The sequence below is a fragment of the Cheilinus undulatus genome, linkage group 13 (genome assembly GCF_018320785.1).
Source record: "Cheilinus undulatus linkage group 13, ASM1832078v1, whole genome shotgun sequence".
NCBI lineage: Eukaryota > Metazoa > Chordata > Actinopteri > Labriformes > Labridae > Cheilinus > Cheilinus undulatus.
In genome coordinates, this window is record NC_054877.1 from 9,458,276 (window position 1) to 9,585,864 (window position 127,589).

Here is a 127,589-nt window from a genome sequence, read left to right on the forward strand (position 1 = left end):
TCCAGAGCATAGTTCATCATAAGTTTTTGTTGTTGAGTTAATCTTACATATCTATAATAACCTTGGTCCCATTCTTCCTCATCTTCCACCATAGTTTTTGGGGATCCTCACCAACACCTCCTGGTGATCGGGGGTATCAGGACCCCTCTTTGTTTATTTAGACCATAATAAAACACATACAGGTAGAATTATTGAGGTTTAACTCACTTCACCAAAACACGTTTGTTATATTTCTGTCTATAAAATATTTATTAAACATCATATAAAACTATCCTATACAAATATTAACATAAAAGTGAGAATACATATAAAGAATGGTTGCTTAAACAAATCCTGTGTTTATTGAAGGAAAGTGAAAATGTCACACCTGAATACTGAGTTATTAATGGAGGAACAAGAGTAAAACTGACATTCAGTTTTGTTTTTAATGTCTCGATTGTTTTGTATATTCTTTGGAAAATTAGGGGAAAAGTCTTTAATGTCCTGGGATTTTCTGGGACTGTTCATATATTGATCAGACGTTTCTATTGTAATTTAAGATTTATATCTCAGAATAGAATTAAACCTGAAGCTTGTACAGTAAATTTACAGTAAAGTTTTCTCTGAATCTCAAAGACTATTCAAGATTGTATTAGAAAGTTGTGTTAAAGGCTCAAGTACTCAATATTTCAAAGAATCCAACTCAACCACTAGAGGGCGACACACGGCCATTTTCATAATGATGAATTACTGTGCAGCGAGGCCATTTAGAGGGTCCTTCATGAATACTTTGATCTACACTGATCAGAACACCTAAAAAAAACACCTACTTTAGAATTATTCTACTTACTCATCCTGGTTGGTGTGTTTGAATGCACATGCTACACATTAATATGGAGAATTACAGGACCTGAAAACTAGTTTTAGCAGTTAAGGGTCATTTTGAAATAGGCCTGTAGTTTTGGGGCAGAGAGGGGTCCAGATTTGTTTTTTCTTTTTTTTTTTTCTGAGAGGTGGTTGAATGGCAGCATGTAGAAAATATGATGGGACATGATCAGATTCTAATGAGTTATTGATAATTAAAGAATGTATGGGTCAATAGAATCTGTTGCAGATTTGAGCAGATGGGTGGGTAAAATGTCAAAGAACTAGAGGAAATTTTCATTCTTCTACCCAGATTGTTTAGTCCTTGTAGGGAGAATGGAGATCACTTTTCCAGGACTGCTTGATGAGGTGAGCAGGAAAAAGAGGAAGAAAAAGATGGGAGTGATTTTGCTTGGATATTGTTACGAGATCTGGGATCAAACACTGACCATTGAAAGGTTACAAGGACTGTTTTAATCCTGTCTGACTTCAGTCTGCAGCTCCATACTCACTTGTATGTGCTGTAGCGTTAGGGCTTGTGGTTTCCTGCACCTAGCAGGCTGCGAGAACTCTGAGCTTCAGCATTACTCTACATCTCTAAGCCCCCCTTGTGTGTGTGTGTGTGTAAGAATGAGCCTGCTATATTTTAGAAAAGAACTGAGAGAGATGTGTGGTCAGAAGAAAAAAACCCTCCTCTATGACTTTATGTCCACAATAATCGCACAAGAAAACAGAAAAATTTAAGGCCACTAAAGCTTCTAGGGTTACTCCAGAAGTTTTGTTGACAAAATCCAAGCAAGATCTAAAATTGGGGTTTAAAAAACTTTTTATTTTCCCAAAGCTTCAGCAAAAATATGTACCAAAAATGCTCAAGAAATTCAAAAACAAAACCTGAGCTGATTAATTCCAAATTTCATTGAGGAGTACATTCATAAACAGCAAAAAATATTGATGATATAAAAATTTGAATGATTACATGAATGAAAAATGATTTAAAAATCAATTTAAAAGCAAAAACAAACATTGGATCAACATGAGAATATAGTACCAAAAATTGAAAATGGTCAAAAACCTTCATAAGTTGAAACCACAAAGATAGCTTTTGGATTTATTTAGTTCTCCATCTTGGACCATAAACTGTTGATTCTAACTGGCTGGTGCTACCCTCAGTGAGCAAGCTCCTTCATGGGTCTCTCAGACTTTTTCTAGCCCTTGTAGTACTCATCGGCTTCTATCTGATCCCTCTTTTGTAGAGGTCCTTCCTTTCAGCTAACAAGTAGTTACAACCCTGAACTGGTTTGTTCACTGATAGGAGTTATCACCGATCACCTACAGAAGGACCAGGACTGAACAACAGGAACATGCCAATCAGAACCTGTGGCTGGACTCTGCCAGAGAGCCCCGACAGAACAATTCAGGCCTCTTCATAAGGTAAGCTAGATGCCCGCCTGTACTGTGATTTCCAAGAAAAGTAATCTTAGAAACCAGACATTAGGGGGAAACCCTATGTAGAATCTAAGTTTAGAGATTAGAAGGTCACTATAGTTTACTCAGAGTTCATCCAGAGGGTCTCTTGTGGTTTCACCTCCACTTGTCTCCATTGTGCTGTATCATGTTTAAATAAAGGTGCCTGCATCATCAGGAAGCTCTTCACATCTCTGCCAGTCACAATGTTTTTTGTTTTTCTTAGAGTGGATAACCTTTATAAAATCTTCCACTGCCATAGAACAAGGGCAAAAAAACTAAATCCACATACAAAAGTTAACCCGCCTGTTGCTAGGGCAGATTAGGTCATGTCATACTCTGTTATATCTGCTTAGGATAAATGTCCATCAAGCCTCCATAAAAGAGCATTAAACCATGGTGCTTTTCTTTCAGCTTCAGGAAAGTAATTGAATAAACACCAGGAGGTCGATTCTCTCAACAATATCATCGATCTTGCTAACAAAAAGGAAAGGAATCTGTTGCACTTATCATCAGAAGAAATTGAGGTATTGGGTGATAGAGAAGAGACAACATGATTAGTCGTTTCAAACAGGAATCTTGGATTCTGTTTGTTCTGTGTTACAAGATTAGCAAAATAGAAAGCTCTAACATTCTTAACCATACTATTATATTCAGTTAAGAGCTCTTTTGGGTGCCGATGGTGGACTCGAAGACAGGTGGATTTCCACAACAGCTCCGCTTTGCAGCATGTTTGCTTGAAGGAGCGGAGGACGGCTTTTCCAAACAAGCCAGTCTGGATTTCAATGGAGCAATTATATCCAAAACAGAAAGACAGTGCTCATTAAAGGACTGTACTTATATGTAAACATCACCATATAAAGACAAATGGTAGGAATGAAAGGAAGCAGAAGTTTTATGCAGTGAGATGGTTAAGGATGCGAGATTTAATTTTATGATGACAGGGTGGAAAATCAAAGTTAAAGGAGGGATTAAACATAATAGAATAGAATAGAATAGAATAGAATAGCATTATGATCAGAAATATAAAGCTTCTCAGAATAAACAACTTTAAGCCAAATGTAAAAACAAGGTCTAGCATGTTCCCTCTAACAGGAGTAGGATCTGTTACATGCTGAGTAAGATTAAATGATTCAGTTATGTTTTAAAAATCCTGTGGCACAGATAGCCTAGACCACTGATCATCAACTGGAGGCTCGGGGTCCACATCAGGCCCCCCACGGCTTCCCATCCAGCCCCCAGAAGGTTGGTTAAATTCAGAAAAAGTGCTGAGGAAAAAAATAATTGATGTATTTAGGGTATGTTTTCTTTCTTTCATTTTATGATCCCTACAGATATTTAAGTAACCCCAAAATAAGTGATATTGAAACATTTCTTTAAAGACTGGCTTAATGTTTGATCATTTTTACAAAAATCCAACTATTATTAACCATTATTAGCAAATAAGATGCATGACAAACTTACTCATTCTTAATTAAAGCAGCAGATTTCAGCCTGAATTTAAGCATCAAGGTTTTATTTTTCACAGCCTGAGAATTAAAACAAATTTCTTTTTCCTTCATGTGTTTCTCACCGATGAGAACACAACATTTTCATATCAAACTACATGTCAGCCCCAGAAATATGTGGCGTATCTCAATTGCCCCCTTGTGGCTCGCCACAGTATAGGGACTGAGTTCACTGCTAAAGGCTGAAAATAAGGTACATTTCAAAGACAGTACAATTATTCAGACAGAAATGTTTCTTTTATTTAGTTAATCTAATGTGCTGGCCCTCACAGTGTCTGCATAGACATAAGATGGCCCTTGTACAAATGTAGTTGATGACCTCTGGCTTAGTGGTTTAAGGTGCGCCCCATATACGCTGTCCACCTGTGGCATGTTGAATTATGTAAAAAGCTGAACTGGACTCGAGTCTGTTTGCTGAGTTGGTTCAGTTCATTTATGCTGATTCTGGTGCAGGTCAAACAACTGCTGAAGAAGGGGCTAATATGTACGTTTTTAGTTTGACTCTGGGGTTCTTCGAATGTTGTGAAAACAAGAACTGACCTCGATCTGACCTAACTACAGGAAGTACTGTGTTTTAGTGATTAAACCAGCGACTATAACCAGTCAAATATGTGTTAAACACCACAGACAGACCTAAAGGAGCTTTTTAATTCTTCCTCTCATCAGGCTGCTGTCTATGAGAAATAGTAGTAAGGTGGATACATCCAGCATTTCCTAGACTTTACCTGGACATCACTACCAGATAGGTAATGAGTGATCAATTTAATGGTTTTGGATGTTTTTAAAGAGCAGCTGGTTGGATTTTATGTAATTCTGTAACTGCATCACAATGATCTGGATCAGGGTTGGACTGAGGTCATCCACAGTATTAAATGCCTCCCAGAGGTACTACTTTGATTTTTAATTTGTTTTAAAATATGTTTTGAATATACTTTGTATTGTATTTAGTTATTTTATTAAAATTGAAATTTATTTTCTAACTTATGAATGTCTTTAATTTATGTTCTATTACATTTTCTTGTTTTTTATTTAATTTTGTTCATTTGTTTTTTAATTCATTTATAACCTCTCTTTTATATGTGTTCAATATTAATTTCTTTTTATTTTTTCTTTACATTAAAACCAAAAATATATATTACTTAATTAGGTAATTACTTTTATTCATTTTAGAATTGTTTTATTTTACTGAAATGTTATCTTTTATTTTCCTTTATTAAATTTATTTATCTATTTTTTTTATTTCTCAATAAAATAATTGAAATGTATTTATACTTAATTTGTTTTATTTTAATCTTACTTCCTTTTTTATCTTATCTAGATCTATTTTATTTTTCTTTATAATCTACTTTTCTACTATTTTTTTTTATTTAGTTGTTTCTTTTTTAGTAGATCCAATTGGCTGCAACCGCTTCTAAAAATAAATATATGCATCACTAAATGCAAGTTAAATACCAAGTAAATATCATGTTCAAAAAGCAGCTTGAAATTGATTTAATTCTGTGTTTATGTCATTAAATTAACTATTTGTATTTGAACTTGAATTTAAAAACATGGATATGGGCATAGCAAATAATCAGGAAAGCAACATATTCTTCCTTTCACTGAAATATTGGTAATGACAGGGTTAAAATGAAAATATCCAATAATCTGTAACAATTTGGCCCTTTGGCATTAACAATAAGATTAATATCTGGTAATCAAAGTTGCCCATCCCTTGCTTACCTGGATCCTTTTGATATGTGACACATTTAACATAAAGTTTGCTCCTCACACGACTCCAATAACTTATTTCATTCATTTTAAGATTTGTTTGTGGCTCAGAATTCTTAGTATTTATCTCAGAGTGATGTTGGGGGGTTGAATCAAACTTAGAGGTGATTATTTCAGGCTAGAATCACACCAATTGCCAAGACAAGTACTGATGCAATAACCTTTGCTATCTGCACAAGTAGCTGAGTGCTGCTCTCTGCCTCTCTCCTTGCATCTATTTCTTGTTTCTCCTCGAGCATTTTTATTTCCTTCTCTAGTTCTCTTTCACAAACTGTAATCCACTCTTTCTCACTCTCCATGTCATCCTTTTCTTTAATCATTGACTGCCAAAATTTTGCCTCTATCTCTCTCCTCAAGTCCTCTTTCTCTCTGCGAAGTTGCTCCTGTTTTGCTTTCAGGATTCTTTGTTTCTCCTCTTCGATCGCCCTCTCGGCCTTCTGGAACATCTCAGTGGTGTAGTGGTTTCCTCTGTTCATCTCTGTTATGTTTCTGATCTTGTTGAGCAGCTCTCTGACCTGAGAACGATCCTCCAGGTTGTTGTCAAAGACGTGGGACTGGCTGTTACATTTGGCCACAAGTGCCTGCAGCTCCTCGCTGTCCTCCAAGAACTTCTCTATAGACCCTCCTCTGAGCAGATCACCATGGGTGAAGAGGACCATGCTGAATTTGTCTGCTTTCTCTCCAAAGATTTTCTGAATCCTCTCCACCGTCTTCTTTTCTTCCTCCGTGTATCTGTCCAGCTTGATAACAATCAAGAAGACATGGGGTCCAGGAGAGGCGTAAGAGATGCACTGGGCGATGTTTGTCATGGTTTTCTCTTCATCTGTATGGGTGTCAAACAGACCTGGAGTGTCGATGACAGCAACCCTCTGTCCATCCACCTCACCACAGGCCTTGGAGCAGCATTTGGTCACTGATGTAGGAGAGAACTTTGATGTAAATTCTCCTTTTCCCAGAATGGTGTTTGCTGTGGCGCTCTTCCCAGCTCCGGTCTTCCCCACCATCACAATCCGGATCTCCTCGTTGTTGTATCGGAACGGTTCTGATAAGATGGCAGAAAATAAGAAAATTAACAGTGTTACAAATTACGGCTTATAACTTGGCAACCTTTGACATTGTAAAAAAGCCAACAGGGACGTGGGGGTTATTTTTAGGAAGAAAGGTCCTTAGAAACTTTTGCAAGACCCACCAACACATTTTGAAAAATTTAAGTTTTGTTGCCTTCTCTGCTCAGTTGCTTTTTGGCTAAGTAGTGTTTATTTTCTCAAGAAGCCCCCACCAGATTTTTTCTTAGGGTTTATTGGGGGTTTTTTGTGCCTTTATTTGATAGAAGACAGTGGATGGAGACGGAAACAGGGACAAGACAGTGGGGAGAGACATGCAGGAAACAGCCGCAGGCTGGATTCGAACCTGAGCGGCCTGCGTACATGAGGTATGCCTTAAACCATCTGCCCCCAACCACCAGAATTTTTTTTCTTAAAACCTGATGTTATGATAAACTTCTATGTTGTGTAACATGCACTAAGAGCAAGAACTAAGAACAAAACTCAAACCACACAGCGTGTTTTGCAATTCAAGGCAGTGAAGACTAAGAAAAAACAAATATAGCAATTCAATTCAGGCAGTGGCTGTACTGACTGTCAGTTGGGTCGTTAAATCAGTCAGGGGTTGGACTTAGCTTCAGGACCAGTGGCTATTATAGACCTGAGAAGATGTCTCGCTCCACCAGCAAACTGCTCTTTTTTTAGTTGAGAAGTGTGGTCAAACTCAGGCAAAACTGCTGCTGTGGCTACATCCGAGCTAACTGCTCCACCAGCAGCCACACTGCTTCACACTCCAACAACTACTAACCCCAGTCCTTTGCTCTTAATTTCATAGAGAATTTGGTCCAGTTCTGATAAAACTGCCTCTACATCATAGCTAATTGCTACACAAAACTAAACCCCGTCTGTAGCTATTGCCTGGTTCTCCTCAAATGACACTGATTGGTCAGAATCGTGTTTGGTTCAGCACAACTGGTGTGGATTTGAGCTTTTCAATATGGATTTGCCTTAAGGCAGACTGGCGGACTGTCTTGAAGAAAATCACAGAAGGATATTGAAATGAATGACCTTCCAACCCCAGATTTTCATATTATTCCTGCATGAACTCATAGTTCTTCTGTGATCTTGGGATTTTGAGTGTTCACGCTGTGTAGTGCTGCTCTAGGAACGATTCCAGTAGGTCATAAAAGAAGACGAAGTTGTGGCCCCTGTAGGTTTTTCTACAGGTCATTCCGCTGTCTTAATGGGAATTAAGAAACAAACCTGCATTTGCTGTGGAAATGCTGCATTATTAAGTATTTATTAGCACAGTCTCAAGTATTAAGGTCTGAGGCATGAACAACATTAGCGGCTACTTCGGGTCTCGTCACAACCAGGGGGCCCCCAAGAGCGAGGGAGTGGATGTTCACAAGCAATCCAGTGGCAAACTATAGTGAGATCAGCCAGGTTATAAATAATTGACATGAGGTGCTGAGAGTGAAAGTCAGGATGAAACAGAGCCCCACGTAGGATTTAATAGATTCAGTTAAAGTTTTATGTCGGGGGATTCATTTAATGCTGTTGTAGGTTGTTTCTGTTCATTAAAATGAATGTAATGTTCTTGAACGCACCACACAACAGTCAAACAGCATCTCTGCAATGCAGCAGAGTTTACAGGCATACTAAACACGAGCTAGAGTTCCGTCAAACTCATGGTTTCTTAAGTGTCTGTTTCCAAATTACTTTCTGCAAAGTTTTTTCTCAGCAGGAAGCTGAGTTGTGTAGGGCCTTAGTGTTTTTGTGCGGACTGGTGCAGTTAGCAGACTCGTCGTCATGCCCACATGTGCACAGACAGCACCTGCAGACTGCAGGGGTAGATTAATATGATCACAGGTAGGACATGTTCTGATGAAATTATCCAGATTAACATAATTACAGAGTAATGTTATGACTTTGTAGATCTGTAGCCCATTATTTTTGTGTTTAATGAATAAAACGATGGCTGCATCAGTGAACTAGTCTATGTTTAATATCTGACTATAGGAGGAGTTTTCATGTTAACGCTGATCATGAAAGAGCTGTAAAGTAAATCCTTATTATAAACTTGTACTCTAATAGGGTTTATGGTTGAAGTAAAAAGCATGTCAAATAAATGAACTACTAGCCTTTTGTATTGTTTGATAGATCTTAATCCTTCCAAAAGTGTGATGTTGTTTCAGAAAGAGGAGGATGTGTTTTAAAAGGGAGGGTGTTGGACATCAGCAGGTTTATTTTGTGTTTTGTGAAAAAAAAAAAAAGAGAAAATTATAACCATTGACAAATTAAAAAAAAAATTTTCTATATTATTTTTCTAGTTTGGGTGCATACTGAGGATCCAAAAGAATGAGAAACAGATGAGGAATATGAGGAAGAAGTCCATCTCCTTCACAAATGTCCACTCCTACAGACTTCAGACTTCCCTCTACAGACAGACTGTCCAGGAAAGAGAAGGGAGACAGGAGCCTTTCTTCCATCTGTGTGCATAAAGGTAAAACCTCTAACATCCCAGCAGAGACAGAGGAGTGGAAGACTTCCAATCACAGTCCAGCTCACAGCTCAATTTACTGCCAGTAGGCCCAGAGTGCATCTAATAGTCACCATTATGTATATAGGGATGATCGTCAGCGGACTAAGAGGATAGTCCATACACAGTGGTCAAATAAATGAGTCTAGTTTAATTGTTTTAAAGCAGTGATTATCAAACTTTTTTTGCACAAGGCACACCATATTCACATCTTGCAAAATAGCCTCTTTTACACGTGTCAAAATATGTCACAGCTGCACGCAATGAGAGCGAGCACCAGCTACAAAATCAGTTTTCAGTTATCTTTTGTAGTATCCTGACAGCCGGTGAGTGACGGAGTGCAATGCAGCTCAAAAACGCAATGTTTATCCCCCTGTTATATTATCATTTTTTTTATTGTGATTGGAGATTGTGATTGTCAGGTCAAACTACTACAGATTTTTGATCATGTAGCTTTAAATTAATGTAAGAAATAAATCAGTGGTGAATATTTTGATTTAATTTTAAAATGTTAAAAACAAAGGAATAGCTAAGTAGAGACAGTTTATAAACACCCTAATAAGTTAAACAGATAAGTTAAAGTTTTCTATTTTATCATAACTTGAGCCATAAAGACATTCAAAAACATTAAACACTGATAGGTTTAGTGAACCGCAAGGGAATTTTTCCTGGGTGCAGAGTTGTAGTAATAATGTGTAGTTAGACAAATTCCTAAGGCAGGCCTAGACTTGCCTCAAGGCACACCAGTGTGCCTCACCACACTGAGAACCACTGGTTTAAAGAATCAACTGAGACAAATCACTTCAGGTTCAACTACAGTAATGTGCGTGACGTTATATGTTGAATTTCTCTCAGTATCTTATAGAAACAGGAAAAGGTATTACAAAAGTCAAGGTCACTGTAATAAGGGAAAAAAACTGAAAGGAGGTAGAAAAAAAGACAGCTGAAGAAGAAATAAAGAAAGAACATAGAAATTAATATTTTGCTATTTAAGGTTAAAACAGTAGAGTTTAAAGCCATCCCCTTTACTACATTAATTAAGTTGTACACATTGACTTACTGAATTTTTCGAGCACAGCTCCCATGTCTGGTTTGAAGAAAGCAGGTGTGCTGTTCCTGTGAGCGTATAAAAGAAAAACAGAAAGTAAAGTCTGTGTGCAACATTTCTTTTTATAGCAAAATTTTCTTCAACAAACCACACCCACAACATATCATCAAGGCCAGATTTTTTTAAAGTCTTTTTTACATGCAGCAAAACTTGAAATGTCTGTCTCACAGAGCTGTTTTCTATTATAGTCAGGCCTCTCAGCAATAATGCATTAATTACAGTGGGACTAATTTACCAATATCTTACAAAGGCTTTTATTCAATTTACACTGGAGAATTTTCTAAGAGAAGCCTCTGTGTACATGAGACGTTCTTAAACTGCTGAACTGTTTACATCTATGCTCTTAAAGAGATATTTCTGTATGTTTTTAAGTTAAGTTGTTCTAGGTACTTGGCATTTTTTTTAATCATTTTTGCTGTGTTCATGCGTATGACATGAATTTTGGAAAGACTGTGTATTTTTATATGATCTTGTTATTACCAGCTCAGCTCCAAAGGTAAGTCTAAAATACTCTGTTTCTAAGCAAGAGTTACACTCAAGCTGTCAAGCACAGAAAATGCCCCATTGAAACCCATTCAAACTGCAGTTTTTTATCTCACATCCATTAAAGCATAATAGATGCATTTTATCATATCTGGGCGTCAATCTGGGCTTTTGTCTTGGAATTCCTCATTTTTACTGCTCTCCACCAGATAGTGTAATTTTGACCATATTTGGCATATAGAGAAAAAAACATGCTAAAGATGCAAAAAATAATAATGCATAAAAATCAGCTGCTAATCATTGACAAATCCCAGGTTATAATTATAAAACACAAAAAAAAAATAAAGATGATGATAGTGACATACACAACCATTTTTAGAAACCAGCTGACCGTAACACCATTCTGAGAGCAGACAGTTCTCACCCTCTCTGGCTGGTTGATAATATACCTTTTGGTCAGTTTCAGAGAGTTAAACGAATCTGTGATTCAGCAGATGACTTTGAGGAAAAATGCCCAAGATCTGAGTCACAGATTTAAAGGGATACTTCAACATTTTGGCAAATTCACCCATTGCCATAATTCCCATAGTCTTAGCAATAGATTGGTTTCCTTTAGTTGTTGGTGCAAGCTGTTTCTAGATCTGGGGGGACCGTTAAACCAGCTGCACCGCGAACACTATGTTAGCAGACTGTATTAATGCTTTCCCTCATCAGACCCATCAACTACACAATCCAACAACTCCAAAACGCTCTTGTGGACAGGTTTTGACCTGCACATTCACCACGCTATGAAATAATCATGGAACATAACAAGATGCTAAATGCAAAGCTGGAAAGCTACACTCCAGACATGGCTGCTGCGCTGTGTCACTCCGCCCAGTGGTTCACTCGAGAAATAGTTCCGAGTATTTGCTTCATGTGTTGTAATGTTACATAATTATACGTTATTATTTCATAGCGTGGTGAATGTGCAGGTCACAACTTGTCCACGAGAGCGTTTTGGAGTTGTTGGATTGTGTATTTGATGAGTCTGATGAGGGAAAGCAAAACTTCCGTCTACTAACATAGCGTTAGCGGTGCAGCTGGTTTAACGGTTCCCCCAGATCTAGAAACAGCTTGCACCAACAACTAAAGGAAACGGACCTATTACTAAGACTATAGGAATTATGGCACTGGGCGAATTTGCCAAAATGTTGAAGTATCCCTTTAAGGTAAAAATGGACCAAAAACAATGCTGGCTCAATTGCAGGCTGTACAGAAATGTTTTCAGCCTCTGTGTTTGGAACTATTTTTGCTACGTTGCTGGTAGCTGTAGCTTGAATTGCAAAATGGTGCCATACACTGTGGCTTTCTGGGTGAAAAATAAATTGCTTAAGATTTTTGGATATAGCACAGCCAGCACTGGGTATTTTTTCTTTTTTAACTTAAAACTCCAGAACAACTGTACCTGTCTGCTACACTGTTTAGCTTAATTTTTCTTGCTGGTGCAACCAGGGAGTCCTTCTTAAACCCCAAGACAGTAGTTCTCAAACTGGGGTCCCCTTGGGGTTTGCGAGCCACAGCTTGGGGTCCGCAAAATTACTTAAAATAAGTTATCAAAGTAATGCCCTGTCATTGGAACTTAAATAAATACATATGGGGGCCACAGCACCATAAACCAACCATACTAAACCAATGACCCCCACATAAGTCAGCTTTGGGCCAATAAAAACTCAGATGATTGTGACGTTTCATGTAAATCTATCAGTTGTCACCCATCAATCACTTTGCTCAGTCACTTTGGTGTGCAGGTCCAGCTAGCAACAATGGATAAATATTTAAGTGCGTCCACTGCTTCAAGTGATGCTAGGCTCAAAACCAGCTTAACTGAGAAACTATGATGACAGCTATCTCAGGTTTGGTTTTATTGAAGACTGCAACAGAAGACCAAAATGTGTTGTGTGTCTTCATGCTAAGCCAAGCTAAAGAAAATACAGATGGTGAACCTGACCACAACCTCAGAAAATGCATAGAGAGCTTCTTATTTGGCTGCTTGTTGATCGCAAAAAATAAGAAGCCACACTCAACAGGACAGGAGCTTGTATTGAGCTTGAAGAGTTTAAAGGTGCAGTGTGTAAAACTGAATATCAACATCTAGAAGTGGGCTCTAGATTGCATTTCTCAGCTGGAAACTGTGGCAACCAGTTGAATTTAATGTGTATCTGTAACCATGTGTAACTATGTTACCATAGAAACATGTAAAAATCCAAGATGGCGGCATCCATGGAGGGGACCCTCCCTATGTATGAATGAAAGGTTTATTCTGAGTAGTTTTATTTAAAATAGCTATTTTTGAATTTAGATGACTAAACACTGATTTAGATAGACCGTCTTAGAAATGTTTTGCTTTCTTTTACCAAGTTTGTTCAGCTAAATGCTACTAGGCTAAATATTACACACTGCACCTTTAAAGAATAGCATCTAGGAGTACAAATGTCAGTTAACAGATGTTTAAGTTGTGTGAGGGTTATGTGGGGGTCTTTGGAAAATGTTCTGCCTTGTGAGGGGTCCCTAGCCTCCAAAAGATTGAGAATCCCTGCCCTAAGAGATCCTAGGGAAATTTTGTGCCATTCAGTTTTTTTTAATTTTCCAGCCATTTTGGCTGTGTTGAATGAATATAGCTCAAATTCACTCGAGGACATTCATTCCAGTTTCTTAAATAAGCCTAAATTGGCTAAGTTACACTAAAACAGACACATTTGTTCCTAATGACAAAAAATGTCCCATTGAAAACCACTGCAAATGCCATTTTGATTTTATCTTTACATAAACTAATGCATTCATTTATGTTAAGATTTTATTTTGGACCACTGGCTTACAGTTTTTAATTTCTAGATTTGCCCACCAGATGCTGCAACTGTTTTTTCCATTCAAAGGATGCTGCAAAATTTCCCACTTTTTACTGTTTTCTGCAACACTGCCTTGTTACTGATATGATAAGTGTGTGTCGCTTTTGATGCTGGACAAGGGTGAATGTATGTATTTTATTTGATTTTTGGTGATTTTGTTCTCTTTATATGGGTAAGCTTTTACACAACAGTGGAGTTGTGTAAACATGCTGGCCTTTAACGGGTTATGATTCCCAAAATATGATTAGTATCTGATATGTGCAGTGTATTTCAGGCTGAAGTAGTTTTAAAGATTGACTCATTTGAAATGGAAAAAAAAGAAGGGGAGAGAAGAAGAGACAAGGTATCTGTAATGTTTTAAAATCAAAATAAACCAGAAAGTAATCACAATACTGTAAAATACTTATTCTAAAGTGAAAGTAGTACTGCTTCAAATGAGACCAAACAAAGAAGATCTCATTCTATTTTAAGAACCAGAAGGGGATATTATTATCAAAAAACATCAGGCTATAATTTGGCTTTTAACATAAAGAGTGACCTCTGAATTATCTTAACTTTCCTCACAGTTTCCTGGTAAACTTGATTAGATATGTTTTAATGCAGGTTCATCTGACTGCACCTGTGAGAAAAGGATTTACTGTAACAAAAGTACCATGACTTTGGTTTTGGAACCTCTCTTTATAAACAAGTGGGCTTTATTTGCATACATTAACTGCACATGCTTCTCTTTTATCTTTACTTGCACGAGTGTATTAAAACTGAAAGAGCAGCAGTCCCTCATCTGGACCCAAAAGATCCAGAGCAAATGTCTTGAAATGAGTATCATAACACATTTATTTCCAGAATCAAGTTGAGAATATTACAGAGATTTGCAAAGATTAAAAAATGCTCTCCAGGTTAACCTCTGACATTGTTTCAGAATCCCTCACTGAGGACTGGTTAAAAATATTAACCTTTGCAATTGCAGTGTTGTAGTTCATTCAGCACTGAATCGGTTAAATTCTATTGTGTCATCTGGATTTGGTTCAAGTCTCACTTTGACAGTTATCATCAGTCACTTTGTTGTTTGACTTTTCCCTGAGTGATTATAACATGATCATATGATTTTAATGAAACTAAACCTGACTCATACCCTCGTGTGTCCCATTTTATTTTTTAATTACATGCACATCTTGAAAATCCAGTCCTGCTAAAACCCTGCTAATCCCTCCCGTCTGTGTTTACGAGAAATGCCACCACTTCTTTTAACCTGTTGAAACAAATCCGCAATATTCAGAATTTTCTTTTCAGATTGTGTGAATTTCAAATGCTTTGCCCTCTCTTGTATGAGAGTCCCAGGGTCGTGGTGTTGAAAATGATCGTTTCCAACTCAATGCATCACAATGTAGACATGGACAATTCTGCATTGATGCAGATGCAGCTTATAATTGATGCAGACGGGAGCTTGTGTATTTTCTAGGGTTGCCCCGATCAGCACTTTTGGCCTCCGATCCAATTTTTTAATATTAAATATCTGCCCATACCGAGTCCCGATCCGATACTAATGATTACTTAGATTAGAGTTTTGATTGCTTTAAAACAAAGTGTAGGTTCTAGTTTAGGAACATTCTCAATGGCCTGCTTTACATGCTCTGCTGTGTGAGACCCACTAAACTGACATGCATGTAATACTGCATGCTTTAACCAGAGCCATTTCTTGCTATAAGCAGACTACACAAATACATAGGGCCCCACAAGTCAGTAGAGGGCCCCAAAGCTGAATGTTCAGCCTCCTCTGAGAAGAATTACATTACCTGTCTTTAACCCTTATATCAGTGAAATCCATCCTGCAGCTCTCAAGCCGCATGTGGCTCTTTAGTGTCCAGTTGTGGCTCTTTTAAGGCTCCCTTGAAAAAAAATCTCCTAACAACCTTAAGGTAAACACTGTCATGAGTGAAGACTAATTATAGGTCACATCAATAATTCTGTTACCCACGCAAAAAAGACAGGCTTTCACTACCAAATATAAACTTTAAAATTTTTTTAAATTCCATTTATTATTACCGTTGGGTGCGCTCGATGGTGGAGCGACGGAGAAGCGTGCATAAGAGAAGAGAGGAGAGGAAGCCCATCGATGTTGCGTCCCTTCAGTGAGTTCGTTCATTAAGCTGTGCTGTCTAGTGTTCAAATAGAAGCTTCTGATGCCCTCGTTTCACTTTTTTCCTCCAGTAACTTCCTGCCGATGATCTCACACCCATATCTTATAATGATTATGCCGATGCGCGTCCTCATCAACGAGCGTAACACACATGGATCACATGTGGAGATAACATTATATCAAGTGAAAGTTTTCCAAACATGGGTGTTTTATTTGATTTTTAATGTACTACTGATAAATACTGTCAAAAGAGCAGGAATATGGAACCAAAGCTACAGAATGAAGCAGGGATGAACGATGTGTCTGGAGAGCTGCAGGTGTGAGGCAGGGCTGGTTTTAGTCATTTGGGACCCAGGGCAAAGACCAATATGAGGACCCTCCCCCTTTAACTAAAGGATTCATAATGAGTGGAAAAAATAGAAAGCATCTCTTTTATGTTAATAAAGCCACCGAACTACAGTAAATGCCCCAGTGTGACACACAAATACCCAAATAGCCAACCATCATTCATCAGCTCTTTGAAAAACATCTCAGAGCTCAAATTCAGCACATTCTAATATCTTAAAAAATCTTTAGGCCAGGTGGAACTCATATAATGCTGGTGTCGGCCAAAAGACTTCCAAATCACCTCTTTTCAGGGAATAAAACACACATCTTTTGACATGTTTTATTGCTTTAAAATTGTTTAAACCCACTGACAGATGTAAAGAGTGACCAATAGCACTGATTTATAAAAACAAATTAAAATCATGAAAAATTGAGATACAAAGTTTTGGTCCGACGTCAGCAAAAATATATGGTCATTATCAGTGACATATGGTTTCCTCTGACACTATATGACATTTTGATGGAGCCTATTGCACCCCACTTAACCTCAAAATTACCCACCAATTCATTGTTTCATTTCATTTCAACTATGGATTAACTGGCCTATAATCTACCTTACATCCCCAGTTTGGACTGTGGCTCTCACTAAAGCAGTGGTTCTCAAATGGTGTGGCAAGGCACACTAGTGTGTCTTGAGACAAGTCTAGGTGTGCCTTGGGAACCTGGTTGGACCCCTGAAAAAACCCAGAGAATGGACATTCCCCAGTTGTGATTTATTGATGAGTATGTGTGTTGGATCAGTAGCATTGGTGTTAGCACCCTGGCTAACAGTTACCTCATTTGGCAAGCTATTATTGAGTTGAAATTGGAGTTAAAATGATCATTATTCATGCTACTTTTAACAGAGTTAACCAATGTTTCTACCCATTTTGCCGCTAATTTTGTCAACTTAAACCATTTTTGCTGCTTTTTTGCTGCTTTTTACAACTTTTTTAAAAATACTTTTGACCCATTTTTTGCTACTTTTTTTAGAATTTTTTGCAACATTGAACCCATTTTTGCTACCTTTTTGACAGTTTTTGCCCACTTTTGCTATCATTTGGACATTTTTTGCCAATTTTTTTCATCACTTTTTACCATGTTTTAGCTACTTTAAACCCTTTTTGCCACTTTTCTGCCACTTGTAACCGATTTTGACATGTTTTTGACACTTTAAACCCATTTTTGCCACCTTCTTGCTAATTTTCACTCACTTTGCCTTTGTCTGGCCACTTTTTTGCCTAATTTTGCCCATTTTTTAATCACTTTTAAACCATTTTAACCACCTTTTACAACATTTAACCCTTTTGGCCACTTGTAACCCATTTCTGTCACCTTTTTGACACTTTCAACATGTTTTGCCACTTTTAACCAATTCTTTGGCCCGTTATGCACAATTGTTAACCATTTTTTACTTTGTTTTGCCACTTTTTACCCAATTTTGCCATGTTTGATCATCATTTTAACTCTTTGGTTGAGTAAGGCTGAGTACCAGCCTTTTATGCTTAAAAAATAAATGTAGGACATAAAAATTAAATAAGCTGCAGTGATAAGCTGCATTGTTGTTTTGCAGATGTCTGCTGTCATCGTACAGTGGAAGTTTTTTCTCAGATTTGCCACTTAGGATTAGTTATAATCAATTAATAAAGTTTTGTGTGTAATTTATAGGCTTCTGCTTTATGAATTGATAATTTGATGATTTTGGATTATTGTGACAGTACATTGTTGCTCTGAGTGAATTACTGCCAACTGTGAGTAAGCTGCAGTCTCCATTGGCACATTTTGTACCTCCGCCACAGAGGTTATGTGATGGGGATGGTTTGTTTGTTTGTTTGTTTGTTTGTTAGCAACATAACTCAAAAACTTAAGGGCGGATTTTGATGAAATTTTCAGGAAATGTCAGAAATGGCATCAGGAAGAGCTGATTAGATTTTGGGAGTGACCCGGATCACCGCCTGGATCCAGGAATTTTCTATAGGATTCTGTACTATTGGGAGCTAGGGCTAATGGCAGAGGTCTGCACCCTCCCAGTGCTTTTCTAGTTTTTAGTTATTTTGTTTATTTTACCTACAATAGTAATCATGACAAGACTGTGTAATCAACATTATAGATTTATGATCTAAAAAGTAAGGGACCTAATAGAGAACCTAGGGGAACCTCCTTTTTGATACTTTACATTTGGGTTAAATGAAATATTGGATCTGGCCTTTGGAAACTGAATATTGAGCAACAAAGTTGGACAAAAATAAACAGTTGTGTATTTTGAGCTCACACAGAGAATATTTCATTTATCTTTCCTGTTAAATTTTAGTTTTGATCTCTAGGTCATACTCTCATGTCCTCTTTTGATCTCAAACAAACAAAACTACACACCATGTATACAACATTTTATTGAGGCAAGACAAAAAAAAAATATATGAAGGCACAAATGATTAATGCAGTTTTTTTCAGGACAACCAACAAATATTTCAACAAAGTTAAAGGCTGTGGAAATAAAACAGCTCACAAGCCACCATGATACAACTGACAGGAAACAATGAAAAATTACATACAATATTTACTGTTAGAATATTTCAGCAACATTTATGAGTTAAATTATGTTAAAATATACCTGAGTGTTTTGACATAACTTTGCATGAACCTGTACTTTTTATTTTTACAAACTCAAAGCCCCTTTATATTATTTGTAGGTAATGTGTTAAAAGCTTACCCATATATTGGTGTTCTGTTATAAAGACTATGTAAAGGGAATTTCAATGGCTATGGCTGAGTCTGCTGTAAGGATGCTTTCACCTGTTGGTTCAGCTGAAATGGACTCAAGTCTGTTTGCTGAGTTGGTTCAGTTCATTTATGCTGATTCTGGAAGCTGTCAGATGAACTCTGGTGCCAAACAACTGAACCAAGACCGCTTAAGAAGGTGGGTCAGTGTCCGTTTTTAGTTTGACTCTGGTGTGCCTCATTAGTAGTTACTATTATTTTATTTATTCAAGATTAATTTTTGAGTCAGAATTATTGGTATTAATCTCAGTTTTGGGTACCACAGTTGCACACCTGTATACTTTGTGTATGCACTAAATGTTCAAAATCAAATATATTTCACAGCAGGATTTTAACTTTTTTTTTTTTTTAAAGTAACACAGGTAAAAGAATAACCATGTCTCCAGAACAACAAATAACCTACATTTAATACACACACCATTATCGGTAAAGGAGGACAGAGAAGAGCAGAACTTCTGCCTCACCGAGCAGGGAAGGCAGACGCAGAGATGCTGAGGCTAAGCTAGGCTAAATTATTGTAAAAGAGGAAAGGGAGGCTCAGATAAAAGCAGCTACACCACAAGAGTGCTAGTTGTAAACTGTACGTAGACCTGAACACACAACAGCTACTGTATCTACAGTAGTGATAAGAGGTCAAAAAAATCTAACTGTAGCCTGATCTATGCTCAGAAAAAAAACAACAATAGTGCAAGTGCACAAACAAGAAGTGATGCAATACACTCACTGTAGCCATATTGGTGGAGGGGGATGTGAGGGGGAGCAAAGTGAGGCAAAAAACAGCACTTTCATTCTGGATTTTATAGAAAATCTATACATATTAATGAACTTTTCACAGTTCCAGCTGCAAACCAGTACATCGAAGAAGTCCTCTGAAAGGTATTCATGACAACTGGAGCAACAGGGAGGTTTGCAAATCGAGACGTACACGTACATACATATAGTCATGGACGAAAGTATTGGCACCCCTGGAATTTTTCCAGAAAATACACCATTTCTCCCAGAAATTGTTGCAATTACAAATGTTTTTGGTATACACATTTATTTCCTTTATGTGCATTAGAACAACACAAAAAAAAACAGAAGAAAAAGCCAAAATTTACATAATTTTACACAAACCTCAAAAATAGGCTGGACAAAAAAAAACATATAAAGATAATGAGTTTTTGTTTTAAACAGCAGCTGTTGTGTTTGTTGTAAAAATCAAAGGTACAAGCTTTAGTAACAGTGGAGTGTTGTTTTTTCTACCTCTGTTAATGCTAGCATCTACATCCTCCTAGGACCCACACATATGACGACACTGCATGTCTGCTTTCCTACAACAGTGTAATAAATTCTACTATTAGAATTTTTCAGATTTTTGTCCAGAATATCCACTTAAGTGTAAGTCATTTGCTTGAAATATGGAAATACATTGCTATTTGGATATTTTTGGGAATTTGCTTGGAAATTAGCAAGTATTTCAATAGAAATTAACAAGTATTTCAATGGAAATTAAGGAGATATGTTGGCAAATATTGAAGAGTATTATTGGAAGAATTTGGGTACATTTTCTTGAATTTTTGGGACATTTTCAAGAATAAATTTGTAAATTTATTCTAAACTTTTAGGAATCAAATTGGTAATTTTGAGGTAGCTGTTTTTTGAATATTTTAGGAATTTTCATAGAAAATTCAGGGAATTTATTCAGATATTTGGATGTTTCTGTCATTTTCACAGAATTTTGGAGAATGCATTGGGATTTTTTTTTTTTCAGAATTTGGTATGAAATTTTAGGGTGAATGTTCTGTTCTTTCAGTAATTTGCTTGAAAAATGTCATGAATTTGCATAGAATGTGGGATTTTTTTATTTGACTTTATAAACTTTATGATAAAGTTTTAATGCAAGATTTGATGATTATTTAAAGAAATTTTGGGGTACTTTTTCGATAATTTTTTGATTTGTTTCTGGAGAGGAAATTCTTCCAAGAAATTCCAGTTAAAAAAACACCCTCATGTTTTGACATATCAGACCCTCCTTATCCCAAATAATTAGGAAAAACTCAAAATGCTTTCCAAACAAAAGCTCAGGTCTCTGGAGGATATGAGATGTATTGCAAAGGTCGTGAAAATTTAGCAGAATGTTCTTGAACATCACTCTCAAGTATTAAAAGGTCAATATGTAACAGTTTGGAGAAATAGCGGTTAATAAACCTACACTTTCTGCTCACTTTGCCTTTCACTGTTACTTTACTCAGACTGGTTGTTCTTCTGTCTTTTTTCAGTCTGTTCACCCAGGATACCGTTGGGTTTGTACATTGTGTAGCCTTAAGCCTGGTTTATGCCTCTGCATCAAGTCTACGCTGTAGCAGCCAACACCAATGTGAGCACTAATACTGGTGAGTTCATGTCACTGCTCGGCCCAAACACGACTCGACAGTGTGATTTTTACGCCAGTTTCCGGTCCTGTCGCCACATTTCCTGCTTGTTTGTGTAAACCCTGGCAACTGAAATGAAGTGTTTTATGATGGAGGTGGGGCTGATAATTATTAAGCAGTAGTTGATAATACTGCAGGTATGACAAAACAGAAGAGGGGAAGATGGAGGGCACAGCTGCTGACTTAGCCGAGGATGAGGAAGAGGAAATTATTTTGGACTTACTAGGTCACTGAGAGAGGTGGATGAGGAATTGCACGTATATATTTTTGGATGTTTGCGAGTAGATAGGACAAGTTGTATGGCCGTCTGCAGCCATTTGTCTCCCAGCAGAAAACACAACATTACTGCAGAAGTCTGGAAGTCACCAGTGGTTCTCCATCTTTTTTTCCCTTTGAGCACCACTCCTATTTAAAAAAGTATCATGGTATTAACTATAATGTTCTAATCTAATTTGACCAATTTTGGATGAGACAGAGCCTTTCATGCTGCTGAAACATCTGACACCCTCCAAAGGGGGTCCAAAATCCTAGGTTGGGAACCAAGGGTGTTGGCTAGCATAGCGTAGCTTTAACACAGAAGAATAAATCGGGCTTTACAGAGGAGCAGCGGGTTATTTAGGGATCGCCGATGGTTGACCAGCTGTTGGAAAAAATGCCAGGGCAGAACTTCGCTGAGTCTAGCCCTGGCAATAAGTAAGTCGGAGTAAAGGAAAATGGGAAAAAACAAACCTGAGAAAATTATTCCCCCTTACCCTTGGTCGTTATCACAGTGATGTGAAGTAATCTTGGTTATTTTTCAGCCCTGTGTCCATGTAAAGATAATCTGATATGGATCAGTTAACAATCTTAACGTCAAAGGTCCGAGTGCATCGGTCCGTGGAGCCCTGGATCGGTAAAAATGGGGCATGAATTGGTCTTTGGACAGGTTTTAATGTTGGAGATCGGTTCACTGAGGCTCAGAAGCTTTTTTTCATAGTCTGTTCCGCCATGCTTTGGCTCAATGTCTTTGATCTCATGCGACCCCTGTTGACCTTTTACCTTTACATTAGAGTTCTGTTTGATGTAGGTGCTCGATGGTCACCGGTCATCACCAAAACATCTTTTACAGTTCTGCCCCTCAGAAATCAAGGGTGAATCCCATTTCTACCCCTTAACCCTTCCCCTTAGCCCTACCCCTTTGTGTACCCCTTCCTCTTGTAACAGAGTGATAAGGGAAGGGGTGAAAACCTTCCCTTGAGAAACGAGACGCCACTTGATTGCAGTTCATCATCACACACTGCTGATAAACAGCTGCGTCATCAGAGGTGACTATAAAGCTTCAACAATCTCATTCATACTGCATTGATCTTCTCCACTTAATTATTCAATTAATAACCCTCGTTTACACCTGTAGATACCAAAGCTACAATAAACTTAAATCCTCAGTGGCTAAAGATTGAATATGAGAAAACACAACTGTTATGTTTTCTATAATCATTATGCTGAAAATATTTTTCATTTATCCTTCGTAGTCTGTTGTACCATTTCACGATTGAATGCAGCACATGGAGGGGAAATTCATCGTACTCCTTGGTTTCAAGTGTGGTCCTGAAAAATCTTCGTTTCAAGGGCTATGTAGCTAGGGCTGGGTATTGTTAAGAACCTCATGATTCAATTTGATTTCGATTCTTTAGGTTGCAATTCGATTCGATATCGATTCGATTTGACATTGATTTAAATGGTTCAGGGTCGATTCAGTAAGAAGTAGAAATACACAAATAACCTGTTGACAATTTTTAATTATTTTCATGCCCATGTGAACATATTTGGTAGGTCACCTCACATTTTTGAGCAATAAAACATCTGAAAATGTTTCCTTGCACAATAATAACTTATTTGTGCATATGGGGTACAAAAGTAAAAAACATGACAGTTCTGTATAAACACTGAAAAAGTAAAGTGCATGTAAACTATAATAATATTTCTGTCCTCTTGGAAATTGTGATAAACCTCACATAACATGATTATGGTTGGTTGTTTGGTCAGTGCGGCCTCCATCCATACAACGCGAATCACACGCACAGCGACCCCAACTGGCCAGGAGGTGAATCAATTCAGAGGATTTGCTGAATCGATATTGAATTGGGGGAGGAAATATCGCGATGCATTGATTAATCGATATTTTTACCCACCCCTGTATGTAGCCCTTGGCCCTTAGCCCTACCCCTCGATTCAAAAGAGAGCTGGGACATCACTTTACCTGACATGAACGTGCAAAACCAAGGGGTAGGGCTAAGATAAGGGCTAGGGGGTAGAAATGGGATTCACCCCAAGTCATGTGGACTTAATATGAAGGGGGGATAACTTTCGAAATGTCGGCCTGTCTGTATGGTTTGGGGAAAAGCAATTAAGAACTACGGCAGCTCATAAATCTCACCTGTTGAGACAGAGGAGCTAAAACACTAAACGTAGCACAAACAGACCTGAACATAAACACTTTTCTGAGTTAAAACTTGTGGGAGTCCTCAGTTATTACCATAAAACAACCCGTTTTATTACGTAACATGTTAAACAGATTTGGTGACATAATCAATACATCTGAGCCCACTGATTGATATTAAACAGAGAGGACTTCACTGAGCTGGAGAGCAGCTGTTCTCCAGTGAATTAATTCAAGAATGAAAACAATCAAGTAGGGATGCACCGATCCACCTTTTCTGGTCCCGATACCAATATTGATCCGATACCAGTGTTAAAAGAATAACCTGCTTGCCCTACTGCAAGATAAGACTAGTAATTGTTTTGGGTAAAAGGCAAAAAATGAGTACATATAGATTACTGAAGTTGATATTTATTTAAACTATAAAGTGTTTAAATGTTTACCAGCAGTTTGGTAAAAACAATGCTTCAGGACCTACAGAAATTACTATTCAATTGTAAACTTTTATACCCTGTAGACTGGTAATGCAGCAAAAAACAAAGAGAGTGCATCAGAGGTAACATTCCAGTACAAAACTGTATTACACAAGTGTTTTTAACCACATACTATAAACAAAGTGACAATTTTGTGAGAAAATAGTGCAAACAACCTTGTAAAAAAGGCATTAAGGATCAGCCCTTTCCCACCGATACCTGATCCAGCTTTGAGGGGCTGGATCGGGCCGATACCTGATACTAGGATCGGTATCGGTGCATCCCTACAATCAAGAACAGTCAGACACACAGAGAAAGGAAATAACCATGTTTTGGCAACATGTGGACTAAATCCTCACATTAAGAGGAATTATGAAAGGAGAAAATTTAATGTATAGAAAGCTGTTTTTATTTTACTGTTTTCAATACTATTTAACCCCTTATTCTTCTGTACTAGCAGACACAGAGCTCTGTCTATCCAAATCTCCTTGTGATTTTGAATTTATTTTAATTTGGGTTTCTCTGGAAAATTTGATATTTAGTTTTTACTATTTTTAGGATTAATAATGCTAAGGAAGTTACAACAGAAGAACAAAAATGTATGTACCAGTAAAAACTCATTTTAATATTAATCTTCCAAATAACTGTCAAAGTGAGACACCTGGGCAGGTGTGTGATGAAAACTTTCTTAAACATAATTTCAGAATGTCTGCACAAGAGGCCTGAGATTAAGACCCTATTATAAATGAGCTGAAATAAACTTAGATTATAATGAAATTGTTGTGATTCCCCCTTTTGTTGTAAGTTTTGCTGAAACAAAAAGTTATTTTGATTCCATAATCTGTTTAAACTGGATCGAATCGGACCAAATCAAATCAATCTGTATTTTAATGAGTCATCAGTGAATCGATTTATTGCTTGTGAATCGAGATTAGAATCGAATCATCTTGAGAAGGAGAGATTCACACCAACTTTAGTTCTTATATTGTAGTTAATTTTTATTTTTCACTTGTCATCAAGGTAAAGTGGCATTTCCTCATTTTAACATCTTCTACTTCATGCATGAGTGTAATACTCCCTATTCTAGCGAGAAAAAAGCTCCATCATTAAGACAGTGGTCTAATGATGCCTGAAAGCTGTACTCTTATTACAGGAATATGGTCTATTTTTTTAAATGGTGTTCACTTTTAATTTTTTGCAACCACATTTTTTGTTTGTGAGTTGATTTATAGTACATGTTTGACTTTTTAACACCATCTCTGGACCTGGTGAACACATTTTAAGGGAAAAAGCTGCTTCTATGGCCTGTCAAATCCTGACTGAATGAAGATGACCTCTGACCTATTTGCTAACATGTTTAGGGCTTGAATCGTGGCGTTGGGTGTAAATCTGTTGGGTCAATCAGTGAAGTTTATGAAATCCCCTGAAGTGTGCAGACACAAACTGGCCGCTGTCTCATGTGAGTGAGTCATGTAGACAGGGCACAGATTCAAAGATCACTGGTTTCACCCATGCAGGCTTAGTGCTGTATTTGTCATAGTGACCGTGGATGCATCAAAAACACAGGACTGTGCCTGTCAATGTCACTGCATCATCTTTCTCTTCCCTCATGATTTACAAGCCGCGCATCATCTTGACTGCATGTTTCGTTATAATGACACAGCGTGATGTTCAAGCTTACAACATGGGCGTAAATGCCTGCATGGCTGGTATTTAAGCCAGGCCTCGAGGCAGATAATTTGTTCCAAGGATTTTTGTTCTAATCAAGCCACTTGAATTACACGATGAGAATTGTTACAGCCCATGAATCAGATGAATCAGTTCTCAGCTAAAAATGACACTTATGAGCACTAATGCAGTGGTTCCCAACCTTTTTTACATTGAGCCCCCCCTTCAAATATCTAAGAATACCCCCCCAAGGACCCATACAGAACAAACTAACATATTGCTGTCAAAAATACACATGAATTTGAATTGTTTTTATCATTTGAAGCCAAATCCAAAAGCCCAGACCATAAGTGTTGATAGCAAAAGGCCTTGGTATATAAACCAACTGTATGGGTTTTAACAAGATTTTAGGTATTGAGTGAAAGTAATTTTAAAAATCTCAGAGCAGACAGGCCATCGCGCCCACCAAAGGGGGTCCTGGACCCCAGGTTGGGAACCAAGGTTTTTAATTCATATTCAAGTGCTGATATGACAGTAAAGTAACTGATTTTGCACTTAATAACTTACAAATCAAAGACGTACATTTGGCAATCTGCCTGTTAGACCGCAAATACCCACCAATGCACAGACCCCAAGGACCCCCATTATGATCTCAATATTTCTAGAGCTGTTCTCTGCTTCCCTCCTTACCCTCCTGTCCTGCTCTTCTTTCAGTGCTTTTATTTCCTCTTCTTTCTTTTTCTTTAAATCTTTTCTTTTCTGTTTCTCCTTCTCCACATCACCTTTAGCTTCTCTTATTTGTTGCTCATATTTTTTCTCCATTTTCTTCTCCAGTTCCTCCTGTTCTTTACGCAGTTCCTCTTCTTTCTGTTTCTGGATTCTTTGTTTCTCCTCTTCGATCGCCCTCTCGGCCTTCTGGAACATCTCAGTGGTGTAGTGGTTCCCTCTGTTCATCTCTGTTATGTTTCTGATCTTGTTGTGCAGCTTTCTCACCTGAGAACGATCCTCCAGGTTGTTGTCAAAGACGTGGTACTGTCCGTTACAGTTGGCCACAAGCTCCTGCAGCTCCTCACTCTCCCTCAAGAACTCCTCTATAGACCCTCCTCTGAGCAGGTCACCATGGGTGAAGAGGATCATGCTGAATTTGTCTGCTTTCTCTCCAAAGATTTGCTGAATCCTCTCCACCGTCTTCTTTTCTTCCTCCGTGTATCTGTCCAGCTTGATAACAATCAAGAAGACATGGGGTCCAGGAGAGGCATAAGAGATGCACTGGGCGATGTTTTTACTGGTTTTCTCTTCATCAGTTTGGGTGTCGAACAGACCTGGAGTGTCGATGACAGCAACCCTCTGTCCATCCACCTCACCACAGGCCTTGGAGCAGAATATGGTCAGTGATTTAGGAGAGAACTTCGTTTCAAATTCTTCTCTTCCCAGAATGGTGTTTCCTGTGCTGCTCTTCCCAGCTCCGGTCTTCCCCACCATCACGATCCGGATCTCCTCATTGTTGTATCTCATCAGCTCTGATCAGATGGCAGAAAAAAACATGTATACAGAATTAGGTACTCTATTTCTTCATAATACTTATCTGCATAGCACAATTAAACACATAACAAAGTGCCTCACACAACATGTATTTAAACAGACAGATAGACAGAATCCTACAAAGTAAGAAGCAAGCAATATAATTAAGAACATGATAGAGTAATAGATAAAACATTAATAATAATAGAAAGTTAAGATCAGAGAGTAAAACCTTTGTTATTTAAAAAGAATGTTTTCAGCAAAGAAATAAAATGAGGGACTGAGTCTGCGAGTCTGATCTCCTCTGGCAGGCTCTTCCAAAGTTTGGGGTGTGATATGTTATCAAGAGGACCTATAGCCAACAGTACAAACTCTTTGATAAACAAAAAGGGGCCCTGTGTTGTTCCTTTTTTCCAATCACTTAACCGCTAATGTGCCGACAGATGTCCGTTGTGTTACGTGTCTCCACAGGAACGAGATCTCAGTCTGATAACTGTGATTTTGAGAATTTTGAGTCAACTCTTACTGTAACAGCAGATCTTAGGCACTGTGTTTATGAGCCAAAAGAGAAAGAATCTCTTTGTTGTTACATCCAGTTCTGCGGTATAGTTCCACATGTTCATCAATTTTGTAGAGGCAGTCAGGATTTGTTGTTTTTTATTGTTTTAAATACTCATATATTAACAACAAAAACATAACAGTGCTTATCTCTCTTTTCCTCTTCCATTCCATCTGTTTAGATGTGAGATGCACAGGTGACGGACTCCACCTCGATACATAATGGGAGAGCAAAGCGAGAGTGATCACTCATTTATTGATCAAGGACATTTTGCTACAAATGTAGAAAAGCAAAAACCCTTGGGCATATGTCCACTTAGAAATAACTGGCCACACTAATAGCAGAGAGACTATAGAGATCTGCATGTGCTAATAGATTCTCGCCACCAGAGAATTAGCTCTAATCATATGCCGGCACTAACACACCTGGGTCTGTCCTCCACTGCAAGATGACCTAATCTGAGATTCCATTAGCCAGTATTTGCCAGCATTTGGCCGATTTCACAGTTGGAAATCGGGCAGATAAAAATATCAACGGTCAAAATATCCAGGTGGTAAAATATGCCAATTCCAAGACAAGTAAATCTGATTATATTTATTATGAGATAATTTGCATGCAATGCTGGGGTTGTTTACTGACTCAGGCAGCAGGCACATGGCTCATTAAGGGATGTGAATATTCATGAGATCGACATTGATGACGTCAAACAAAGCTCTATCTGTCGGGGACTTAAGTCACTGAAAGTCATGCAGGGAAATTTTGGCTGGGACATTCTTGTAAAAGAGATTTGAAATCTCAGTGAGGATTTTCTGGTTCAATAAAAGTTCAATTAAATCAGAGGTATGGAAGGATCTTGAGTTAGTCATTGCCACAGGTAATAATGAAACTGAAACAAAGGGAACTGCAGAAAGCATTTTTTATTTTTTCCCTGTATGTATATTATATAGAGAGATTGGGACTCAGCCATTAACTGATAAGGGCTGAATCTCCATCCTTTCCCTAAACCTTGAGCCTGACTGCACCTGGAAAGTTATTGAGTGCATGTGACTGCAAGGGCTGGAAGTGGTAGAAAGAGAAATGGAACAGCCCTTTGTTTTTTTGTTGGCAGTCGGCATCTTGCAGATGTAAAAAAACAAAGATAACAACTATGCCTCACTTATAGATCTATCTTCTCTGTGGATGAAGGCTGTTTTAAATAATTTACTTACAGGAAAAATACTTTTGTTTGCAACGTCCACCCCTTTTTTGGACCTTCCATATTTTTTGTTTACAATTTCGCTCTTTTCACTTCACTTTTATAGCGTTTGCTAGTGGGCATCCCCAGAAATCCCTGTCATACATCACAATGCAGTCAACTATGGGTAATTTCCTCACACTAAGTCAGATATGCCTACTCAAGGAAAGGGTGCATGAAGGGCTCAAAAAGTCTGTGAGAGATCCCTCATGCACTTTATGACTTGACGGAGGGACAGCCCTAAACCCTCACAGACTTGGCAGGAGCGCACTTCAGAGTCAGTGAGTGAGGACAAGGAGATTCAGCTAAGGAAAGGAGCTTTGTTACTTCCTTTATTATCTCCTTTAGCCTAGGAAACACTGGACCATCCTTTACCAAAGGAGAGATGAAAAGACGCCCCACAATTCTTTGCATAAACTTCATTTAAAGTGACGCACCTGTTGACTGCTCATCAAAACAAGTGATCAGTTTGACTGTAACTTTACTAGCCCTGATTTAAACAGTAAAATTCATTTCCAAACCTACAATTCATGTGATAAACGGAAGGAAACAGGGATGAACAGAGGAATATGAAAACGATATAATTCCACTTATGATAAGCATTTTTCCTTCTCATTTCCATTTCTATCCCAACAGTAAACCGATCACACAAGTATGTCAAACTGCATTTGTGTAGCTATTTTAAAAAATATAAAGTCAATGTGATAAAAGTTTTTAAATCACTACCAATTCAAGTGATAAAGGTGGCATGTTGTCATATTGTTATTATATTTATCATCATAATTACGCAGGTAAGAGTGGTTTATAAATATTTTCACCTAAGCTGAAAGAAAGCCAGAACCAGAGTAGACTCAAAATGAGCAGAGATGAAAGAATTAAAGAACAAATGAATAGGTAGGAAATGAGACAAAACGATTTAATGGTGTGAAATAAAATGACTTGAATATCATTCATCTAGTTGTATTGACTTTGCAGAGTTCAGAGAAAAGTTTCTGCTGTTCTAGATGTTTACAGTCACATTTCCTCGTCCTGAGGAGACTTTAGGAAATAAAAATCTGAATGAGCTCATATTTATCACCTCGAGGTTTTTCACGTTTCATTCGCAGCTCATAACAACACGGAGAATGCACCGAGTGGTGGATGTGAATTTTGTAGTCCATCGATGTTAAATTGTAGTTTTTACATAAATAACACGTCACGTCCGTAACATCCGCCTCGGAAAAGTGCGGTCAGACCCCCCCCCCGCTCTCCTTTTACCCTGTGACGTGTTTCACCGGCGTTAAGGAAAAGTGGATAGGAAAGGACTTAGGAGGTAATATTTTGACTTCTCCGTCCCTATCTCTCCTCCTCCAGAGCGCGCACACGCACGCCGACACACACGCCAGAGGAGCACAGTCACCTTCATGCAGAGTCTGAATACAACGTCTAAAAACGCAGAATCCCTCCTGATGTGCAGACGCTCCGGTTTAATTTTCCTCCTGCTCTTCTGCTTCAAACATCGTAATGCACGTTCTTTCGTTACGAACTTTCTTGACGTCACAAATAAGAAGCTACGTGCGCGCAGTCGCGTACGATGAAACCTTGTTTTCATGGGGGATGACAACGCAACTTTGAGAATAAAATGAAACACAACTGTAGAGAAAGGTAGACAGGAGGCAGAGAGCCAAACAGACGGAGAGTAGAGGACTTACTGACTCACCTATATTGCTGGCCATAGCTGAGTCATGTAGAGAAGAGCTGGTCTGTTGTTGGACAGAAAAACAATCATCTGCTCTCAGCTACATCGCCCTTTTTTATGACATCATGCATCACATCAGCCTAACTCCACCTTTATTTCTATTTTGAGGGTCAAGCTGCACACAATTCACCTCCTCTCAGGATTTACAAGAAATGACTCATTCATGCAAAGTGAAAGTGAAAGTCAAACTGATCTCAGGAAATAGCAGCCTGGCTTCAGCTCACACAACCCTCATTTAACTCTTCCTTAAGCTGAACAGAGAACTGCAGCTCTTCTCACCCAGCACCTATTTTCACAACATGCAGATCCTCAGCAGCTCTAAAAAAAAGATCATCTTGTCCTGTCCCATGCCCAAAAACTCTGGGATTAAATGAGAAAGTTCTGTTATTACTACTCATCTCAATTCTGTTCTCATCCCCCCGTCTATGGTAGACAGGGTGTTCAGAGAATGGAGCCTTAAAGGGAACTGTTGCTGTAAAGGATCTGTATATAAATCGAAATACTGCCACATTTGAGCAATTGCAGAATGTTTTTTCTGCCTAAAAGCATTTTTCTTTAGGTATTTACATTTGAGAAATTTTGTTCAGCAAAAAATTGCATCTTTTGAACACCTACCTGCTGATAATTCTGTGTATAAACCACCACTGAGCTCTCCTCACAGCAAGGGTCTCAACTTTTGCAAACATTTTGTCCAACAGACTGGTCAAATCACAAGACAGCAATAGATAAGCTTGGGAAGAAGAGCTATAGCATGAAATTGATAATTACATCTGGGAGGCTAAAATATATGTTCATTTAACTCTTTACTCCAACTTATTCAATTTTTGGTATTACACAGATTACAGTCCTCTAATGGTAAACTGCACTAAGTTTTTCCTGATCTCTCAGCCCTGTGTGAAAGGTGTAAGGCAGCTACGGCCACTCAAGCTCATCACTTCTGGACTTGTCCAAAAATGTAGGATTTCTGGTCTCATGTATACTTCAGAACCACACTGATTCCTGTGGAAGCCCATTTCCACCACTTTAAAAAAATATGGAAGTCAGGCAATTCAGGAAAAAAAGAAAAAAAAACTAAATCATAATTATGAGATAAAAGTCAAAATTATGAGATGAAAAGACTAAATTTAAGATTAAAAAAAAGTCATCCCTATGAAATAAAAATAATATGACATAAAAAAATCTAAATTATGCTATGAAAAGGCAAAATATGAGGTAATAAAATAATATTATGAGAATAAAAGTAATAATTATAATAAAAAGGCAAAGTTATGAATTAAGATCTCATAATTCTGAGATAAAAATTCAAAATCATGAGATAAAAAGTAATAATTATGAGATAAAACATCCAAATTATGAGATAAAAAGTAATAATTATGTGATAAAAAGTCAAAATTATTAAATTAAAGGTCATAATTGTAAGATTAGAAATAAGAATTATGAGCTAAAAAGTCCAAATTGTGCAATAAAAAGGTAAAATTACAAGATTAAAAAGTACCATTTTGAGATTAAAAAAAGTAATAATTATAAAAAGGCAGAATTATGAGATAAAAATGTATAATTATGAGATAAAAAGTCAAAACTAGGGCTGCAAGCAACAATGAAGGGCCCTCGCATCTTGGTGTATGTCGGGGTGTGGGTCATACGCCCCTGTGTTGTTATTGTGGGGTGTTGGCAAACCCGTGCAGTGTGCTTTAGTGTCCTTACCTGAAAAAAAAAATCTGCAAAGTGCACTTTGTATATTGGGTAGTACTTCCCCTCAACAGTAGGTGGCGGTAGGTCAGAGGTGGATGTTGATATGTAGAGGTGATGAGGGAAGGACTATTTATCATTCAAAATTATAAAAGATTGGAATTTCTACTTTGAAGGCGCTAATGGCTTCTTTCAGTGCTACAGCAAAACCATTAATTAAAATTGAAATTTGTACAGAGGCAGATGCTGATCATACATGTGAAATTTAAAGGCAATATGATGTTTCATATGAGGGTTACACCTACTTCTTGTGTCATATCGAAGAATCAAAATGGCCGCCATGGCCACTGGGCCACCCGGGAATGACACATGTTGATGTTGGGACAGATATCGAGGAGTTGAGGTAAAAATCAGAGGATGATAGGTTCAACACAGTAAGAGGAATACAGAAATGACCCACTTCCTGTCTGAGGCGAAGGATTAAAATGGCCGCTGGGGTGACCAGGAATTAAACATGTTGATGTTGGGACAGATAATCAGGTCAGGTCAAAATCAGAGCATGATAGGTTCAACACAGTCAGAATAATACCGAAATGACTCACTTCCTGTCCAATGGTGAAGAATGAAAATGGCCGACATGGCCACTGGGGTGTGTGTTAATGAAACATGTCGGGTTGTCCCGATCAACACTTTGGCCTCCGATCCCGATCCAATTTTTTAATATTGAATATCTGCTGATACCAAGTCCCGATCCAATATTCATAACTACTGAGATTAGGGTTTCAATTGTTTTTGTTTACAAAAATAACTGAAGTGAAGAAAGAGTAACTACTAGATGTCTCAAAATTATTCCATTTAACTTAGTACAGCCAACATTGTTGGCAAAATCACATTTCTGTTCAAAATGGTGTATTAGCTCTGTTTGACTTTAATAACCTGACAATAAATAAATAAAGTTACATATTAACTTGACTCTATTAGTCACAACAAAAACTGAAGTCAAAACAGTTTAACTTGAATGGGATCAAAAACATGAATCACACAGATTCAAAACAAGAGTCTCTATTCAAATGTAGCAGCTTAATCTGAGACATAAACCAAAACACTAGCATTGCAATAAAATCTAAGTATTAAATACAAGGCACTCTTGTTATTACAGTGCAATTTCTAAAGTGCAACTGGAGCCGCCACATCACGTTTTCCTCCCTCACTTTTTACCCACTATTACTTTAAAATGAAGTGTAGCTTCTTGTTTAGGAACATTCTCGATGTCCTGCTTTACATGCTCTGCTGTGTGAGATCCACTAAACTGGCGTGCATGTAATACTGCATGCTTTAACTCAAAGGTGGAGGACTGTGTAGTGAGGTTCAGCAGTAACATGGGGCAAACATCAGAACTCTAAACGTCTGTACTGAAGCTAACTGTGGCGAAGTTGCTTTTTAAATTCTCTAGTATGCTGTTACGTACTTTGTCGTACAGCTCCAGTAAGGCAGTGTCAGTAATGTAATGTCAGGATGGCAGGGCGTAGCGTGGGTCTAAAAGCTCAAGAAGACGACAGAAATCCAAATTTTCCACCACGAAGATGGGGTGGTTGTCCAAAGCAAAAAATTCGACCACTTTTTCTGTTGTCTTTTTTGCCTTGTCGCTCTCTTGAGGGTACTTGTCCAGAGTGTGTTTCTTCTGTGAAGCTGCCTGGTGCTACAGTGAAGTCAGCGTTTTCTGCTTTATGTTTAGTGCGGAGATGACAGATCAAATCTGTAGTCTTAACTGCTGCTACCATCCCTTGAAACAGTCGTGTTAAAGATGCGGAAAGTGGCCACTGGACTGTGTTCACTCTCACTTTTGAAGTTTTTCCACTACGCTGACATTTTAAACACAGGAATGCTAATGTTGCTAATGTAACCGTTCCAACTGCACCTCTCTGCAGCTGGTCGGTTCAAGAAACCCCTGACTCTGCGTTGTGTTGAATGAATGATGGACAGGAGGCTCATTTATGTTGTCATGCAGCCATTTAATCTGGACAGGAACAGAGTAAGTACTGGTCATACACTCAGCTTGTGGCGGCGATCACGTACAGCATACCCAGGCAGTCTCTCATGAACTGAATTGTTACAGCTGCCCAGTGACTATATACACAACCTTAGAGAGGACGCCCTAGAGCCATAAATGACAAAGCAACTTAAACCAAAGTGCAAGTGAAATGACACTATAAACTCTGTTACACTAATGCTGCTTTGTTGTGTTACTGATACGTTTACGGGCTGTCATAAATTGTGAACCGTTTATAACAGCTAGAGTAAATGATCAGCTGGGCTGATCGGATCAAATTGCCAATCTCCGATCAATTAAAAATGCTTATATCTGCTCCGATCGGATACATACGATCGGGATCAGGACATCCCTGGAAACATGTCAATGTTGGGACAGATATTGAGGACGTGGGCCAAAATCAGAGCATGATAGGTTCAACACACTAAGACAAATGCAGAAATAACCGATTTGCTAACTTCCTGTTGGCAGTAGAGGGCGCCATGATGAGCTGTTTACACGTGGGTGTGTTCAGTGTGATACTGTTGTGTTGGCATAACATGTTGAAGACCATAGAATTATCTCCCCCCAAGTTACATCAGTTGTCAGTGAATAAATGTCCAAAAAGAGGCCTTATTTTGTGCCCTTGTTAAGGCCCAACCCACTGGTGAGCAGTCCTACCTAACACAAGCTGATATCTCCAACTTGTCCAGTTTGAGGAAGAAGCATTCTGGAGTGAAGCAGATAAGTCCCCTTGGACAAGTTCGATCAGATGTGAAAACTTACAATTCCCAGAAAATGGTCAAAATTGCATCAAAAATGGCTATGACCTCACTTCCTGTGCATTTTGAAGGTTGGTCCCAAAAGGATTTTTTGTAGGTCTAGTCATGATACATATGTACATGGGTGAGGACATTATGAAGCAGAGATAGGGACTCAAGTCCGCGACTTGGACTCGAGTCGCACTTAAGTCGCACACATCAGTGAATTGAGACTTGACCTGGACTCGTGCGCTTAAGACTCAAGACTCGACTCTGACTCGTGATTTGGGACTCATGCACAATCTTCGGTTTTGAATTTTTCCATCATGATCTCTTGTCCCCCTGTTATTTTTTGCCCCTTTCCTTCCCTTACGTTTGACGGTGCATGCGCCTTTTACGCAGCGCCGCACCACCGGCCAATCGCCTCTCTTCCTCATCTTCATTCATGATGCATGTGACACACAACCGCGACACTCACTGCACACACGTCCTCTGAAAAGCACGCTAAAATGTTGGCAGACTGCGGACTTCAGTCTCTTTAGGGCAAGTTTCAGAATACCTGAACTCTTCCTCTCCTCCTCTGACTGCGGAGGATCAGCGTCAGCGCTTTGTGTGTGTGTGCACTCCAGCTGTGTGTGTCTCTATGTTGCCCGCTTGAGCCATGGGTGTGCGCAATCTTAAAATATGATTTGGTAATATTCCCTCATTATCATACTGTATGTTTATGTAGAACAAACTGATGTTAGAATCTCTGCATTGTCGCTTATTGAGAATGAATGGACATAAAAGACGATAGGAACATGAAAACTTTGAATACAGTTCATGGAGGCAGAGAAACAGAGACAGATGAATAAGAGGCTGTAACAGATAAAAGAGTAACTGAGGAGTCCAGGAGATTTCAGCTGAATAAAGTCAAATTTAGCTTGATTTTACCCATATAACAAAAATTTACACCATAAATGATGACAGAAGTTTATTAAGGAGAATGGAGGGAAAAATACTCAGTATACTCTGTTTAAGATCTGAGTGAGTGAGAATTAGAAATTATTATTGAGTTATTTTATTTCAGAATAAACAGTTCATTAACAGTTAGTGTTTTTTTGTTAGTATAAAATGGCTACCATTTAAGAAATATATCTGACAAATAAGAACATTTAATCTCAAGTGTCTCAGTGTCTGTCTCTATCAGTGAACTCATGTCTCTGTAGTGTTTCATATGTACACAGAGGAGCTTTATTAAGAGGAGAGCTGATGTTGATCATGTTGATGAGGGAACTTATAGCAGAGGTACATAGCAGATACATTCCCAACAACAGAACTGTGGCTAGTGAAACACTGAGTGGCGAGTGACCATTATTCTCAGTGGCTGGTGTGAAAAAAGTTAATGTCAATCCCCTGTTCATATGTAAGTGTACACATGCGCACACCAAGGCAAGCCGGCCATAGACAATACCCCACCCTGCTGGTGGTGATAATACAGTACCCCACCCTGCTGATGATGATAATACAGTACCCCACCCTGCTGGTGGTGATAATACAGTACCCCACCCTGCTGATGATGATAATACAGTACCCCACCCTGCTGGTGGTGATAATACAATACCCCACCCTGCTGATGGTGATAATACAGTACCCCACCCTGCTGGTGGTGATAATACAGTACCCCACCCTGCTGATGGTGATAACACAGTACCCCAGCCTGCTGATGGTGACAATACAGTTCCCCACTCTGCTGATGGTGATAACACAGTACCCCACCCTGCTGATGGTGATAACACAGTACCCCACCGTGCTGATGGTGATAATACAGTTCCCCACCCTGCTGATGGTGATAACACAGTACCCCACCATGCTGATGGTGATAATACAGTACCCCACCCTGCTGATGGTGATAACACAGTATCCCACCCTGCTGATGGTGATAACACAGTACCCCACCGTGCTGATGGTGATACTACAGTACCCCACCCTGCTGATGGTGATAATACAGTTCCCCACCCTGCTGATGGTGATAATACAGTACCCTACCCTACTGATGGTGATAATACAGTACCCCACCCTGCTGATGGTGATCACACAGTACCCCACCCTGCTGATGGTGATAATAGAGTACCCCACCCTGCTGATGGTGATAATACAGTACCCCACCCTGCTGATGGTGATAATACAGTACCCCACCCTGCTAATGGTGATCACACAGTTCCCCACCCTGCTGATGGTGATAATACAGTATCCCACCCTGCTGATGGTGATAATACAGTACCCCACCCTGCTGATGGTGATAACACAGTACCCCACCCTGCTGATGGTGATAATACAGTACCCCACCCTGCTGATGGTGATAATACAGTTCCCCACCCTGCTGATGGTGATCACACAGTACCCCACCGTGCTGATGGTGATAATACAGTACCCCACCCTGCTGATGGTGATAATACGGTACCCCACCCTGCTGATGGTGATAATACAGTACCCCACCCTGCTGATGGTGATAATACAGTACCCCACCCTGCTGATGGTGATAATACAGTTCCCCACCCTGCTGATGGTGATCACACAGTACCCCTCCGTGCTGATGGTGATAATACAGTACCCCACCCTGCTGATGGTGATAACACAGTACCCCACCCTGCTGATGGTGATCACACAGTACCCCACCCTGCTGATGGTGATAACACAGTACCCCACCCTTCTGATGGTGATCACACAGTACCCCACCCTGCTGATGGTGATAATACAGTACAGGATTTAAATTTCTTAGAACGATGCAGTGGTCTTAGCAGACTGGACGTCAGAAGCAGATCATAGAAAGCTCATTACAATCAACGAAGACTTGAGAGTTGACTTGGACTCGTGGCCAAAGACTTGAGACTTGACTTGGACCCATGACCAGAGACTTGAGACTTGACTTTGACCCATGACCAAAGACTTGAGACTTGACTTGGACTTGTGAAAAATGACTTGTGTGCATCTCTGTTATGAAGTTAAAAGGTTAAATTTGTTACAACAAATCTGTGGTTTATGTAAACTTCTGAGGCTTTTTACCTCAAAAGTTCACATTTCTTCATTAATGGCACTGTTGTAGCTCTGTGACCCACTGGCCTCCTGATGACCTTTGGCTCACGCTGCAGGATGAGATACAGTAATGATTCTGATCAGCGTACTGCTAGCAGTCACCAGTGTGTGGCCATGTGCCATGTGGAGCCAGGTCTTGTAACTGCAGGGTCAGAAACCTCTCTTGCCTGCAGGGTATCAAAACACCTGTGGGAGTAGAGTTCTCAGTGGAGGATTGTGGTGTGGCTGTAGGGGAGGTTGCTGGATGTGAATCAACAGGGGGGAGACTTCATGATAATCTTTCACCCATGTGTTTGTCAGCTTATGCAGATGATATTATCATTGCTGCTAAAGACAGCAGTGATGTTCAAAACCTTGTACATGTCACACAGTGTTTAGGAGGAATTTCCTCCTCTATGGTTAACTGAATAACAGTACATCCTTGCTAGTGGGTATAAGGCAAGGAGATGGACCAGTGTTACCTGATGGCTTTAAATGGGTGACACAGGTCATTAAGTATGTGGGTGTTTCAACAGTTTGGCTCTTTGGTTGAGCAGGGTTCAGTAACACTGCTGTAGAGTAGGACAGAGTTTGTCTGATGAGAAGTGCCTTGAGTTTGCCTGGGGCCTCACTTTGGCCAGAAATGGTCTTGCCAGAACAGCGAGTAACTCAGTTACTGATTAATGGATAAATGATCTATGAGACTGGACTTTGTCATCAAATATTAAACGAATGAGCAAATAAGGCATCAGACTGTGGGTGAGAGGGCTACAGTAACGTCTCTTGATCATGGGTAAGTAAATTTCAAGAATATTACTATGCTCTGACTGGGTTGAAGTTTTTGTTTTTATCACTGAAATGGTGGCCTTACAGTGTTTATTATAACAAAAGTGATGAGTACAGCATATGGGGAATGTTAAATTGAAGCCATCTCTAATGCAACAATTTCTCAATGTTTAATCTAGGGTCCATGCCTGTTCAAGGTGTTTGTGGAATAGTGGTATTGCTCGGTCTAGGTTTGGGGTCATTCATGCCACTCTGTGATGGAGGAAACATTCTGGTGTTTCCTGTAGACTGGAGTCCATGGATCAACATAAAGAACCTGCTGGTAGAGCTCCATGCTAGAGGACATAACCTCACAGTGATCAGAGATTCTCACAGCTTACGAATTGAGGAAAAGTCTCCTTTCTATACATCTATAACCATCCCAATGAAAAAAGGAATGGAGAATTCCATTGATGATTTCATTATGGAGAATATAAAGGTACGTTAATGTGAATCTTTTCATCATCTGTGTGCCAAACTTCCTGTTTTGAGACTTTTTTTCTGACTTTTTCTTTCAGGTGCAGAGAGAGGGGGCATCTTTGCTCACTGTCTTGAAACTAATAAAGAATTTCTTTTCCATTGTTTTTGAAATTCATGAAATGTGGGGTGATAGTCTTGCTAGAATCTTAAATGATAAAAATATGGTCCAAAGCTTACTGGATGCCAAATATGATCTGGTTATCACTGACCCAGCTGTTGCAATGGGAGCCATATTAGCTAAGTATCTCAAACTGCCCACAGTCTTCACTGTTCGATGGATCACTTCTGGAGATGGTCACTTTGTGATCGCCCCCTCTCCCCTCTCTTATATCCCAGCCCCAGGATCAGGATTAACAGACAAAATGACTTTCATCCAGAGGGTCAAGAACTTCTTCTATCACGGCGTTGTTGAATACCAGCAGAGAGTTGTGTTGGGACCATACTATGATTCCCTCTGTGATAAATACATTGAAGGTGGATGCAACATCATCTCACTTCTCCAGGAAGCAGACATTTGGCTGTTCAGATCAGACTTCGTGCTTGATTTTCCTCGACCCACAATGCCAAATGTCGTCTACGTTGGAGGGCTTCAGTGCAAACCAGCTCAGCCTCTGCCAGCAGACCTGGAGGACTTTGTTCAGAGTGCCGGGGAGCACGGAGTCATCATCATGACTCTGGGATCCATGGTTGATGCTTTGCCTGAAGACCTTGCAGATGATATCGCCCGTGTCTTTGCCAAGATGCCCCAAAAGGTAGGAACGATCAGTGATTCACTGCAACAAAAACCTACATCACCAGAGATGCTCAATATTACTTGCATGATCTAAGTATCATCAGATATTTTTACAAGATTTCTAGATGACACATATTGTAAGAATGTACAAACAAATTTGGATAGTATAGCATTATCAATGGGCCTACTTCAAGTTTTTCTCATGAATCCTACCCCTTAAACTTTGTGTTCAAATAACCAAAAAGGAAGACACTTTGCAGCACTTAGTGAAGTAGGAATAACCGCAGCAATAGGACTCGAGTGTTTTCCCACTACAATACAATTTTGTCCATGATACTGATGGTATCATGATACAGTGATTCTGACACTCTTCTCATTAAAAGACAAATTGATCCAGGACCACCCCTGGCCAAAGTAAGGCCACACACTACAGGATTTAAAGCCCAGTTTTAGGCAAGATTTGACCCCCCCTGACGATTGTGGGGGTGTATACCGATTTTAGCCTCATCACAAATGATTATTTGTCTGAGTAGCCTGCATCCTCCTAGACTCTGAATGGTAAATATCAAACATGTTTGATATTTATGGTTCTAGGTCGTAGTGCCGCTGACGGAGCACCCACAACAACCAATGAGAGCGAGCACATGGGGTAGCGTTACCAGACGGATCATATGTACTTTCACCACTCACAACCATAAACACAACTGTACCTTCATTCCAGCCAGGATTTCGTCCCAAGTTTTTCCCTTGTTTTATGATTTTTGCTTCACCTGTAACCTATGCCAGGACAGCCTGTTGAGGAGGGACAGCAAGACAGTATCAACAGACATCTGTGGATTTTTTGTTTTTGTTTTTGTTTTTTTTTCTGAAGTCACATCATCATGCGAAGTCATAGGCACGTCGGCAGGTGTGTGGTCTCCAGTGATCTGACGATCTGGCTGGGTCATCTAGTGTGTGCGTTCAGAGGATTAAAGATGAAAAATCTTTGGAAATTGTCCTGAAGTCTGTGGTCTCCAACGGTTTTAAAATCTTTTCAGATTAAAAAAATGGCCGTGTGTGGCCGACCTAAGCAGACACTGATATGAGGCTCCCCACTATCGCCCAAACATACTCACTTACAATACTCAAAAAGTATCTTAAAATAACTAAAGGATATATCACTACAATAATAAGAAACACAAGTCTTTGCAATTTAGCCCAATTTAAGTATCAGGAGAGAAAGAGAGAGGGAGAGCGAGTGAACACTGCACCAGTTTATTGATCACGGATGGCACCGATCTCCAAAAATATATTACTGATGCGTGACGGCCAGGTAAAGTTTATGCTTGGTCAACGCTGTATACATTATCAGGATTATATTTAACAGACAAACACCAGACTGATGTTCAGAGAAAGAGAGCAATGGACAATATGCTGCATTACATTCAGATGTGACCCAAGAAGGAGGGAAAATAAGCATCTGGCTTGAGGCTGCGCCGGACACTGGACAAGGCATTGAAATTCCAGACTGTCTGGCCTAAAGCTGGACATCTGGCCTTATACTGATACTAAACTGCAGATGCATGCTAATCCCGTTAGCATGCTAGTACGCTGATTACACTTAGCATCACATTTCTACACACACTACATCTTGCTGAAGAAGTGCTAAACATTTACAAAGAAGTTTTTACCTTATGTATGTATGTATTTTATAGGTCTGTTGCATTAGTGACAACAAATACAGATAACAAACACAAAAGATTAGCAGCTAAATATTCTCTGCTGGTTGTGAACAGACATCCTACTCTCCTGTCCACAGTAACAAACTTCGTTTGAATCCTATCAACTTTATTGACACCTTGACAAAGACAGTAGTCTCTAAAAGCATTGTTTTTAAACCATTGGAAGTGATTTTAAGACTAAAATGAGACATTTTTAACATGAAATTTTACTGTTTTATGAACAAATTCATTTGTTACTATTTTATCTCTCTTTAAAAACATTTAAGCATATATTTTTTTTATTTTTTCCAGATCATCTATTTGTCTAAAATGACATATTTTAGACTGGGCTACACATCCAAAGATCAAAATAAACTGTGTTCTTGTCTTTGGGAAACTGAATATGGATCTTTGATATCACTTTGCACTAGTGCACATTAACAAGTGTTTAATAAATAATCTACATCCAGTGGTAAAGCTACAACTAAACAGTGTGACCACATGGCCTGCTTTCACCGTCCCTGTTTCATGTTCCACTTTCCTAATAAGTTTAAAAATCTGTCCTTTTGCAAACAGTTACCTGTTCTGGTTTTACTGGATAAATTACTATAAATGCAACACATTTGCAACACTGATTTGTCTGAATAAGTAATGATCAAAATCATGCACTGAGTCAAAGTTCAGTACTGATATGGGTGTTCATGGGTCAGCCTGTGCAGCTGTGTGCTGTTTAGCCAGGCTGCTTACACTGATAGCACCTGCTGCATGTCAGGTGGACTAGCTGTCAAGCAGAACAGGAATCCAGTACTGAGAAAAACCTCCAGGACAGTACGCTTCCTTTGAACAGTACTAGACAATTAATATCTAGCATTTTGCCCCACACTGAATGTCATTTCTCAGTATCCCCAGTGGAATATTATCATATTTCAGTAAAACAAGCAAGCAGAAATGGTGAGTCGAGGCTAAAGGTAGGGCTGTTGTGGTTTATTTCAATGGCACATAACACTGGATATTTGTTGTTTCGTTACACTGGTCGTTTCACAAAATTGCACGTCTAGTGTTTGTTGTTTCTACAGACTGGTTAAATATTTTAAAAAGTTTTGGTCAATCTCAAGAGGCATTGTTTTTCATCTACTAAGGCACGATTCATGGCAGTGAAAGGTGCCCTGAATGATTGAAAACAGCTGAATGATCCATTATATATCTGCAGTTGGAAATAGCTGCAGGCATAGCAACATTACTGGACTGGTGCATAGACTAATAATAAATTCATAATATTTCCTTTATTTTCTCATCAGGTGATCTGGAAGCACAAAGGAAAGACACCCTCTACTCTGGGCAACAACACCCTCATAGTGGACTGGATGCCCCAGAAGGACCTCCTGGGCCACCCTCAGACCAAAGCCTTTGTAGCTCATGGAGGCACCCACGGAGTCCAGGAAGCCATCTACCACGGGGTCCCTGTTCTCGGCATACCAGTGTTCTTTGACCAGTATGACAACCTGCTACGTCTGCAGGAGAGAGGAGCGGGGAAGATCCTGGAGCTAGCTTATGCCAACGAGCAAAGCTTTGAGCAAATGCTCAAGGAGGTGCTCTATCAGGACAGCTACAGACAGAACATTCAGAGGTTGTCCCGTCTGCACAGAGACCAGCCGCTGGCACCCATGGATCAGGCTGTATTCTGGGTGGAGTATGTGATACGCCATAAAGGGGCTCCTCACCTTCGTACAGAGGCCTATAAGATGCCCTGGTACTCATACCACTCTTTAGATGTACTGCTAGTATTGATGACAGCAGTGACTGTGCTGCTGCTCTCCGCTTTTGCAGTTTTAAGGTTTCTATGCTGCAGATGCAGAAGGAAGTCCAAACCCAAACAACACTGATTCAGATCAGATTGACTAGGACTAGGGGTGTAACGGTTCACAGAGCTCACAGCTCGGTTCATACCTCGGTTTTGGGGTCACGGTTCGGTATGGATTCAGGTCATTGACATAAAAGAAAAAGTCCCAGATTTATCATTGTATATGTCCCTCAATTGTTTTTATCTTTTTTTAACAAGAGTGCAGCATATACTTTTTTCAAAACATGTTTGAAATATCTACTTGAATCAATCAATCAAAATGTCGATCGATCTACTGTTATCAAGAACTATCAGTGATAGTTGGTACAGCCTGTGATTTATTAAACCTAAGAAAAAAGAGGAAACTAAAAAGATAACAGCCTAATGTTATGATTTAGAAAGAATGCTTTCAATCAAAAGCTGGTGCAGTAGTTACTCATGCAAAATCCTGACTCATTTACGGCTGTGAAGGACCTCAGACTAGCTCATGTAAACACAGGATAGGACGTTAAAACAGAGTCAGAGCGAAGCGCTTAAAAACTCACTTGTCTGTGTTTTTTTACTTCTGCCCGTACGTGGGTAGTCTTTAAAATGTTTTAGCAGCAGAAATATCCTTGACACTCTGCTTTCACATCCAGAGTGTTTTTAAAAAAAAAACGCAGATGAGGAGTGGGAGAAAAGTGCGCCCACTTTTCTTCTGCCAGCTATTTCCTCTTCTTCATTGGTGGTTTAATATTGGTTAGCAAACACTCAGCAGTTTGATGGGTAAATACCGGCACATTTCTTTTTCTTAATGATTCGGATGTATTTGTCGTGTGAGAACGTTTGCCGAACCGTGACCCTCGAACCATGACAGTACGAAAACAAAAACCGTTCAACCCCTAGATTTCACAAATGCAATGCATACTAGGTAGTGATGTCATCTGGCTGCACTTTTTTCCCATCTTATAAATGATCTCACCTTCATCTTCTCACTCCTGATTCTTCTCCATTCTCCAAAATCAGATTGTTTTATGTTTTTGTTGTTTCTTTCTCTCAAACAGGCTGACAGACAATAAAGTTGCCAGTGTGATAAGTGTGAGTATTTGTCTGTGCATGAGTGTCATCCATTCTTGCACGCTTTTCTCTGAGGGGTTACTCATTAGTAATGAAAGGAAATACTGGTTTTACTTCATCATTGCATTCAAGAGGTCAAATCACAGCCAAGGCTTTCATAAGAAGAAAACTTCAACTATAAAACAACAAGAAACTGTCAGTAGTTTGTGGAAACTAAAAACTTGGTTGTGTTTGTTTTTATCATTGTGGTTTTATGTTTGGCTTCTCTTTTACATATGTAAACTGATCGTATTTATAGTGTGATTTTAGCCACGCACTGATTAGGGGAATCTGAGTAAGCATCTGTAGATAGCAGAAGCCAAAATGCCAGAATGATGATGGTTCTCTCAAATACAGACTTCATCTGGAATGATTCCATAGCTTAAAGCAAGCTTTCCTTCTATAAAGATTTGGGTTTTTTGTTTTTTTGGGTTTTTTTTGTGCATGATTTCTTGCCTCACAGCTGCCGTTCAAAATACTCAATAACACAGTGATAGATGCTTATGAGAAAACATGAAAACAACAATCTTAAGACTTTGGGGTCAGAGGAGTCTCTTTCATGCGCATGCGTGGGAAACTGGTCAACAAAAACAAACTGCTATGGGTCCCGTAACATAACTTTTATGTCTTGAGAAACAAGTGTGCACTGGAGCACAGGGACCTCTACCATAGGTGAGGACATTATAAAGTTAAAAAATTAAAGTTTGCTACAAAGAATCTGTGGTTTATGTAAACTTCTGAGGCTTTTTACCTCAAAAGTTCACATTTCTTCATTAATGGCACTGTTGTAGCTCTGTGACCCACTGGCCTCCTGATGACCTTTGGCTCATGCTGCAGGATGAGATACAGTAATGATTCTGATCAGCGTACTGCTAGCAGTCACCAGTGTGTGGCCATGTGCCATGTGGAGGCAGGTCTAGTAACCGCAGGGTCAGAAATCTCTCTTGCCTGCATGGTATCAAAACACCTGTGGGAGTAGAGTACTCGGTGGAGGATTGTGGTGTGGCTGTAGGGGAGGTTGCTGGATGTGAGTCAACAGGGGGGAGACTTCATGATAATCTTTCACCCATGTGTTTGTCAGCTTATGCAGATGATATTATCATTGCTGCTAAAGACAGCAGTGATGTTCAAAACCTTGTACATGTCACACAGTGTTTAGGAGGAATTTCCTCCTCTATGGTTAACTGAATAACAGCACATCCTTGCTAGTGGGTAAAAGGCAAGGAGATGGATTGGTGTTACCTGATGGCTTTAAATGGGTGACACAGGTCATTAAGTATGTGGGTGTTTCAACAGTTTGGCTCTTTGGTTGAGCGGGGTTCAGTAACACTGCTGTAGAGGAGGACAGAGTTTGTCTGGTGAGGACTGGCTTGAGTTTGGCTGGGGCCGCACTTTGGCCAGAAATGGTCTTGCCAAAACAGCGAGTAACTCAGTTACTGATTAATGGATAAATGATCTATGAGACTGGACTTTGTTGTCAAATATTAAACAAATGATAAAATAAGGCATCAGACTGTGGGTGAGAGGGCTACAGTAACGTCTCTTGATCATGGGTAAGTAAATTTCAAGAATATTACTATGCTCTGACTGGGTTGAAGTTTTTGTTTTTATCACTGAAATGGTGGCCTTACAGTGTTTATTACAAAAAAGTGACGAGTACAGCATATGGGGAATGTTAAACTGAAGCCATCTCTAATGCAACAATTTCTCAATGTTTAATCTAGGGTCCATGCCTGTTCAAGGTGTTTGTGGAATAGTGGTATTGCTCGGTCTAGGTTTGGGGTCGTTCATGCCACTCTGCGATGGAGGAAATATTCTGGTGTTTCCTATCGACTGGAGTCCATGGATCAACATAAAGAACCTGCTGGTAGAGCTCCATGCTAGAGGACATAACCTCACAGTGATCAGAGCCTCTAACAGCTTTCGAATTGAGGAAAAGTCTCCTTTCTATACATCTATAACCATCCCAATGAAAAAAGGATTGGAGAATGCCATTGATAATTTCATTATGGAGAATAAAAAGGTATGTTAATGTGAATCTTTTCGTCATCTGTGTGCCAAACTTTGAATTCCCTGTTTTAAGACTTTTTCTCTGACTTTTTCTTTCAGGTGCAGAGAGAGGGGGCATCTTTGCTCACTGTCTTGAAACTAATAAAGAATTTCTTTTCCACTGTTTTTGAAATGCATGAATTGTGGGGTGATATTCTTGCTAGAATCTTAAATGATAAAAATATGGTCCAAAGCTTACTGGATGCCAAATATGATCTGGTTATCACTGACCCAGCTGTTGCAATGGGAGCCATATTAGCTAAGTATCTCAAACTGCCCACAGTCTTCACTGTTCGATGGATCACTTCTGGAGATGGTCACTTTGTGATAGCCCCCTCTCCCCTCTCTTATATCCCAGCCCCAGGATCAGGATTAACAGACAAAATGACTTTCATCCAGAGGGTCAAGAACTTCTTCTATCACGGCGTTGTTGAATACCAGCAGAGAGTTGTGTTGGGACCATACTATGATTCCCTCTGTGATAAATACATTGAAGGTGGATGCAACATCATCTCACTTCTCCAGGAAGCAGACATTTGGCTGTTCAGATCAGACTTCGTGCTTGATTTTCCTCGACCCACAATGCCAAATGTCATCTACGTTGGAGGGCTTCAGTGCAAACCAGCTCAGCCTCTGCCAGCAGACCTGGAGGACTTTGTTCAGAGTGCCGGGGAGCACGGAGTCATCATCATGACTCTGGGATCCATGGTTGACGCTTTGCCTGAAGATCTTGCAGATGATATCGCCCGTGTCTTTGCCAAGATGCCCCAAAAGGTAGGAACGACCAGTGATTCACTGCAACAAAAACCTACATCACCAAAGATGCTCAATATTATTTGCATGATCTAAGTATCATCAGATATGAACATAGCATCAGATATTTTCAGAAGATTTCTAGACCACACATATTGTATGAATGTACAAACAAATTTGGATAGTATAGCATTATCAATGGGCCTAGTTTTTCTCTTGAATCCTACAACTTAAACTTTGTGTTCAAATGACCAAAAAGGAGGACACGTTGCAGCACTTAGTGAAGCAGGAATAATCGCAACAATAGGACTCAAGTGTTTTCCCACTACAATACAATTTTGTCCATGATACTGATAGTTAACCTTGCAAAGCAGATGGATACACCCGTTTCGTTGTTTTTTACTGGCAAATCCATCTTGTTAAGCTCCCATCTGGGTCCGGTTAGAAAGTGACAGGACCAATCAGCGTCGAGGGCAGTATTTTCAGGCACGGCAGAGTCATGACGTAAACAAGCAGCAGCAAGAGGCCGGTGCAATTATGGTGGAAGAGCTCAGCGTGGATGCTGCTAAAGCGCCAGTTTTATCAGAACTTGACAACATGTCTGTTAAAAGAAGAACAAAGAACAGCAGTGAGTTGTTTTCTTTTCAAACGACAAAAGTCAAGTACTTACATGTCTATAGTTGCCATGTATCCCGTTATTCCCCGTAGCTGCACACACGCAGTTCAATAGCTGCTATGTCACGTGTTTTGTTGCTCTCATTAGCCCGTAGAGATGTGACAGACAGAACATTCATCCAATCACACTCCGAAGTTTTTTTCAAAGCCTCTGCCTTTTCTCAAACGTTTTCTATTGAAGCTTTCCCAGATGGCATGTCAGGTTAACTGATGGTATCATGATATAGTGATTCTGAGATACTCTACTCATACACACGTGGACAAAATTGTTGGTACCCCTCTGTTAATGAAAGAAAAACCCACAATGGTCACAGAAATAACTTGAATCTGAAAAAAGTTATAATAAATAAAAATTCAATGAAAATTAACCAATGAAAATCAGACATTGCTTTTGAACTGTGGTTCAACAGAATTATTTTAAAAAACAAACTCATGAAACAGGCTTGGACAAAATTGACGGTACCCCTAGAAAAGATGTGACCATAGGGACATGTTCAACCAAGGTGTGTCCTCTACTTAGCATCACAGGTGTCTACAAACTTGTAATCAGTCAGTCGGCCTATTTAAAGGGTGACAAGTAGTCACTGTGCTGTTTGGTGAAATGGTGTGTACCACACTAAACATGGACCAGAGGAAGCAAAGGAGAGAGTTGTCTCAGGAGATTAGAAAGAAAATTACAGACAAGCATGTTAAAGGTAAAGGCTATAAGACCATCTCCAAGCAGCTTGATGTTCTTGTGACTACAGTTGCACATATTATTCAGAAATTTAAGATCCATGGGACTGTAGCCAACCTCCCTGGACGTGGCCGCAGGAGGAAAATTGATGACAAATCGAAGAGACAGATAATACGAATGGTAACAAAAGAGCCCAGAAAAACCTCCAAAGACATTAAAGGTGAACTCCAAGGTCAAGGTACATCAGTGTCAGATCGCACCATCCGTCGTTGTTTGAGCCAAAGTGGACTTCATGGGAGACGACCAAGGAGGACACCACTGTTGAAAACAAATCATAAAAAGCCAGACTGGAATTTTCCAAACTGCATGTTGACAAGCCACAAGGCTTCTGGGAGAATGTCCTATGGACAGACGAGACAAAACTGGAACTTTTTGGCAGGGCACATCAGCTCTATGTTCACAGATGCAAGAATGAAGCATACCAAGAAAAGAACACTGTCCCTACTGTGAAACATGGAGGAGGCTCTGTTATGTTCTGGGGCTGCTTTGCTGCATCTGGCACAGGGTATCTTGAATCTGTGCAGGGTACAATGAAATCTCAAGACTATCAAGGTATTCTAGAGAGAAATGTGCTGCCCAGTGTCAGAAAGCTTGGTCTCAGTCACAAGTCATGGGTCTTGCAACAGGATAATGACCCAAAACACACAGCTAAAAACAACCAAGAATGGCTAAGAGCAAAACATTGGACCATTCTGAAGTGGCCTTCTATGAGCCCTGATCTAAATCCTATTGAACATCTGTGGAAGGAGCTGAAACATGCCGTCTGGAGAAGGCACCGTTCAAACCTGAGACAACTGGAGCAGTTTGCTCATGAGGAGTGGGCCAAAATACCTGCTGAGAGGTGCAGAAGTCTCACTGAAAGCTACAGAAATCGTTTGATTGCAGTGATTGCCTCAAAAGGTTGTGCAACAACATGTTAAGTTAAGGGTACCATCATTTTTGTCCAGGCCTGTTTCATGAGTTTGTTTTTTAAAATAATTCTGTTGAGCCACAGTTCAAAAGCAATGTCTGATTTTCATTGGTTAATTTTCATTGAATTTTTATTTATTATCCCTTTTTTCAGATTCAAGTTATTTCTGTGACCATTGTGGGTTTTTCTTTCATTAACAGAGGGGCACCAACAATTTTGTCCACGTGTGTAAAAGGACAATTTGATCCAGGACCGCCCCTGGCCAAAGTGAGGCCCTGAGGCTGGCCACACACTACAGGATTTTAAGCCCAATTGTAGGCGAGATTTGCCCCCCCCCCCCCCGAGGATTGTGGGGGTGTATACCAACTGGAGCCTTGTCGCAAATGATTATTTGTCTGAGTAGACTGCATGTGTGTGGTGTCAACACGATTAATTTACTACTCCAAATCCCATCGTAGCCTCCCAGACCCTGAGTCATAAATACCTAATATGTTTGATATTTACTAGGGATGCACCGAAATGAAAATTCTTGGCTGAAACCAAAAACCGAAAATGAGGAAACCAAGGCCGAAAACTGAAAGAAATTATTATGCCAATTATTAGTACCATTGCATTTATGGCTATGACTGCGTACTAGGGTCATTAAATTTAAGAGCCTATAAAATATTAACTCCAGTTTATAAACTGAAGGTCCTTACACTCTATATGCAATTTTTTCATCCAAATTATTCACACAAAATATTTACATTTAGAACCTGTAGCAAGTCAAAGCAAGCCTCCACACCTGCAACATCATTTCACAGCGCGACATTGCTGCGGATATTTAAGTAGCACATTTGCGCTCATATGGACATGTGGGGCTGTCTGTTGCCTGTCTCCCTCAGGAGATATCAAACAACAGGTGGTGTTGGAGAGGAGGACATTTTTGTTCCTCTGTCTGCCTTAAAAATCGGCATCGCCACCACCATGTGCGCTCGTTGGAGCGAAACTCACACAGCTGGAGCTGTTTCTAAACTAACGGGACTTCAGTAAAATATTTACCAACACAGTCTCCTCTGGCCTCAGACAAATGACTTATAAATGCTCCAGATCAACCAGCTAAATGACTCCTCTGGACAGTCTTGAACACAAACAGGTGAGCCAGTCTGTGCTGTGGAGAGAGTTAACTCCTCTCACCGCGAGCCTCAGCTGTGCAATATTATAACTCTTATTGATCATATTTGACATAGAATCAATGAAAAGTCAGTCCCTCCTCGTCCAAACTTGGCTGGCACAGTGAATGAAACCGTGAAAAAAAACAGCTCTGACCTCCTGGCTGTCCATAAAGTGCCACGTTATGCATGAAGTGAAGGACAGAGAGGGACAAACCTCCTTTTATCTTCGACTTCAAAAAATATCAGTTTATCAGAGGACAGAGAAAACACACCTGAGGCACTCGTAGCACGAATGTGATTTAAGAATGTACGTAATATACTCGCAAAAACATGTCGCTCCTGACATGCAAAGAAAGGCGCTATTTTTCATAAATAGCCGGCATGTATTTTAAAATCTCGCGAACCCCCTGGACTGCCTTCACGTATACGTACCCTTATTTGAGAACCACTGATCCAAGCGCGTGCTGGCCGCATTTTTTGCTTGCGTCATCACAACGTCGTGTTTCGGCCTTGTTGTTTCGGTGATATAAGTCTTTCGGCCGAAAAATCGAAAATGCACTTTTGGGCCATTTTCAGTGGCCAAATTTTCGGTGCATCCCTAATATTTACGGTTGTAGGTCATACTGCCGCTGACGGAGTACTCACAACAACTGAAGTCACGTGATCATGCGAAGTCGTAGGCAGGTCAGCAGTGTGTGGTCTCCAGTGATCTGACAATCTGGCTGAGTCGTCTATAGTGTGTCCGTTCAGAGGATTAAAGATGAAAAATCTTTGGAAATTGTCCTGAAGTCTGTGGTTTCCAATGGTTTTAAAATCTTTCCAGAATAAAAAATTGTCGTGTGTGGCTGGCCTAAGCAGACTCTGATATGAGGCTCCCCACTATCGCTCAGACATACTCACTTAACAATACTCAAAAAGTATCTTAAAATAACTAAAGGATATATTACTAGAATAATAAGAAATACAAAGTCTTTGCAATTTAGCCAGAGTTTATTGTCAGGAGAGAAAGAGAGAGGAAGAGCGAGCGGACACTGCACCAGTGTATTGATCACGGATGGCGCCGATCTCCAAAAATATATTACCGATGCATGATGCCAGGTAAAGTTTATGTTTAGTCAACGCTGTATACATTACCAGGATTATATTTAACAGACAAACACTGGACTGATGTTCGGAGAAAGAGAGCAATGGACAGTATGCTGTGTTACGTTCAGGTGCGACTCCAGAATGAGGAAAAATAAGCATCTGGCTTGAGGCTGCGCCGGACACCGGACAAGGCATTGAAATTCCAGACTGTCTGGCCTAAAGCCAGACATCTGTCCTTATACTGATACTAAACTGCAGATGCATGCTAATCCTGTTAGCATGCTGATGCACTAATTACGCTTAGCATCACATTTCTGCACACACTATATCTTGCTGAAGCAGTGCAAAACATTCCCAAAGAAGTTTTTACATTATGGATGCTTCTAAATAGCCATAACTCCTCTGTTTCTTCTGTATATACTCAAGTGTTCAACGTAAAATCCTCTGCAGCTTCACACTGTTGGCTACGTACGGACAATGCTATCATTTGAATCAGGCTTTGTTCTGTTCTGCGCAGCCCCATACCTCTTTTTTTTATTATTATTATTATTTTATTTTATTTTATTTTAGGGTTACTGCATTCATGACAACCAATACAGATAACAAACACAAAAGATTAGCAGCTAAATATTCTCTGCTGGTTGTGAACAGACATCCTACTCTCCGTCCACAGTAACAAACTTCGTTTGAATCCTCTCAACTTTATTGACACCTTGACAAAGACAGTAGTCTGCTACAAGCATTGTTTTTAAACCATTGGAAGTGATTTTAAGACTAAAATGAGATATTTTTAACATGACATTTTACTGTTTTATGAACAGATTTATTTGTTAGTATTTTATCTCTCTTTAAAGACATTTAAGCATATTTTTAAATTTTTTCCAGAACACTTGTTTGTCTAAAATGATATATTTTAGACTGGGCTACACATCCAAAGATCAAAATAAACTGTGTTCTTGTCTTTGGAAACTAAATATGGATCTTTGATCTCACTTTGCACTAGTGCACATTAACAAGTGTTTAATAAATAATCTACATCCAGTGGTAAAGCTACAACTAAACAGTGTGACCACATGGCCTGCTTTCACCGTCCCTGTTTCATGTTCCACTTCCCTAATAACTTTAAAAATCTGTCCTTTTGCAAACAGTTACCTGTTCTGGTTTTACTGGATAAATGACTATAAATGCACCACGTTTGCAACACTGGTTTGTCTGAATAAGTAATGATTAAAATCATGCACTGAGTCAAAGTTCAGTACTGATATGGGTGTTCATGGGTCAGCCTGTGCAGCTGTGTGCTGTTTAGCCAGGCTGCTTACACTGATAGCACCTGCTGCATGTCAGGTGGACTAGCTGTCAAGCAGAACAGGAATCCAGTACTGAGAAAAACCTCCAGGACAGTACGCTTCCTTTGAACAGTATCAGACAATTAATATCCAGCATTTTGCACATACACTGAATGTCATTTCTCAGTGTCCCCAGTGGAATATTATCATATTTCAGTAAAACAAGCAAGCAGAAATGGTGAGTAGAGGCTAAAGGTAGGGCTGTTGTGATTTATTTCAATGACACATAACACTGGATATTTGTTGTTTCATAACACTGGTCGTCTAGTGTTTGTTGACTCTGCTGACTGGTTACATATTAAAAAAGTTTCGGTTAATCCCAAGAGGCATGGTTTTTCATCTACTAAGGCACGATTCATGGCAGTGAAAGGTGCTCTGAATGAATGAAAACAACTGAATGATCCATTACTGGACTGGTGCATAGACTAATAATAAATTCATAATATTTTCTTTATTTTCTCATCAGGTGATCTGGAAGCACAAAGGAAAGAGACCCTCTACTCTGGGCAACAACACCCTCATGGTGGACTGGATGCCCCAGAAGGACCTCCTGGGCCACCCTCAGACCAAAGCCTTTGTAGCTCATGGAGGCACCCACGGAGTCCAGGAAGCCATCTACCACGGGGTCCCTGTTCTCGGCATACCGCTGTTCTTTGACCAGTATGACAACCTGCTACGTCTGCAGGAGAGAGGAGCGGGGAAGATCCTGGAGCTAGCTTATGCCAACGAGCAAAGCTTTGAGCAAATGCTCAAGGAGGTGCTCTATCAGGACAGCTACAGACAGAACATTCAGAGGTTGTCCCGTCTGCACAGGGACCAGCCGCTGGCACCCATGGATCAGGCTGTATTCTGGGTGGAGTATGTGATACGCCATAAAGGGGCTCCTCACCTTCGTACAGAGGCCTATAAGATGCCCTGGTACTCATACCACTCTTTAGATGTACTGCTAGTATTGATGACAGCAGTGACTGTGCTGCTGCTCTCAGCTTTTGCAGTTTTAAGGTTTCTATGCTGCAGATGCAGAAGGAAGTCCAAAACCAAACAACACTGATTCAGATCAGATTTGACACAAAGAAAATTGCTGGAATGAATCCTCTTATTTTTCTGTTTGAACAGAAGTGAAATCTTAAAGACAAGTTGACATTTTTATAATTGTTGATTCTACGTGTATTCCTTATAAAGAAAACACATTTGCCTCTTCGTGCAAGGCATACCAGGATCAGATTTGATACAAAGAAAAATTGCTGGAATGAATTCTTTTAATCTTTGTTGTTTTAAAGAAATTGATATATTAAGTGATTTTATTGATATCATTAGTCAAGAGGTAAATGGAAGTGAACAAATTTTGCATAATTAGGAATATTGTAAAGTTGACGTGTTCCAAAGATTTTTGCTTAAATACCAAAAAGTCATGCATGATTATTGACTAAAAATGATTAAGTCGACGTTACTCTAGGAAGTCTAAAACCAAACATCAGTGATTCAGATCAGATTTAACACAAAGAAAAATACTGGAATGAGTTTTCTTAGTTTCTGTATTTTAACAATAGGTGCTATCTTAACAGGAGCCCTAATTGTTAAGACATCTTGATATTTTTTAACACTTGTGATTCTATGTGTGTGCTGTATACAGAAATAAACATTAGCTTTTTATGCAGTGCATTTTCTTGTAGTGATGTCACCAATCCTTTGAAATGATCTCACCTTCATCTACATTACACTTAATTCTTGCTTATTGTGCAAGATCAGAAGAGCAGTGTGTTATTGTTTTGTTTTTTTCTTGAATAGGCCAAACGACAATCAATAAAGTTGCCAGTGTGTTAAGTTTAAGTATCGGTCATAGGTGAGTGTCATCCATTCATTTGCAAACTTTTCTCTGAGGGGTAACTCATAAGGATGGAGCCGCAGACATGTCATGGTCAAAAAAGATTAAACTGTGGCCACTACATAGCTATAACGTGTGCACAAAATACTAGTTCGTTCTTCAACTAATGACTCCGTAGGTGGCCGTGCACTGCGCTGTTCGCTGCACAAAGATTTGTGTTAAAGGAACAGTGTCCGACTTGTTCAAAAAAGTCCTGATGGACATGCTGCAGAGCCATGTGTGTCAGTCTTTTCTTGAGTCACGGTGCTCTTTAGCCATATTTTCAACCGCCTATGTGTGGAGAATCACCTCCGAGGAGAGGCCACAAACACGCGCAGGCAGAGGCAAAGTTCTACTAAGTTTTCCACCTCTCTCAGCTTCTTTTGTAAGGTCCCGCAGAAGAGTGAGTTGCATGCAGGCAAGACTTGTCGATGCACTTTGACCTGATGTGATGACGTTTGTTGTCAGCAGACTCTCCACAAAGAGAGGACAGATCTTAAGTTCACTGAATAATTTTTTAAACATTTGCTTTAAATATCAGTAAATTTTTATGAATATAGATAAACTCTATCATGCACTGTATAAAGATAATTTATTAAGAGATTTTTAAATGTGTAATGTGCAATAAATCAGTGGATCATGAACTTTCTAAGCATTTCCCTTTACTTCCTGTTCACTCATTTCCTCCCTGGGGCGCAGGGCCCCTTCGCCCACAGCCTTCCATTCACTGCCATTTTAAGGCTGCATTCGCTCTTCTTCAATACAAGAGATAGGAGCTCAGTGGGCGCAACATGACAGCGCCCCCTGAAAGGTTTACTACTTACCACTCAGCAGGCGCCAACAGGTGGCAGCAGAGAGATAGGCTTCGTAATCTGAGATATACAGAGAAAGTCATGGACCGTGGTGGTACATCTCTGGCTTTCTGCCAGAAATTGCACCTTGCGTTCGTTATTCGTTTGTTTGATAATGTGTGATGAGTTAAAAAATGAGTTGACTGTGATAAGAGTTAGCTACTTGTGGCTGCTGATGGCCCTTATTATAGCTATCTTATTTTAATATTTGTTCACCAAACAAACAAATGCAGATGTAAAAAGGCATTTTAATGTAACTTAACTCTCGGTGTAGTAACATCTTTTGATGTACCTTACATACATATCAAATTGGGATTTTGTTGTAGCCCCCCTAAAGAAAAATGCACCAGCTACCACTGGGTCTCAGTGTGGCCAGAGGTGGCCCTGATTAAACAGCGTGTCAATAATTTACCTATAAAAGCTGATGATCCATAAGACTGGAGTTTGTCCTCAAACATTCAGAGGAATGATCAGATAAACCATCAGGCTGTAGCAGAGAGAGCTACTGTGACGTCTCTTGATCATGGGTGAGTGAATTTCTGCAACATTACAGTGCTCTGACTGATTTTTTTTTTTAACAGTTTGGCAAATTACTAACATGTTGGTTTTGCTAGCTGACATAGTGGTGTCAAAATGTAAGCCATCTCTCACAAAACAATCTGTCAATCTTTACTGTAGAGTCCATGCCGGTTCAGCGTGTTTGTGGAATATTGGTGTTACTCGGTCTATGTTTGGTGTCATTCACTCCATGCTGCGATGGAGGAAATATCCTGGTGTTTCCTTTAGATTGGAGTCACTGGATCAACATGAAGATCCTGCTGGTAGAGCTCCACACCAGGGGACACAACATCACAGTGATCAGACCCTCCAACAGCTGGTACATCGATGAAAAGTCACCTCTCTATACCTCTATTAGCTTCCCAATGAAAGAAACAGAGACTCCTATTGATGATTACATAAAGAAGAATATAATGGTACGATAATTTGATTTATTAAGTCATTCATGTGCCAAACTTTAATCCTGTTTTGAATTTTTTTTCTGCATTTTCTTTCAGGTGCAGAGAGAGGGAGCATCTTTAATCACTATCTTAAAACTCATTCAGAATCTTTTTGCTGTTCTTTTTGAAATTCATACAATGTGGGTTGATATGATTGGCAATATCTTAGATGATAAAAATGTGGTCCAAAGCTTACTGGATGCCAAATATGATCTAGTTCTCACTGACCCAGCCACTGTAGCAGGATTGGTATTAGCTAAACATCTCAAACTGCCCTCAGTGCTCAATGTTCGCTGGATCCCTGCAGGAGATGGACACTATGTGATCGCCCCCTCACCCCTCTCCTATGTCCCATCCCTTGGATCAGGATTGACAGACAAAATGACCTTCATCCAGAGGGTCAAGAATTTTTTCTATCATGGTGTTATTGAATACCAGCAGAGATTTTTACTAGGACCACGCTATGAATCCCTCTGTGATAAATACATTGAAGGTGGATGCAGCGTCACCTCACTCCTTCAAGACGCAGACATTTGGCTGTTCAGATCAGATTTTGTGTTTGACTTCCCTCGACCCACAATGCCAAATGTCGTCTATATGGGAGGGTTTCAGTGCAAAAAAGCTCAGCCTCTGCCAGCAGACCTGGAGGACTTTGTTCAGAGTGCAGGTGAGCACAGAGTCATCATCATGTCTCTGGGATCCATGGTTGATGCTTTGCCTGAAGACCTTGCAGATGCATTTGCCAGAGTCTTTGCCAAGATGCCCCAGAAGGTAAGAATGATCAGCTGCTCATGGCTTCAAATGGTTGCAAAAACTTGGGATGCAGAGTATCATTGGCATTGTCTAGTATCAGCAGTTAATAGCTCATAGCTTCTGGACTACACTCCAATCTGTTTCTTACATAATACAAGTTAAGTTTGTTAAACATCTTACTATTATTATTGGCAGCATGCCTGTCTGCCACACCATTGCTCTATTTGTCCTTGATACCTGGTTTGTCCTGGTTGGAAACTGGTGTCATGAGAAAAAATCATAAATATGTACAAATTCTCAATAAAATGTAAAATTGTTGCACCATATGCTTCAATGTGCCCTCTCCCTGTGCCCCATTACATCACTTCACCCGGTATGGCACTCACTAGTTCTGTCTTGTCGCCCTGATTGGCTCATCACAAATGGGGCACACGTTGCCGCTAGAATCATTTACTGAGAAATCATGGTTCAATCGCTGTTATTTATCAGCTGCAGGTGCTGTGTCAGCATTTTTGAATATGGGTCTGTTTCTATGCAGGCGATGTCTGAAGCTTTGTAAAAGCTCTGCATAAACGTGTGCACGCCAGAGCAGTTTTAATGCTCCCCTCATTGTGTTGTGTGCAAACTTGCACAGACGCTGAGCCAGTATGCAGTTATTGGGGAAAACGCTCCTTTACAATCAAATTGGCCTTATTGCTTTCAGCATCTAATGACGAGGACGGCAATTGCACAGCATGAATAAAGATTAACCTACTGTCTGTGAGAGCTGGTGGAAGTGTGCTGCAGTTTATATGATGCACAAACTTTCCAGAGATCAGGAAACAACTCCACCTTTGTATGACTTAAAAATAAATGATGAGTAAAAAAGGTCAATAGATATTTCTTTGGCATTGCTATTACTAAGTCAGAATCAGTCTGAGGTTTTCAGTTGCCTTTTAATCCGTGTGTAGCACCATGATTTGCCCCTAAAGAGGATGTCATACAGTGTTCTTCTTAGAACATCTTAGGATAAACTTTGTAAAGGGGGTGTTTAAGGAAGCACATTAATATTGCCACTCCTTTTATAGTCAGTTATTCTGAAAATTTAAGATGGATTGTCAGATTCTGTGGGGGATGCAGGAGGGATTGGACACACCTGTTGCAGGCAGGGGCGGGAGTGGTTGCACACGCTGTGGGAGTGGGCGTCATGGTCAGAAATCGAGTGGGAGAGGGTGAGAGCCGAATTAAGAAAAGAGTCCCGTGCAGGGTTTAAGGGTTCAGGGTTTTTTAGACTGGGAAGAGTGGGACAAGGTGTATCCTGATATGAGAAATCAACTGGTTGCATGTTTAGGCCTAATTTTGTCCCTCAGTGTTCCATGACCATCTGTCAATGAAAATGTAAGCTGACAGACTCACACAGGCCTGAGAAATGATTTAAACTACTAAAAAAAGCAGTTTATGCTTATTTCTCTCAGATTTTTGTGGATTTTTGTAAACATTTTGAATCACATTTTAGTTTTTAAATATCAGTACATCTGCATGTTGTGAAAACTTGAAACAGTCGTAAAGACCATTTGTTCAATGAGCTCATGCACACGTTTTTTTAATTAAATTGTTCCGATTAGGTTTGTAAATAGAGTCACCCTACATAATAAGAATGAGAGACAAAATGGGTCAGTCATTTTTAGAAGTGACCTGTAAACTTTAAATTTAATGTTTGCAATTGTTTTCAGTCCCTTGCAAAGTTGTGTGACAGGCATCACAGCTTGTTTCTTTATGTAGAAATCTACTGTTATTTTTTTGCAACACCAATGTTAATAGACTTTCTGGAGTGTATACTAATGGTGGGCTCAATATTGCTTTAATTTTCTGATCAGGTGATCTGGAAGCACAAAGGAAAGACACCCTCTACTCTGGGCAACAACACCCTCATGGTGGACTGGATGCCCCAGAAGGACCTCCTGGGCCACCCTCAGACCAAAGCCTTTGTAGCTCATGGAGGCACCAATGGAGTCCAGGAAGCCATCTACCACGGGGTCCCTGTTCTCGGCATACCACTGTTCTTTGACCAGTATGACAACCTGCTACGTCTGCAGGAGAGAGGAGCGGGAAAGATCCTGGAGCTAGCTTATGCCAACGAGCAAAGCTTTGAGCAAATGCTCAAGGAGGTGCTCTATCAGGACAGCTACAGACAGAACATTCAGAGGTTGTCCCGTCTGCACAGGGACCTGCCGCTGGCACCCATGGATCAGGCTGTATTCTGGGTGGAGTATGTGATACGCCATAAAGGGGCTCCTCACCTTCGCACAGAGGCCTATAAGATGCCCTGGTACTCATACCACTCTTTAGATGTACTGCTAGTATTGATGACAGCAGTGACTGTGCTGCTGCTCTCAGCTTTAGCAGTTTTAAGGTTTCTATGCTGCAGATGCAGAAGGAAGTCCAAAACCAAACAACACTGATTCAGATCAGATTTGACACAAAGAAAATTGCTGGAATGAATCCTCTTATTTTTCTGTTTGAACAGAAGTGAAATCTTAAAGACAAGTTGACATTTTTATAATTGTTGATTCTACGTGTATTCCTTATAAAGAAAACACATTTGCCTCTTCGTGCAAGGCATACCAGGATCAGATTTGATACAGAGAAAAATTGCTGGAATGAATTCTTTTAATCTTTATGTTTTTAAAGAAATTGATATGTTAAGTGATTTTATTGATATCATTAGTCAAGAGGTAAATGGAAGTGAACAAATTTTGCATAATTAGGAATATTGTAAAGTTGACGTGTTCCAAAGATTTTTGCTTAAATACCAAAAAGTCATGCATGATTATTGACTAAAAATGATTAAGTCGTTACTCTAGGAAGTCTAAAACCAAACATCAGTGATTCAGATCAGATTCAACACAAAGAAAAATACTGGAATGAGTTTTCTTAGTTTCTGTATTTTAACAATAGGTGCTATCTTAACAGGAGCCCTAATTGTTAAGACATCTTGATTTTTTTCAACACTTGTGATTCTATGTGTGTGCTGTATACAGAAATAAACATTAGCTTTTTATGCAATGCATTTTCTTGTAGTGATGTCACCAATCCTTTGAAATGATCTCACCTTCATCTATATTACACTTAATTCTTGCTTATTGTGCAAGATCAGAAGAGCAGTGTGTTTTTGTTTTGTTTTTTCTTGAACAGGCTGAACGACAATCAATAAAGTTGCCAGTGTGTTAAGTTTAAGTATCGATCATAGATGAGTGTCATCCATTCATTTGCAAATTTTTACGCACACTGAATAATGGCAATGTGGTTCCATAAGAAAAGGTGGTCTTTATTTACAGCCTTGATAACTGCAAACATAACAGAAAGACAGTCTTGTTTGAGAACCGGCCTTCTTTACAGACTGTCTAATGCAATACAACTGAGCTTCCTTCCTGCTGAGACCGGAGAGCAGCATCAGCTGATAACAAAACAGTGCGACTACTGACACCTACTGGCCAAAACCAATATCGCCCTGAAGATACCTTAGACTTAAGCAGGTGAGTTTATTCTGTTTAAAGTGACAAAAAGCATCTACATAAGTTAAAGCTAACCAGAAAAATTATAGAGGAGGGGACCAATATGATAACAGAAACTGATGAACAACAAGCCTGGGCATTGTCCTACTGATGCAAAAAAGCTATCAGTAATTTGTGAGAACCAACTTTGGGATCAGAGGGGGGATTCAACAGTGAAGAGGGTTGTATCTTTAAAAAGTAGTGATGAGATGTCAGAAGTGGACATACCGAGGAGAAAAACACCTGGATGTCTGGTAAACATCAAAATTTAAGTTTTATGGTCACAGGGTTGTCCTCATTTAGGATTGATTGCACAAAATTCAGTTACACCACACACAAAGCCCAACAGGGATGTGGGGGTTATTTTTAGGAAGGAAGGTCCTCAGAAACTTTTGCAAAACCTAGCAACACATTTTGCAAAAATTTAAGTTTTGTTGCCTTCTCTGCTCAGTAGCTTTTTGGCTAAGTAGTGTTTATTTTCTCGAGGAGCCCCCACCAGATTTCTTAAAAGATTTATTAGGGTTTTTTTGTGCCTGTTTTTGATAGATGAGGCCAGTGGACAGACGCGGAAACAGGGACGAGAGAAATTTGGGAAAGGGCCACAGGCCGGATTTGAACCCGAGCCGCCCGAGTACACGAGGTGCCCCTTAAACCACTAGGCCATCTGCCCCCAACCACCAGATTTTTTTTTTTTCTCAAAACCTGATGTTACTAAAAACTTCTATTTTGTGTAAACATGTACTAAGAGTATATGTATATACTTTTATCACTACCAGTGTGTGTCTTATCTGAAGCTGAACGAGTGAATCAAGCGATCTACAGTCTTCTGGGCAGGTCATACGACTGGTGACACCACGTCCTTGACTATCCTCAGTCTCACCAGACTATGCTTGCCGTCACAAAGTTAAACTTTTTTGTGGTTTCTCAACAATGAAAATTAGAACATCTTTGGAGCCTCTTCTGTTTAACTTTACCCTAAACGTGACACTTCAGAAACATTTATGTGGGCTAAATACACCAAAACAAAGAGCATTTATCTACCAACAAATACGTGACATGTTCTTTAAAGGCTTTACTGCACTGTCAACTTTGTGTTGCTTCACTGACTAGAATTAGCAATTAGCTTTGCTATTAGCACTTATAAAGCTGCAAAGTATAAACTGTAGCTCAACATTAACGCTACTGATTAGCATCCCACACTAATGGTTAGCACTGCAGTTAATATTTGTGCTAATGATTTACTTCAATGTGCTAGCAGTTAGCATCACGTGCAAGTGATTAGCTTCACGTGCTAGCAGTCTATAAAGCATATTAAATACATACACAACACTGGGGGAAAACATAGTTTAACTTTGTTTTTTTTTAACAATAGTTTTAAACTTCACAGGGAACTATTTGGACAGTAGCTATCAAACAACAGGCTAACATATGTGAACTCACTGAGGATTCATAAAGATGTTTGTAATTCGATAAAAGTCACTGAAAGCATTCAGAACCCCTTAGCTTAGCTTAGCTTTCATTTGAAGGGATTTTTTTTTTTTTTTTTTTGCAAATTCCAAGCAGACTTTGGTGTGCTTTGCACTGAGGAGAGGCTTCTGTCTAATCACTCTGCCATAAATCTCAGATCAGTGGAGGGCTGCAGTGATGGATGTCCTTCTGGATCTTACCATTTCCACACAGGATCTCTGGGGCTCAGTCAGAATGACAGTCGGGTTCTTGGCCACCCCTCTTGTTAGGGCCCTTTCCCCCAGTTGCTCAGTTTGGGAGAGTGACCAGCTCTTGGAGGAGTCCTGGTTGTGCCAAACTTCTTCCATTTGAGAATTATGGAGGCCACTGTACTCACGGGAACCTTCAGTGCAGCAGATTTTTTTGTAGCTTTCCCCAAATCAGTACCTTGAAACAATGCTGTCTCTGAGCTCTGCAGGGAGTACCTTTAAACTCATGGTCTGGTTTTTGCTCTGAAATGCATTTTCTGCTGTGAGGCCTTCTATGGAGAGATGTGTGCCTTTCCAAATCATGTCCAATCAATTTAATGTTTTAATGATATTTCTTTTTCTTTTTTTTTTAGTTTTAACTAATTTGCAAAAACTTTTAGAAACTATGTTTTCACTTTGTCATTATTGAGTGTAGGTTAGGAGAATTAAAATGAATTTCATCGTCTGTAGCATCAGGCTGCAACATAACTGAAAAAAAGTGAATAAATCTGAATGCACTGTCTTTCCTTGCAATTCACAGCTGGTGTTCTGCTAAAATATAAAAGTTTTTTACACATCTTTGTTCAATTTTACTGGATGTACACAGTTTTACAGCCAGTTATGGTATTTACGTATCTACCAGAATGCTCAGACTGCTTTTTCTGCTTGTCAATAAGACTATTGTGTTATTTTCTGCAGAATACTAAATGGTAGAAACAGGAAATTATTATTTTAAAAGGAACCCTGCATGATCAGATGAGTCCATCTTGTTCGATAGATATTTGTATCTCTCATTTGTATATTGAACAAAAAAAAACACTAGATATCCTACATGTCTGTATTTTGAGTCGGTTTGAGCTCATAAACTCACCAGGAGGTTGCCATGTTTTGGTCCGCGCTGGTAGTGGGCAGTGTTGGGATGCGTTACAGTGACTGTTACTTTTTATGGTAACTAGTAGTGTAACACGTTTCTTTTTAAAATCATTTACGCTGTTACAATTTCTGAGAATTTACATCACACCTTACTTGTTACTTTCACAGCCGACAACTCGATGATGAAGGTTAGAAAACATCCGGTTCAGCAGAAGACGTGACGGGACGTAAGCGCATCAGCATCCTGTGACAGAGCCTCTGCGGACACACAAAAACAAACGCAGGCACTGAAGCGCGCACACACATCATGGCTGAGCACTCAAGCATGAGCTCTCTGTCTTGTAAACACCAGCATTACTTTTTCCTCTGTAACCCAATCATAAGCATGTAACACTGCTCTAGGTTTGGAAGGAGTTAAGTGACAAACTGACCATAAATGAACGTGCACAGGCAAGTAAGTTGAAACAGTAACATAACTGAGGTAACTTGAATGGTAACAAGTCAGTACATATTTGCATTTATGATAAACAAAAACAGGAAAATAAAAAATGGACCCTTTAAAATAGATGAGTCTTAGTCTTTCTTTAGTCAGTTGTCCTTAAAGTCTGTCTGTAAGTGATCACTTTGACTATTTGTCCATCTACTATTAGTGGTTTTCCCTTTAAAAAGGTTTTAACTGCTCCTGCGACAGCTTCTTGGAAACTGAGCGCTCTCTTGAATGGATGTGTGTAACAGTCCTGGTGACTGGCACTGTCCTACCACCAGGTGGAGTACTTGATGAGTAGGTTCTGGTTCCAGCAGGATCACACTGGGAGGCTCGCCATCAGTGGAAAGGATGTTCTCCGTGATTCTCACTCTGTCCAAAGACCTGACCGAGGTAAATAGAGGTGAAAACCGGTATTTTCCCCAGCCCCTGGTCTCTTCTCCTATGGTTGTCTTCTCTGTTGCTTTGTTAGCTTGCAGATTTATTTTCTGTCATGAACTCTGCTAACTTTAATGCCACTTGCTAACTCTCTTCGCTGTAGTCAGCATGCACATGCTCATCTCCTCTCTCTTTCTCTCACACACGCACAGAACCATGCAGTTACTCTGTGACCTGTCAATCAAATGCTGCTAGGGGAGGGGCTATTGTCTCTGACTGGCTGATTTTCCATTACATGTTTTAAAGGAACATTACACTATTTTAATGTATTTTAAGGTTTGTTTCCTCCTTGGGATAAAGGACGCAAAAGAACAGGGAAGTAAACTTTCCCACCGCCACGAACAGTTCCAGTTCCAACCTCACGAAATACTGAGATAAACACACACTTCAGCTAAGCTAGTGTCCAGATAGCCGGTTGCTACAAACACCGCTAACCCAGGTAAAGCTCACATTAGCCCAGCAGAGCAAGGAGGAGCCACTCCACATAAACATCCACAGCTGCATTTTAAATCACCGACAGCAAGCAGTAACTAGTAACTGTAACTAGTTACTATTTTTCAGTAACTTGCCCAGCACTGATAGTGGGACGTCACTTAGCCATTGCGCTCCTCGCCGTTGCTATGCAGTTTTTCAGACTGGCAGTGTGTTTTGCTGCTTGCAGCTGTTCCTGCCATAACAGTTTTCATATCAGACAGTTTGCTGCAGGTTTGCTTTGTCTCCCTGCTGTCAAAACTCTGTTATTCTTCCCAAGTTTTACCTCAGTAAACCTCTCTACAAATGACTCAGTGTATAGTGGAAGTGTGCCGGTACCTTTTTCAAAATAAAAGCATTATGTACAAACAACGGGAGTTTCTCCAAAGAAATGCTAAAGTGGGCTTTTACTTTGAAAAGAGCTAACTGTTTATCTTTACCTGCAACATTGTGAACCGAGTGCAAACAGAAAGCTTCATAAATAGTAGAAATTGGGGAACAAAGTTTTTAAACAGATTCATTTTAGCTCGTGGCCTTCATTTGATTCATCAAGAAATAGATTTCAAACACATTCTACCGATGTGAACATACATATGTGTTACAACAAGGTAAATATGGGTCTGTATTTATCGTTTTCCTGTCTAGTTTGACCGATAATCGCTCGGGGTGCAGGGAAAAAGTAGATAAGACATCAAATCTCGAAACTCCATGCAGATGTGCAGCATCTCTACAGCGTGTGAAAAGCAAATGACCTTCTGCTCTGCCTTTACACATAGTCTAGTGCTCTAATGGGAAAGAGCATCTCTACAATCACTATATGAGGGTTAAATATAAGGGTTTAGTGGCATTATTTTTTTTTAATCTGGTCAAACACAAGTTTTGGGCAATTTCTGCATATGGAGTTGGGATATGGTCAGAATTGATGGTGTCTTCAATGCTGGGAAGTTCAGGTAGTTAGCATTCATTAGGCTTTACCACAAGCAAGACATCTGATTAGCCTGAATTCTTTTGGAGCAGGATAACGACCCCAGTACTGTTAGCATCTGAGCTGTAAACCTCAGTGGTCATCTGATACCTTTTTGAAGCATTGTTAGCTTCCATTTAGTTCCTATGAATACTGTAATGAAAGTATTGTTGTTATCCCTGTTGATCACTTAGAATTTTTTATTACATAAAGATGTATCTCAGGTCATAGTGTCTGGGAGGGGGGCTGTGTAGAGGGCCTCCTAGAAAGGTCTTTGGTCTCACCAGTGGCAGCTGGTCAATAGGGGGGCGCTATGGCGCTGCCCCCATGACTCTCCACAAAGAGAGGACAGATCTTAAGTTCACTGAATATTTTTTTCAAACATTTGCTTTAAATATCAGTAAATTTATATGAATATAGATAAACTCTATCATGCACTGTATAAACATGATTTATTAAGAGATTTAAATGTATAATGTGCAATAAATCAGCAGATCAAGAACGTTCTAAGCATTTGCCTTTACTTCCTGTTCACTCATTTCCTCCCTGGGGCGCAGGGCCCCTTCGCCCACAGCCTTCCATTCACCGCCATTTTAAGGTTGCGCGTGCGCATTAGCTCCTCTTCAATACAAAAGATAGGAGCTCAGTGGGCGCAACATGACGGCGCCCCCAAAGGGTTTACTACTAACCACTCGCGAGACGCCAACAGGTGGCAGCAGAGAGATACACTTCGTAATCTGAGATACTCAGAGGAAGTCATACATCTCTGGCTTTTTGCCAGAAATTGCGCCTGCATTCATTGTTTAGCTCATCAAGAGATGCTAGGAAGACAGTTAGAATGCAATAAGAAAACTCAGAGGAGTGTTGAAGAATAAGGTGTTCTGAGAGGAGGACATTGAAGGAGAAACTTAGAATTAAAGAGCTTGGACCTGACCGGCCAGATATCAGGATGGAGCAACAAAGCTGTGACTAATATTAAGAAGTAAGGAAGTAAATCAGTAAATAATAGTGTAAGTTAATATGAGTTTAAGAATTTTTGCTGCATTATGATTTTATATATACTCAACCAGTCACTACTGAAGCAGTGACGACTGTCACCTTATGCCTTTTGAAACATAATTTTGTCATGTATTGAAGTGATAATGTGTGATAAGTTAAAAAATGAGTTGACTGTGATAGGAGTTAGCTACTTGTGGCTGCTGATGGCCCTTATTATCGCCATCTTATTTATTTTGTTCTCCAACCAAACAAATGCAGATGTAAAAAGGCATTTTAATGTAACTTAACTCTCGGTGTAGTAACGTCTTTTGATGTACCTTACATACATAACATATCAAATTGGGATTTTGTTGTAGCCCCCCCAAAGAAAAATGCACCAGCTACCACTGGGTCTCAGTGTGGCCAGAGGTGGCCCTGATTAAACAGCGTGTCAATAATTTACCTATAAAAGCTGATGATCCATAAGACTGGAGTTTGTCCTCAAACATTCAGAGGAATGATCAGATAAACCATCAGGCTGTAGCAGAGAGAGCTACTGTGACGTCTCTTGATCATGGGTGAGTGAATTTCTGCAACATTACAGTGCTCTGACTGATTTTTTTTTTTAACAGTTTGGCAAAATACTAACATGTTGGTTTTGCTAGCTGACATAGTGGTGTCAAAATGTAAGCCATCTCTCACAAAACAATCTGTCAATCTTTACTGTAGAGTCCATGCCGGTTCAGCGTGTTTGTGGAGTATTGGTGTTACTCGGTGTATGTTTGGTGTCATTCACTCCATGCTGCGATGGAGGAAATATCCTGGTGTTTCCTTTAGACTGGAGTCACTGGATCAACATGAAGATCCTGCTGGTAGAGCTCCACACCAGGGGACACAACATCACAGTGATCAGACCCTCCAACAGCTGGTACATCGATGAAAAGTCACCTCTCTATACCTCTATTAGCTTCCCAACCAAAGAAACAGAGACTCCTATTGATGATTACATAAAGAAGAATATAATGGTACGATAATTTGATTTATTAAGTCATTCATGTGCCAAACTTTATTCCTGTTTTAAATTTTTTTTTCTGCATTTTCTTTCAGGTGCAGAGAGAGGGAGCATCTTTAATCACTATCTTAAAACTCATTCAGAATCTTTTTGCTGTTCTTTTTGAAATTCATACAATATGGGTTGATATGATTGGCAATATCTTAGATGATAAAAATGCGGTCCAAAGCTTACTGGATGCCAAATATGATCTAGTTCTCACTGACCCAGCCACTGTAGCAGGATTGGTATTAGCTAAACATCTCAAACTGCCCTCAGTGCTCAATGTTCGCTGGATCCCTGCAGGAGATGGACACTATGTGATCGCCCCCTCACCCCTCTCCTATGTCCCATCCCTTGGATCAGGATTGACAGACAAAATGACCTTCATCCAGAGGGTCAAGAATTTTTTCTATCATGGTGTTATTGAATACCAGCAGAGATTTGTACTAGGGCCACGCTATGAATCCCTCTGTGATAAATACGTTGAAGGTGGATGCAGCGTCACCTCACTCCTTCAAGACGCAGACATTTGGCTGTTCAGATCAGATTTTGTTTTTGATTTTCCTCGACCCACAATGCCAAATGTCGTCTATATGGGAGGGTTTCAGTGCAAACCAGCTCAGCCTCTGCCAGCAGACCTGGAGGACTTTGTTCAGAGTGCAGGTGAGCACGGAGTCATCATCATGTCTCTGGGATCCGTGGTTGATGCTTTGCCTGAAGACCTTGCAGATGCATTTGCCAGGGTCTTTGCCAAGATGCCCCAGAAGGTAAGAATGATCAGCTGCTCATGGCTTCAAATGGTTGCAAAAACTTGGGATGCAGAGTATCATTGGCATTGTCTAGTATCAGCAGTTAATAGCTCATAGCTTCTGGTAACCTAAATCTACAGAAATCCTTTATAGCTTTTCTGATCAAATATTATTTACCATATTAAGATAACAGGACTACACTCCAATCTGTTTCTTACATAATACAAGTTAAGTTTGTTAAACATTTTACTATTATTATTGGCAGCATGCCTGTCTGCCACACCATTGCTCTATTTGTCCTTGAAACCTTTTAGAAGACTTCTTGGGTGTCCTGGTTGGAAACTGGTGTCATGAGAAAAAATCATAAATATGTACAAATTCTCAATAAAATGCAAAATTGTGGCACCATGTGCTTCAATGTGCCCTCTCCCTGTGCCCCATTACATCACTTCACCCAGTATGGCACTCACTAGTTCTGTCTTGTCGCCCTGATTGGCTCGTCACAAATGGGGCACACAATGCTGTTAGAATCATTTACTGAGAAATCATGGTTCAATCGCTGTTATTTATCAGCTGCAGGTGCTGTGTCAGCATGTTTGAATATGGGTCTGTTTCTATGCAGGCGATGTCTGAAGCTTTGTAAAAGCTCTGCATAAACGTGTGCACGCCAGAGCAGTTTTAATGCTCCCCTCATTGTGTTGTGTGCAAACTTGCACAGACGCTGAGCCAGTATGCAGTAATTTTGGGGGAAACACTTCTTTACAATCAGATTGGCCTTATTGCTTTCAGCATTTAATGACGAGGACGGCAATAGCACAGCATGAATAAAGATTAACCTACTGTCTGTGAGAGCTGGTGGAAGTGTGCTGCAGTTTATATGATGCACAAACTTTCCAGAGATCAGGAAACAACTCCACCTTTGTATGACTTAAAAATAAATGATGAGTGAAAAAGGTCAATAGATATTACTTTGGCATTGCTATTACTAAGTCGGAATCAGGAGTTAAATTAGTCTGAGGTTTTTCAGCGGCCTTTTAATCCGTGTGTGGCACCCTGACTTGCCCATGACGAGGATGTGAATGTTGCGGTCTACGGATAAACTTTGTCAGTTGTGTGACAGGCATCGCAGCTCGTTTCTTTATGTAGAAATCAACTGGTTATGTTATTGCAACACCAATTTTATTGTCTATTGTTAATAAAATTCTGGAGTGTATACTAATTGTGGGCTCAATATTGCTTTAATTTTCTGATCAGGTGATCTGGAAGCACAAAGGAAAGACACCCTCTACTCTGGGCAACAACACCCTCATGGTGGACTGGATGCCCCAGAAGGACCTCCTGGGCCACCCTCAGACCAAAGCCTTTGTAGCTCATGGAGGCACCAATGGAGTCCAGGAAGCCATCTACCACGGGGTCCCTGTTCTCGGCATACCGGTGTTCTTTGACCAGTATGACAACCTGCTACGCCTGCAGGAGAGAGGAGCGGGAAAGATCCTGGACCTAGCTTATGCCAACGAGCAAAGCTTTGAGCAAATGCTCAAGGAGGTGCTCTATCAGGACAGCTACAGACAGAACATTCAGAGGTTGTCCCGTCTGCACAGGGACCAGCCGCTGGCACCCATGGATCAGGCTGTATTCTGGGTGGAGTATGTGATACGCCATAAAGGGGCTCCTCACCTTCGTACAGAGGCCTATAAGATGCCCTGGTACTCATACCACTCTTTAGATGTACTGCTAGTATTGATGACAGCAGTGACTGTGCTGCTGCTCTCAGCTTTAGCAGTTTTAAGGTTTCTATGCTGCAGACGCAGAAGGAAGTCCAAAACCAAACAACACTGATTCAGATCAGATTTGACACAAAGAAAAATTCTGGAATGAATCCTTTTAATCTTCGTATTTTTAAAGAAATTGATAAGTTAAGTGATTTCATTGATATCTTATCATTAGTCAAGAGGTAAATGGAAGTCAACAGCATTGTTGACTTCCATTTATTGTTGCATTGTTAGGAACATTGTAAAAGTTGACATATTCCAAAGATTTTAGCTTAAATACCAAAAAGCCACGAGTGATTATTCATTGAAAATGATGATGCCAGCAGTACCATATGAAACGCTTGAATCACGATAATAAAAGCTTCTTGTCTAGTTCACATTATGTACTCTACTCTTTGGGGCAATGCATGTCTGTGGCGCCATAAGTTTTGTTGCCCTGATTGGCTTGAATGTGACAAACCTAAGGTAATATATTCTACTGGCAAATTACGGCACTTCCTCTCTGAGATCAGTGGTGTCTCAGATGCCATCAAAGATATGCGGTCTGCAGCCAGACCACTCTCGAAAAGTTAATTCTCACACAAAATGATTCTGTCTTGCTAAATGTTGAAGCATAAACATCTCAGAAATGCTCAAAGCCGCCAAGTTTACCCATGTTAGTCATTATAGAGCTGTTTTAGTGGTGTATTTGGCTAACCCTGTAGTTGATTGGGCAGTGGGAATCTAAATGTGAATGAGATTTTGGAAAAGCCAGCCTGAAATATGTACCAAGATGACATCTTTTGGAATTAAAGCTTGTTTTGTACAAAAAGAGCTACGTTATGTTCTTCCAATTCCAATGGATTGATTTCAGCTAGGAAACTGGAGTTAATAGAGTGGTGCAGTTGTTAGGTAATTTTGTAGGCAAACCCGGAAGTTTGCATCGCACGGGTTCCCTCGCCGTCGAGTGTATGAGATTTTTCAGTGGGTTTTTGGATTATAAGATTTGTGTCCAATAAAAGTTTATGAAACTTCCACATTTGTTCATATAGATAATCTTCATAAATCGATAATAATAAGCATCATATCTGGTTCGTTAATCTAACTGCTGAAAGTAAAAAGCTAACATCATGCTATGTTGAACTACAACATGGTCGACTGAATTTAACGTCATCACCCGCGGATACAAGAGAACGATGGGCTCAGTTGCCGCGATTCAGATGCTGATGTATAGTCTTCCCGACAAATGCTGTAGTCCTTGTTAGCTGTCTTTTAGCAACCGCCTTTATAAAGACATGAAAAGATACACAATTCAAAGGTGGGGCACGTTTCAGATGTATTTTATGTTGTAGGATAAAATGTTAAACTCTCTTGAGCTTGTGTTCACCACAGACCTTATTTCAGGCATTTAAACGAAAACTCATTCAAAAATCCCAGAGACTTTCAGACGAGGGAACCAGAAGCGCTAAAATGCTAACTTACTTCTGTGTTTTAGGACTCGTTCCTGCACCACTCTGTACTATCAAGCTGACTGTGTTCTATGCATGGCTGATACAGTTTTTTTCCACAGTCCTTCCACAGAGCTCATGATGATCTGAGATTTCTTAATACTAACTTCAGCCACTTGTATCTGTTTGAGTAACATGACAGTACTTTCCATTAGCTGTATCCTCGGCAGTTGTTTCCTGAACATCTACTTAATCTGTTCAGACAATCATAGCAGGGAGGCAGACAGGCCGGGAATGGAGTAAACTTATCAGTGTGTGTGTGTGTGTGTGTTTCCTTCATGCTGTGTTGTCCCATCAGGCAAGTCCTGTCTGAAATTATTTCTGGGCTTCTGTCTCACTCACACATGGACGCACAAGTCTACACCAGCGTTGTTTGTATGTTTAAGTCTGTCTCCAGCTCTGTGTGAGTGTGAAATGTTGTAATGTGTTGACACAAAGTTATGAGTTGGCCCACACAGTGACAGAATCAGTTGTGGGGATTTTTAACCACAGGCGGACTTTACTATTAGGCAAACCAGGCATTTGCCTGGAGCCCCGGGGCCCCATAAAATGCCCCCTTCCCTTGTATTTTGGTCATTCTATGTGTTTTTACAAAAATCCCTTCACAAAAATAGCATCGGAGTGCCTAATTTATCAATAACCCATGTCTTGCCAGAGTCTGTCTGCCCTCCCACCCCTCTTCAGTCTGCACTACATGGACTATTCCATGATGCGCCTCATGGCACCGCGCAGCATGGATATGATTCGAGCGACAACAGCAGGAAGACAGGAGACGGGACTAGCTGCAGCCGCTACAAAACACACCTACCCCAATGAGCTACCCCTACACCTAAGCAGTGGAAACTAAAGCTAAGCTAATAGCACAAGTGTGCGTGTTTTGTAGGGAGTGTCTTTTGTAGGGGGGTGTGGCTTGTACTGTATATATCGATAGTTAATGGATATATAAGAGGAGAGAAACTGCCAAACTTTAAATCAGTTCACTGAGGCAGTGAGAAACAGAGGCAGAAGGATAAAAGTCTGTAACTGATCACTTAGGAGTCCTAGAGAATTCAACTAAACAGGGATTTTTTTGTTTCTAATATTAAACAACAGACAGTCCAGTTGTTTAATGTTCTCCAAATGTGAGCTTCATGCAGTCATCTATAATTTAAAGATATTTTAATTAGTTTTAGACACACATATGAAGACATTTCCACCAGAGGACAGGAGAAGTTTGACACTCTACATTCTCTGGTTGTTTTGTCAGAGTGAAAATTAGAGATATTCTTGTAATCTGCTGTAGTTTTTTTCCAATAAACAGCCAGTTAACAGTATTCAATATTAGCATAAACTTAATATCCACTGAAGAAAATATAAAAACCTAACATGCTTGAGGAGAGGAGAGACTGAAGCAAAAGACAAAAGCACTCAGAATATGAAAAAAGCACAGAGGAGAGATGAAGACGAGAGCAAGAGAGAACAAATATAAGGACAAAGAGAGAGAGAAAGGAAAGATGAAGACAAACTCATTCAGAAACAGGAGAGGAAGATGAACGCCCAGTGAGATAGGAGAAACAAACAGTGAGACTAAAGAGCAAGAGAAGTAGGTGCAAAGAAAAAAGTAAACATTTTTAAAATTATATGTTTAATACTTCTGTGTCTCCATAATTGATCTTATTGTCTTGTGTGGTATCCTCTCATTTAGCTGTAGACCACAAGACCACTATCAATCTACTGCCACTCTCTGGAAAACCAAGGTAAATGATGAGACCTTAGTCTTATAGGTGTGGTTTGGGGGGGGGCAAATGACTGTTTACCTTGAGACCCCAGATGGCTAAGTTCACCACTGTTTTCAACTAAAACTAGAATTTTATAGACATACATAAAAGTTGAAATAGAACTTATCAGGCACTTAATCAATCAGAGCAAAACACAAACTAAAACCTGAGTCATCTCTGACTCCGTGATAACTCGCTGAGCCTGGCAGTTCCAGATGTATCTGCCTCGCACATCTGTTCACTGTAACTATGGACCATCAAACATTTCAACTTATCACTGCTTGAAAACTTTAATACCCATCTCAAACACTTTCTTCTTTAATAGGATTTGACATTTTCAGTCCTCTGGTTAATTATTTGCCTGCAGAGGGTGCCTGGACTTGAACGAGCTTTTATCTTACATTATCACTTAGGTGTCGTTTGTTGTATAAATTGCTCCAGGAAATCTAATCACAAAACATTCCCTTTTATCCTGACTATGTTCTCTGTCCTGTTCTTTTAACCAACTCCAAATCAATGCTGGTTCTTGACACCTGATTAGGAAATGGGAGCAAGTGGTCAGCACAACTTTAACCCTGACCCATTCGATATGCTCACTGAGCAAGACAGTGTGGCCTTTCTGGTGTCTGAGAATCTTTTGGTCTTTGGGCCTTCCAATCTTAGTTTTCTCTTGTGAGAGTATATTATAGAGATCCAGCTCACCACATACTGTGTGTTCATGATCCGTTGGGCTGGTCCAGACCGCATGCATCATGGAGAGGACAGCTGGGAGGATACCTGAAGAGATGGGGCATGGGCCTGGCTTAGACCTGGAGGACGGTAGCCATCAGGACGCCAAAGCAGTACAGAATATTATGAGATAAAAAGTAATTATTATGACATAAAAAGTAATATTATGAGATCAAAAGTAATAATAATTAGGAGATAAAAAGGCAAAATTATGAGATAAGAACTAACAATTTTGACTTTTTATTTCATAAAAATGACTTAGGATTTTTTTTTTTCAAGAACTGCCTTACTTTCACATTTTTTCTTTTTTATTTGGCAGAAGTGGGCTTCTATAGATTCCAGACCCTGAACCTGCTCTGCTGGGTTATTCTTCAGTTGTGAGGACAGTGCTGATGTCTGGCATAGTAACTGCCTAGAGAAACATTTTGAAGTTGTGGAAATCTGAAGCATCTCCCTGGTTTAATGTTTACTTGCAGGAATGAGTGGACGTTCTACATATAGAGACTGAGATATGAACTCTTATCATCCCTCTTATGATGAGGATGTGGGACTCACTGTCAAAACACTTGAAAGATTAATCTTGCTCTCACCTCTTTCTCTAACACCCTTTGTAAACACATTTTTCATGCAAGCAGCAAAAACTGCTGTATCTTGCATTTTTATTGACCCATGGGTATGGATGTATGTTTTTGTGTACACACACCTTCACACAGGTGGAACTGTGGGGTTATGCACTCAGGTTGTCCATATGTGATTGTGTGGTTGGCATTTTCATGTAAAGTAAGCATACCTTATGAATGCTTAGTATTCTTATTTTTGATTTGACTATGAAATGTAATCATGCGTTTATAATATTGATAAAGCCATAATAAATAAAAACACTGCAGCTTTGGGTTCACTCATCTGCTTGGAGTCGGAGACAAAATCCTGTCTGTCCCAGGTCTAGTGTACGTTAGCCCGGTTATGTGGAATTATTCTGCCCCCTTGTGGTCAACACCTGTGACGTCTGTAACTTGCAACGGTCCTTACATGAGTGGTGAAGAAGTAAAAAAAACAAGCAGTGATTTTAAACTGACAGACCCACAGAGTGCCACGTTCATTATTATTTTGACAGCTACTTTACAGGCTTCACATCCTGACACTTATGTTATATTTTTACCCACAGTATTTCTCTGAAAATATGCACAAAATGTCGACTCAAATAAATGTGAAACAGACAGAAAACTACGTATGCTCGAGTTCTTTATTATGACAACAATAACCACAGTCAAGTTTAAAATCTGATCTTCTCAGGGGATGATATATGAGTGCAAAGTAATTTCCCCCAAAGCACACACAATACTTCATTTGTGCACTGAAAGTAAAGTGCTTTAATGATTAAATATTTTAATGTCTCAAAATGAGATTTCCATGCATAGTATTCAGAGACCTGCAGCATGTTCTAACAAAATAAAAGTCCCTCAAATAATAAAGTTTCCTGAAAAAAAAAGTATAAAACTAATAAAAAAAGTTTAACACTTGAAATCCTGAAAACAAACAATCCAAGCTGTGGTGTTTTACAGTATGATGGCCTTGTGATTGTCATTCAGTTTCACATCTAAGGGATTATGGGTAATGTAGTCGTATTAATACATTTTCCATCAGTGTATTTGTTGTGTTATGAGGTTTCTTGAGAATCTAAACCAAAATCCAGTCATTTAATGATAATATATAACAAAAGTAGTTTAACCGTTTAACCCAAAATATGACAGCACTGTTTAGGTTGTATTGTTCAGCAGTAAAATTCTTTTTTAACATGATATTTTAATATATTTATTTGTTGGTTAATTTTATTAGAGGCATGTGATTGTGAAAGATTAAATCTTTCAGATGTGTTTAATCAAATTTCAGTATTTAATATACCGTAATATAATTTCTCAGAGTTTGGTGTTAAAGAGAAAGCAACGTCAACAGATAGAGCAAAATTAAGTTCTGCTTTTTTGATTTAAGATTCTTAACTCAGGGCACACCTCCCTCCGCCTAGTCCAGGGATGTCCAAACTAGGGTCTGGGGGCCAAATGCGGCCCATGGGCCACTTTTGTTTGGCCCACAGCAATTTTTAAATTGAAATAAAATATGACCCACAATAGAACGTGAAGTTTTTGCTTGACTGTACTCTACTTCTTTCTTTCAACACAAGGCGGTGCCACCATGCTAATTCTGTAAACAAACATTTTGACAATAAGAATTTAATGTTGTTTTTTTAATTTGTGACCAACCTAAGACGAAACTGTAAATGGTAAAAATGTTGGCAAACAAAATAAAACCTCTTGATTTGTAAGGCCCTAATTGATTACCACAGCAAATAGCAGCACCAATAGCGCTCTAGATGCATAGCCAGGGGCCCTTAAATGTAATTGGCCTCCAAAGAAATACTTAAATTGATTGGCTATTCGCCTTGTCACTAAACACCTAGCCATCTGAGCACACTCAATCACTAAAAATACTTAGTAACTTTCATATCCCCAAGGTGTGGTATATGAAAGTGAAAGTGGCCCTTAGTGGAAAAAGTTTAGACACTCCTGACTTAGCCTAACATTGGGTTTAAAAATGTGTAGTGAGTGACCAGCCTTTGATTTTAACCAGTTTGGTGTTATTAGCTTTTGCAAAATAGCAAGTTAAATAGTTACTTAACAGGTTTAAGAGAACCTGGCTGCAGACATCAAACATCAGTAAAAGCATACACACTTGGACTTGTCAGTTAATTCACATTTAGATCTCAGCTTTTGCTCAGCAAATCAAAAGGACAGGCTAAAGCTGTTCTCCTTAGCCGTGGAGGACTAAGGATGTTTGTGGGGCAGGGGCAGCAATGATGGAAGGGCACCTGTTGAATGTGGTGGAAACCAGTTTTAATATAGTCGAAATAATGTTAATTTAATAAGGAGGAACTTATGGCACATAATTATATTTTCTATACTACTGTACATGTGCAACAGAGGGTAATTTGTCCAATTTAGTCTATTTAGAAAGCTCTGAAGAGGGCACTTTTCCATATTTCTGCCATATTATACGCCATATTATCCATGCTGTTATTAAACGTGCCAATGGTCAGACTGCGCCATCGGGGGTTGGCACGCCAAGGCCGAGCCTTCCCTGCCTGTGTACACTGAAACCAGCTACCATGCCCGTCCCTGTGGTGGGTCCACAGGGGGGTGACTCCATGTAATTCCTTCTGATTGAACCTCCTGGTAGGGTGCTCACAGCCATCAGATGCCCCTCCGCCTCCAGGTCTGGCGAAGTGCTGTTTCATCATGGGTAGTTGAATTGCTCTTGGTCTGGGCCCTCCCCTGGAACCAGTTTGTCTTGGGAGACCCTAACAAAATAGCTCCCAGGTTTATAGGGCCACACAAACCCTCCCCTACCACAATAAGGTAGCGATTCCTGCCGCTGCTCCTTCGTAGATCAAAAGGCAACGGTTGAGGTGGTTCAGGCATCTAGTCATAATACCTCCTTGACGCCTCCCTTTGGGGGTTTTCTGGGCACGTCCAGCTGGGAGGAGACCTCAGGAATTCCCAGAATGCACTGGAGGGATTATATATCCTGTCTGGTCTGGGAACGCCTTGGGATCCCCCAGGAGGAGTTGGAAAGTGTCACTGGGGAGAGGGATGTCTGGGTTGACTTGCTTAACCTGCTACTACCGCAACCTGACCCCGGATAAGTGGAAGGATGTTATTAAACAGACATAATCATTGCTGAATAACTGTTACTTTTACGACGAATAAGGCCTTCTTCTTGCTCTCCGTGTCTTTCTTTCTCTAGGAAACTTGTCTTTCTCTTGCTATCATTCCTTTTCCAGGATCTAAGGCTGAAAGCAGTTGAAAATGATGGTAAATGAAGATTCTGCTGGAATCAACTACACATGCATTTATGAATGTCTGATGTCTGCAGCAAGGTACCTCTCAAGTAAGTAGGGTACAAACCAAGAATTGCAATCATCTTCAAAAATAAATTTCTGTTAATAAATAATAAGTCAGTGTGGTGAAGATTGCTCTGGCAAAGATTGTCTTCTATGATTTCTTTCTTAAACTTGTGTTTTATCCTGTCAATGTGGGCATGATGGGTTGATGCTGCCAAACTAAGAGAAGGGGGGACCATTCATTCATCTTTTAGTCTGGATAAAGATGCATGGGTTAGCTTTGACTATTACTAGTTACACAGGATATAATATGCAATAAAAGGCAGCAAAGTGATTTTCCTTCCAAAATCCGTTGGGTTAATATCTGAGTGGTACAGTCCGTTCTGATGTCAGCATTCAGCTACAATGATCCTGGTTTAAAGGACACTTCTACCTTCATATCTGACAACCAGATCAGTTTGAAACGACAATGTTAGCTCTACAGAAAAGAAGATAAATGGAAATATTGTTTTCTCACAACCATTAACAGTCCACTGTGACCAGAATTCCCCACCACATGTCCTCAGTAACCATGATTCATCAGTGGCGTCTCAGCAGTTTGGAGAAGAATCCAGAAGACGTCGGCTTGTCACTCTTGTCCCGAGCCTCATCTTTGGCCCGGGTCTTCTCCTCCCCCAGCCCCAGCTCCCCTTCCAGTTGCTCCAGCTCCGACTGGTCCAGCAGCTCAAAGTCCTCCACCTCGCTATCCGACTCTTCTGCCAGCTCCAGCAGCCGGGTGGATTCTGGGAGTCCTGACCGCTCCATGTCACTGAGCGCTGAAAAGCCAACGGCCGCTTCTATCCTCTCCTGCATGGCGGCTGTGACAGCGGCCGCGATAACGTCCCCCGCCATCTGGTTGACTAATTCGAGGGCACTGCCGGCAGGTAGGTCAATGTGAGGACAGGAAGTGCGCGTGGATTTCACCTGCTGCTGCGGCTGAGGCAGAGGAGAGGGAAGGCCCAGGCTGAGGTCGTCGTCTTCATCGCCGTTTGTTGTTGCACCATTGTCAAGTGAGGGGAATTCTGGGAGGCCACCAGTGAAGGCCTCTTCTCTGTCGAGGTCTGAGAAGTTGAGGGAGAAAAATCAGTAATTTAAGCAAGTTAAACACTGCAAACATTGAACATTTTTATGAGCTGAAATTTTTTTTGAAAGTGTAATACAGTAAATATACACTATATGGACAGAAGTATTAAGCCACTTGGCCATTATACTAACAGAGACTAATGACATCATATTCAAATGCAGCTTTAACAGCCTTGTCTTGTTTTTTTTTTTTTTTTTTTGGAGGGCTTTCCACAAGATTTTTGAGTGTTTCTGTGGGAATTGGTGCCTGTTTATTCTGTACAGCACTTATGAGGTCAGCCTGTCCCGTAATCTCTGTTCCGGTAATCCCAAAGGTGCTTGATGGGGTTGAGGTCAGGACTCTGAGTGCTTTCAGACAGATACGGTTCTGATTCTGGTTCTGGCTCTGGCTCCAGTATGGAGTCTTAGAACCTTGGTGCTTTCTGACAAACCAGCCTGCATTCACACCAGTTTAAGTGGAACCAAAGTGCAAGGACATTACTTTGCATCCTCCTCCGCTCCATTTTTTTCCATTTTCCGCTCGTCTTCAAAACCTAGAATGTGACACACCCACTGATGATGCTGCAGTTGATACCAAGTGTTTTTTTGTTTCAGCTGAGAACCAACTTTTCAGGTTCCAAACCTTTTGTTTTTTGAACCAGTCGGTTCAAAATTAGGTCTGAAAGGCCTATAGGAGGGACAGTCAAGTTCCTCCACTCTGATTTGATCTCACCATTCTTTATAGTTCTTCATACACTGGGGCACAGGCATGCTAGAATAGAAAAGGGCCTTCCCCAAACTGTTGCTTCACAGTTACAAGCATAACATTGGTCAAAATATCTTGATATGCTGAAGCATTAAGATTAACATTCACTGGAGGTAAGTGACCTGAGCCAAGATCTGAAAAACAGCCCCATACCATTATCCTGCCTCCACGAAACTTCATAGGTTCAGAATGCAGTCAGCCAGGTAACATTCTCCAGATGGGGGAGTACCCTGACTCCCCCATCTGACTGCCAAACAGAAAAACATGATTTGCTACTGCACAGAAGACGTTTCTACGTGAGGCTTGCATGCAACTGCTGCAACTGACATGGAAACCCATCCATGGAGCTGCTGATGCACAGTTTTTGTGTTTACATTAATGCCAGTGGAAGTTCAGAACTCTTCAGCTATGGAATCGCTACGGCATCCGTTACCGTACCACGCTAGAAGTCACTGAGCTCTTCAGATACTTATGTCCATACACTGTATGTGATTTGAGAATTAGACGGGGTGTTTTTCTTAAATTTGCAAAGATTTAACAGATGCAAAGCTGCACAATCCTGTTGTCAAATGCTATATTTTTAGGTTGTTGCATTGATTTTGTTTGAGTTTCCCAAAAGAGACAGCAACTGATGTTTGAAATGACTTAATGCACACTGCTCTCTACACTTTGGAGACTTAAGGATATCAGTGAAGCTGATGAATGTACCCTCTGAGTTCTCGGTCTGTGGCGTGTGTCCCTCTGACAGGTTGAAGGTACCGTTGTCCGTCCACGTCACATCTGACACCTCTGTGTCCGATACAGACATCTCCTTACACACTGTGGAGTCGAGCTGCAGGAGGAAAACACATGGAAATGTTAGTAATCAAACATCATCTGGCATAAAGGTCTGAATCCTGATGTGGATCATGTGTACCAAATTTCAATTATCTTCAAATGAACCCGTCTGTCTGTCAGCAGAGAGGTAACTAGATTAAAACAAGATCATGATCAGCAAACCTTGGGAAACATTGAGGAGAGATCAGACTCTATGCCCTCTCTGTCAGTCTGAGCCTGCAGGATTCTTTTCTCTGGAGGGAAGAGAACATAAAAACAGAGGATTCAGATTTCTATTTTAAGAAAAAGCTGTATGTCTAGTAGGGCAGAAATGAAACAAATGGCATAGATGAGGGTGTCTACTCTTTTCTGCTCATACTGGTCTATAATTGTGCACATAAAACCTAATTGCAGCATCTTTCTGAGGTTAAAAGAGGTCTAAATATCTAATGCTTGAAAGGCTCAGTAAGCTGTTTGTTTTGCATTAGGAAGTGTATTTTATACCTTGAAAACAAATGTATTCAACAGCTGTTTAAGGACTTCCTTTAATTTTATTTTTCAGTGTATGAATTACACTTTTAAAAACTAAAAGGTTTAGCCCCCTTTATGAAGCAATAAAACATATAGGGTTGACTTCCTTCATGGTCTCCCTCCAACTCTCTGTGGTATGAATGGTTTCTCAAAGCTAATCAGAGATCAGCCATCGTCACAACATCTGACCAATCAGTAGTGGCCCAGAGAGTCTCAAACTTCCTTCTTCCTCCAGAACTTGCAAGATGTGGTTATATGTCTGTTTTGGTCCCAAACAAATGGCCCTAAAACCATAACTAACCATGAGAAGTTGATGAAACTCACACATTATAAAGGTGAATAGTGGTCCTAAATGTCTTGATGAATTTAGTTTGGGTGGGATTTCTAGCTATGATATCAATTTTGGCATGAAAAATGGAGGAACCACATTTGATCATACACCAGTTTAAGTTTTTTGCAGTACAAGAAAATACTGTTTCAGTCCGACATGGTCTCTACATATTAAATCATATTTCTGAGTCATTTTTATTACTTACTTACCATGGTTCTCTTTAATTTTTTGAAGAAACTCCCCAATGCCAAAGTCCAGTTTCTGCAGAACTGGCTCCAGCCACAAACTGACGTCATGGGATGAAATCAGAGGCCACAGGAAAAAACCCAGAACTGCAGAGAAAAACACAAAGATGGCAAGATAAGTTATAAACAAAATAATGAAACTGATCCAAGAAAGAATCGGCCATTAGCATTTGCTATAAAGTCACTGATGTCATTCTATTTGAATCAGATGTGCTCTTTGTCAAATATTTGATATTACTGATAATAGTATTTCCCTGACAGGCTCAGAGGGAGGGTGAGGATATTTGAAAGTGCCACATGATGCTTATTTTTGGTGTATCTCCTTATTATAATGCACCGTTATGCTGATGACACCCTGGTTTCTGTCATATAGCTCCAATCGTCTCTTTCACTATCATGGCCCAATAAAGACATGTAAGTATTAGTATGAGTATGAGTTAAAGGAAGCACAGTGATAATAAACAGTGTTGTCTGATGATTTTGCATATTTATCACACTTAAATGTTTCAGATCATCAAACCAATTTTAATATCTCACAAAGACGACCCAAGTAAATACAAAATGCAGTTTCTAAATGATGATTTTATTTCTTAAGGGGAAAAATCCAAACCTATCTGGCCCTGTGTGAAAAAGTAATTGATGATAAACCATAGTTCTTGAAAAGCTGAGTTCAATTTCCCTGGCCACAAGGTTACAAAGCCATTTCCAAGGTTTTAGGACTCCAGTGAACCACGGTCAGAGCCATTATCCACAAATGGAGAAAACTGGGAACAGAGGTGAACCTTCCCAGGAGTGGTCAGCCAACCAAAATGACTCCAAGAGTGCAACAACGACTCATCCAGGAGGTCAAAAAAGAACAATGAATTCTGCTGTCTGCCAGAAAATCCTGAAGGCCAATGTCCGGTCGTCAGTTCGTGCCCTCAAGCTTGGAATGGCCAAGTCAAAGTCTGGACTTAAATCCACTTGAGCTGCTGTGGTGTGACCTTAAACGGGCAGTTCATACTGGAAAACCCTCCAATATAGTTGAGTTAAAACAATTCTGCGAAGGAGAGTGGGCCAAAATTCCTCCACAGCAATGAGAACGACTCATCACCAGTTATCACAAATGCTTGATTTCAGTTATTGCTGCCAAGGGTGGCACAACCAGTTATTCAGGTTAGGGGGCAATTACTTTTTCACACAGGGCCAGATAGGTTTGGATGTTTTTCCCTTAATAAATAAAATCATCATTTAGAAACTGCATTTTCTAGTTACTTGGGTCATCTTTGTGAGATACTAAAATTGGTTTGATGGTCTGATACATTTAAGTGTGATAAATATGCAAAAAAATCAGGAATCAGAAATGGGGCGAATACTTTTTCACGGCACTGTACAGCAGACCAACATCCATACTAGTGTTGCCTCCCTTACCATCAATTAGTTACTTTTCTGTTGGCCCTTATACATCCCTGATACTGATGCAAAAAAGATGGTTTAAAAATCAATATGTTGATGAGTAGCTTAGCTTTTAAAAGGGATCAATTTAATCAAACCAGGAAAGGATAGTGAAACCTATCTATGGCATCTGCCTTCAACTGAAAGCCCTGTCCCTTTAAGGGTGAAAGCAGTCCATCTAATTGAACTTTAACGTTAAATGTGCTTGTTTTAACCCAAACTGGGGCGGTTTGAATGGGCACAGGAAGTGCTCTTATCCATACCAACCAGTAGTCTCTTTCTAAGTGATATTCTAGTCTCTTCAGCACAGAAAAATGTTCATTCTTGTGTTTACTTACCTAGAATATAAGAGATTACAATCCCTGGAATGTAGCGTCCTAAGACGGCAAAGAAGGTGCACAAACTGCAAACCAGCAGACAGAACTGGAAGATAGAGAAAAGACAGAAGAATAGCACTAAATATGTACAGTTTTCTCAGTCAGTTTTAGTGTTACTTTTAAAATAACTCTCTGTGTTACTGTAATGCATACTGAGAGAAGTTACGCATTCAAATACTTTATATTACAAAAATTTAAACTTCTACTACCACACGAGTTTGCCTGTAAATGGCCTGTAGCAAACGGTACATCTGCTTTCAAATGTTTTAGCTCTACCATCAATCTACAGCCCAGTTAACAGCCGACAGTCTATGGTCTAATGCTGCTGTGAATTAACTTTTGAAAATTTAATCTCAAATCAAATCAAGAGTCAGTAACAACATTTACTGATTCAGTTTTTTTCTGCTTTAAGAAGAACAAGGACAAAATCATAATTTCATGCTTTTCTGTGTCTGACTGAATGAAATAGTTCCAGAGAGCAGAACAACTCCAGGATTTCTTGCAGTAAATAAGTGAGCATTACGGTTAATCTCAGGTAGTTTTCATCCTCTGTCTCACCTTGCCGGGGTTCTGCTGTTTGAAGGCCGATGTCTCCTGGAGGAAAAGTCTGAGGGAGTCGCTAAGCTGAAGTCCAGACCCGGACCGGCTGTCCTGGCCTGAATCAATGATCTCCCAGCTACAAGAAAACACACACAGAGGCAGTGTTAGCCATGCATAAGATAACCTAACAGTGGATATGTTCCTCCATCCTTAAACACAAACCCAGTTTTCAAACTACATTCACAAAACCTCTGATTCTTCTGGCAAAATATAATAATAACATCCAGGAGTTTAATTTATTCTCTAATAAAACTGTTCCAACATCATTCACACAGCAGTGAAAATTACCACAGAGTTAGCGGAGCCCCTGATAAATCCGGATAATGGGCCCCTGATAAACCCAGAGAATGGACCCTGATAAACCCAGAGAATGGGCCCCTGATAAACCCAGAGAATGGACCCTGATAAACCCAGAGAATGGACCCCCGACAGACCCAGAGAATGGACCCCTGATAAACCCAGAGAATGGGCCCCTGATAAACCCAGAGAATGGACCCCCGACAGACCCAGAGAATGGACCCCTGATAAACCCAGACAATGAGCCCCTGATAAATCAGGATGATGGGCCCTGATAAACCCAGAGAATGGCCCCTGATAAACCCAGAGAATGGGCCCCTGATAAACCCAGAGAATGGACCCTGATAAACCCAGAGAATGGGCCCCTGATAAACCCAGAGAATGGACCCTGATAAACCCAGAGAATGGGCCCCTGATAAACCCAGAGAATGGACCCTGATAAACCCAGAGAATGGGCCCCTGATAAACCCAGAGAATGGGCCCCTGATAAACCCAGAGAATGGACCCCCGACAGACCCAGAGAATGGACCTCTGATAAACCCAGAGAATGGGCCCCTGATAAACCCAGAGAATGGACCCCCGACAGACCCAGAGAATGGACCCCTGATAAACCCAGACAATGAGCCCCTGATAAATCAGGATGATGGGCCCTGATAAACCCAGAGAATGGGCCCCTGATAAACCCAGAGAATGGGCCCCTGATAAACCCAGAGAATGGGCCCCTGATAAACCCAGAGAATGGGCCCTGATAAACCCAGAGAATGGGCCCTGATAAACCCAGAGAATGAGCCCCTGATAAATCAGGATGATGGGCCCTGATAAACCCAGAGAATGGCCCCTGATAAACCCAGAGAATGGGCCCCTGATGAACACAGAGAATGGGCCCCTGATAAACCCAGAGAATGGGCCCCTGATAAACCCAGAGAATGGGCTCCTGATGAACACAGAGAATAGGCCCCTGATAAACCCAGAGAATGGGCCCCTGATAGACCCAGAGAATGGGCCCCTGATAAACCCAGAGAATGGGCCCTTGATAAACCCAGACAATGGGCCCCTTATGAACCCAGAGAATGGGCCCCTGATAAACCCAGAGAATGGGCCCCTGATAAACCCAGAGAATGGGCCCTTGATGAACACAGACAATGGGCCCCTGATAAACCCAGAGAATGGGCCCCTGGAGCCTATCCCAGTTGTCACTGGGCGAGAGGCAGGGCTGACATATAGAGACAGACAACCAGGTATGCTTACACTCTCACCTATGGCCAATTTAGAGTTACCAGTTAACCTACCAAGCATGTCTTTGGTGGTAGAAGGAAGCCACGCATGCACGAGGAGAACATGTAAACTCCGCACAGAAAGGCCCTGACCAGGAAGTGAACCAGGGACCTTCTTGCTGTGAGGCAACAGTGCTTACCCCTGCGCCACCGTGCCAAATTTGATTTTTCAATAAGCCCACCCACATTGTTAAGATTACCAAAAAACAAAAAAGGACTATGTTGTTCCAAATAGCAGCATGAATAATGAATTTCATTTTTGTTGCTTTTTTGAGAGTGGTTAGAAATAAAGGGTAATATAATGTGGTTATTACAACTGATTTCACTGATCTCCATGGGCCACCTGTTTGCTTGGGTCCCAGCTCTTCCTTTTATCCTCCCTTGTAGGTGGCCTTGGTGGTCAGGGATTGCTCCAGTGAGCCATCTCACATCTTTACTCCTGTTATTGAGAGTTGTATGCAAATTAGCGTGCCTATGAAAAGCGTACTATGATGTACTCATAGTATGACAAAACACAGAAGTGTGGACTTCATGTTTCAAAATACTGACTTCTTGTATCAGTTCAACAGTTTAAGAGAAAACACAAGCCCTAAAAATGTCACATATGTAGCTGAAAGTAACCTTTAATGGGACTCTAAAAATTTCAATGGGGCACAACTGAGCCATTTTGGTTTGGTGAGGGTCCAGGTAAAATTTGCAACAAGGACAGAAAGATAGAATCATTTTCTCAGTAACTACAGGGTTATCTCTCCTAGGTTGGTGTTGGTGCCCTAAATATTGCCCTGTCTCCCCTCACGATCGCCTCCTGTATCAGCTTGACTTCAAGGAACTTTCATGAGTGTTCACGAGAAATTACAGTCTCACATATACTCTCACCACCACCTGACTCTAACACCCAGCCTTGTCTCACATAACCCTTACGATGAAAGGTCAACCCGTGGCTCCCCTCTCGACTTCCAGGCACATGCCCACAGCAAGAGGCCGACTTCCAGGGAAACATGATGGCTGGAACATGTGACAGTGATACCGTGAACGATTAAGGCAGTAAGTGGCGGCCAGATAACCAATTCTGTGTTCCAAGAACGACAGACGTGTTCCTGGATAGACATGCCAGGCTTTGTGGATTCAGGACCGTCAGGTTTCACCTCATCAGATCACCTGGAGTGTGGAGGAGGATTTTATTTCAGCTTGTTTTCCAGCCAACATGGAAACAAACTCAAATGTGGAGGTGCCAGGGTTCACTGAGTACAAGGAGGCCATGCTCAGATGAGGATAGGATCTATAAAAGGATATCAACCATTTCCTTTTCAGAGGAGAAACGTTGGTTTCTCTGTTTTATAGCAGAGAATAGACAATGTAGTAAGACTGTTTGAGATATAATTCTATCATTGCAATGTAGACTGGTAGATATAAGGTTAGATGAGTCAAACAGTGCCTATAAAAAGTTTCCCCTCCCCCCTTTGATGTTTTTATAAATCAATCTGGGTCAATATAGTCTAGCTTTTAAAAAAGAACATTTTCAAAAGAACTCCCTTTAATGTCAAAGTGAAAACAGATTTCTACATGGTAATGTCAAATGAAAAATCCGTAATTTAAAATAAGTGACTGCATAAATATTAACCCCCTTTAGAGTGACTGACCTAATTCAACAGAGGTTCAGCCAACTGGTGCTAGAAGTCTCACAGTCAGTGAGATGGAGATCAGCTGAGGTCAGTGAGTGTTTCTCAAGTGACAGTAGTGTAGACATCTGTGTCTGGAAGGTCCAGTCACTGGTTAATCAGTATTCCTGGCAACCATTACACCATGAAGACAAAAGGACACCCCAAACAACTCAGAGAAAAGGTTATGAAAAGTCCAAGTCAGGGGATGGATACAGAAGCATTTCCAAGGCTCTGAGCACCCCCCCAAACTTCAGCTAACTCCAGTGTCCTTACTGCAAATCTTGTACTTGGGAGTCATTGTCAAAGTCGCAACAGTTTGAACCGAGTTCAGTACAAAACTTTTTCTCTTTTGTGTTTGGTTCAGTGTAGTTCTGAGGCCCAAACTATTGGACTGGTTGTAATGCTCCATTTGAAGGAGTTTTAGTTTAATTTTAGCACCAGGGATTAAGGGAAAACATCTATTTTCTTTTTCATCCACCCACCTACCAACCCAGGCATCCATCCATCCATCCATCCATCCACCCATCCATCCATCCATCCATCCATCCACCCATCCATCCATCCATTTACCCATCCATCCATCCATCCATCCATCCATCCATCCTTTTACCCATCCATCCATCCATCCATCCTTTTACCCATCCATCCATCCATCCATCCATCCATCCATCCTTTTACCCATCCATCCATCCATCCATCCTTTTACCCATCCATCCATCCATCCATCCATCCATCCATCCATCCATCCATCCTTTTACCCATCCATCCATCCATCCATCCATCATCCACTCACCCATCCATGGTTCTAAGAACATGTGGCGTATTCTGGTCTTCATGCTCACAGTGGCAGTAGAAGAGCAGACGATTTTGCTGTAAGAGCCAAAATAAGCTCAACAGTTTCTGCAGCACAAACACAATCATGGAATCTGCCGTTATTGTTGTTGTTAGCAGGGTTAGTGTGGGTTAAGAGGACTCTGACGTGATTGTTCCAGAACAGATGCACTTCGTTGTATACCTGACAAAAAGGGGTGGTGTACATATTTACTCAAGGACTTGCTTTCAAAAAAAAGAAGTGTTTTGGGGTTCCCAAAAGGCCTTTGACATGTGGATAAAACACCAATAACAGAAAAAAAGTTTTCATGGATTCTCCTAAACTCGTCTCCTTGTGGTCGGCTCCTAAGGCTGATTTATTTATTAATTTATCTATTTTCATGTTTTACTTCAAAAACTGTCTTACGGCGCTGTTCCTACTACATGCTAACGCTCAGCTCCTCATTTTTACGTCTGGTGAAGAGCCGGGGGAAAGCTCAGACAGGAAGGCAGCAGCCATTAACTGAAACTACAGCGGCCTCTAGTGGCAGGAGGTTCATTACAGTTTAAAAGAGCTTTATAGACCGGGATTTCAAGCCCATGTTTATGAAAAGTGCTAAGTAAACAGTTAAACCAACTTGTGAATGTCATGCTGGCTAATTTGCTGAACAAATTTAACCGTTTAACTGATTCACCACAAGCGTTCCTAGTGCATATCTCTGATTTTCTGTAAATCCCTCCTCAGTTGGTTTTGTTTTCCTGTCTAGTCCAGAAGCATTTGCAACACTTGACAAGAGTAACTGTCATCACAGCACACATGGGCTGTAAATCAAGACTTTCAGTCCTCATGGCAGTCACATGCTGTTTGAGCTCATCAAGCCCCCAGTAAGCTAAGAAGCTGATGTATCATGTTTCATCTCTGGACTCTTAAGACCACCACCTCCCAACGATGAGCCAATCGATCAGCCGACAAGTTTCACCACAGTCATCACTTCAGCAGAAAAATGTCTGAAACTCAGCGGAGAAAATGACAACAAGGACGTCAGCGGAGTGAAGGCGGGGGGAGGGAAGGCCCCACATGAGCAGCTGTTGGGTAGGGGTCACTTTTTACCCAACCAGTAATCTCTGAAACAACACAGGGAGCGGCATGTCTGAGCCTCTAACAAGCCCAGTGACGATGCTTCAAAAATAGGACCAGACAAACAATGTGAGGAATGGCGGCAAAAACATCTCACTTGAGATTTGGGAGGGGGGAGAGGGTTGTAAATATGTTACCCAACTGTGTGTTTGGGTACACACAACAGAAACACCGACTCTGAGGCAACTAATGCCTGTTTATGTTCAGACTACCGACATAAATATTGTGTATGCAGGGAGAAAGTCAATGCCTGCATGTGTCAGTCCAAGACATGGCGCCAAAAAGCGACGAGTAACATAAGACACGGATGTTATGGACATGTGGGGAGTGGTGATGCAAGATCTTTGCAGCTTTCCAAGTAGATCTATGCCGGGTTGTTTATATGTTTGACTGTAATGGAGAGTTAAAGAGCGATTAAAGTCAGCCTTTAGAGTGGACAGGACAGGGAAGAAAGATGGATGAGACACACCCACCCCCCCACATGCAGTCAAACACGCGCCAACTGAGAGTTACAACTAGTGACACATGCCGCCATCTAAAGAAATTCAAGAACAGATGAGAAACAATGTCAGTGATATCCATCAGTCTGGAAAGGGTTACAAAGCCATTTCTAATGCTTTGGTTCTCCAGGGAACCAAAGTGAGAGCCATTATCCACAAATAGGGAAAACTTGGAACAGTGGTGAACCTTCCCAGGAGTGGCCAGCCTACCAAAATGACCCCAACGACTCATCCAGGAGGTCACAAAAGAACCCAGAACAACATCTAAAGAACTGCAGGCCTCAGTTCACCGTACAAGCTCTCAGTTACTCTTTAACCATTTTGTCTCATCTGGATTTTATTGTCTTTGAAAGCTTGTGAAATATATACCCTGTGGTGCGCAGTCAAGCTCTAAATATCCTTTTTGCCAGGATAACCTGGGTTTTAAGAGTATGTGTGCTGAAGTAATGTCACTTAATTTTTTTGAAGAGTTAGGAGACACAGAGGGCCGTGTCACAGGCTCTGTCTCTCCATTATAAGTGATTCAGTCCATCTCCTCCATGAGCTAACTAAAAAGACATGCGCAGTTTGGCGGAGTATGACGCAACAAGGGTACAGCTTGCCATTAAGTGTCACAGCCTGTCACAATGCATTGTGGGAAAATAATATGGTGGGTTAGCATGCTACACTAGTGGGAGAAACTTTTGAAAATGGATTAAAAAGGAATAAAAGCTCATCTACAGTCAGAGTTACTGGTGTGGATTTAATCTGTAAAGTTCCTGGAAAGTCACCGAGGTTCCAGGCTCACTAGAGAAGCCTCTGTAGGGGCTACGAAGACGTGGAAAGCGTCATCAGAACAGCTGGTTCAAAAGTCAGACTGAACGTTCAGACATGTGTACTTGGCTTGATGATTCTTGGATGTTTAAGCACTGACTGCCCTGTTTGCTACTATTTATTGTTGCTGATTCTGTGGTTGTAGGTGCAACAAGTGTTGGCAGGTATATCTAGAGAAGCCCTTGAAAGTTGCTGCCCAGGGATATGTTTTCATGTTAATCTGGCCATGAGTAACGTATCTAATGGAAATGTTTGTTTCCCTTGCAAACTTTAGCTCTCAGCTGCTACTACTAAAGTTAACTTTTTATACAGCAGAAGCTCTCAATGAGGAAATCTGCTTCGGAAACCAGCCTTGGTGATCACTATGGAGCTCTAGTGCGACACGCACTGGCACCTGCATCACTTGTCTTTGCATAAGCCAATAGAGAATTGTAATACCAAGCTCCAACGTGTAGAGGGCAGTCACTATGCATACTCAAACATTTGGACCCAAATTGTTCAACAACAATACTGAGAAGGCTTATAGAACTTTTGCATGTTGCACCCCACAGTCTGTCCATGTTGTCTGTGTAGTGCACATCTTGTATGCAGAAAGTTAAGAAAGCTGATTGTAAGTATGCAAAAAAAAAAACAAAACAGCATCTAGACTCAGTGGTTGGCTAAACAGGGAATGGCCTCATATCCATCTTTGCCTGAGCCCTCCCAAAGACTAAATCTGCCATCCCTCCACCTGCGGAGTCATGCAGTTGATATCACATCCATTACTTTAATACCAGCTCAAATTTCTCCTCATTTTTTAGCAATCTGTTTACCTCCAAGAACAAAACTTCTAGTTGTCCAGCCTCTATTTTCCACTTTCTTTTGAGTTTTCTTAACCAAAGACATCACCAAAGGAAAAAGGTAAAATGTGTCATTGAGAAGATGCTGGGTTTTTGACGAGCACAGCCCCAAAATTTACATTGGCGTCCATGTTTTGGTTCATGAAATTTTGGGTGTATGGATCTCCAAATGTAGACAATAAACCCAAAGCTATCAAAATGGTAGAGTACTCCAAAATGTGACCAGGAAATCTGTTTTTGTTTGTGATCCAAGCAAAAAAGACGTTCATCTACACCCAACAAGCTCCTATTTCTGTCAGTCCTCTTTCATAACAAGAACATGCATCAACAAGTCCAGTCATACCTCAATCCTGCTCCATGATCTTCAGGAGACATCTCCAGATCTTTGGATATCTTCAGACAGAAAAAAAAGTTGCCGATTGCAGGACAGCTCAGAGGAAAACTTATCAAAGAAGAAACCAGCAGGCAGCTCGATCTTGTCTTCGTGGTGATAAGCGTCAGCAGAAACCCAGGTTGTACGTGTCACACGGTGTGAGAGCAGCTTGTGTTTATCGTCAATGAAGCTCAGGATGGAGTATTTCAAGCAGCTTCATCTAAAAATAACCCGGTCACACTACATTCCTGCTGGTAGCCATCAGGAGGACAGAGGGATGGGAGTGAGGGGGGTAGAGACAGCAACGCCCCCCACAAACTCCAAACAACACCCTCTGAAAAACGCCTCCTCATGTGTCAGTGACGTGGACAGCCAGATGACGGAGACAACTTTGTTTATTTGTTGATGACTCTGTCAGTTTATTTAGAATCCTACTGAAGGGGAAGTTTAGCTCTCATAAGTGAGCTTAGTCTCCCAGTACAGCTCTCTGTCATGGTTCTTTAGGATGGTTTCACATTAGGGGCCCTGGCTCTGTTCCGGGTACACTTGACCACAAAGTCTGGTTCATTTGCTCAGTGTGAGCACAAGTGTTTCTGCAGCTCAAGTCTGCTTCAAAAGGTGGTCTCGGGGGCACGCAGATGGTCAATGGTTTTAGGCACACCCCATGTACACGGGCGGCCGGGGTTTGAACCCGGCCTGTGGCTCTTTGCCGCATCATTCTCCCCACTCTCTAGTCCCTGTTTCTGAATCTATCCACTGCCCTCCTCTATCAAATAAAGGCACAAAATGCACAAAAATAAATCTTTGAAAAAGAAAAAAAAAAAAAAAAAAAAAAAAAAAAAGTGGTCTCGGTCAAGGTTCATGTGGGCTCAGGCTCAATACAAAAGGGATGCGAACGCAACTGTGTCCAAATAACAGGTACTCATCAGCAAGAAGAGTTGTAAAGTCAATTCTGTCTCCTATCTTTGCAAAACTATCAAATCCCTGGGCCTATTTCATGCTCTGAGCCTGGACTGACTCTGTTGTCTGTACAGAGCATAAATACACATCAACCCAAGCGGCAGACATGGCTGTCTCCTCTACTTTTTTCTTTATGGCAGATTTACATCACCTACTGTAACAGAATAAATACGGAGGTGGGTGGGAAAATGTTACCCCTGAAAAACCAGACCAGAAGGGGAGTAGGAAAGGTGAGAATCACATTTAGCACACTGCAAAACAATCATGCCAAATGCAAAGACTCCCTAAAATAATGGAGGTAAACTTTCAGCTCAAGGAAGGGGGACTGGTACTGAGTAGCACTACTAGAGCCCTGTACGGGACTCTTATCTTGATCCCGCTGGATTTGTGACCATTACTGCCCACTTCCACAGTGTGTGTCATCCACTTCTGCCCTAACCTGCAACAGGTGTGTCAATACCACCAGAATCCCACATGGACTCTGATGATCCATGTTAATTATTCAGCATAAACAGACAATGCTTTATTAAAGGTGATACTGGTGTGTTCACTGAAGCACCATCCTGATTAAATTTTCTATCTGAAAGAAGGACACCCTAACAAAAACAACCACATCCTTGTCATGCTTAACAGTGCCACGCATGGATAAAAAAGCAGTAGAAGCAGCCACTTCTAAGCAGTAGCAGTAGAAGTGGCATTAGCTTTCAGTGATTTCAGTGAGCATTGCTCCTTTAAGAAGGACCTGCCGGTTGTACCGGCCAGGAGGCTAGGCTATACAGCAAAGAATTAAGTGAGTTTTTAGTAAAAATGGGCCACAAAACAATGTTGGCTTAAACTTACTCACTATCAACAATTTTTGAAGGTTTTACTTCATTGCCAGGAAGCCTCTGCGTTTTTGTCACTATTTGGCAATGCAAGAGCACGTATCCACTAGCCAAAGCCAGCACTGCAAAATAATAAAAACACAGAGGCTTTCTGGGCAGGAAATAAAATGCTGCAAGGTTTTCAACTGTGTGTATATTTGAGACAACACTGTTTTGTTGGTCCAGTTTTACCAAAAACTCACTACATTCAGCTAAGAAAGCATACCCATCTGTTACGCTGTATAGCCTAGCTTCTGAATGAGCGAGTCCTTCTTAAAGGAGCAAGGTTCACTGAAATCACTGGAGGCTAATGCCATTTAGGTACTTCATACATCCCAACTTTAAAAACACTGAAATATCCCTTTAATGATGGGCCACATACCGCCTACTGTTTTTGAATGTGTAGTCTTGTGAGGAAGTAAACAAAACCCTTCATTATTGGAGGATTTTATCACTTAATGTTTTATTATCAGAATGATAAAAACTAAATTTGCAATACTGGCCGATAATTTATCAGTACTGATTATTATTGTGGATTCCTACAACTGTATCAGTACATTTTTCTGACTGTTTTAAGCAAAGACACCATAATAAACAAACATGTATACACAGGCACTAATAGACCTCTCCTACTGAAGAGTTGTAAAATCATTAAACTCTTCTTTATAAATCACTGCCCTGTGATGAAACACTCCTGTCTGCTTTGTTGTCTTGTTTTCTCTCAGCCTGCCTTCGTCCAATCAGAGAGGTCGCTCTGAAGCACACCCTCACTGTTCCGGGAGATCTGATTGGCTGGGCTGCTTCCTGTCACACCTCTGAATCAGTGGAGAAACAGCTGAGTCACACAGACCTGCTCAGATTTCACAACTCTTGAAGACGCTGGGGGTTTGTTGTGGGAACAAACAGCTGCTCAGAACGTCTTTTTCCTCGAAGCGACAGAAATACATTTTCATGTCACATGTGGGCGTTTGTCCACGTGAGAATGACAGATTCAGGATTCACACAGGGAGAAATATTGGTGATGTTTTATGATTCGGTTAACTACACAGGGGGAATGAAGGGAATTTTATCAATAAACCACAGAAACCCCATTTCCTAAAAAGCTGGGACGTTGTGAAAAATGTGATTGACAAGATATTTAATGTCCAGCTTAATAAACTCTGTTGTAAATATGCAAATATTGATGCTCTAACATGTTCAAAAAACTTGGGACAGGAGTTCATCACCTTTTCTAATAACAACATCTGTAAACATCTGAAGACTGAAGACACTGAAAGCGGAATTTTTCCCATTCATTCTTAATCTACATCTTAAGTTTCTCCACAATATGGGGGGGTCTGTTGTCAGTTTTTGCTCTTCTCTTTATGATATGCCATACATTTTCAATGGGGGACAGGTCTGGACTGCAAACAGACCCCACCCTCTTTCACTGTGAAGCCATGATGTTGTAACGTGCAGATGTGTCGTGGCATTGTCTCACTGAAATAAGCAGGGATGTCCCTGAAAAACACGTTTGTATGGAAGCTCATACTGCTCAAAAACCTGTATGTGCCTTCACAGCCGTAGTAGTGACCCACGTCACAGGCACTTAAACACCCCCACACATCACAGAGGCCACTTTAGGTCAGTCCATCTTATATGAGCTCAGGTCCAGAGAAAAGCCAGGGCTTCAGGACATTGTTTATATGTGGCTTTGTCTTTGCATGGTAGAGACTTAACTTTTATAAAAGGGGTGTAACAGTATTTGTATTCACCCTTAACTGCCATGGTCCCATAGCAAATACAATTGAATTCCTTTTCTAGTTTATGGTCTGAATGGAGACAGCAATCACGGCCGCCCATAAGGGGGGGATTAAGGGGAGAGCTTTTTTTACCTGAATAACAACCACTCTTATCACTTCAACAAACGACTAATGAGTGTATCTATAAAGCCTTCTTTGAAATGTAAACTTCTTTTCTTAAAACAGGATAAAAATGGGTTAAAAGTGGCAAAAAAAGGGGGTAAACAAAGTAAAAAAATGGCTGAAAAGGCTGAAATGGTGAAAGGAGTCACAAGTGGCAAAAATAACATAAGAAAGAGTAAAATGCAGTCAAAATCTGCAAAAATTGGAATACAAAGCAGTGAAATTGAGTTAACAGTGGCAAAAATGCGCAAAGGAAAGTGGTGGAAACGGTTGGACAAGTGGCAAAATGTGAGAAATAGGATTAAACGTGGCAAAAAAAGATTAAAAGTGGAATAAAAGGGTTGGCAAAATGGGTTAACAGAGGCCAATATGGGTCAAAAGTGGCAACAAAACGACAGAAAAAGTAGTGGAAAGTGGCAAAAATTGGTAAAAAGGGGCAAATTGGGTAATAGGTGCACACAGTGGCTGAAAAGTGTTGACTAAAAGTGGCAAAAATGTTCTGAAAAAGTGGTTTAGAGGTTAAAAAGTGGCATAGATAATTTACTTTAACATCAGACTCAATAAGAGCTTGACACATCAAATTAAAGTAACTGTTAGGCAGGATGCTAGCACCAATACTACTGATCCAACACACACTGATATGATCAAATGGGGCCCGTTCTCTGGGTTTTTCAGGGGCCAAGCCAAATCTGTGGGCGGGCCTGATCACAGATGACAGTATTACCCACCAAAACAGGCCGCAGTAACGCTCCTAACCACTTTTAAACAACCAATGAAGAAGAGGAAGAAGCAGGTATGACGGAACACACAAAGAAGAAAAGTTAGCAGCATGTGCAGAAGAAGAGCAACTTCTCTGCGCTGTTTTTAAAACGCCTCTGGATTTAAAAGCAGAGAGGGTCAAGGACTTTAGTGACATTAATACATTTAACTGCAGGTAAGTAGAGACCTAGACTACTGATACCCAATACCTAGACTTTGTTAAATCGTCCCTTCACTGACGAAAACCAGTCATGATTTTGCACAAGTATAAAACCCTTAACCAGTGTTCTCTATCCAGCTTTTTAAAGATTTGTTTGGGGCTTTTTGTGCCTTTATTGATAGAGGAGGACAGAGGATAGAGTCGAAAACAGGGATGAGAGAGTGAGTCCCAACTTTTCTGGAGTTGTATACGTGTGGCATGGGGCCAGTCATTCTGTGGTGCTGCTCTGATAGCAGCCTTCATCTCTTCTCTATTGTTGAGTCTGGTGTCTCTCATCTTCCTTTCAGGATACTCCATTGACTGAAGCACATCAACACATCACCGCTATTCCAACACTTTGAGCTGAAACATGACTCAGCAGTCAAAGATGTTCTAATAAAGTGGACATAAAGCTCTTCATTCTTTCTTATCAGCGTATCTACCTCCAAATATCTCTCCCTCCTCTATCTCTGTGACATTTGTCCAGCAGGGTGGGTCTGTGTTGTTGTCACCTGCTGTTGTCTGTCACTGGTGTCTTGTGGGTAATTGTACATCAAGGCACACTGTGAGTCTAGGGCAAAGGCTTGCTGGAGATTAGCTGCTGACCTAAAACTCGAGCTGACAGCTGGGTTATGTGAGTCAACACAGTCCATCTTTGTCATGAGTGAGTACTGTGTCATACCGATCATAGTTCCCATCAATACACACTTCACTAAACATACTGCATCTTATTAAACATGTTTGAAATGTGGCCTTTATATCTCCACATTATTTAGAAAAGTTCAGAATTATAGGACAGTACACTAGGATTTTCTTCTACAAAAGCAAAGACTGGTATATAAAGATGGATGCTATGACAGCTACACAGGAGTGAAGCCAAAATATTCAAGTGCTAAATGAAATGTTGATGCTTATCCTGCTTATCAGAGCCAATCAGAAATTAAACATAAACATCATTTTGAGTTTGATGACAGCAACACATCCCAAAAAGTAGAGACAGGGCAACAAAAGACTGGAAAAGTGGTATTAATGAAAAACAGCTGGAGGAGCATTTTGCAACCAATTAGATTAATTGGCAACAGGTCAGTAAAATGACTGAGTATACAAGGAGCATTTAGAGATTGAATATCCAACCATGTAGTCCATAATATCATCAAAAGATTTAGAGAATCTGGAGAAACCATGGTTCTCATGGGGCCTTCAGGGACCACTGCATCAAAAACAAGCATGGTCATGCACTGGAAATCACCGCATGGACCCAGGAACACTTTCAGAAATCATTCTACAAATGACAGTGAAAGTTGTATGATGCAAAGAAGAAGCCCTATGTAAGCGGGACCCAGGAACACAGCCTTCTTCTCTGGGGCAAAGCTCATTTAAAATGGACTGAGGGGACATGGAAAACTGTTTTGTGGTCAGATGAATCAAAATTTGAAATTTTTTTTTAAACCTGGCACCATTTCCTGCGGACTAAAGAGGAGAGGGACCATCTAGCTTGTTTTCCTGGCTCAGTCCTAAAGCCTGCATCTCTGATGGTATGGGATTGCATTAGTGCCTATGGCTGGGCAGCTTAACATCTGGAAAGGAACTATCAATACTGGAAAGTAGAGAGAGGTTTATGAGCAACATATACTCCCATCCAGACAACATCTCTGTCAGGGGGGGCCTTGACTATTTCAGCAACACAATGCTAAACTTCATACAACATCCAGCACAACAGCATGGCTTCACAATAAAAGAGTGTAGGTGCTGAACTGGCCTGCCTGCAGTCCAGACCTTTCACCGATTTTAGGCATTTAGAGCATCATTAAAGGGGACATATTATGCAAAAATCACTTTTTCAGGCTTTTATAACAAAAAATATGTGCCCCTGGCCTGTCCACATTCCCCTCAAGTACCAGGAAAAATCCATCCCCAGCCCCCTCTCTTTCTCCAGCTTTCAGAAAATGTGTGCTTAAACAAGCCGTTCTCAAAATTTCCCCTCATGATGTTATGTGGGGAGTTAGCCCCGCCCCCAGGTCCTTTCCTGATCCTCTTCTCAGCTGAGATGAGGATCAGGAGAGCCACATCCATTAAGCCCCATTCATTTCCTGAGAAGGGCGTGGTGAGGGGCGGAGTCAGACAGCTCATTAATATTTAAAGCCATAGACACAGAAACAGCTTGCTCTGAGCAGGGTGAGTGTTTTTAAGCAACAGACTTCACAGGCATGTTTGGGGGACATCTGAGACCAATATAAACTTGTCTTAAAGGGATACTTCAACATTTTGGCAAATTTGCCCAGTGCCATAATTCCTATAGTCTTAGTAATAGATTTGTTTCCTTTAGTTGTCAATGCAAGCTGTTTTTGGATCTGGGGGGACCGTTAAACCAGCTGCACAGCTAACACTATGTTAGCAGACGGAAGTTTTGCTTTCCCTCATCAAACTCATCAAATACACAATCCAACAACTCCAAAATGCTCTTGTGGACAAGTTGTGGCCTGTACATTCACCACGCTATGAAATAATAACGTATGATTATGTAACATTACGACACATGAAGCAAATACTCTGAACAATTTCTTGAGTGAACCACTGGGCGGAGTGACACAGTGCAGCAGCCATGTCTGGAGTGTAGATCCAGCTTTGCATTTAACTTTAAAACATCTCTGGCTCATAATTATCCATGATTATTTCATAGTGTGGTTAATGTACGGGTCACAACTTGTCCACAACTTGTTGTTTTGCGTATTTGATGAGTTTGATGAAGGAAAGCAAAAATTCTGTCTGCTAACATAGTGTTAGCGGTGCAGCTGGTTTAACGGTCCCCCTAGAAACAGCTTGCATGACAACTAAAGGAAACAAACCTATTACTAGGACTATAGGAATTATGGCAATGAACGAATTTGCCAAAATGTTGAAGTATCCCTTTAAAAGAGTAAAATATGTCCCCTTTAAAAGAAAAATCCAGCAAAGAAGACCCATGACTGTAGCAGCTAGAATCCTACATCAGACAAGAATGGGACAACATTCCTCTCTCTATACTCCAGCAACTGGTCTCCTCACTCCCTGGAAATGTACAGACTGTTGTTAAAAAAACACGGCCCTGTCCCTGCTACACTTTCTGAGATGTGTTGCTGCCATCAAATTCAAAATAAGCCCTTATTTTTTCTCATGAAATGTTAAAATGTCTCAGTTTCAACATCAATAATGTCGTTTTTGTTCTATTGTGAATAAAACATGGGTTTATAATTTTATGACAATCATTGCATACTGTTTTTATTTACATTTTACACTGCACCCCAACTTTTTCAGAATTGGGGTTGTGTTATATTCCTTGACTTAGCAGCCAGCTATTCTTTGCTTGACCCTAATGTACACATATCTCTCATCTAAGAGCTCATCATCTTTCCGTATCGAGTATCCGCCTCCATAGCTCAGCTATATATGTGGAGGGTGTATATATACTTATGTTCTGACAGGGAGAGTCTATTTTAGACCAGCCAATGTAACGTCCTGTTTTAAGGGTCAGCAAGGTGTCCCACCCTTAAAGAACAACACTGTTTACATCCTGCTTCAATCTATCACCAGTCCATCATCTTAATGTAAAGGCCTTTATCCCCTGGCTAGACTTAGAGGTGCTGACTCCCATCCCAGTCTTTCACCACTGGCAGCAAATGCCTGCTGAAGGTCATGGTTTGATCAAGCTGACAAAACTGCATCATCTTCAAATTAAAAAAAAAAAAAAAAAGCCATGAAAGCTGAGCCCCCCTCCATCCTTTCCCTAAATGAGATCCTATTAAGGCACAGCCGTGTGGTTTCTGTGATTGTGTGGAAGGTAATTCTGAAAATAACTGGAACTGAACGTCCTGCAATTGTCTGTAAAACGTCTGGAGTTCAGAGGGCCTTTTGTGAGTCTGATTGTTGTTGTTATCCCGGGATGGAAAATGAGCATAAAGGTCTGTGTGTCATTACACCGTGTGAGTCGGGCCTGACCTGGTCTCACAGTCTAACAGTTATATAACTCAGATGTGTTGCATCCAGCCTGGCGCCCACAAATCCCTCTCACCTTCTGCTGAATCCCACCGAGCCTCCAGGGCTGGCAGCTGCATCAAATAACCCGCCGCATACACATGCTCACATACATGCACATTCACTTTTAAAATGGGGGCAGGAGTGTGAATGAGGTGACCCGTACCCTCCACCATGGGGGGCTTAAAATTTAGAGGAATAAATGGGTCAAACATCCACAGCATGGTCTGTGTGACCGAGTACACGTATGTGAGTATTCATGTATGGTATTTATGGTTGGAGTCACGTATCAGCTGACTTTCAGGAGAACCACAGTCTGCCACAACAGCATCTCAGCAGCCATTGGAAGTTTGATGACAACATATTTTATCTATTTTCCAGACCAAATATATAACAATCTGCTTGATACTGCGCTGAAAAAAACACTTTCAGTTTAATGTTATCAAAATATTTGATACTTTTTGGGCAGAATTGAAACAAAACACTTTCCCTTATTTGTACAGCATTTATGGACAGACAAAGACATACAACCCCAATGCTCTGTGAGAGGAATTAAAGAAGACCGTGTCACAGCGCTTCCACTCTGAAGAACTCGGAAACACATCGACACCTCCACACAAACATGCAGGAAGCTGCAGGATTTAGTTTGATTGCTGCTGGAGTAAACACCTCCTGTGTACATCTCAGGCATCAATATTTTTTCAGACTTTGGTGTTTGGTGTTAAGTACAGTCGTCATATCACCAGACACTAAATTTCTGAATTATATGATACCAGTAAATATAGTTAATATTGGCTTGCTCGATGGCTGATCTGTAGATGTTCACCAGCTGTTTTTCTTCAGCCACCTTAGGGACGATAGCCTGCTCTCTTTTGCCATCACTGTTGTATTTATGAACCAGGGTATGTCATGACTGATGATAACCCAGAGGTACAGTATATGAGGCTTCGGGTCATCAAGATCTGATACTTGATTACTTTTGTCTTTAACTTTGAACTGCTGTACATCTAAATTTCCCCAAACTGGGATCAGTAATTGTTATTTTATCCCATGATTGAGACATTTAAGTCTATAAGCATTTGTTATCAAATCCATTGTAGTTTAAACCGGGTCTGAAATACAATCTGTACGGCCTAAAGCTCCAGAAAGAGCCTGTAATCTTCTCTCATTAAGCTAAAACACTGCCTTTAAGGTCAACAAGAGAGATAACGGCCCATGTTTTTCATAAATGAACCGCTTATTAAAACATCACCATTGTAGGGAAAATTAAGTTATCATTTGACTTTTAGTCTCTCTTTCAGCCTTTTCTGCTGCTTTTTTTCCACAGCACTCTCTCTCTCTAGTATAAGGATGCTGTAAGGAGTTAATTCACACCTCTGTTGCCTACAGAAAACACTCTGTGTGCTGCGGCTCCACCCAGTGGTAAAAGTTGGGATGTAAAGACTTTAAAGCATTACAAACTCATCTCTCACATCCAGGAGATCCTGGAGTGCCATTTAACATTTTTACATCAAACAAAAATCCATGATCTGACCAGAAGAAGAAGATTTGTGATTTTCTTGTACTACTAAACACTCATCTAACAGCTTCCATTGGTTCAGTCTGGGATATTGGGAATTTTCAAGTTCCTGGATGTATTTACATATTTTGGAGAGTTTTTTTCATAGTTTTTTGGGAAATCTGTTTTGAATTTTTCAGGTATTTTCATACAAATTTTGGAAATGTATTGGTCATTTTTGTGAATTTGATATGAAATTTTGGTGGATATTGCTGATATATTTTAGACATTTATTTGTGAATTTTGTGGCATTTGACTGGTATTTTTATGGAGGGGTCTAAAAAATCTAATTTGATAAGGAATTTGGAAATTTCATAGGATTTTTTAATGGGATTTGCTTTAAAATTTTGGGAAACTTCCTTTATTCTTGAACATATTGGGTTAATGATAAAATTTCACTGAAAATTTTGGGGACGATACGAAGAAATACACGGGATACTTTTTATGTGATACAGCCAAAATCTGTTTAAGAAATCCAACAAAATTTGGGGTTATTTCTTTGAAATTTCAGGGAATTTGTCAGGATTTTGGAAAGGAACATTTTGAAGACATTTATAACCTTTAGTGGACATAAAGCTTTAAAACCTCCACAGTGCTTCATTTTCTGCAGAAACAGGACCTTCAGGAGATTTTTGGACATCATTTTTGGTAGAAACTACTCCCTGTCCAAAGACAAGGTTGAGATTTTAAACTTATCAGGACCCAAATAAGTGGGAGAAACTAAAAATGCGTTCCAAATAAAAGTGTAGGTCTAAGGAGGTTATAGGAAATCCCTAAAAATCTTCTGGAGATATTATATTTGCAAGAACAGCCTGGAAAGCAAGGGATGGTCATGGGGCAATAGTATGTTTTCACCATTTATGGACAGTGTCATAAAGGAAATCATACATTCAGATATATATATACATATATATATATATATATATATATATATATATATATATTTAATATACAGTCATGTGCAGATGTTTCAGGCATGTTGGGCGCTAAGGATTCATCTAGGGCCCGATGTGCCATGACTCAGGGGTGAGGGCAGAGTCAAGCTCAGCACTTGTCGACACATGTATCACTCGGCAGCCAAGGTCAACCTCTACGGCTTCTCTTTTTTCCAGCATTTTCCCCCGATAATAAACTCAGAGAGCGCCAGCAGTCTCCAGGCCCTGGTGACATCCACAACCAGGGGGTCATGGCAACCATAGTTCCCGATTAGACAGGCTTACTTCCCACATCCAAGCCCTACTCCACCCTGAAGTTGTGGACTTTGTATTTTCCCATGCCCTGGTGATATGCAAGGACATCCAGAGCACTACTGGGGGTTGCTGCTGCAGCTGGTCCTTTGTTTGGTTCTTCTTCGCTGCTCTATAGCTCATGCATGCAGCATTCTCGAGCAGCAGAGAAGAACTGATTTCTGGTTTATGATGCCAGCTTATTTCAATACTAAATGAAGCAAATATAAAGTTGAAAAATCTGAACAACTCTACCTTTGACCACCAAGATCTGATCAGTTCATTCCTGAGTCTGAGCGAATATTTTTGCAAAGACTGAAGGAAATCCCTCAAAGTCATGTTAAGTAAGACTGCCTTGGACAGATAAACAGACAACCCAAACAACCAGGATAGCTCAGGTCTGGGCTATCACCAGCGTGGAAGCAGATTCAAAGTCAAAAGCAGAGCTGGGCTGAGCTGAGCAGCATCCATCTACTCATCACCTTTTGTTGTTGTTTTGATTGAGAGCCCCCTGGTGGCAGAGGTTACTGCAGTTTAAAAACAAAAATAACTTTAGAAATCTCAGACAACTTTTCCCATGCAGCGTCCCTGACTCACCTCTGTGCGGTAAATGGACTAATCCTTCATGTAAACACGTTTATCTCAAAGAGAGCGTGGTTTGTTTCCTGCGAGTGAAGGAGCCGTCACATGGTTCAGGAGGATCAGATTAGACGGTCATGAGTGACCAATCAGCTCTGCAGCGTCTCAAAGTCCACAAACATTTAGGACCACTGGACTCTCTGCAAGGATGTTATTTCTTCTTTTTATACTCTTTACATTTGTTCAGCTCCTCCACCTTTGTATAAACTTTTGTGTAATTAATTCCTATTTAAATTTTGTGCTGCTGCTGTGCTATTTGCTTTGCACCAAATTCTTTGTACGTGAAAACTAATAAAACTCAGTTCTATGATAAATGACAAAAAAACAATCAGAGAGGATGTTTAGGAATCCGTCAGATGATTTTCCGTTCTTACCTTGTGGTCATGCTGCGCCATAAATGAGCTCCTGCAGAAAAGAAAAGAATCAGTCTAGTATTTTTCAGTCCAGATTAAATGATTGCAAAGACCACAATAATCAAAGCAAAACAGCCATAAGTCAACATCAGAATCAGTATTGTACTATCTAACCTCTATTTTAAATTTAGGGGTGTCCTGGATGAATTCATGATTACACTACATTGCCAAAAGTATTTGCTCTCCTGTCTTGACTCGCAAATGAACTTCAGTGACATCCCATTCTTAATCCATAGGGTTTAATATGATGTCGGTCCACCCTTTGCAGCTATAACAGCTTTAAGTCTTCTAGGAGGGCTTCCCACAAGGTTTAGGAGTGTTTATGGGAATTTTTGACCATTCTTCCAATAGCGCATTTGTGAGGTCACACACTGATGTTGGACAAGAAGGCCTGGCTCTCAGTCTCCGCTCTAATTCATCCCAAAGGTGTTCTATCAGGTTGAGGTCAGGACTCTGTGCAGGCCAGTCAAATTCATCCACACCAAACTCTCTCATCCATGTCTTTATGGAGTTTGCTTTGTGCACTGGTGCACAGTCATGTTGGAACAGGAAGGGGCCATCCCCAAACTGTTCCCACTAAGTTGGGAGCATGGAATTGTCCAAAATCTCTTGGTATGCTGAAGCATTCAGAGTTCCTTTCACTGGAACTAAGGGGCCAAGCCCAGCTCCTGAAAAACAAGCCCACACCATAATCCCCCCTCCACCAAACTTTACACTTGGCACAATGCAGTCAGACAAGTACCATTCTCCTGGCAACCGCCAAACCTAGACTCATCCCTCAGATTGCCAGATGGATAAGCGCAATTCACCACTCCAGAGAGCGCGTCTCCACTGCTCTAGAGTCCAGTGGTGGCGTGCTTTACACCACTGCATCGGACGCTTTGCATTGCACTTGGTGATGTATGGTTGGATGCAGCTGCTCGGCCATGGAAACCCATTCCATGAAGCTATCTACGCACTGTTCTTGAGCTAATCTGAAGGCCACATGAAGTTTGGAGGTCTGTAGTGATTGACCGCAGAAAGTTGGCGACCTCTGTGCACTATGCACCTGAGCATCTGCTTACCCCGCTCTGTCATTTTACATGGCCTATCACTTGGTGGCTGAGTTGCTGTCGTTCCCAATGGCTTCCACTTTGTTATAATACCACTGACAGTTGACTGTGGAATATTTAGGAGCGAGGAAATTTCACCACTGGACTTGTTGCACAGGTGGCATCCCATCACAGTACCACGCTGGAATTCACTGAGCTCCTGAGAGCGAGCCATTCTTTCACAAATGTTTGTAGAAACAGTCTGCATGCCTAGGTGCTTGATTTTATACACCTGTGGCCATGGAAGTGATTGGAACACCTGATTTCAATTATTTGGATGGGTGAGTGAATACTTTTGGCAATATAGTGTATGTCCCACTAAAAGAGCATTTTTTATTCCAAACACACATACATACGTACATTCTTTAATGCATCCAGTCAGAATCTAGCTAAGTGTGTGTAGTCTAGTCCAGCCTTTGCATAAACTGCTGCTCAATCATTAAAGGGGACATATTATGCAAAAATTACTTTTTCAGGCTTTTCTAACAAAAATATGTGCCCCTGGTCAGTCTACAATCCCCTCAAGTACCAGGAAAATTCATTCCTCCCTTCCCTCCCTCCCTTCTCCACCTTTCAGAAAATGTGTGCTGAAACAAGCCATTCTCAGATTATCCCATCATGATGTCATGTGGGGAGTTAGCTCCGCCCCCCAGGTTCGGTTGGCCCTCCCTGCTTGGAAAAAATTCCCGCCCTCCTCTCCTGATACAAGTTTCAGGAGAGCCACACCCATTAAGCCACATCCATTTCCTGAGAGGGGCGGAGTCAGACAGATCAGTCACATTTAAAGCCACAGAAACAGAAACAGCTCATTCTGAGCTGGTCTGAAACAGAGGGGGTTTTTAGACATACAAAAATCCAATACTGGAGTGTTTTTTCAGCAACAAACTTCACAGGCATGTTTTTGGGCCCTCTGAGACCAATATAAACTTGTCTTAGGGGGGTAAAATATGTCCCCTTTAACACAATCATAAAGTCAGACTCATTGTATCTTTGCAGGTATGTGCTCTTACCTGTGGATCTGGACTGAATAAGGTCTTTGGCGGCCACAGTGAGGACAATCAGAGCCAGCAGGACGGCTGTGAGGCTGAAGGTTCGAAAAGAGCTGAAGGCCACAAACCTGGAGAGAAACAAAGAGTGAGAGGAGACATGGCTTTAGTAAACATTCAGAGAGTCTCAGACAGAGTCTCACGACCCATAACTGTTGATATGTCCCTTATATTAACTTTAAAAAAGTGTATTTCCAGAAGACATTAGTTCAGTTTGCTTTTGATTTAGTTTACAACGGACAGCGTGCAATGACATTAAAAGTTCATGCATCAAAAAACGGGAAATGAAGAAGGGGTTGCACCAGATTTAGGAAAATCTCATCTGTAGTCCTACAAAAAAACACCAACACAGCAGGGACAACATAATATTTGAACGACATTATAAAACACTATAGGAAACAAATGGATCCCACTGAGTTCATAGAGTAAACAAGTCCAAAAATATACAATAAATACATTTTTAATTGATTAGTTCTAGTTACTAAGGCTTAAGAATAATTAGCATGGATTTAAAATGTAACATTGTTAGATTTTACTAAAACTAGGCCAAGAAAAAGTAACAAAATAAGCTTTTCTGACATGACATTTCCATAGTACTTCCTGTTCTTTGTGTTTGTTGATGACAGGCCTTTATAAAATCACATTACATCCCCACATATCCACATTTCTCCTTATAGATTAAAACATATTAGCAGATTTAAAGTCATTTCAAAGAGAATGACCCTCAAACATAAAGAAAACATCAAACATTTAACTTCAGGGATAAAGTGACAGTACGGCCTTAGAAATAAAGATAGATTGTGGACAAAGTGGGATTTAAATTTAAAAAGACCGTTTTTTCAAAAACTTGATTCAGACTACAAGATAAATAATAATGTTGTAATGATGTTTAGAGTAAATCCTCAGTGTTAATAATATTTTTCCTGTATTTGTGATCTCATGATGGGAGTTTTTCTGATATCCCTGCGTCATGATGCTCACCATAACACCGCGTTGGCTGCAGCAAACAGCGCCGAAGTCCTCAACGGTCTCTGCCTCCAGCTGACCAGGCCGAGGAGCCGACACCCCCAGCGGCCGGGCGGCGCCTCCTCCCCGCGGTGGACCCCGCCAGGAGGCCCCGGGGGACCGGCAGCCTCCTCCACGCCGCCCGCAGTGCCTGTTTCCCGGGTACCCAGCATTGGACAACGACCGGGTCCCCCTCTGCTCTGCTGCTCCGCTCCTCCGGCAGAGATCAGCGCCAAGTTAGCCGGACTGCTAACGCTATCACTTCCTGTGAATACCTTTCAAAATAAAAGCAACGGTTGAGCTATAACGAGTCTGAAAACAACTCGTAATTGAAATGCAACCGTATAACTTCCATAATTATAATAAGTGTAATCGTTATAATAAATAGATACATAGATAGAAATTAACAATGACTTTATATATAACTGTCTATGTGTGTAGTTTGGTTGTCAATCTTGCGTTAAAGACCCCCATAGCGGTCTAAACTAAATCTGTGGGATATACAATCATTAAGAGGCAATACAAGCTTCTCATTAGACCATTTTATACATAGAAGCAGCTGAATGTGCTTCAATAAATCAAACAAAATCCCCTTAACAAAAACAGATCGCCCACATGACTGTTATAATAAAATATAGTTGAAATACTGAGTAGCAAGTTTTTGAAAACCAAACAGCTCCTCATGTGGTACCATTTAGTCCTTTTTATGTTTACACAATAAAAAAATCAGGTTTGGGTTGGAAATTTTTAGCGGATCTGTATAAATGGATCTAAAGTAAACATACCAGAAATATCTCTGGAGCCTGTAGCATTTAGTAACCAAGTATTGAACACTGAAAGGTATTGTGCTAACTGGAATCCAGTTCAGAGCCTCTTGAGCCCTAGCGAGACCAAATTTGCTCAAAAATAGTCACATTACACATCAAATTAAACAGAAGAAGCTCAGCTACAAGCCCAACAAACCATTTTTACCTACACCACGAAAAGATTAAAAAAAAAAAATCAAACCAATGACGACATGTCAAAGCAGCCGTAGTGCTATGTAGTTAGACACTTCCGCCCCCTATGGGCTGGTGCTGGTACTACAGACACAAACATGGTCTCATTTTAAAGACCAGCCTCTGCTGAAGATTCCAGTCATGTTTGTGCAGTTTCTATTTTTTTTTTCTGCACTTTATTTTTGTTGTTTGTTTGTGCCATTGAAAATAAACCTGCTCCACTTGGTGTCAAACTTTAATTCCTTTGTAAGAATTTCTTTGAAAGGGAATTTGGAGGTCTGTTTTTTTTTTTTTTTTTGGGGGGGGGGGTCCATTATAAAGTTACCACCTATATAAGTAAAAACAGAAAGTTTAATACCAGGGAGTTTTTTTATATGGCAAAGATAGGGCCGAATTTGGCTGAACTGGGCCAAAATGGCACATGAGAGGACTTTGCCTGGACAGTCTTTACTAAAATCTCTTTTATTTTTGCCCTGATAAATCTCTAGTGGCATAAAAGTTGAAGCAAGTAATGTCAAAATATGGTGCTTTGGCCTGCTGGGGATTCCTGGACTTCAACTGCATTATTACTATAGGATATTTATGCTAAAATAACAAAAAGAATAGGAGAAAATGAAATTTTTCATTTATAATGTGTGTGCTAGCTTTATTCACTTTGACCCATTAACATATACACACATATTTACACGTCTGAACAAATTTCACAAGTGTCCTCTTCATTACTGTGCCTTGAGCATTCAAATAGACTTTACAGTTACAGAGTAACACTCATTCAAAGATGGGCTGCAAATTTTAAGCAGTAGCTTAATAAAAGAGGCGAGGGCCCAACAGGTTAAAACCAGAGTAACAGGCTCAGATTTATACTTCTGGTCAGGAATCTAACTAAAGCTTTCTAGGGTGGAATGATAATACATTTCTCTGTAGAAATTAGCTTATTTTTCTCCAATCTCTTTCACAAATATTTCATACTAAAACATTTTCAGGGTTTTTAACTGACGGCAAAGATAATGTAAGGACATTAAATATTTGTCTTCATAAGGGACAAATAGTGACTCTTTAGTAATATGTCCAGCTGACTTTACATCTCATTGACTTCACAGCATCTTTTCAATTTTGCAGCTTTTATTTTGAAACGAAATATCATCACACTTCCTGTCTCTGCTGGTATTTTTTCTGTCTTTAACAGCTCATGACTTGTGTTCTGCTTGTATTGTTGAGCTTTAGATCACTGACGTCAGGGTTGTGTATTCATACTCAGTATAAGAGCTGACTTTGATTTATAAGTGCTTACAATTAACAAGATCCCCGATACTTTAGTGTTGTCAGGGCAGATTATTCAGTCAAACAATCGCTACTCCAGTTACAGGACTTCAGTTTTTTGGGATCTTGTTTATGGGTGAGAATATGGATTCTGAGATTGACAGTGGGATTGGTGCAGTGTCAGCAGTTTAGTGGATGATGTCATGAAGTGTCATGGTGAAGAGGGAGCTCAGCCTGCAGGCATCCTTCCATCCTGCTGGGATCCTGGGAGTTTTAGCTGAAGTCCATACTGCAGATGCTTAACAAGCCTAGAAGAAAACCTCATTGGTTAGAAGTTGAAAAATGTTGCCTTTTTTCTTCTTGTTTTTCTTCTTCTTTTTGGGCTTTTATTCATATTTTAGAAAGGACCATGGATGAAGTCAGAGAGAACGAAGAGAGAGAGAAGAAGGAGCCTAAAGCCAGAATTAATGTTTAAATAATTCAACATCAAAAATTATTCAGCCACCTTAATTGCAACTAGCCATTAATTGCACAACTCTTTTGTGTTTTGTTAAAAAATTCAGATGAGATATCAATCAGTCAAACTTTATTTGTATTCCACTTTCCATAGAAAGCAATGACGCACAAAGTGCTTTACAAACAAACAAAAAAACAAAAGGAAACAGAACCTTATTCCACCCAACCCCCCACCCCGCTACCAGCACTCCATACACAACACTGGAAAAATATGTCATAAAAAAAGAACTTTAAGGACAGGAACGCTACATTATATATCAATCAATAAATTAAGTTTACTGCTTGTTTGCATAAATACTGGTGTTGTACCCAAGACCACAATATCTGAGACCAAGACTTGCCAAAGACCAGAGTGCACCTAGACCAAGACCATAAAAATCCATTTTAAACAACCATGACAAGGTTGAACAGTTAAAGAGCATTCTCGCTTTAATTTTAGTTTTCTTTTTAATAAATCTGACAGATAAAAACAAAGCGTCTGCAACTTTTGAAAGCACAGCATGCAAAAATCTCAAATCTAAAAATTCGTTCAACTAAGTTCTGGTAAAAAAATAAATCCTTGTATGTATTTAAAAGCCATTGACAAGTCTGGCATTATTTTAAATGTCTGAAAATGAGATGTTTATCTGGATTTGTCAGGTGAATGAGGCCTAAAGGGTTCAGAGTTATTTCTGACTAAAAAAGAGATGGATTGATGTCTGAGTTTTTGCAGGTGAAGCTGTTTGTTGTTTCAGTGCTTCTCCTTAATATCATATTAATGAGGTCAAAAAATAGCAGATCTGTGCTGGTCTCGACCGGCCTTGATGGAAAATTCAGAGTCCGGCCAGTCTGAGACTGAGACAAGACCAAGACATTCAGATGTGAGCACTTCAACACTAGTGGGTACTGTTATAAACGGGTTTTATGAGTTTCCACTGTGACTGGCACTTCATGCAACACGAGCGCCCTCTGCTGGACCCCTGCAGACTTTCCCATTGAATCCTGTGTCTTGTTGTCAGTCTGAATGTGCTGTACCTGTGGTTAATTGATTGGTAGCAGGCACTTTGAAATTGGTTCATTTTACTAGTAACAGAATATTTGACCATATGATATGTTTGTCAGAGTCTCAGAGATCAATATTAAACATTTCTGCCACAATGTTGATTTATTATTGAGTAATCGTTGATGTTATTGTGTCTATGTTTGCATGTTTGTAGAGTTTGTTACTCAAAGAGCGTTTGAAATATACTTCTGTTGTTATCTGAGTGAATGAGGTGCTGGTGCTAAAAGTGAAAGTTCATCACACAACAAAGGGACAGTATATAAGCACTACACATTGAGTAGAATAACATTTTTCTCAGTCTGCCACTCACAGAAGCAGAGAAAAGCCTTGAAGTGGAGAAAAACTGCAAACCAAAGACTACAAAGACTTAATGACCCATTTTACACCGCCGCCTGCACTGTTCTGGACCTGAATCAAGATCAGCGCTCAGTGCCAAACCGTGATCTCCACCAGTGACCTGCTCCACTTTTCTCTACGGGGGCTGCTCCTTCACCCCACGCTGGTCTGACAAGCTTCTGTCCTCAGAGGGGATCCAGCATGACCGTACCGACAAATACACACCTAAATCAGTTTTAAGCAGGTTCAATGTTGCATTAATGGCCAACTCAATGTTCTGTTTTAAATGAGTATCATCAACTTGTTCTGATAAGAGATTTTTTTTGTGCTTAAAAATAGTTTTATCTGATCAAGAGTCTGGTTTTAGAAAGAGAAACACTTCAACCACAGCAGCTTTGAAAGTAGTCTGTGACTTCATTGAGTTATTGGATGATAAGTAACACTTTGCAGCCATTTATTGATTCGTTAAAGGCCTTCAACAGTTGACCATGTTATTTTGATAGACAGAATGGACAGGGTTGGTCCATCACATCTGCCCCTCTGTTGGAAAAAGCAGGGATAAACTTAAGAATAAAACCACTGGTTAAAATGATCTGGGTTCAGGTACCCAGGATGGTTTGAAAACTAAAAGAGACACTAAATCATAGGGCTAGAAACCTTAAAAATACACCAACACCAACAATAAGAAAGCAGTTATATGAATAACAAGAATAAATCACCTCTGAGTTAAAGAGGAACAGAACCATCTAAGCCAGTATCTGTGATGGTATGGGGTGTATTAGTGCCCATGGCACGGGCCACTTGCACATCTGTAAAGGCAAGACCAGTACTGAGAGGCACATGCAGGTTTTTGAGCAACATATGCTTCCTAAAACCAACAACCAACACTCAATACTAGTGACCTTTGACCCCTCTGGCATCACTGTGTTACAGACTGTCATCATTTTGTGATGGATACTACAATGTCAACTTAGGAAAACTTCTGAAAACTGTTTTAGTTAACACAGTAAGTTAGTGCATCTACAAATGTAAATTAAAACTACCAAATCTAAAGCCATATATTAACAACATGAAGAAGCCCCGCCCACTTCTCTGGACCTGAGCTCATCTGAGATAGACTGACCTAAAGTGGAAATATGTGTGGTAGTCTGACGAGTCCACATTTTAAATTGGTTCAGGAAATAGTGGAAGTCGATGTCTCCAATCTCTATTGGATTGATGTCTGGGCTTTGACTCGGCCACTCCAGAACATTCTCCTTGTCGTCCTTAAACCATTTCTGTGCAGCTTTCTCTGTAGGCTTTGGCTCATTGTCTTTCTGGAAAATAATTCTTCTCCCAATCAGTAGTTCTGTTGCACACTGAATAGAACTGTCCTCCAGGATTTTCCTCCATTTTGCCGCATTAATTCTATCCTTTACCTCTACAAGCCCTCCTGAGCCAGCTGCTGAGAAGCATCCCCACTGCATAATGCTGCCACCACCATGCTTCACAGTGGGGATGGTGTGTTTGGGGTGATGTCAGTGTTCGGTGTCTTGTCTGATGGCCTAAAAGCTCAGTTTTGATCTCACCAGACCAAAGAACTTTCTTCCACTTGACCATGGAGTCTCCCACATGCCTCCTGGTGAACTCTAGTCCAGATTGAATCTGAGTTTTCTCTTTGCCACTCTCCCATAAAGCTTTGACTGGTGAAGAACTCGGCCAGCAGTTGTTGTCTACAGAGTCTCTCCCATCTCAGCTGCTGAAGCTTGTAGCTCCTTCAGAGTAGTCATAGGTGTCTTGGTGGCCTCTCTCACTAGTCTCCTTCTTGCACACTCATTCAGTTTGTGAGGACGGTCTGATCTAGGCAGATTTACACATGTGACATATTCCTTTCATTTTACTGATGATAATTTTAACTGAACTCTGGGGGATGTTCAGTGCCTGGGAAATTATTTGTATCCATCCTATGCCTTCCACTTTTCAATAAACTTTTCTCTGAGTTGCTTTGAGTGTTCTTTTGTTTTCATGGTGTAATGGTAGCCAGGAATACTGATAACCAGTGACTTGGCATTCCACACACAAGTGTCTTTTTACTACAACACTGAGACACAATCACTGCAGTCAGGTAATCCCCATTTCACTAAGTGTAAGAGTACCATTGGCTGGATTTGGACATTACTTTGTAGAAATCTGTTTTGAAGTTGACATTGAAAAGGTTTTTGTTTTTTTTTTGCCCAAAAAAAGCCAAATTATATTGATCACGATTGATTTATAAAACCAATAAAAGCCTCTAACATCCAAGGAGGTAAATACTATCATAGGCGCTGTAGTTACGGTCTCTGAGTGAGCTGCTAGTTCTGACATGGTGGACTCTTTACAGTAATAACAGCATTTTCACCTTTTCATGTAGATGAAGATGTGTTAGAGCAGTTGCCACTTTACACCTAATGTTGCCTCTGTTGTCCCATTAGAGCAGGGGTGTCCTAACTATGGCCCAGGGGCCAAATGCGGCCATTTTTGATTGGCCTGCAGCAAATTCTAGAGATAAAATGACATATGGCCCACATTAAAACATGAAGCTTGTGCTTAACTGTACTGTACTTCCTGTTTTCAGCACAAGGCAGTGCTACCATGTTAAATCTGTAAACAAACATTTTGACAAGAAGATATCTTGATTAATAACATCCTGATGGATTATCACAGCAAAAAGCAGCTCCAATACATTTTCAGGGGCAGAGCTAGTGGTAGCAAGGGCCAAACGGGGCTGAAATCTGACTGGTACCCCAAAATCCTAAACAATGACTCTCCATTTGCCCTGTCAGCCTTTCCCATTAAGGCATATTCAATCGCTAAACGTGTGTTAACCTACATTGGTTTAGTCTTACTAACATTAATATCCTCATGGCGAGGAATATAAAAGTGGCTCCACCATCCTAATGTATTTCTGTATGTGGGCCTCAGTGGAAAACGTTTGGACACCCCTGCATTAGAGCCTCTACTAACCCCCTTTTTAACCACTTTTTCCACCCATTTCTGCCCATTTTAACCACATTTCACTGTTTGATATGTTCATTTTTGCCAGTTTAACCAATTTCCACCAATTTCTGCTTATTTTTCAGTCTCATTTCTGCCCTTTTTGCTGATTTATATCAATTTGTCATCCCATTTATCCATATTTCCCACCCAGTTTTGCCAATTTTAAGTCATTCCAACCACTTTTTAGTCACATCTTATTTCTGTCAATGCACGTTTTTGACAGGTTATCATATTTTTGCCACTTTAAATCAATTTATGCTACTTTTAAAATCTATGGTCACTACCTTTTCACATTTTTTTGTGATTATTAACCTATTTAAGCCATTTTAAACCCATTTAAATCTGTTTTTAACATTTTAAGAAGACTATTTACCACACAAATGAATATAACGATATTTGTTTCTTCAGTAAGAGTGGTTATTTTTCAGGTTAAATATCAGATGTGGATACTTCAGCTTAACTTTACAGTAGACCAGGGTTTTGCTGACCTCCATAGTCTCCCAGTCTGGGTGGGTCCCAGAAAGCTCTCCCCTTTATTCCCCCTTATGGGCGGTCTTGTCTGCACATGACTATTCTTGAATGCCCTTCAGGTACCGTGGCGGTCCCCGGTCTCTGGCACCTTTATTCTTGGGGTCGCAGGCTGAAAAGGGTTGAGAACCACTGTGTTAGAGAATGCAGCGTGTATGTATGAGATTATTTTTGAAAATATAAAGAGGAAATCCCAGACCTGGTCTCGGTCTCAGCCTCACATAGATGTGCTCTTTAGTCCACACAGTTCATTTATATTTTAAAGCAGCCGTTTACACATAAAAAGCTTTACAGACACAACTTTATTGCATAACATGGACACATAGTTTCAAACTCGCATGCTCACACATCATTAAGAGACTTTCGGATGTTAGAAATGTGTGTGTGTTTGTTTGAGTGTGTGTATGTGTGTGTGTGTGTCAGCCGCTAATTGGACTGAATTTCACCGTGCAACAAAAGATCAGGCTCGAAAATTCCAGCTCTGGTTTGTACAGGCTTTGCTTTGTTGTCAGGTTGCCTCTTGTTTGTTCTCTTCTAATGCTGTGTTAACAGTTATCTCTCTCTCTCTCTCTCTCTCTCTCTCTTACACATACTCTCTCTCTTTCTCTCTCTCCCTCTCTTCTTTCAGTCTCTCTCTCTCTCTTCATTCAGCACATGAAAGTCTTTTTCACCCCAAACGAAGCACCGTTGCCCCAACTGCTCAGAGGCCAGGACTTATGAGGGACTTCCCACATTGACTCTCCCTATCTCTCTCTCTCTTTCTCTCGCTCACCCTCTCTCTCTTTTCTCTCTCTCTCTCGCCCGTTGGACAGCCGCTCTGAACCCCAGACCTTCAGTGGAGTCGACCGTTGCCACTACCTCCATCCATGGGAAACTCGTTTTTCCCCGCGGTGCTGCGCCTGGACCCGAGCTCGTGGTTGGATTTCTCTGCTGACCTGGAGGAAGGATAGGGAACCAGGTGAGGATGATGATGGAGCTGCAGGGCCCTGAAGATGGCGGTGGTGGAGGGAGAGGTGGTGGTGGTGGACACGTGAAGGTACTGAGCGCCGAGGAGTTGGAGTGTAAAATCTGCTACTGTGCGTACAACTTTGGGAGTCGCAGGCCGAAGGTGCTGGAGTGCTGCCACCGCCTGTGCGCTAAATGCCTCGCTAAGATCCTCGATCTCGGAGAGTTGCCACCAAACGCCATTGTCTGCCCTTTCTGCCGCTACGTTACCCGGCTCCCAGGAGAGGCGGTGAGCAGCCTGCCGGATGATTGCAACCTGGTGGCGGCGCTGACCCTCCAAAGACGGAATCAGAGGAACATTCAGATCCACCAGGAGACGACCACAGAGCTGCTCCTCAGTCCTGGACGTTTGAGCTCCCTGATGGGGAGCAACCCACCTTTGACGTCCCCTTCCTCCTCTTCCTCTTCGTCCTCTGCATCTTCTTCTACAACCTACTCCTCCATCCGGGGCTCCCCTAACTTTGTAGTCATCACCATCATGGAGCCCCCGCCGGTGCCCGCAGCCACCCAGGACCTCCACTTCCACCGTGGATCTCGCTACCGCTCATCCAGTCTGGACTCCATGGCGTCCATCACTCAGAGGTGGACCGTGTGGAACTGTGCGGCCCTGCTGTGTCAGACGTCGGCCCGGGCGCTGGTGTGGGTGCTGGGGCTGCTGTACTTCAGCTCTCTGCCCATGGGAGTCTACCTTCTCATCATGCAGAGGACGACAATCGGGGTGCTGCTGGTGAGTCTGGTTCCGGCCAGTCTCGTCATGATCATGGTCTACGGGTTCTGCCAGTGCGTCTGCCAGGAGCTGTGGGACTGCATACCTTCATAATGGGACCAGATGAATGGGTTTGCCTTGAATATGCCTCACAATGGATATCTAGAGTTCACTAATGGTGATGTTACTGTGTAACGGACAAGTAAACACTTAGAAAATACCATTTTTCTTTGTTCAAGAAGAGAACTTTATATACATTTGCCCTGGAGCTCACAGCTCCTCTTTGTTATACATGTTACTTTGTGCTTTCTTTAGCTCTGCAGTCAACTAATAACCCATTAGAGCTTTGAGCCTTTATTTAGTAGAACATTTAACAACTGTTCTGAGTCACAACTTCCTGTTTAACAAGAATCCTGAATGTATTTGAGTTTCTAATGAGAATAGTTAATGAAACCTGTGGATATGTATTGTAATAAAAGCAGCAAATGTGAACTCAAAGAGAGGAATTTTAAACTTGAGCCCATTTTTTTATATTTAGGGGTTTAAAATGACTAACATATACTCTTGATTCAAAAAAATTGGGACATTGTCTTAAAAACAGAGAACAGGGAGTTCCGACCTACAGTCAGCGGAACAGGTTCTTAGCAGAGAACTACTGTTGGGGGGCAAGTAGGAATTTCTGCATTGAAAAATGCACCAAAAGAAAGAGGTTTTGAGCTGTTTACGGCTACGCCAAGCATTAAAAAAGAGTTAAGAAAAATCACAGAGAAACAGCTCTGTCTCCACAGAGTGGTCTGGTTTGGTTCAGTACAGTTTTGCCATTGTTTGGCTCATTAAACTCTGATCTTGCACGTGTTTTCAGCTGATGTCTGTCCAGTCTCTCTCGCTGTGACGGGAAATCTGTCTCTTGCAGAGATCATTTGGCTCAGCTCAGTAGAACTGGTTCTTTAGCTCCCAAACGGGTCTTTATTTGGTACCAATTTAAATGTGGCGACACTAAATAACGACAAAGATGGAGGAAAGGAATCTGGCTCTCAAACAGGAGCTAGCTACTGTGGCTAACATTAAACAGCCGTGTAGGATAGCAGGCTCGTTCATCATCACTTCTTTTACTCCACGGAGTTTATTCCGTTGATAGTACATCGACATTATGGTTAAAAGTATGTTTGTGAGAACTTTTTACATGTTAAAGGCTCAGCTAGCTCAGCTAGCCTTTTAGCTCAGTACAAGACTCCTCTAGACCGGTGGCTCCTAACCTAGAGTCCAGGACCCCCTAGAGATCTCTGGGGGAGGGGGGTTAGCTTGCTCTGCTCCTAGGTTGTCAGAATTAGATCTGCACATTTGAGTAAAATCATGATGGAACACTTAATAAACAGTTTATACAATGCACTTTTGGTGAGAAAATAAAAACGCCATTGTCTGAGGGTTTTATCAGTTAAACAGTTTAAAGGATGTTTTAATTTTGCGACTATATGTTAACAGTTTTTTCACGTGGGTCTTGGGGGAGCTCAGCTTCTCCTCGATACAAGCAGAGGGGTCTACCAAGGGGATAGACCAGGGGTGTCAAACTCAATCACAGCAGGGGCCGGCTTCTGGATTCAGGTCTAACCTGAGGGCCTAACAGGATCACCTTTTAACTAGAAACTGTTGACCTCATTTTACCAGTAATAAAATATTCTTAAAAACTTAGCACTGATGAAAAATGATTTTGACATTTAAAAAGTTAAAAAGATCAGTTTAAAGGCTCACAATCTGAGAAAAGTCCATTTATTAGTTCAAAAAGGCCAAAACATGAAACTGAAATATAAAGATAATGTTTTTTAAAGGCAAATACATCAGAAAGAAAGTCAAAATCGTGAGTTTAAAAGGTCAAAACATGAAATGAAATTTGTAATCATGAAATCAAAAGTCAAAATATGATTCAAAATTTTTAATTGTGAGTCTAAAGGTCAAACTATGGGATTATGAAGTCAAAGTTTGGAGTTGAAAATATGAGGTAAAAAAAAAAATCACTGGTTAAAAAGATCAAAATATGACTTAAAAATTAGAATCTCAAAATATTATATGAGAAGTCAAAATTATGAGTTGAAATGCTCAAAGTATGAAATAAAAAGTCAAAATCCTAAGTTTGAGTCCTAATTGTGAGATGCTAAATTGAAAATATAAAATTAAAACACAAATTCATTTCTTTTCCCACATTCCTGACTGCTTATCTAAATATTTTTACTCCTTAGTTTTTCAGATTTGATGACTTAACAAGGATATCTTAAATCATCAAGGATACGTTCACATTTTTATACTTGAGGAAATCTGCAGACCTCAGACTGACGGACCAGTTAGAACAGAAATATGAGATCATCCCGAGGGCCGGATTTAACTGTTCCACGGGCCGGATTTGGCCCCTGGGCCTTGAGTTTGACACCTGAGAGATAGACCATGGTTGGGAACCACTGCTCTAGACCCCAGTAGTACGTATCTGCAGGTTGGCAGGCAGCAGATTCAGGGTCACAGATTCAGGACTGTAGATCTAGGGCAAGCAGCAACCTCCAGTCCTGAAAGATGAAGCCAATGCAGAAGTGCAAAAAATTGCAATACTGAGAGTGTCCACTTGAGGCTGGCTGCAGGGACACCAGAAGTCCCGTCTGATCACATGTTAAAAAGCCAGTTTTTACACTAGAAATAAACTGGTTTACAGCCTGGCTCAACAAACCAAACGTGTCTCATTAGCTAGTGCCTTCATGTGCTCTCACTGTACAGGGGGTGAGTTTTTTGTACCACAGTGGTTTAGATTATATTTAGGAAAAACCTCACTGCAACTGATCAGCGGGTCTGATTTGACAGACAGACAGCTCGACAGGCAGAAGCTACGTTTCTGTCAACCAGAATGCTAGCTAGCTAGCTGACAGGAAGTCGAGCTCAGTGGGCGGGCCGTTAGGTTGATCCAAAGTTCAGTTGAGACCAAGATTTCAGTATGGAGCCTGCAGCAGATTGGCTTCAAAAGCATTGTAAGCAGACGGCTGACTTGAAGTATTTTTTGTGATGTTTTAAGTGTTTTCCTTTATTTCTATAAAACTTTTATGCATGTTTAGTTTGTACACCATTTTTTCCACTAACATTATGATTGCATGCTAAGCACCGGCTTAATAAGAGTGTTTCCGGCTACAGGCTCTACATTTATTATAAATTCTGCTAATGTATTTATTTTCTCATTGTAGATAAATGCCACTCCCAGTATGAATTCATTTATATCTAGTTTTACTTGTTCTGTTAAACAAGTCTACATCGTTCTACTAAATTTATTTTTTAATCAGAACACCTCATTCAGAAGGACTTAAGTGTTGGTCCTTAACTCATTTGGTATTTCGCCCTGATTGTCGTCCATCACTGTTGTGAGTAGTAGCAATAGCAATAGCTAGCAGTCTGCATGCAAAAGATGTATGTGCACGAGCAGGGTGCCAGATTTACTGTCCTGAATCTACAGTCCTGAAACTGCTGCAGATGCACCCTTCTCTTTAGACCAGAGGTACCCAGAGTTTTCAGCCCGTGACCCCCAAAATAACTGAGCCAGAGACTGGGGACCCCATCCTTGGAGGATGTTAAAGCACGGTGGCACACAGACACGCACATTCAAGAATAATCACATGCAGACTTTAATTTGAAGGATTTTTTAAACATTACTTTTATTTCAGCACGAACCTCACGTTGACCGTGGCTTTATATTAAATTGAACTACATAGATTTTTACAATAATGGCTAAAATTTGTCATTTGAAATCATTTAAAAATGTTCTCTGTTTTTTGGAAGGCATTCAATGATTGATCGTGTCCATGCCGGGTTAATCAGTTTAACTGTGGTAAAAATCTTTTTTGTAACATGTAGGAATTGTTCTTTAAGAATGTAAAAGTTTTCTGATGATAATTGCAGCGTAGAGATCCATTTAGAGCCTTAAAGTACTAACTGTTCTCTGTTCTCAATCGTTCTTAATGGCTGTCCCCACTTCCTGACCCCCAACAGCAAATAACCTATACAGCACAATGACAAGATATTTAACATTTGAACTGATCAATCTTATGTTTTTTTTCTAATTAATTGAAAAGAATCCCCTGTATATCTAAGCAAAGGCCCCAAATTCTGAAGAAAATGTTGAAAAAAATTCAAAGCAAATTTCCCCCAAAACTTCCAAGGAAACTCTAAAATATACAGCCATATTGCTGGACTTCCCTGAAATCCTTGAAAATTTTAAAGCAAATTCCCTAAAATATGCAAACAAGTTCTCTGAAAATTTAAATTTTAAAGCAAATTCTCCAGCTAATCAACTTCAGTGGACATTCTGTCAGAATTCTTACAGCAGAAATTATTTCTATGTTTTAGGAAAGCCTAAATCTGATGTCTTCATATTTACATGCATTTACATGCCTTTGGAGGTTAAAGGTCACTAAAGCCTAAATCTGATGTCTTCATATTTACATGCATTTACATGCCTTTGGAGGTTAAAGGTCACTAAAGCCTAAATCTGATGTCTTCATATTTACATGCATTTACATGCCTTTGGAGGTTAAAGGTCACTCTATGCGGGTTCAGCTTAGTCCACTCTGCAGTGTGGCGTCTGGTTATTTCCTGGCTGATCCTGAACCACTAGAGGGCGCTGTGAGAGCTCCTCCCTCCTCCCTCCTGCTCTTTCAGTCAGTCCAAAGTCCTCATTCAGTTCACTGATGATTTCTATAAAGGGTCTGAGCCCCGGGGTCTCTGCGTAAGAATAAGTTTATCGTTCAGCCATGTTCAAAACAAAGATACTGATCAATCAGTCAACAACAACAGAATACAAAACACTTTCTAGTCCTTTTAAAGCAAATGTAGAAACAACAACAGTATGATGAGTTAAAGAGCAGCAACATCTTTTTAAAGTTTCTTTCTCTTGTATCAAAGTGACATGAAGTTGTATTCCTTTGAGTCCTTCGGGTTTGAGGTATTTTTCCATCACACAGATCCAGTTACAGCTGATAGAGTTTCTCCTTGCAGGAATAATCATTGAAGATATTTTCTCTGAACATTTTGTTCTTCCTCTTAAACTCTTCTCTTCCTAATGATAAACTGTCCAGACCTCTCTTGAATCTCGGTCTGAACAAGTGCTTCCCTAGAGGGAGCGTAACATCATTTCAGATTCCTTTAAAGTGATGCAATGAACATTCCCACATGTTGGTGTGAGGGACTTTCTCAGGCCGTTCAAGAAAAATGGGGGGGAAATATCACCCAGTCTATAAAAACAACTTGAAAACAACAAACCACATGAGTAGCTGGACTATTTAGCTTCCTTTTTTCAATGGGAATCATGAAATATACTCTAGTTTTGACAAAAAACAGTAAGTGAAAGTCAAAGGCAAAAGTGTTGAATCTGGAGCACCTTTGCAGACACAAAGACACAGGTCAAACCAAACACCACCCCCGTATACTGCCACCAAATGAATGAATGAATCAGTGAATCTGCACCATCACCCACTTGAGGACCTACAAGGACCAAGACAGATGACTCAACCCTGAATGATTGTCGATGATGGTGGATGGTTGTGAAGCATCCTTAAAAACTTCACTGAAGTCTGGTTTATTTTGGGTTCGACTTTAGGACCTTCTGAACCTTAAAGGTGACATTTAGACCTCTTTTCTGCCTTTGAAAGGAGGTCAGTCATTCTCATCTGGTGGATCAGTACCCAAAAATGGGTTGCGGAACAGCTTTAAGTGGGTGGCGACTAGGCGTCTGTATAAAAATTGGTGGCAAAAGTCCAGAAGTCCTTACTGGACATGCATTGATACCTTTTATTTTACCCTGTTTTCCTGTCAAATTGGGTAAACTTTAACGTACGATTAATATTTCAAATAATTGATTTCCTTTTCTTGCAATGAAAAAGCTACTTTTCGCATGATAATAAAGTAATTTCTCAAGATCTCAGGAAAATTGGCAAAAATGTTAATGGGGATAAGAGGGTAGCCTATAAAACGTTTGAGTTTTGTCCCTTTTCTTTTTCTTATCATGTTTTTTGATCCAATCATGCTTTAACAGCAACATATTCAATTAACTAAGCAAGCTCTGTTGAAATCTTTTTAAAACTTGGGTTAGCCTAACCCTAACCCTTTGTCCTAAGGCAGTGAGTGAAATGTCTGTGCTGTGCTTTGGTAAAAATATAATAAAACTGAAGTGCTGGCAGAGGTTTTTGACCCTGTATAAACTAGCTCTACGCAGCTTTTCTCACAACACTCAGTTTTGGTTTCTGTCTCTTTAAATTAGATGCGCCTCTGTTCATTGGGGTGTCCTGACAATCATGTCTATTTTAGCAGCTCTTAAAAGTTCATTCTTAAACCCTATTCAATGACTAGTATTACCTAGAGCACTGATCATCAACTGGTGGCCCGAGGGCCATATCAGGCCCCCCAAAGCTTCCTGTCTGGGCCCCAGAAGATCATTAAATTCAGAGGAAGAAAATAAGATGTTGTGGTTTTAAGATTATCTTTTGGTTTAAAATGTCTGCAGCTGTTAAATCTACCCCCCAAAATGATCAATATTTAAATATTTTAGAAAGACTTCAAATTTGACCTGGTTTTACAGGAATTCACTCGTCAGCCATTATTAGTAAATATTTTAAAAATGTCTTAAGACTGGCAAAAGTGTTGCAAAAACAGCCTGATAATATAGTGAAAAGGGGTAAAAAAAATGGAAAAAATGGGTGATACGTATCAAAATGGGTTGTAGATTGGCACAAAGGGAGAAAAATTTGCAGCAAAAGTGGGTAAAAGAGGTAAAAATTGGTTAGAAAATGAAAAAAGGGTAAAAGGAACAAACTCAGGCAAACTGACAAAAAGAAAGTAATGAGCAGCGGCAAAAAGAATGAAAAATGGCAAAAATGGATAAAAGTGGGGCACTAAATAGATAAAACAGGCAGGAAAAGTGGTTTAAAGGGGTTCAAGAATGGTAAATATTGGAGTAAAGAGGCAAAAAGGAGCAAAAAGGAGCAAAAATTGGTTAAAAGTAGCAAAAATGAAGCAAAAAGTGGTCCAGCAAAGTAGCAAAAATGGGTTAAAGAGTGGCACACAGGGGAAATAATTGGCAGGAAAGTTGCAAAAGCAGTTAAAAAGTGACAACCTTCTTGAGTGAAGTGGCAACAAATGGTTTTAAAGTGTCATAAATGGGTTAAGACTGGCAGAAATGATGCAAAAAAGTGGTGAAAAGGGGTTAGAGAGTGGAAAAAATGGGTGATAAGTGTCAAAACAGGTTGTGGAGTGGCACAAAGGGACAACAATTTGCAGGAAAAGTAGTGAAAAGAGGATTTAAGATGGCAAAAATTGGGGATTAAGAGGCAAAAAGGGGGAAATGAATTAAAAGTGGAAGAAATATGGCCAAAATAGCCTGGGAAAGTAGTGAAAAGGGGTGAAAGTGTGATAATATGGCAAAAAAAATAGCAGAAATTGGTTTAAAAGTGGCAAAAATCGGTAAAGACTGGCAAAAAATGTTGCAAAAATGGCCAAATGGAAAAGTGAAGTAGCCATAACTGCCATAACTGCCATAGCTGCCATAGCTGGGGAGGGCTCAGTCTGCGATTTTCAGGGGTCCAGCCAAGTCTGGGGGCAGGTCTGTCTCTTTACGGTCTGCTGCGTTATGGATAACAGGGATAGATCTCACTGGTAATGACTAAAAGTTTCTGGAGTTTTTAAAGAAAATACAAATACGACTACAATAATACGCTAATCAGATCAAAATTGATTTAAGTTTTCTTTCTTTGAAAGTCCAGCCCCCAAAGTCTCTGTCAAGACTAAATCTGGCCCTTGTGCAAATGTACTTGATGACCCCTGACCTTGCGAACTCTGGTAATTTGTAATAATCCCACAGGACGCTTTGGTTTCTAATCCCATGTGAGGTCCACAGGTAATACAGATTGTGAATCGGTGTCTGTTTTTTAAGGTGGTATTTGTGGGGTTTTTAACTGTGTGTGCCACTTTTTATGATTTAAAAAAAACAATAGAGACTTTGTAGGATATTTTCTGAAAAATTTTGTCTGATATGTGCTACTACATCCTATGCTGACACATGATGTTTTATGCTTGATGTATTCATTTAAACTGTACTTTCCAAGCACACATGCCCACCGCTGCTCTCTTAATATTTACAGCACTTCTGCTCTGCCTTCAAGAGCTTCTCTCTTATTCTGCCTGATCTTGTATTAGTATTTTTTAGCCATACATTTCATGCTTAACACAATTTACAATTTGAGATGTGCCCCTCAACATTCAGTGGTTAGGCTTCAACAGCTGATCTGCACAAGTAGGGTTGTTGTCCAACCCCAAATCAATAAGCTGCAGAAGAACATCAACAGCATCAACTGCAGGAAACTTTTAACAGATGACAAAAACGTCTCACTTCTAATACATTAATGAGAGGGATGATACAGTGCTTGACTTTTTTCCTTCCTCTTCCTCTTTGGGAAATTCACAGTTTACACTCTATTGTTATACATGCTACACAAACATAGGCTGAATACATGCAAATACACATACAAATACAGTTACCCTCCCATTATGTTGATTCAAGGAGATCCCTGAACAGACTACAGACGTCACAGCTGCTTCATACAACACTCTGAAGACACAAACCCCACCACCAGTTTCCTTTTCCAGCAGGACTTGGCTCATGCCTGCAATGCCAAAAGCACCAAAAGCTGGTAAAATGACTGTGATAGTTGTGACCTAAACCTCACAGAGAATAGCTGGGGAAGTGTCAAGAGGAAGATGAGAAACACCAGACTCAAAAATGCAGACAAGCTGAAAGCTGCTATCAGAGAAGCTGTGGCTACATAACACAGCAGTGCCACAGGCTGATCGCCTCCATGCCACACTACATTGATGCAGTAATTTATGCAAAAGAAGCCCCAACAGGCCAACATTTCTGTATTAAGAATCCTTTTATATTGCTTATGTAATATTCAATTTCTTTAAAGACTGAATTTGGGCTTTTCATTAACTGTAAGCCATAATTATCAAAATTAGGGGAATTAAAAACTTTAATTTTTTTCAACCTGAAATGATTGGCTATAACATACAAGTTCCAGTTTTTTAATTGAACAAGTGAAATAACATAAAACAACTTTTCCCATTATACTCTAATTTATTGAGATGCACCTGTAGTATCCACTAGAAGGTCACCTTGGTGGCAAATTTATCATGTTTTAACCAGTTAGAGGGCACTCTAGACTGAGGGCACCATGTTGAATTATATCTGCTTAAAGGGCACCAATGAGGACACCTGGTCGATTTTTCACTTAGAGGACACCAAAGACGACACCAGTCAGACTGTATCTATTAAGAGGGTAACAAAGGACACTTTGTCACTCTTTTGTCCACTGAG

General features: G+C 40.4%; 8 protein-coding genes across 9 annotated transcripts; 5 read left to right on the plus strand and 3 right to left on the minus strand.

Moving 5' to 3' along the window:
- Positions 1 to 5,698: 5,698 nt before the first annotated feature.
- On the minus strand, positions 5,699 to 10,269 carry LOC121519880 (GTPase IMAP family member 9-like). The gene is made up of 2 exons (XM_041802978.1): positions 10,231 to 10,269; positions 5,699 to 6,627 (listed from the first exon to the last, which is right to left on the minus strand). Exons 1-2 carry the CDS (start codon positions 10,253 to 10,255, stop codon positions 5,699 to 5,701), a joined length of 954 nt encoding a protein of 317 aa, XP_041658912.1. The 5' UTR covers positions 10,256 to 10,269.
- Positions 10,270 to 23,397: 13,128 nt separating this feature from the next.
- On the minus strand, positions 23,398 to 31,033 carry LOC121520766 (GTPase IMAP family member 4-like). The gene is made up of 2 exons (XM_041804377.1): positions 30,918 to 31,033; positions 23,398 to 27,424 (listed from the first exon to the last, which is right to left on the minus strand). Exons 1-2 carry the CDS (start codon positions 30,931 to 30,933, stop codon positions 26,475 to 26,477), a joined length of 966 nt encoding a protein of 321 aa, XP_041660311.1. The 5' UTR covers positions 30,934 to 31,033; the 3' UTR covers positions 23,398 to 26,474.
- An 8,194-nt stretch (positions 31,034 to 39,227) lies between these two features.
- Positions 39,228 to 45,930, plus strand: LOC121520324 (UDP-glucuronosyltransferase 1-2-like). Of its 2 annotated transcripts, none has more exons than XM_041803708.1 (4): positions 39,228 to 39,282; positions 39,455 to 39,753; positions 39,833 to 40,546; positions 43,526 to 45,930. In XM_041803708.1, the coding sequence occupies exons 1-4, from the start codon at positions 39,279 to 39,281 to the stop codon at positions 44,108 to 44,110; spliced, it is 1,602 nt and encodes a 533-aa protein (XP_041659642.1). In that variant the 5' UTR covers positions 39,228 to 39,278; the 3' UTR covers positions 44,111 to 45,930. The 2 variants fall into 2 exon arrangements, with proteins under 2 accessions (XP_041659642.1, XP_041659643.1); XM_041803709.1 differs by having other exon boundaries at positions 39,267 to 39,282; positions 39,563 to 39,753.
- Positions 45,931 to 46,628: 698 nt separating this feature from the next.
- LOC121520323 (UDP-glucuronosyltransferase 1-2-like) lies at positions 46,629 to 55,524 on the plus strand. The gene is made up of 4 exons (XM_041803707.1): positions 46,629 to 46,715; positions 46,887 to 47,185; positions 47,272 to 47,985; positions 54,338 to 55,524. Exons 1-4 carry the CDS (start codon positions 46,712 to 46,714, stop codon positions 54,920 to 54,922), a joined length of 1,602 nt encoding a protein of 533 aa, XP_041659641.1. The 5' UTR covers positions 46,629 to 46,711; the 3' UTR covers positions 54,923 to 55,524.
- A 1,526-nt stretch (positions 55,525 to 57,050) lies between these two features.
- On the plus strand, positions 57,051 to 61,537 carry LOC121520295 (UDP-glucuronosyltransferase 1A5-like). Its single transcript, XM_041803666.1, has 4 exons — positions 57,051 to 57,113; positions 57,265 to 57,560; positions 57,642 to 58,355; positions 60,194 to 61,537. The coding sequence occupies exons 1-4, from the start codon at positions 57,110 to 57,112 to the stop codon at positions 60,776 to 60,778; spliced, it is 1,599 nt and encodes a 532-aa protein (XP_041659600.1). The 5' UTR covers positions 57,051 to 57,109; the 3' UTR covers positions 60,779 to 61,537.
- A 6,708-nt stretch (positions 61,538 to 68,245) lies between these two features.
- On the plus strand, positions 68,246 to 72,127 carry LOC121519715 (UDP-glucuronosyltransferase 1A5-like). Its single transcript, XM_041802539.1, has 4 exons — positions 68,246 to 68,350; positions 68,502 to 68,797; positions 68,880 to 69,593; positions 70,830 to 72,127. Exons 1-4 carry the CDS (start codon positions 68,347 to 68,349, stop codon positions 71,412 to 71,414), a joined length of 1,599 nt encoding a protein of 532 aa, XP_041658473.1. The 5' UTR covers positions 68,246 to 68,346; the 3' UTR covers positions 71,415 to 72,127.
- A 4,418-nt stretch (positions 72,128 to 76,545) lies between these two features.
- Positions 76,546 to 109,019, minus strand: retreg1 (reticulophagy regulator 1). The gene is made up of 9 exons (XM_041804277.1): positions 108,772 to 109,019; positions 107,755 to 107,861; positions 105,615 to 105,645; positions 85,375 to 85,492; positions 84,778 to 84,862; positions 82,970 to 83,092; positions 82,082 to 82,152; positions 81,791 to 81,914; positions 76,546 to 80,315 (listed from the first exon to the last, which is right to left on the minus strand). The coding sequence occupies exons 1-9, from the start codon at positions 108,966 to 108,968 to the stop codon at positions 79,795 to 79,797; spliced, it is 1,377 nt and encodes a 458-aa protein (XP_041660211.1). The 5' UTR covers positions 108,969 to 109,019; the 3' UTR covers positions 76,546 to 79,794.
- An 8,435-nt stretch (positions 109,020 to 117,454) lies between these two features.
- Positions 117,455 to 118,315, plus strand: rnf182 (ring finger protein 182). Its single transcript, XM_041802979.1, has one exon. It carries the CDS (start codon positions 117,455 to 117,457, stop codon positions 118,313 to 118,315), a length of 861 nt encoding a protein of 286 aa, XP_041658913.1.
- Positions 118,316 to 127,589: the final 9,274 nt, after the last annotated feature.

Bases quoted from the DNA above. Each gene is read 5' to 3' on its own strand.
- rnf182 (XM_041802979.1), top strand. From the start codon at position 117,455: ATGATGATGGAGCTGCAGGGCCCTGAAGATGGCGGTGGTGGAGGGAGA.
- LOC121519715 (XM_041802539.1), top strand. The intron at 68,798-68,879 runs GTACGATAATTT...ATTTTCTTTCAG, and splicing joins ACATAAAGAAGAATATAATG to GTGCAGAGAGAGGGAGCATC. The intron at 69,594-70,829 runs GTAAGAATGATC...TTTTCTGATCAG, and splicing joins TTGCCAAGATGCCCCAGAAG to GTGATCTGGAAGCACAAAGG.
- LOC121520323 (XM_041803707.1), top strand. The intron at 47,186-47,271 runs GTATGTTAATGT...TTTTTCTTTCAG, and splicing joins TCATTATGGAGAATAAAAAG to GTGCAGAGAGAGGGGGCATC. The intron at 47,986-54,337 runs GTAGGAACGACC...TTTTCTCATCAG, and splicing joins TTGCCAAGATGCCCCAAAAG to GTGATCTGGAAGCACAAAGG.
- LOC121520324 (XM_041803708.1), top strand. The intron at 39,754-39,832 runs GTACGTTAATGT...TTTTTCTTTCAG, and splicing joins TCATTATGGAGAATATAAAG to GTGCAGAGAGAGGGGGCATC. The intron at 40,547-43,525 runs GTAGGAACGATC...TTTTCTCATCAG, and splicing joins TTGCCAAGATGCCCCAAAAG to GTGATCTGGAAGCACAAAGG.
- retreg1 (XM_041804277.1), bottom strand. From the start codon at position 108,968: ATGCTGGGTACCCGGGAAACAGGCACTGCGGGCGGCGTGGAGGAGGCT. The intron at 105,646-107,754 runs GTAAGAGCACAT...TCTTTTCTGCAG, and splicing joins TATTCAGTCCAGATCCACAG to GAGCTCATTTATGGCGCAGC. The intron at 80,316-81,790 runs GTACATTCATCA...TCAACTTCTCAG, and splicing joins ACAGACCGAGAACTCAGAGG to ACCTCGACAGAGAAGAGGCC.
- LOC121520295 (XM_041803666.1), top strand. The intron at 57,561-57,641 runs GTACGATAATTT...ATTTTCTTTCAG, and splicing joins ACATAAAGAAGAATATAATG to GTGCAGAGAGAGGGAGCATC. The intron at 58,356-60,193 runs GTAAGAATGATC...TTTTCTGATCAG, and splicing joins TTGCCAAGATGCCCCAGAAG to GTGATCTGGAAGCACAAAGG.
- LOC121519880 (XM_041802978.1), bottom strand. From the start codon at position 10,255: ATGGGAGCTGTGCTCGAAAAATTCA. The intron at 6,628-10,230 runs GTAAGTCAATGT...CCATCTTATCAG, and splicing joins AGCTGTGCTCGAAAAATTCA to AACCGTTCCGATACAACAAC.